At 46.1% G+C, this 142,571-nt stretch overlaps 2 protein-coding genes and 1 long non-coding RNA gene across 6 annotated transcripts in view; all 3 read left to right on the top strand.

Annotated features, from left to right (window-relative positions):
- The first annotated feature begins 21,296 nt into the window (after positions 1-21,296).
- SMARCAL1 (SWI/SNF related, matrix associated, actin dependent regulator of chromatin, subfamily a like 1) lies at positions 21,297-81,588 on the top strand. Of its 3 annotated transcripts, none has more exons than XM_059168100.1 (18): positions 21,297-21,554; positions 22,890-22,924; positions 23,345-24,228; positions 25,010-25,060; positions 28,515-28,748; positions 31,125-31,175; positions 35,807-35,993; positions 39,306-39,456; positions 42,034-42,192; positions 46,307-46,372; positions 54,120-54,260; positions 58,211-58,429; positions 64,719-64,789; positions 68,094-68,196; positions 75,309-75,491; positions 76,569-76,669; positions 77,584-77,680; positions 80,348-81,588. In XM_059168100.1, the coding sequence occupies exons 3-18, from the start codon at positions 23,403-23,405 to the stop codon at positions 80,585-80,587; spliced, it is 2,880 nt and encodes a 959-aa protein (XP_059024083.1). In that variant the 5' UTR covers positions 21,297-21,554; positions 22,890-22,924; positions 23,345-23,402; the 3' UTR covers positions 80,588-81,588. The 3 variants fall into 3 exon arrangements, with proteins under 3 accessions (XP_059024083.1, XP_059024082.1, XP_059024084.1); XM_059168099.1 differs by having other exon boundaries at positions 21,297-21,636; XM_059168101.1 differs by having other exon boundaries at positions 21,297-21,695.
- An 8,276-nt stretch (positions 81,589-89,864) lies between these two features.
- On the top strand, positions 89,865-102,925 carry RPL37A (ribosomal protein L37a). 2 transcript variants are annotated; one of them, XM_059168098.1, is made up of 4 exons: positions 89,865-89,957; positions 90,344-90,472; positions 91,109-91,191; positions 102,889-102,925. In XM_059168098.1, exons 1-4 carry the CDS (start codon positions 89,955-89,957, stop codon positions 102,908-102,910), a joined length of 237 nt encoding a protein of 78 aa, XP_059024081.1. In that variant the 5' UTR covers positions 89,865-89,954; the 3' UTR covers positions 102,911-102,925. The 2 variants fall into 2 exon arrangements, with proteins under 2 accessions (XP_059024081.1, XP_059024080.1); XM_059168097.1 differs by lacking the exon at positions 102,889-102,925 and adding an exon at positions 92,480-92,625.
- Positions 102,926-131,758: 28,833 nt separating this feature from the next.
- LOC131827475 (uncharacterized) overlaps positions 131,759-142,571 on the top strand; it is a 13,750-nt gene continuing 2,937 nt past the window's right edge. Inside the window, exons 1-2 of the long non-coding RNA XR_009352033.1 lie at positions 131,759-131,907; positions 137,173-137,351. This is a non-coding gene — a long non-coding RNA (uncharacterized LOC131827475). The remainder of the gene's footprint in view (positions 131,908-137,172; positions 137,352-142,571) is intronic.

Raw genomic sequence — 142,571 nt, 5'->3', positions numbered from 1 at the left:
ATGCTTTCTTCCCTCCACTCTCACCTACAGGTAGGGTTGACTCATCCTGGCTCAGAGGTAGAACATGTGACCTAGCCTTAAGCCAATCATTGTACTTCATCCTCCCAAACACAACAATGGGGTCAGGGATGGACATTATAGTGAGATTTTCTTAGAAATGCTGGGACAAAAACTGCTGTTTTCTGGATAGAACACCGTGGAAGATATTGTGGTTGACTCTTAACTAACCACTCCATTCTGGGTAATTATCTAAGCCAAGGTTTTTCAGTCTCAGCACTACTGACATGTTGAACCAGATAATTTTTGTTCTGAGGGCTGTTTCCTGTGCTCTGTGGGATGCTTAGTATCATCCCTGACCTCTACCTACTAGATGCCCAGTACATGCCCAAAAGTGTCTTTTGTGACATGTTGTGAGACAACATCTTCCCTGGTTAAAAATCATTGGTCTAAGCTAGCTTGATAATTGCATTCCACTTGTCAGTTGTTGGTTGAAAAATGGGTAAGTGGAACCATTCTGTCCCCTGAGACATGAAAAGTCTTCTAGAAGATTCTAGGAACATTTCCTTCTTCTGAAGAAAAAGTGGGAGGAAGAGGAAGTTTTACTTCTTTTGCTGCGTATTACAATGTCTCACATGACAGCTGGAATTCCAACAGCCATGTGTGACCATGTGGGGAGGGACCATTCTAAGAGAAAAATTGATACTGAAAATAAAGGAGTAGGAAAACTTGTCTCCTCGATAACATTATTGAGGCACTTAATTAACCAATCTGGATTGTGCTACATCTTTGGATTTTTTGTTGAGTAAGGGGAAGATTTCCCTCATTGATTAAGCTAACTTGAATCAGATTTTCTGTTGTCTGCTGCTCAAATTATCCCAGCCAATGAAGACTTTAATGTGGATGGATGTGACCCTGAGAGTTTCTAGATGTTCTTTTGTGATCAAAAGGAAGATCCTACCTAAGAGTTGAGAAAATAGAGATAATGCAGAGCTGAGAGGAGAGAAGAAATGTATTTTAGTAACGATGGTTCATACATATGAGAATACATTTTCCTCGCTTGGATTTAGTCCATTAGAGTTGGATCTTCTGTCCCTTGCAATAAAAAAATGATCTAACTGATACAGATGGAAGAAGAATAGAGCCTCTAACATCAGAAAGTCACCTCAGAGTAAGCAAGAGATGTGAGTACTTAAGATACTAGTTCACCCAAATTAATCTGAACATTTCAGATGTGTATATACTAGCAAGTAAAGTAGAATAAGGCACTTCGCAACCTCCCCAGGCTACCTCCCCAAGTATACAAAAATATTCCTGCCCAAAATATTAATAACATTAAGCAAAACATGGCCCTCAAATATGGACAACTTCTCCCAGTTTCGAATTCCACTGACTTATGCTAGATTTTGTCTAGATGCTCCCTGTAGCTGTTTGATTGAATCGAAGGCTGTTGGATCCCTAAAAAGAAAGAGTAAAACGTAAACTTAGATACATCCTATCTGACTTTTTCATTTTTGCACAGGAGGAAACCGAGGATCAGGGAGAGGGAATGATGACCAAGATCACACAGTTCCCGAGTGGCAGAGCCCGGACCAGAAGCCACGTGTCCTGACTCCTACCACTTCTATTCATCCTCCCTCGCTTCAGCTACCAGATATTGCGTCTCGTTTTCTGGAACAATTCTTGCAGAGACTGGGGACTTGGCCAGGTTTTCCTGAAGTGCTAGAAACCACTGTCCCAGCATCCAAATATTCTCAGTCGGTGGCGCCCATGAAAACACATGCTTCGGTATCTTGGAGCAGCTGTGTCCGCAGCCCTGGGAAGCTCTGGGACAGCCAGGACCATCCTCCTCAGCTGGGATGGAAGGTCCTTCTGTTGAAGCTAGTTCAGCTCCCTGCCCTCCCGTAGGCTGAGCCAGAGCCAGCTGGATGTTGGAGGGGGGTTAGCTGGAGACAGTAGAGTGGGAGAACGGGCCCTCCCAGTGGCAGGAGGCACAGCATCTTTTGTGCCACTGAAAATTCCATCCAAGTTTCAGCTGACACAGGTGGAGTGGGCGGGCCTCTGTGATTTGATGGGTTCTCTGAGGTTCTGGCTGCCTAAAAATATCTTCTCTACCCACCTGCCTATAACACCCTCCCTTCTTATCGGGCCTATGATTCCTGCCATTAGAGTCTCGAAGGTTTTAGACGACAAAGGATGGAGCATGTTTCCCAGCAGGTCACGGTGAAAGCAGGTTTCCTGGGAGTGGAAGGGAGGCCCTTGTGTCTGCTCCTTTTAGCACAAAGAGCTAATACTGCCAGGAGCTCAGAGAAGACGAGACTGGCCTACTTTAGAGTTTTGGCTCCTACTGAGACGCCAGTCACTCAATTCATTCATGCCATATGACCAGGGCTTTGAAGAAATTAGGCAGCAGGCTTTCACAAAACTAAGGTGAAGATGCTGCCTCTCCCTTGCATTCCTATCTAGGTTTCTTCCCCCGTGGGAACCGGGGTCCAAGTTGGGGAACTTTCCCATGTGCCTGCTGCAGCCCACCAGAAGCCTTCCGGAGCTCTGCAGGGTGCTCCAATCATTGTTGCTCCCCTTTTCTCCTAAATCCTTTCCCATTTCCTTTCGTCGTCACTTCCGTTGGACCAATCCCAGAAAGAAATTGAAAATCCTGGCATGCTCCTGAGAAGTAGAGGGATGAAATGGTGAAGGGTAGGGAGGGGCAGGGGGAGAGGTTCAGAACCTTGTTGATTGATTTTGTCCATCCCATTCGGACAGGTGTGAGCCTCCCCTCTGCTCTGTGAGAGGCTGGGGCGAGGGAGAAAGATGGACAGAGAGGGTCAGAGGGAACGGTTGCTGACAGAAAGGGCCTGGCAGGCCGCAGAGTGATTAATGGTCTTGGGCTTGGGGGAACAGACAAGGGCCACAGGAAGGGAGGGTAGTGTTGATGGGGTTGGGAGTTGTGCTAAGAATTTATAAGCTCTGGTGTGAAGGGGAAGCTCTCTGAATACTTAAGAAGACGCTTGGTGTAGGGCTGATTGGTTGGGATCCGTGTGGATGCTTTGGGTTTGGTCAGATGATGCATGCATACATTTACTAGGTGCCCGTGGATAAGGCAGGAGAACCCAGTTGAATAAATGGATTAATGTCAGACCAATTGGCAAGATGATCTTATCTGGGCCAGACACACGCTGGTGGCAGTGGGTGGGGGAGATGGGGCGTAGGGGATGGCTTGCTCTGGAAGCAGATTGTTGATTGTTGATGGTCCTGGCGAGACTTTAATCAGTTGTTGGCTGTAAGAATATAAGGAGGAGAGACTTCCATTGGGAAGAAAAAAAGCGTATTTATTCTCTTCAGAGTACACCTTCAGCTGGTGGCTCAGGGCCAAGAACAGCCCCAGGACATTTCTGGTGTGAGCCCAGGTTCCGGCAGGGGGAGAGCTGCCCTTTGTCCATGGAGGTCAGCCAGGGGCCAAGCAAGGAAACAGATTTAAAGGATGAGCTTGATATGGGGCAGGAGTTTTTGACCATTCTCAGTTTTCACAATTTCCTTTCATTAATCCCAGACTTAGAGCAAGTTCTTCTTAAGATATGTAACCTGGTTTCAGTGATGCTGTCGTGGCTGACACAAGCAGCTGGCACCTGTCCGGGACCCAGACGCAGAGCAGTGAGCAGCGTCCCCACTTCCTTGACGCTGGAGAAGTAGGAATAGTGGCAGTCACAGGGCCCTTGTACCCAGTAGGAATGCCATGGAAGTCAGGGGCTGAGGCAGTGGCTTGCAGATAAGGCAGAATGAAATAACCTCGTAAAAAAAATGAAACAAAATGAAACCAGAGAGGGAGACAGACCATAAGAGACTCAATCTCAGGAAACAAACTGAGGGTTGCTGGGGTGGAGGAGGTAGGAAGGGTGGGGTGGCTGGGGGATGGGCACTGGGGAAGGTATGTGTTGTGGAGAGCACTGGGTGTTGTGTAAGACGGATGAATCTCAGACCTATACACCTGAAACAAATAATACATTATATGTTAATTTTTTTTTAATGTGCAAAGGTGAAAAAAAAAAAAGTCGAAGAAGAAGGAGAAAAGAGAGAAATAGGCCAGAAGATTGTACATGACTTTACTGAAATTCTTCTTTTTGGGATACTCTTCCTCACCAATTGATAATATTACTAGTAATAGCTATCATATTAAATCTTACTATTTTATTTTGCAAATGAATAAATAAATAAATAACCTCATAGACTTGTTCCTGAACAATGGGTAAGGCAGCATTCTGGAAAGCCCTCAGAAGGGTCAGAGAGAACTAGGATCTCAGCTCAGGCCACTGTAATTTGAAGCACTTTCTTTTATAATATCAAACACATCCTGAGGGGCCCCGGCGTTGTGTCAGGCTCTAAGGGTATAGGGATGAAATGGACATGATCCCTTCCCTGAGGGCCCTTCCTGACTAGGAGACTTTACCACGTCCCTCCAGGTGTCTGGAAACTGAGGGCCACGGTAGGAAAAGGCACTCAGAATCCCAGGCTCAGAGGGAGGACTTCACTCCATTCCCTTTGCCTTGTTCACATTGCCGGGCCTGTGGCTTAATTTTAGGAACCACCAGTTTGTAAGACCTGGGGACAAGGCTGGAGAGTGTCCTATTCAGCCCTCTGATTTTGCAGACTTAGGAACATCTATATAGTAGGATCCGGCGGGTGGGGTGGGGGGAAGGATCTGATAGGACGTGGTGTCCAGACCTGCCCTTACCAAAAGGGCTTTTTCTGAAAGTAGATAGCAGAGCCTTACCCTAGAAGTGAGGGTACGTTACTGTTTGTGGCCAAGTGTGCAGGCTCACACGCAAGGATTCAAATCCTACTTCCAGCTCTGTGACCACAGACACATTGCTGAAACCCTCGAAGCCTCATTTCCTTGTCTATGAAATGGGGACAGTAACAGCAGCGATTCACGGGCGTCCACTGGGGATCAATGAAAAAAAAATCTGTGTCAAGAACTTAGCACTCTGTACAGTACATTAAAAATGCTCCATGAGTTTTAATTATTTAAGAAAAGCTTTTTCTCAAAATATGCTCCAGTTGGGATTGATTGGCCTTTCTTTCTGCCTCCAAGTACGTGTCAGCTATAAACCTTGCTACTTTTGATATCATCAGTCATTACCAATGGATGAAAAGACCCTTGCTGAAGCTCTTGACTCTCATTTCCCTGAAACTCTAGTGCTTTTTCCTGCATCTCACAGCTTCTGTATCACTACTGCGGGTAAGATGTAATGTTCCGGTTAGCTACTCTTGTGTAACAACAGCTTAAAATGCAACTGTCTATGTTCTGTCTCATGGGTTTATGGGTCCAGAACTTGAGCAGGGCTTGGCTGGGTGGTTCTTTTGCTCCATTTAGTGTTGACAGAGGTTATTTGGTGATGCTGAGTTTTCCCTGGTGCAAATGGCTAGAATTCTGGGCTCAGTTGGGATGGCCAAGTGCTTACACTTAATCTCTCGATGAAGGTGACTTTTAAGGTAGTCAGACTTCTTTTTTTTTTTTTTTTTAAGATTTTATTTATTTATTTGACAGACAGAGATCACAAGTAGGCAGAGAGGCAGGCAGAGAGAGAGAGAGGAGGAAACAGACTCCCTGCTGAGGAGAGAGCCCGATGCAGGGCTCGATCCCAGGACCCTGGGATCACGACCCGAGCTGAAGGCAGAGGCTTTAACCCACTGAACCACCCAGGCACCCCAAAATAGTCAGACTTCTTACCTGGAGACCAGGGACTGTATGAGCCAGTGGAACAAGGGTATAACTTTGCTTCAGAATTCCTAGGACATCAGTTCTACTATATTCAGCAGGTCAGTCTAATCACTAAAGCCAGATTCAAGAGAAGAAGAATTAGACTCCACTTCTCAGAGATAAGAGTAACAAAGCATTTGCAGCCATATTCAATCTGCCAGAGGTAATGAGAGCCTACAGATCAACACTTTTAATGTAAAAATAGAAACCACTGGGGGAAAAATAAAAGGAAATATCTATGATTGTCTGTCCTCCCCCCCCCCCCCCTCGTGGATAGGGAAACTCTAAGCATAAGAGAATTGAAAGAAACCAGTGATGCCAATTTTGATAGAGTTCAAACTTTTGTATTTCAAAAGCATTATAAACAAGACAGAAAATAGGGTCGCCTGGGTGGCTCAGTGGGTTAAGCCACTGCCTTCGGCTCAGGTCATAATCTCAGGGTTCTGGGATCGAGTCCCGCATGGGGCTCTCTGCTCAGCAGGGAGCCTGCTTCCTCCTCTCTCTCTCTGCCTGCCTCTCTGTCTACTTGTGATCTCTCTCTGTCAAATAAATAAATAAAATCTTTAAAAAAAAAAAAAAAACAAGACAGAAAATAAAACTCAAGCTATTAAAAGAAAACCTGCTACAACATAGATTAATGTTTCTAAGGTAGAAAATTAATAGAAATAAACAAGAACAAATAAAGCCAATAGAAAATCAGGCAAAGTAAATGAATAGACAATTTCCCCAAACAAGAAATTCACATGACCAAGAAACTCGCGGAAACACATCCACCTCAGTCCAAAAATAGAAATTAAAACCATCATAATATATTTTACAATCTTTTTGACTTTGGATGACCAAAAATACTCTTCTGGATCCTGGCAGAGATGGTGGGGAGACAGATATTTTTCCTGGAAATCAACTTGATAAAATATATCAAAAGCTTTTAAAATGTCATATCCTTTGAACAACTAATTCTGTTTCCAGCAATTTATCCCAAGGAAATAATTATCAGTGTGCACAAAGACTTAGAGACAAAAATATTCACTGCAATATTGTACAAACTAAGAAAAAATGGGAAGAAATCTAACATGAGATTGCTTAAATAAATTATGGTATGTTTGCATAGTGTAATACAATGCTCTCATTGAAAACAATGTAAAATATTCTAGTGACACAAGGACATTTTCAAAATACATTGTTGAAGGAAAAACTTACAGTATGATTCTATTTTTGCTAGAAAAAATATATATTTACATAGAAAACAACTTTGGTACCAGACAAATGTCATTGCTTCTACTATGGCCACTTAAAGGTATAAATCTACTCTTTCAATATGATGGTCATGGATTGAACTGTGTTTTCATAAGGATATTCAGGTCCTAGCCTCCGGTATCTGTGAATGTGACCTTATTTGGAAACAGAATCTTTGTAGATTGCCAAGTTAAGTTGAGGTCATTAAGGTGGACTGCAATCCAGCATGACTGTGCCCTTATGGGAAGGGGAAACTTGGATACAACCATATACCCACAAGGGGAGTGCCATGAGAAAACCTAGCAGAGATGCTGGTGCTAACAGCAGAAACCAAGGAACGCCAAAGATCCCAGCAAATCATGAGAAGTTAGGGAAGAAGCATGGTATAAATCCTCCACCCAAGCCCTCAGAAGGAACCAATCCCACTGTCATCTTGATCTTGGACTTCAGGCTTGCAGAACTATGAGACAAGGGATTTGATTTCTGTTGGTCACACCCCTGGTTTATGGTACTGCCTTCACAAACGAATAGATTTGTGACCCTCACTACCAGATGAAGCTTCCTGGCCTAAGCTGGTGGTCTTCCTGGACTTGGAATTAGAACAATGAAAGATGGAGCTAGTGAGACTGAAAAATCATACAGACCTCAGAGCAGACATGAGGATCACATGAGAACGAGTGAGTGAGCAAAAGAAAGTGGCCTTTGGAGACAGAAGATTGAAGCAGGTGGACCAATAAAGCAGAGAAGCCCTGGGAGGGAGGTCTTTAGGCCCCCTTGGAGCCAGAGAGGGCAGCTTTGGTGTCTGTTGGAGTTTAGTGCCCTTGAGGCCCCGAGACTGTGTGTCCTGTAGGTTTTTCTGGAGTCCATGGCAGCCTTTGATCAATATTCTTGTGTTGGGGCCAGCTGAAGTGGATTTCCATTGCTTACAACTCGGAGGGCATTGAAATGAACAGTCAGGACAGATCCATAATAAATGTCAGCACTGGGTATTTCCAGATGATGGTCCTTATTTCATTCTTATTTATTTATTTGTCATAGAGAGAGAAGCGAGAGCAAGCACAGGCAGACAGAGTGGCAGGCAGAGGCAGAGGGAGAAGCAGGCGCCCTGCCAAGCAAAGAGCCCGATGTGGGACTCGATCCCAGGATGCTGGGACCATGACCTGAACCGAAGGCAGCCGCTCAACCAACTGAGCCACCCAGGCGTCCCTTCATTCTTAAGTCTTATTATAGTTTCTTATTTTTCTACAAGGAACCCATATCATGTGTTTCATTTTTAAATTAACCAGATTAATTCATTTATTCATTCACTTGATGTAGTTATTGAAAAACTTCTAGACCTTAAGGATGCAATGAACAAACCCACAAAAATCCGTATCCTTGTGGAGCTAAAGATAAGGAAGATGAGTCAATAAAATATAACTGGTGATAAGGGTTATGGAACAAACAAGGCAGGGGAGGGAGAGGAAATTGCCAGGTTAGGGAAAGACTTTTAATTTTAAATACAGTGATCAGGGAAGGTCTCTCTGAGAAGGGGAGTCTTGAACCAAACCTTGAAAGAGGTGAGAGAGCAGGTCACTGTGTATCTGGAAGAAGAGTGATTTCAGGGGTGAAACCCACAAATACAAAATGTCTGGGGCAGCAACATGCCAGGAGGCTGCAGAGCACAGACCTCCACAACCCCAGTGAGTGACCCAAGACAGACAAGGTGAAAGTCTTTTCTGACCTGGCCTAAGAAGCCACATTCCACACCCAGTATTTGCCATATTGTATGGGCCACACAGATCAGCCCTATTCAACAAGGGAGGAAACTAAAACAAGAATGTGAATACCAAGCAGCCATTTTGGAGGCTGGCTACCACAGCTATTCTATTTAAATGATAATTTTGAACATATGCAAAGACTGATGATTTGCCAAGTTCAACCCAACACACTTTACAGGGTTTTTCAAAATATAACTAATTTGAAGTAGCTGGTAATTCTCCAGTTGTGACTTCCAAGGGACCTAATCTATGGTAGTCAATCTTCAATCTGCTAATCTCCTCCTGATTGTCATTTGTTCCCAGAATGAAAGAATCTTTAACAGACATCAAGGTAGCCAGCTTGAGCACAAAGAAATGGAATTTTGGGAAAGGATATGACTTTTCACTTGGAGTTACTTTTAATGTAATTCATCTCCCACATCCAAGACTTCCCATCTCTCAGTTCAAAATGCCAAATTCCTGTGAAAGGGCTTGAACTGGGTGTGGGTCCCACCCCAACCTAGACCAACCCCAACAGGGGTTGGCGTGGGGGGAGCTGTGGGTACGTGATACAAACTCACAAGTGAGGACTTACCTTTGTGTAAAATGGAGGCAATTCCCAGAGAAGCACGACACCCCAAAAATATTTTCTATAAAGCTCACAGACATACTGTACTCTGATGGTCACTACTGAGGTTGTAATGTGAGACTGATTTGCTTTTTTGTATTATTGTATGCACGTTTGTTGGTATTCTGACACGAAATTATTTCATTTTTCAATATTTCAATATTCAATTTCATTATTGCATTATTCAATAATGAGTAATTGTTTCATTGTTACACTGAACAAAATCAATAGTTAATCTTTCATATCATTCTAGTATCCAGCTCGAAATTTCTCGACTGTTTCAAGGTGGGTTTGGTTTTTTTTTTTAACATTTAAAACATCTGCGTTTTCATTTCTTTTTTTTTAACCTTTTATTTACCTTGACTCACATTTTGCATTTAATTAATTTGACTCATACTCTAATTTTTAGCCTAGCACAGGATGACCCCTCCAGGGGTCACTTTGGAAGGGTGTGGCTTATTTGGGGCTGGCTCAGGATTGGATAGGGGGTGGGTGCACAGGTATAGCTTGATCTTTTGTAATCTGTGGGACAGTCCTGCACATGCCAGACCCCACACTCCACACAACTTTCCAATGTCCCGCCACACTTTTATAGAGCTGGAAACTTAAAATCATCCGATCTTTTTTTTTTAATTTTTAATTTTTAAGAGATTTTATTTACTTATTTGACAGAGCACAGCAAGGGGAGCAGCAGGCAGAGGGAGAGGGGGAAGTAAACTCCCCACTGAGTAAGAAGCCCAGTGTAGGGCTCCATTCCAGGACCCTGGGATCATGACCTGAGCTGAAGGCAGATGCTTAACCCACTGAGCCACCCAGGCTCAGCCCCTCCTCTGATCTTTAAAATATAATGTTGTACACACAAAACAGATAATCATATCAAAAAATGGGCAGAAGACATGAACAGACACTTCTCCAATGAAGACATATGAATGGTTATCAGACACATGGAAAAATGTTCATCATCACTAGCCATCAGGGAGAGTCAAATCAAAGCCACATTGAGATATCACCTTATACCAGTTAGAATGGCCAAAATTAACAAGACAGTAAACAACGTGTGTTGGAGAGGATGTGGAGAAAGGGGAACCCTCTTACGCTGTTGGTGGGAATGCAAGTTGGTACAGCCACTTTGGAAAACAGTGTGGAGATTCCTCAGGAAATTAAAAATAGAGCTTCCCTATGACCATGCAATTACAACACTGGGTATTTACCCCAAAGATACAGATGTAGTGAAAAGAAGGGCCATCTGTACCCCAATGTTTATAGCAGCAATGGCCACGGTTGCCAAACTGTGGAAAGAACCAAGATGCCCTTCAACAGATGAATGGATAAGGAAGATGTGGTCCATATACACTGTGGAGTATTATGCCTCCATCAGAAAGGATGAATACCCAACTTTTGTAGCAACATGGACGGGACTGGAAGAGATTATGCTGAGTGAAATAAGTCAAGCAGAGAGAGTCAATTATCATATGGTTTCACTTACTTGTGGAGCATAACAAATAGCATGGAGGACAAGGGGAGATGGAGAGGAGAAGGGAGTTGAGGGAAATTGGAAGGGGAGGTGAACCATGAGAGACTATGGAATCTGAAAAACAATCTGAGGGTTTTGAAGGGGCAGAGGGTGGGAGGTTGGGGGAACCAGGTGGTGGGTATGGAGGACACGTATTGCATAGAGCACTGGTCATGGTACATAAACAATGAATTCTGGAACCATGGAAAGAAATTTTAAAAATTAAAAATAAATAAATAAAATGTAAAGTTTTACATGTAAACAGAAGGGCTTTTTAAAATGGATTTTTGTATACATTCAGTGTACACTAAGAATGGAACTGCTAGACAGATTACAGGAAGATTGAACTTCACCGGGCTCAGTGCTTTTCCAGGGGTTGTTCAGTGTTTTGCTAAGTCACATTCCTGACAGCCATGTGCTTGTGGTAACTGAGTCTCCGACAGCCTGTACTAGCCTCCATCCGTAGCAGTCCTGATGCGGTGATTTTACTTGTAGGGTCCGTTTCATTGTCTTCCGGTGCTGGCCTCTATGTAAGTGTCCGCCAGCCCCTCATTATGGCCAAACCGGACACCGATGTCTCCAACTGCATTTCCCTTAGGGTAACGTCCCGACATCCAGGTTTGGAGGGGGTCAGGACAAGAGGTGAGCATGCATTTCCCAAGCTCCCTGACATTCATTCAGGGGGCAAGGAATGTCCCTGTGGGTCACAACAGAAGCAGAACCAGCTGGGGCTTACTTAGGAAGAAACATTTAGTTGCCTCCCTCCCACCCTCCCTGCCACCCACTGCCACCTGCCACCACCACAGCTGCCCCAACCCCTCCCCCCATCATCACCACCTACCTTCAGAACAAAACTGCACTGCACTGGCTCCAGGGTCAACTTCTGTCTCTCCAGGCGCTTCCACTCTGCCTGTCATTGGGCCTGGCATCTCAACGAGCGTTGACGCAGGCATTAATGTCCCCATTTCACAGGTAAGGAAACTGAGACCCGGTTTCCACAATGTGGAAAAGACCCTGAAAAATTCTCCAAGAACCCTCACCTCCTTTCAGGAAGGGCTGGGTGGTCCTTTTCAAGTTCAGGCAGAAACAGGCCTTCTCTCTGTTCATTGCCTTTGTCCCTTTTTATGCCTGGGCAGGCTTGGAGGAAAAGAGGGGCTGGGAGGAGTTCTGGCCAGATGGCAGGGTAATAAACGACTCTGATTTAATAATTTGCTGCTCTCCTCTTAATTAAAAGGCTTTTCCCTAAATGACTTGCTGATCACCCAAGAGCATGCGCTGCTTGGGTGAGGTCTGGGGGGGCCAAGGGAAATCTAAACTGAGAGAAGGAGCTGGTGGGCCAGCTTCAGGGGCTCCCTTCCTCATCAGGTCTCAAACATATTCCATCTAATCACAGAGCAGTGAGGAACGAATTCTTCTTTGGGGTCTGGACTGGCCTGGAAGCTGACTTAGCCATAGGGTTTTTTAATTTCTAGAGCCAGATATTTTATCTAACATATACCTTGGCACTCAGGTTCCCCAAAGCCCTTTCTGGCCTTGGGGGTTGGTCAGATGACCTATGGCCAATTTTGCATACGTAGTGTTACTTACACCCTTGCTCTACAGGGTAGTGCCGGGAGGAGTTGGGGTGCCCATCATTCCAAGCACTGTCTACATCTTCAGCTGCAATCAGATGACATTGTTTAATAAGCCCCCTATTTCGTCTGTACAATTATAACCTATAAGTCCTGGTGACTAAAATCTGCTTTACAGCAATTATCGTTCAGCAGCATGCTTTCAAAGCCTCGTATGTAATTAGAACATGGTATTGATAAACTGTTAGCTAAAGATTTAGACTTTGAGTTTGCTCATGAGGGATTGGTATAGTTAACATTGATACTGCCCTCCCCTCAACTTAAACTGTAGTTGAGAAACTGAGATGTCAGATTAAATCGAAGCCCACATAACACCCATGACCAAGAGACTCTGGCCATCACTTACTGCTTTAGATTTGTTCAAAGGACCCCAAAGATCATGCTATTCCAGAAACTAGCCTGTCACACTGGAACTCTTTTAAAACATATTTAATTTAGGGGCACCTGGGTGGTTCAGTAGGTTAAGCATCTGCTTTCGGCTCAGTTTATAATCTCAGGGTCCTGGGATTGAGCCCCACGTCGGGCTTCTCCTCTCCCTCTGTCCCCCACCCCAGTTCATATTTTAAAAAACAAAACACATTTAATTAACCACATTTTCTTTTTAAAAAAATATTTACTTATTTATTTAACAGAGAGAGACAGCAAGAGAGGGAACACAAGCAGAGAGAGTGGGAGAGGGAGAAGCAGACTCCCTGCTGAGCAAGGAGCCCAAGGCAGGGCTCGATCCCAAGACCCTAGAATCATGACCGGAGCTGAAGGCAGACACTTAATGACTGAGTCACCCAGGTGCCCCTAGTTAACCACATTTTCCTCAGCATTTGTGATTTTGTCATATTGGATCATGCTTGTAACTAGCATTCCCCCCCCCCCCTTTATTCTTGGAGGTCAAAGCCCTACTTACTCTTCAAAGGCCAGTTCAGACAGCACTGCATCCATTTTGCCTTCTTGGTCCTGCCCTGGCTCTGCCGCCCCCAGGGTTCTAGGGGAGAAGCTCTTTCCTTATCATGTCTCTGACATGCCTCTTCTTTCTTCCCCTAGACTTTAAGCAACTTGAGACAACCTTTTTCTTTTCAATGTTTGCATTCCACCTACAGACACAAATAAAACAGAGTTGCAGGTTTCATTTCATTCACCAGCTTCTATGTTATCAGTACCACACTATTTCCATTACTGTAGCTTCATTGTGTATTGTAATTAGTAACAATGGAATAGTAATTTACTTCCATTGATCATTTACTATGTTCTCTGCAATGGGCTTAAAGGCTTTATATTATCTCATTTAATGGTGATAGGCAGTCTCTCCGATAGGTACAATGATCTCCATTTCACAGAGGAGGAAACTGAACTACAAAGAAATTAACTTGCTTCAAAACAAATGCAACAAGCAAAGCACAGAACTGTGTAGAGCCTATTACCACTTAAATATAAAAGGAAGGAGGGATAATTATGTTTTTCCTCAAGGGTGCACAAAATATACCTAGAAAAATAGGCAAGATATGGCCAATGTTTTTTGTTGGTTGGGAAGGGAATGGGGTGGTTGAGACAGGGATGGGGGCAGAAGCAGAGTCAAGTTTTGGAGGCACCGAAGTGCATACAATTTGGGCAAGGGAAGCTTTTAAAGAAAAAATAATGCAGGGTGATGAATACAGAAAAATTGGTGTAGGTCTCAGAAGGGGCCTATGCAAACAGGGGTCCCTGAAGCCAAAGCTTCTATAGTTTCACGTTCAATCCACCTCCAGCCAGAAGAGATACCTTTCCCTGTATGGCCTTTTGCATGTTGGACTTTGAATCATGTGACTGTACTGCCTATCCCAAACGTATATAGTTATTTTAGTATATGTGCTGCCGAAGCGAGCACAGTTCTCTACTATATAGTTATTTTAATTAATATTTTAAAATGCCATCTCTCCAACTGACAGTGTGAAACTGGCCCTTTAAATTTTTCAAAAAGCAAATAACTGTTTCATTTATTTACAAGCAGAGAAGGATGTGTTTGCAGCAAGCTGGAGGGCGTGCTGAGAAGGACTTCTGGAGCTGTTGAATGCAAGTAGGGTAGCGAAAGACAGGGATTTGCTCTCATCGTTTAAGAAGTAGAGGCTTGTCCGGAAGCCTAAAATCCTTGAGTGTGTAACACACACAACACTGGACGACACATAACTTGCTGTACAAGTAGGGCCCAGAAGAGAGTCCTGATCTTTCAGAAGCTGACAAAGGAAAAATAAAATAAAAACTAAAATAATATTGAACTGATGGCTAAGAGCTGATTTTCCGAAAACAAGTGCTGGAGGACCAAGGAAGTGAGTGGCCTGGATGCTAAAGCTCTTTCCCAAATGGATCTGATAGGCCGTGGTTTTCTAGGACTGCATCTAGGAGTAGGAGGTCCTTAAAGTACACCAGGTAGAAAACACTCATTCTCTTAGCCACTCAATTAGGATAATTCACCTTCATGATGAATGGCGCCGCTCGTTCTCTCTGATTTAGTCTGTGCAGGCCCCCATCGAGTGCAAATACAGATGGTTCTGTTTGCAGCAGAGAGGACCCTGTGTCCTCCCCATCCCGATGCCTGAACCCGCAGTTGCGCGCATGCTCCGCGGAAGGAAAGGGTAGGAAGCCCCTCGGGTCAACAGAACATAAGGTAGCTAGCAGTTCTTTTCCATTTACCTTTCCCCTGTGGGCAGAACAGACCTGAACTTGCAGAGAATTCGGAGTGGATGCCCAGGAGAGTCTTCTGACAGTAAGAACTGAAATACTGGGATAAGGGAAGGAAGGCTTTCCCCCCAACCCATAGGCACGCCGCACGCCGGGTAGTTATTTAGATGTCCTCTTGGTTACTGTGGAGACAGGATACAGCCGCCACGGCCTGTTAAATTTCCCCCTACTCTTAAACTTCCTCAACAGTCGAATGACGTTTTGTATGATGTTTTGTTTGGGTCAGGAGTGGGTCACCCTTTCTTTTCTATTGAAGCAGAGGAGGCAATAGATATGACCCTGGAAGTAAAACAAACAAATGAGAGTGGAGACTAGGGGAAAGGACTATGAAGTGTTTCGCTTATACTCCCTGAGAACTGAAAACCGGGAAGCAATTCAACACATACACGGAAATACGGAAAATAAGCTTTGGTTCATGCTGTGGGCAGACTGGACACGGGGTGAGAGGAGCAGGAAGAATAAGAAGTAAATAAATGGGACATAAAACGAAAAAGAAAGAATTAGGAAGAGAGGAACATATACAAGGAGACACAAGATGTAAAAAGAGACCCAGATAGAGGGACAGGTGTGCCCAGGGGGACAGGTTAACATGATAGGGCTGGCCAGTTTTCATGGACTCTTCCTCGCCCCCTTGTGGCCTTCAGGGATAGTGCGCCACGCCAATGACAATCCAATGTTCAACTTCCACTCCCCGTAGAAGCAAATGGGGTGTCATCACATGAGCAATTTCCGATGGGAGAGGTCAGACTATACCCAGAGTAGAATACTGAGCAGGGGTTGGTGGGTGTCCCCCTCGTTGTAGGATCAAAGAAGGCGGAGCATAGCGAACGAAGGGTAGGAAGTAGGGCATCTGAGACAGTTGTCACCTCAGTGTTACTGGTGTCCTTGAAGAAGCTGCTTTGCTTGTCTTTGACCCCATTTTCCATGAATAATCATGGAAAAAAAGGAAAGGTTCCAATTCGTACTTTGGCAATGAAGCTTCAGAAAAAAAACAGCAGTCCCTAAGAGAGTTCCATATAGTACTCTGATTTTCTAAGCCACTTTCATATCTCTTGCTGCCAGTGGGAGGTGAGCAATGGAGCCCTGAGTGTGGGTGTGTTCTGGCCTCAGACATTCAGGCTCCTGGAGGAGAGACGGTGCTGGAGCCTCCCTCCAGGCAGCTTTCCAAAATGAGCATCCAGCCAGGCCAGCATCATCCCTTCCCTGGACCCCTGCCATGGCTTCTGAAAAGGCCTTCCTGTTGGCACTCTTGCCTTCCTCCAGGGCACGCTCCACTCAGAGGCAGGAGCGATCGTCTCAAGACACACATTGGATCACACCATTGCAGCATGGATCCTTCTGGGTCTCCTTACTGTTACCCCAGCAAAATCCAAACTTCTCAGTGTGGCCTGCAGGACCCTGAAGTTCTCTGTCCTACTCGCCTCTCAAGCCCACTTCTCTCACACTGTCCGCAGCCACACTGGCCTTCATTTAGCTCTGCAAACGTACCCAGCTCTCTTGTCTGGGTGGACTGGTACTGGCCATTGCCTCTGGTTCAGAATCCTCCTTGCTCCTACAAAGCTGCTCCTCTCCTTCAGTCTCAAGGTTAATGCCTGCCGCCCCCCCCCCCATCCCCAGGAGGCCTTTTCTAACCAAATGGTTCACTCTTTAGTCTCTGCTCGAATCCTCTGTTTAGGTCCTTCAGGCCCCCTTTTTTTCTTTCTTTCTTTCTTTCTTGTCTGCATAGGTTTTATGGAGAAAGGGTGACATATTCAGGTTCTTCTTCACTGTTGCAACCCCAGTGCCTTTGCACTGTATGTGGCCCCTAGTAGGTCCTTGAATTGTTGTTAAATGAATATATGAATGGATGGATAAATAAAGCAGAGTTTGGGATTTTGGAGAAGCGGAAAAAGTGAAATTTTACAGGTCTAAAAAAACTGGATGAGGGTGTTGAGGGGGATGATTTTGGCAAAGGATATACAAAGCCATCCTAGGCAGAAAATGTGCCAGATTTGAGAGAGAAGCTTGTGAAGTAATCACAGCCACCAAGACCAAACAGTTAGAGAAATTAAGATGCTTGGAGAATACTCACACCAAAATATGGAATGCACAGCATAGAAATAATCCTGGAGTTTCTGTCTTCATCATACATTTCAAGTTTTGGGGGAGAGGAGATCTAGGGAAAGGCAGACCCACGAGAGAGAAAAACTGAACTGTCAGACTCAGAGCAATTAAGTCCATCAGAACGGAACAACCGCTAAGGAAGGTGAATTTCTTGGCTTATAAACCTTCACATTGCTCCTCTGTGCTTTGGATATGTAAATACCTTTGCCAACTGGCAGCACCAGAGGAGGGAACAGCCTCCTTATCCACCAAAGTCTTGCATCTGCTCCAGAATCTTATCTGGTGTAATTAACTTGAGCGATGCATGCCCTTGAGGAGGCTGTCAAAGGTCTCTCCCCAAAGAGCTATCAGGCTCTCTGAGGGGGAGTGGGGTCAGAAACAGAGGGAAGTAGGAAGCCCACCACCTATGTCACTAGCATGTAAGCTCCAGGGAGAGGGACCTTAACCTGTTGTAGGTTCCCACACATACTATCAGGCAAGGGCAAGCATGCAACAGCTGTGTAATTAGTGTCTAGAAAGAGCCCCACACTGGGACCGAGGTTTCCTTTCTATGCTGGCGTCTGCCTGGTCTGTGACATGCAAGCTAACTTCTCTCGTGCATTTTTACAACACACAAATGCTGATCTGACCTCTATTTCCTCCCCTAGGAAACTATATAGGCTCTCTAGTCCCTTCTAGCTTTAAAATTTGATGTATCAATATTGCTGTAAATCATCTGTGTATCAATGTGTATCTGTCTGTAGCTCAGCTAAACCTGACTGATAACATGAGTGGACTGCTCGTATGGTTGTCAGATAAAATACAAGACTCCCAGTCAAATTTCAATTTCAGATAAACAACCAAAAATTTTTTTTAAGATTTTATTTATTTATTTGACACAGAGAGAGAGATCACAAGTAGGCGGAGAGGCAGACAGAGGCAGAGAGAGAGGAGGAGGAGGAGGAAGCAGGCTACCCATTGAGCAGAAAGCCTGATGCAGGGCTCGATCCCAGGACCCTGGGATCATGACCCGAGCCAAAGGCAGAGGTTTTAACCCACTGAGCCACCCAGGTGCCCCAACAAATACTTTTTTAGTATAAGTAGGCCCATGCAATATTTGAGACAAACATTTAGGACCTTGGCTAAATCTGACAATTTTAACTATTTGTCTTCTATCCTCCAGATGTTGTAAACTTTTGGAGAGATGGTAATAGATCTTACTCATCTTTGGAATCTCTTAATGGTGTCTGCCAGATTTTTGGATTTCACAGACGAAACATGATAGGATTTTCTTTCAGGGGAAAACAACTTTTTATTTTGGTAAGTAAAAGTATTTATAACCATCATGGCTTTACTAAAGAAAACCAGGTAAACATGAAAAAGTCTGACACAAACTTTCAAATCATTTTATAAAATTACGTATAATTATGTAATTATATGTATTTATATAAATCATTTAAAAAACTTAACTTTACAAAATACTCATTACATTGTCCTTTTGTGTGTGTATCTGTGCGCGTGTGCGTGCGTTTCTAAGGCAACCAGGCGATGCTTCCAGTTTGGCGCTGCCCAGCTGCCCCGTGTTTGGGAACTTCAGCTGTGTAGTGTTTGCCTGAAGGCCTGGCATCACTTTTTGACTTTTCTACTTCAGCTGCCCAGGAGAGTGAATTCAGTTAGAGCTCAGCTGTCTCAGCTATCCTCTCTTCTCCCTCCGTCCCCTGACTCATGTGCTGTCCTCCAGGCCTTCAAACTTCTAGGAGGGAATTTTCAATCTAAGTTGGCTTAAAAACCTTAGAACTATGGGGGAGGGGGACCTTGCCTATAGTAAGGCCTCAACAAATAATGCTGTTGGCAAAGCAGATGTAAATATTAAGTGGTACCTGATCATACCACTTTCTGAAGATGATTTTTCTTTTTCTTTCTTTCTTTTTTTTTAAAGATTTTATTTATTTATTGGACAGACAGAGATCACAAGTAGGCAGAGAGGCAGGCAGAGAGAGAGGGGGGAAAGCAGGCTCCCCGCAGAGCAGAAAGCATGATGCGGGGCTTGATCCCAGGACCTAGGGATCATGACCTGAGCCGAAGGCAGAGGCTTCAACCCACTGAGCCAGGCAGGCGCCCCTTTTTTTACTGAATTCTTATTTTAATTTCCCATTCTTAGGATTTTAGAAAGTTAGGAGTTAGAAATGTAATCGGAACTCCCAATGCTAGACCTACTGAACTGGGGACTTTGAGGGATAAGATCCATAAAATCTGGGATCTGAGTTCCCCTGGTCCACATGCCCTCTTAGTAGATATCAAAGGGCAATCTGTCGTTTTCCAGGAGAGAAGACTGAGCATAATAGAGTGAAGTCACTGTTATATAAACAGGGGCAGACATGGGTGAAAAGCATAGCACCCAACCTTCTTAGCAAATTAATGGACTCTGTTGGGGGACTGGAAGGGCAGGGGAAAGTGTTCATTAGTTTCTGTTCATCTGTATAATAGAAAGTTCATGCTGGGTGTAGAGAAATGAAAGACCAAGAAGATTTACCTCGAATAAGAGCAACATCCATCTGGCATCTGTTTTGGGATTTGGCGGTTCACTAAGCATTTCTCTTGTCTTGTTTTGATCCCCAGCACAAGATTCGGCAAGGAGGTGGTGTTTTCTACCTTAACTTTGCAGAGGAGAAAATGAAGGCACAGTCGCCGTGCTTAAGTGGCCATAGAAGAGGTAGAGTGAGACTGGCCCACTTTCTAGTACTTAGTGCCACTCAAGTGGGCGAAGACAGGCCAATGTCTTTATAAGTTCAAAAAAAATTTTTTTATATGTTCCAAAAATGATTTTGTGTTTCAAAAGTCAGACAAGTTCTATATGAGTATTATAAGAAAATCCAAATCATTCAGGAAAATATAGGTTAAAAAGAAGAGTGAGTTTTGATGTTTCCTTTCCAGACATTTTTCTATGAGTTTACCTGCTTTTATAGTTAAAAGAGCCTCCTTTCCTCCCTCCCTTCATTCCTTCCTTTTTTTTTTTTTAAGATTTTATTTATTTATTTGACAGATAGAGATCACAAATAGGCGGGCGGTGGGGGGGTAAGCTCCCCGCTGAGCAGAGAGCCCAATGTGGGACTCCATCCCAGGACCCTGAGATCATGACCTGAGCCGAAGGCAGTGGCTTAACCCACTGAGCCACCCAGGTGCTCCCCTTACCTCCTTTTTTTGAATAGCTCAATATATACACATTGTTATACTGTGTTTTTCTTAAAATTATGTCTTGGCCATTTTTCCAAATCCTTAAACAGAGACCTACCTTTTTGTTTTTAAGTGAGCCATGTTTGAAAACTGAATAGCAACATTCATGTACACTGACAATAAAGAAATATTATATTTACCACCAATACGTAATAACTGAGTTGATTGTGAGAAAAGGGGTATTGATGTTCAGAAATGGGGTAAACTGATTCTAACAATGTCAGTTTAGTAATTTCCCCTGAAGAGTGGGGACTTCAGAATCACAATCACAGCTAGCCTAGCAGAGCCTTGAAAAAAGTTAGCAAAGAGTTGTCTTAGTTTTCCCACCTATAAAATGGGAATACTAAGAACACACGTTCCATAAGGTCATCGTGAGGATTAAAAAAGAAAATTTACATTAAATGGTCAGCACAACAACCGACGAAAACAAATGGCGATTGACGCCGCCAAAGCTCCTCGTCCGGGAAGGTCAGGTAGGAGTTGGACAACGGGTGGGGCTTAAACGGCGAGGTGATCAATACCTAGAACTGATGCTCCAGGAGATTTTTTTTTTTTTTAAGAGCTACCAAATCAACCGGGCGCCTGGGTGGCTCAGTGGGTTAAGAGCTACCAAATCAATGTCTGGGATGCCCCTTGGGACAGCTGTGACCCCGAGACTCCAGCTTTGGAAACCTCAACTTTACAGGCTTTCAAGATGTGGTGTTTGGCTAAACCTTTGTGGAAACAAAGACTACAATTCCCAGGCTGCATCACTAGAGCCCCGCTCGCCCCGCTCACGTGGTTGCGTATCGCCTAATCATCTTCAGGCTCTTGCCCGGAACTATAGCTCCCAGAAGACCTTGCAGCATCGGTCCCGCTCTCCCGGCTCGTCACTCCCACTTTGCGAAGCGTAATTGCGGCCGCGTTGCTCATTGGGAAGCGTAGTTCTGCGGTGACCGGACCCCTCCCCCTCCGGGCCCAGGCGCCGCAGTAAGGCGGACGAGCTGGCGGCGCTGGAATACCTGCCGTTAACCGCGCACCCGGAAGGGTAACCTGGCTGGGGAGGGGTCTGGAGACGCTCCTGGGGTCGGGGTGGCCGGCAACGTGATTCGAGTTCCACGCCTGTATGGGTGAGAAGGCGGACGAGACCAAATGCCAGCCAGGAAGAGGGAGTGGGCCAAGGGGACGGGTGAATCCAAGTGGAGATAATGGGGGTGGGAGTGGGGCGTGGCGCTCCCTTATGGCCTTGCCTGTCCGAGGCGCGCGCGCGCGCCCAATCCGGTGGAGCAGGGCTGCGGGCAAAGGGAGGCGGTGGGGAGTCTGGGTGGTGGGCTGTCTTTAGGGTTTGGGGCCGACTAGTGAGATTTCTTCATCCTCAGGGCCTCACCTCCCCTGGCTCCTGGAGGCGGTGCATCCGGCCTTGGGTCTGGGGAGTTTGGGGGTGTAGGGGAGCCCTGGTTGGAAAGTTAGGAGTGTGTTACCCAGGGAGCCTAAGTGCTTCAGCTCTGCCCCGGGAACAAAGCCTTTCCCAGATCCTTCCTTATGGGTGGTTGGAGGAAGTGAGAGGTCTCTGGAGGTACCCCAGAGAGGTACCATGGACACTCCATATGTTTTGGAGCTCTTCCCAAAGGGAGTCTTCAGCAGCAAAAATAGCTTTGAACCCTCTCGGTCTCAACAGTGCTGCTGGAGTCATCCCCATGTCATCATTGTAAGCATTACATGGCAGTAGGTTGGATGGAGGCTCAGTCTGAACCAAGCCAGAGAAATTGGGGTCCAGCTCCTTGGTTCTAGAATATTGTAAAAGATTGTATGGTTCATAGAGAAATATCCGGAGTAAATTAATTGAAAAAAAAAATCAGGATACAAAACAATGTGTGTGTATATGTATGTGTGTATATATATATGTATGTGTATATATACACACATACATATACAATGTACATTTATATTTATACATATACACATATATAATATACATATAATGTACATAATGATCCTTTTTTGTGATAAATACTCATATCTCCTAAATATGGGGCATGTATCTTTGGATATTAATAGGAAAAACAGAATAAATTAAACCACCAACAGTGCTTCTTGATGGGTGGTGAGATTACAGATTAATTTAACTCTTTTTTGTACATCTTTTTGTGGCATCTGAGTTTCCACAATGAGCATGCACTACTTTTTTTTCCCCTCATTTTTCCAAAAAGTCACGGTTGCTTCACAATGGTGCATTTTGAAGGGGAGGCAGTAAGGCTCACTGCTTTGTGGCTTGCACCTGCCACCTGCAGCTTGGTTTGCCAGAAATGATAACAGGATTGAATTAAAAGGGTGAATTTAGTGTGCAGTCTACATGAAGCTAATGTTTCTTTCCTTCTTCCAGCTTGGCAGGAGTCTGTTAGCAAGTGTCTCACCATGGTATGTGGTTGTTTCGGTCTATGTCAGTCTAATCCATTACTGTTTCAGATGTCATCCTTCTCATCTGATAGATGAGGTTGCACTGCCTAACTTCCTTGGGGTCTGCTCACTCACATTGGCTGGGGGATGAGGGGGAGAATAATACTACAGCTAAAATACCTGCTTAGTTTTGCATTCCATCTCACCTTGCTCTTTGCTTTTTGTCAGGGTCTTTGTTTTAATATATGCTACTTACTGTCCCTGTGTGTTTGGGGGGTGCGGTATGTGTGTGTCTGTGTTCAGTTATAAAAGAAACCTTTCACATGTCCCTTGATTGTGCAAATTGTGCATTTCCTAGAGAAAAGCTTTTTAAAATCAAGGTAGGAGCATGAAAAATAAATATATTTAATGTTTATTTCAATATTGTTTTTCCTTTCTCAGCTTCTGCCAAGTTTCTGATTAAAGACTGACGCCCCTGCATAAGCATTTCCCTGTTAAAATGTCCCTGCCTCTTACAGAGGAGCAGAGGAAAAAAATTGAAGAGAACCGGCAAAAGGCTCTGGCCCGGAGAGCTGAGAAACTATTAGCAGAAAAGCATCAGAGCGCAGGCTCTGGCTCCTCCATTGCCACCAACTCTCCCCAGTCCAAGCAGGGCCCTCTCTCAAACTTCCCCAGGGATCCTTCTAAGCCAGAGAACCATGGTGTCATTTTCAGGCAACAGAATCTCTGCAGTTCATCTGATGGTGACCAAAGACCTCCTAATTCCCATAGTTTTCATCTAAGCACTCCAGAGCAGGCAAAGGGGATCTGGAAGAGGCAAGATGTGCCCACAGCCTGCCCGAGCCACAGCCCATCAGGTCAAATGACTCACACTGCTATCTCTCCTCCCTCTGCACAAGGTCCTCCAGAGGGTCCCAGCCAACAAATGTTGGGTGGTCCATTAGGTAAAGGTCATCCTCCAGCTTCACAGGAGATCAAATCCACACCCGTTGCTAACACAACTCAGGAGCCTTTGTCCAAAGCCAAGAGTTTCCAGAAGACACTAGCTTCTTTCTTTGGACAGCCACCCAGGGATCCTGGAGTAGAGGCCAAGGCAGTGAGGCCCTCCACCTCAGGGCAGAACATTTCTGACACCAACTGTGGTTCAGGGAGTGTGACACCTGGGACAGAAGGAAGGCACCCACAGAAATTGGGGGCCTCACACCACAAAGCAGGAAGCTCCCAGGAGGGAAGGTGCATAAGAAGTGGCGATCGCTTCCAGGTGAAGATCGGGTACAATGCCGAGCTCATCACAGTTTTTAAGCGTCTCCCCAGCAGAAGTTACGGTAATGAGGCTTCCGTCTTGTTCTTCACATGGTTTTTGTTTTTTTTCTTTTTTCTATTTTTAGAATCTCTTTTAATCTAACAGTTTCTCATAAATATGAAGAGAGTGCATTGGCACATTCTGTCCGTCCAGTTGTTGAAATTTTTGTTTTAGCTCATGTTTCCTTTTGTAATAGACGTTCCTTCCAACAGCTGCCAAACTTGGGGGCTGCCGCATGGCCATATGGAGAAGGGATGAATATTTACTGGGAGGCCAGTTCCCCCCCCCCCCCCCCCCCCCGTGCTTTGTTTGTGTTGTAGCACTTAAGCATAACAACAGTTTTTTGAGAGTAAATGTTAATTCCATTTTCAAGGCAATAGGGCTGGCTCAGTAAGGTGAAATAAGACGCTTGAGTTGGTTCCTATTGGAAGGGCAGAGCCAGGCTGTGCTATCTCTACAACAGCCCAGAGGGCCTGTTCTTTGTTCAGTGTGCCTGGCTACACTGGGTCCCAGAGAACTTGGATTCTGGTCCCACCTCTGTCCTCTGCCCCGTTAGGCGAGGCCATAAGGTTCCAGGGCCTGATGCGTTGCACTATGTGGAGTTAATAGCCCCGTCCTTATTTGTATTTGCTCTTTGTCCCCCACAGGGAATCTGTACAACCGTAGTGGCTCTCCATTGACTGTTTTTCGAACCGAGCACTCATTCATTCATTAAACCAGCTTTTACTGAATGGCTCAGTACAACTCAGAATGACAGTCATCAACCCCATTATGGGCAACTAAGTACTTCTGTTTCATTTCAGATCCTGCCACCAAGACGTGGAACTTCAGCATGACCGACTATGGTGCCCTAAGTAAGTAGGCACGTCCTTGCCCTGCAGGCAGGGAAATCCTGGTATTGGGCGGCCCCTAGAGCAGCAGATGTGGTCTGGCTTATGGTTTAGATGGCATTTAGGGCACTAGCCCAGTGCCCTTCTCACTCACGGCCAGCCTACTGAGGCAACTCCCTGGGTGAAGGTCACTGTATTAACCAAAGCCAGCACTTACTGGAGCCACTCTGCTGGGTTGTTCTAAACCCCTCATACAGGCATACCTCGGAGACATGGTGGGTTTGTTTATAGACCCCCACAACAAAGCAGGTAGCACAGCAGAGTGACTCAGATGACTTTTGGTTTCCCAGTGCATATAAAAGTTACATTTACATTATACCGTAGTCTGTGAAGTGTGCAGTAGCATTATGTCTGAAAAAACAGTGTACAAACCTTAATTTAGAAATTGGTTGCTCAAATGTTACAACCATCACCTGAGCCTTTGGCAAGTTGTAATCACTCATCCCAGATCACCATAGCAAATGGAATAATGATGCAAGAGTTTGAAAGACCACAAGAATTACTAAAATGTGACATAAAGACAGGAAGGGAGCAAATGCTTTCGGGCAGATGGTGCCAATAGCCCTGCTCCGTGCAGGGTTGCCACGGACCTTCAGCGGGTAAAGATCTGTGACACGGCACAGAGCAGTAAAATGAGGCATGGCCTTATACACTAACCCTTCTACCTCTCACAACACCCGTTTTACAGATGGGGAAACGGAGGCCCGGAAAGGGTAGGTAGCTAAAATGGGGTCACACAGCTAGTGAGGCATACACCTGGGATACAGACCCAGACAGCCTGACCTCCGAGCGCACATTCCCACGGGGCTCCTGGCTCCAGCCATGACCACCCTGACAGGACTGCTCAGCGGACAGCCACGTCCTCACAGCCCTCTGCACGGTCAGCTCACCTGCACGGTAGGGAGAAGGGGTTGCCTGGGCAGGCGCCAGTGGGCCCCTTTAACCCAGTGCAGTCAGCCGTCGGAGCTCTCAAGGGGCACCCCTCTATCTTCCCAGATTTTGTGGACTCGTAAACGAAGGTTTCCATCAGCCCTTGGAGCCTGGAGCCTCTTCCTCTGCCAACACGTCAGCCCTGCGTGTCCGGGCCTCCCGTTTTCCGCCTCTCCTCCCGCAGCCATTTCACTCCTCTCTCTTTCCCCACCCAGTTCAGACAGGGGAGAGGTGAAGATGCAGGACCGGGAGGTCACTTCTTTGCAGGTGTGGGGCCTTGGGTGGGAGTCTCTGGAGTCGCCAGCACAGCTTCTGGGGGCAGAGGAGGGGCAGCCCCCTGCACAATTCCCTGTGTCTCTCCGTGGCATCCACTGCTTTAAATGTGTGGCATCGGGTGGTGTCCCTTGCTTGGTAGTTGCTAGTGACCTTTTGCGGGGGAGGGGGGTGACACTCCCTTACTGTTATTTTAATCCCTGTGTTAGGTGCTGGGAGGGGGAGGGCCTGTACTCCCGATTAAGACTGCAGGTTTCAACACCTGCGTTTCTCATTTTTGCTCATTTTAAACCAGTGATTTCCACGACCGTGGTTTTTGTTTGTATTATCGTCTTTCTACTCCTGTACTCACATTGCATGGGGACTTGGATAACTTCTGGTTTTACAGGTTGATTTTGGTTTTCCTTGTGGCATAGCTGCTTTTCATAATGCCCTACATCTTTTTTAAAAACCGGTTATTAGGCACAGAATTCTCTGTATAGCTTTCAGATGAATGTTACTGATTATGAATTAGTTAGCTCATTTGTGTCCTTATCAGCATTTCACACACTTGACTTGCTGTCTACCGAGATGTCCCTTAAACACTGGTGCGATGGTTGTGGGTTCTGCATTTATCTCTGTTCTTTTTTCCCCTCTGTTGAAGTATAGCTGACACACGGTGTTACATTTGCTGCAGGTGTACAACATGGGGATTCCACAACACTGTGTTGGTCTGTGATCAGCACAAAGGTAGCTCCCCTCTGTCCTTGTTTAATTTTCAGATAGGTTTATTGTGTGCCTTCCTAGTAGGTTATCCTTTTTATCCGTGTAATCAGTGTAATATGTAAAGACTGTCAGTCTTTCTGTCATTTTGCTTTCGGCATACCTGTGGATTTTGCCTTTTTTAACCCTCCTGTACATACATTGTAGAACATGTGGAAAGTATATCGTCTTGCAAAGAACAACAACTACTCCCCCATAATTTCCTTACTTAGTTAACCACTATTATTATTTGATTTTCTCCTTCCAGACTTTGTTCTGTGTGTTATAATATACACACTTTATCTACATGATATGATTTTTATCTTGCTGTTTTTTACTTTTTATCTTACTTTTTTACTAGTGTTCCAGCAGAAGCATTTTTAATGGCTAATTCCAAGCAATGGCAATACAGGTATCCCCTATCAGATACTTTGAGCCCCAAGAAAATGATTTCATACTGTTGAACTAATATTGGTTTTTGTATTTTTGTAACTTTTTGCTAAAAAAATTAATGGTTGTATAACATTCCATGGTATAAATATGTCATAAATGGCTTCAATCATTTCCTTTTTGCTTCACTTACCTTTGCTCCCGGTTTGCGTAGGATTAAAGTTTCAAGGAGTAACTTTCTCCATAGATCTCTGTATTTTCAGTTGTTAGTTTGGGCAGATTCCTGGAAATGGAATCATTATGATCACTGTTTAGGACTCTTGTTCCAGATTACCAAATTGTCTTTAAAGGTTTTATTCCCAGGTAGCAATGCAGAGAACTGGTGGTGGTTGTTGTTTTTTAATCTTGCACATTTGATGAATAAAAATGACTTTTTATTTCTTTTTATTTCTCTGATTATTTGTGAAGCTGAACATTTTTCCAGGTGTTTGTTGCTCATTTGCCCCTCTCTTCTGAGTTCATGACATCTCGGTCTTCTTGCATTTTGTGGTCTTAGTATTTTCTCAAGTGCTGGCTCTCCTCAGATTTCTTGCAGAAGTCTCGATTCGGTAGTTTTGCATTTCAATTCCCATTTCTTTGTTGGTTTAGACAGTTTAGTTTTACCTCATCAAATTGACTAATCTGACAGTGCAACCCATAACAGATAGAATCGGGCTCAAACTGCATTTATGGGCTGATGGTTCTGTGTCTCTTTCCCTGGCTCTCCAAGCAAGAGCAGCGGTGACCTGGGGGTTGGGTTTGGGGACTGATTCCCGGGCCGTTGGCTTCAGTAGCTTCTCTGACCCAGCAGCATCAATTACCCATTGAGTTTGTACATCTTGGTGAGCCCCTCCTTCTCCTGTCATTTCTGAGTTGCAGGTTTTGTAACTTGAACACTTGGGGAGCAGACATTACATTCAGTAAAGACTGGACGTCCTGATGCCCCAGCGAAAGCTCACTTGCAGGCCTTCCTGATCGAACTGTGTTTCTTCCCTCCCTGTGTGGAAGTCAGCCACCTTGTCACATCTCTCCTTTTCTTCTGCAGTGAAAGCAGCCCAGAGCCTCCCCACGGTCACCCTGCAGCCTTTGGAAGCGGCCGAGGACAACAGGGAGTCACCCTCCACTTCTGGGGTAGCCCAGACCTGCCTGCCTTTAGCTCCCTCGCTGGCCTTTGTCAAAGGGCAATGCGTGCTCATCTCCCGGGTCCGCTTCGAGGCAGACATCGGCTACTCCGAAGACCTAATCGCACTGTTTAAGCAGATGGAGTCCAGAAATTACGGCAAGTAATTGGCTCTTGCCTTATTCCTAGGCTACATGATGGTCTGTGATCTCTGGGCAGGTTATTTCTCTCTCTGTTTGAATGTTCGGAAATGACTGTTGTCCCTTAAGAGAGCTTGAAACACAGGCATATGCCATAAAAATAAATACCCTTGAGTAGACTGAGTCCATGGTTGTCAGATTTGAGCATGCATTCAAACTGCCTGGGGGGCTTGTTAAAGCAGATTGCCGAGACCCACTCCCAGCGCGATTGCTGGTGCCTGGTACCCACCCAGAGATGCTGACTGAATTCATTTGCGTGGCCAGAATCGAACACCACTGGCCCAAGCAGAGCAGTTCTGCTTTATTTTTTGTGTGGCTCTTTAGAAAGTGCCCGGTCAGAATCAGGATCTGAAGTTGTTTTGGGATTTGGAGCTGCTGGGTCTCCGCATCTTGGGCCGCGTCACTACAAAACCACGTGGCTTGTATGGCTCACTGATCTTCCATCCTTGAGGTGGTTTTAGTCTTTTCCTTAGGTAAGTAGGAAGCAGACCCTTAACACCTCCTGTTTCGGAGACCTGTGTTCAGGCGGTGTTGGGGGGGCAGCTCTCTAGAATTACTTGCTCTGTGAGCTGTCCTCCGGGTTGGGGCTCTTTCAGGAGGAGGGCGATGCCTGCTATTACATTTGTGTTAACTCCCAAGGGCAGCCTGCTGATAGGATTTAAGGGAGAGGGGCCGGGGCCTGGCCTGAGTCATGAGACGGGCCACACGCACGAGAGCCAGCATTCTCTGCCTCCCCTGCTCCCTTGGGATTTTGGCTTCAGTGTGGGGTCGGTCGCCCTTACAGGCCAGTGCAGATGGCCTGTGTGCATTCTCCAAGTGGGACCTTTGAAGTCACACTCCTGATGTGGCCTGCTCTGCTGGGAATGTGAATGACTAAAATATCTACCTCTAGTCCCCCCCAACTGAGATATGCAGAAACCGTGACTGGATTTTTTTTTTTTTTTTTTTTTTGGCCATAGCTACTCTTTAAAGACTTTCCCGTTTGCTCTTCTGCCCCGGGTCAGGATCGGGCTGTTGTCAGGAGGAGCCTCCCATGCAGTTCCCACGTCAGGAGTCATCTGTGTGCCTTCGATCTGTCAGATTATATCCCCGCTACCTTGCTTTTTTCCCTGACACCAACTCGCTGTGTTTGTGCTGCTTGGTCCTTCACCACCTGTCCTCTCAGTGGTCATGCAGAGAAGACTCAATGTCTTCGGGCCAGAAGGCCTTTATCTGGTGGAAGCTGTCATGATTTTCTCAGGAGGTAGATCAATAAGAAAACTCTAGAAGAACTTAGCCGGTGCTGGGGACTGAGATGCTTGCCTGTCTTGGTCAGTATCGGATGTAGTGTGTGCTACATGATACGCATCAGCAGAGGGTTTCCTACTAATAACAACAATAATAATTTATAATGGCCAGCTTGCTTTTGAGGGCTCACTGTTTACCAGATACATGTTCATAAGCGTGTTAATTATTTATTTTTTTTGAAGGGGAGGTGTAGAGGGAGAGAGAGAATCTTAACCTACTGAGCCACCCAGGTGCCCCATCATAAACATTTTTTTTTTTTAAGATTTTACTTATTTGACACAGAGAGAGACATCACAAGCAGGCAGAAAAGCTGACAGAGAGAGAGGAGGAAGCAGGCTCCCTGCTGAGCAGAGAGCCCAATTCGGGGCTTGATCCCAGGACCCTGAGATCATGACCTGAACCGAAGGTAGAGGCTTAACCCACTGAGCCACCCAGGCGCCCCCATCATAAACATTTTGAGGCAGGGGCTCTAACGTCCTGATTTTTGAGGTGTGGGCACTGAGGCCCAGAGAAGGTACATAATTTGCCCAAGGTCACACAGCTAGGAAATGGCAGAGCTGAGATTTGAATGTTGGCTGTTTGTCCTCTCTGACAATGTGCTGCTTGTTTCTGTGTAAATTGAAGCTAATAATGGTGCCCAGCTCTTGGGGTCATGAGGAGCAGAGGAATGGCACCTGTGAGTCTCTTGGCACTATGCCTAGCTTAAAGTAAGCACTGAATAAGTGTAAGCTACTATTATTACCCCCATCTTGGAAATGGAGGGCATTTCTGACTTTCCGAGCCATCCCTGGTCACGGATCCCTGTAGGTCCCCGTAGGACCCTCTGTCACTCCCTTAACAGCACAGTATTCTTGGGGTGTCTGCTTGTCTTTTCTCCCCGAATTCTGTGGCAGCCTTGAGGGCAGGTACTCTCTGTTTCTGTATCCCCAGTGCCAGGCCCAGGACTAGCCACAGCGGCCGAGCTTACTGGAGATTTCTAGAACCGGGGAATGAATGATGCATCAGGAGGGTACAGGGTGTCACACTTGCTTTTTTCCTGTCATTGCAGATGTCAAGACCAGGAAGTGGAACTTTCTCTTGGAAGAGCACAACAAACTAAGTGAGTTGCCTACCTTGCTTTTTTTATATCATGCTGTGTTAAGCTTTCATCATCTGCTTTAAGTTTAACGTATTTTAGAGGAAGACCGCCCCCCCCGGCCCTGACTTCCCGCCTTTGGTAATTTCACATGCTCGTGTGCAGGACAAGTGAGGGGGAAGATGTTTCCAGGCAGCTGAGAGGGTGGCTTTCCAGCCGCCCACAGACGCAGGACCCCCTCTTCCATCAAGAGTGTGGCTGTACGCATCAAATTCCTAAGGCCCGTGAGACAAGTATTAGTTGGGGACTTTGGGCATCAGACATGAACTCAGTTTGCTAGTGTAGATAGGAGCCACTGTAGATTCCCTCTAAGAACAGGCTCTCGTTTTACTTTAGAACCAGATGACCAGGGAGGGTCAGAGAGTCTGCGTGGTTATGGGCTTTGGAATAGGCCTGGGTGCACACGCATTTAATGAGCACTTTGGAGACTGACCAAGGAAGGGGTGTGTGTACGGGTGTCAGTACAGGAAGCAGAAGCCAGTTGGGGCACACCGTTCGTCTCTGTGCTCTGCATGGGCGGGGCAGTAAATTCTAGTGTGCCTGAGAGAGGGGAACGTGGGCACAGCTCTGCCTGTCCCGGAACACCCATCTGTCACCCATCTACCAAGCTGTCACATGCCCACAATGGGTTCGCAACTGGCACAACTTATGTTCCTCCTGCTTGGACCCCTGAGGACTCGTTGGGCCTCCCAGGTAGTGGTGGTCCCAGTCAGGCCCGGAGACCCAAGCTCCAGCCGAGGAGCTCCAGGTCGTTGCCCATCTTGCCCAGCAGGCCAGGGCTGTCAGCAAGAGGGAAGAGCTGGGTTTCTTCCCTCGGTCTCCTCGTGTGATTTACAAGGTGAAACCGGGCAGATGATTGAACATTCTGGGTTCCCTCGTCCTTCCCGTGAAAGAAGGAGTCTCCAATCCGTATCTGCCCTACGGACAGAAATTCAGTATAAGGGAAGTGCCTTTGAGTCCTTGCAGAGAGACTTGCTGCAGACTCAGGGTTCAGTTTGAATGCAATGAGATCCTTATTTAGTATCAGCAAAGGCTAGCGGCGGCAGAGACGATGCCTGACGCGCCGAGAACCCGTGGCCCTGCTGTTTGGAACTTGTGATTTGCAGCGAACTGGTTGGCCAGACCTGAATTATTGATGAGCAATGGGCCTGAGTGTTTTCTTCTTGACCCCTTGTTTTTCAACCACAGAAAGACATATAAATATGTGAGCCATAAAGACTGACTTTTGTGGACCAACATGTGAAGCAGGATATGGACAGTGTTAGCAGAGGATTGTAACGAAAAACCATGGCTTGCGACTCACATGACGTTATATAATGATGGGTCCACATCTTGTGTGGGCCATAGACTTTGGAAGGTCTGAGGGGAAATGATGGATTCTTCACCCAGAAATATGCACATAATGGCCACACACAAAATTTTGCCTTTTATATTAAGGACTCTAGGGGTCTGGAGTTAGGAGTTCTAGAATTAGGGCTCAGATTGCTGTTTTACGTGTTGGCCTGTCAATATAGTGTTTTATAGAAAAGAAGATGGATTCTTTCCACTTCGTAGAGTGTGAAAAGCTTGAACTCAGAGAGAGAAGCCTGTTGTTTTCCCTTCCAGGAGCGTTGCAGGGTCACAATAAAGTCCATGATGGAGATCAGGCCACACGGGTGATCTTGACTTTGTAATGTGACCCATTTGGAAACATAGAAGCCAGACCTGGGAACAAGAGGCTGAGGATATGAGGCACTGCCCAGTGACCCAGCCTAGTCCCGATACCACTGCTCACAGACCGTAAACCTTGGGGGCCCCACGACTCCCCTCACCCTGGGTCTTGTTCCTGACCCTGAGCTAGTGAGTGTGTGCATCTGAAACTCATTAAGAAATGACAATAAGACCCCCTGAGCATATGAATGGCTTATTTTATATCAGCAAGGTATATCTAAGGCAAATCTAAGAGTTTCCCTCCTCCCTCTTTTTTCTCACCGACTTGAGGCCATTTGCCCACAGTGAGATTGGCAAATGGCCTTTTGTTTTCCCTGGGCTGTCACAGTCCAGAAGGGTTCTGCATCCCCCTCAATGGTCTGGTCTTGTCAGCTGCTATTTGAAAACATGAGCATCTCTCTGCTGTGTGGCTCCCTAGCATTCTGCCAAAGAGCTGTTTCACAGAAACGATTTCTAGATGACTCATGAAGCCAGACAGCACACTCCTGTCATCTTCCAGCACCTGGAAAGGACATCCGTGAGCTGGGGGGCGGTCTCAGAAACACAGCCGCGCGGCTGAACTGGCAGCACAGGGTTCGGGAGGCAGGAGCTGGCGGGAGACAGAGCGGAGGTTGCTTTTTCCTCCTGAACGGCTGGAAGAACATAATGCTCGCCGAGCTCCACATTTCGCACCAGCCGGATCGTCAGGCCTTTTCTAAGCTTCCATCAGGTGTGTGAGTGCTGGTGATCAGCAGGATTAAAATGAAAATGGTTTCTGAAAGCACATGCGGTGCTCGGTCTCCCGAAGTGTGCAGAAATCAGCATGTTCAAATTGAATTTGGAGGCATAAAATGTATTTCTCCATCAGTATGGGAAGTCTTTTTTATATGAAAGCCACCAGCCTCACCTAATTTCTTACCGTGATGATTTTGTTCACCCAAAGCATTTCCAGAAATAGCTGGTATATACATTTAGCGAAAAATGGAAGTGGATTTAAATATATTGAGAATACAGAGAGACTTAAGGTAGTGGTAGATGGCCCGGCCCTCCATGTTCAGATCAGTATTTGCTGTGGTAGCCAGCTGATGGTATGGCAGAGAACTTGAATATGTTGTGAGCATATTACATATTTGTGTATATTACATATATATATATACATATAGCATATTACAACATAATCAGGAAAACACATAACTGTATGGAGTACAGAACCAACAACCGTAGAGTTTTGAATAATATTGGAGAAGAGTGAAATATACCCAGTTTCTTATTTGGTTCCTTTTACCAAGTTCCTGGAAACAGCCCCTTGGAGGATGACAGGGACTCCCAGGGCTCCCACTTAAAGGTAAAGAATGAAGAGAGTCGAAGGTCTGCAGACAGTAGTTACTCTCCCAGGTAGACTTTCCAAAGGACAGTGGTAAAAGGGAAGGATATCTCGAAAGCCACCACCCATAAGACAGTGGGCTGTAGTCGATGGGGAGTAATTCTACCACTAGGGATGTCTAGGCCTGTCATCTTTAATTTTTAACTTACCTCTTTCCTCCCCCCAGAATTATCTGTTTTATTTGTATCTCTGGTTTATTCTTTCTCTGTTTCTCTATTAAATAAAGGGGCTTTTTTTGTTCCTTTCTTAATTTTAAAATCAGATGAGGCTAAATTCCTTCAAAAAGCAAAATCATTGAAATTAATTTGCTTTCATTTCATGAAGATCCCAAGTAATTTTTCCCTTGAGGTAATGGGTCCAACTGGAAGGAGAGAGTTCCCCCCCTCTCCAGAGGAACCACTGGAACCACTCTGGAACCACTCACTTGGAAGGGAGGTAAAAACCCCTAAGTACAAGCTTTAATTAAAGAGTGAGAGTAATGATCACTCCCAGTAATAGTTGAGACTCTGAGCTTAGCAGAGCTTGGTGAGTTATTTCTGTGAAGATAATAAAGACTTGAGGCTTTGTAGGCTCTGTGGTCTCCTATGTGCTCAAGTCAGCCACTGCGGCAAGCCCGCAGCCATAGATGTTCCATAAGCAAATCGTCATGGCCGTGTTCCCGTCACACTTTGTTTACAAAAGCAGGCAGTGGGCCACTTTGGCCCACAGGTCTTAGCTTGCCAACACCTGCTTTCGAGGGCGGGTGGGGTGCTGTCAGGTTACCTCCAGACCAAGGGACTTGCCAGCTGCTTCACCGCTGACGTCACTGCTCAAACTCCCCTCTCTCAAGGGGAGATCTGCATTCTCTTAGGGAAAGGGTCACCAGGGTGCAAGGCCACTTGTATTTTTATCATGCGGTGGGCTTTGGCATTGCTACAGTTGTCTGTAAATAGCCCTCCTATCCTCCTGATCTTTGTTGGAAACACCTAACAGCTGCTCTGAACAGGGCACAGCGCACTTCCTTGCCTGTTAGCTGCAGGTAACGTCGAGTTCTCATGTTCTGAAACATCAAGACCCAAAGAAAACATGAAGAGAATGGAAGCAAGACAAGATTATTCATTCTATACCTTGCCCTTTTTTTATGGGTCTTCAGGGACTGATTTTTAAGAATGTGGGACCTTACTTATTTGAATGGGAATACTAAGATAATTTCTTTTAAGTTACTTTAGGTCAAAGAAGAATCAGTCACAGAAACATTTTGCAATTCTTCCCAGCATCCGTGTAGTGTAAGGAATCAGTCTGGCATTCATGATTGCCCTCTTATTTGCAGGAACTAGGAGTAGAGAGGGAGCTTTAGGCCTCTAGGCGTATGTACTTGCTCAGGATATGACTGTCAGCCCTCGGTGTTCTCTCCAGTTACAGTTTTGAGAAGGTGACACACGGCAGAATTCCAGTCACTGAGCTCTATCTCAGAGCCCCTTCACGGTCCTTCGCTCTCATGGTCCTTAACCTCCAAGTCACACACCTCTGTTCTCCTTCCTAGTCCAGAGCGTGCGCTGCCTTCCGCAAGTTCAGCTGGACCCTCTGCCCAAGACACTCACCCTGGCATTCGCATCGCAGCTAGAGAAGACGTCTCCCTGCCTCACAGAACCCATCCCCGAGGCAGACCTTTCTGGAGTGGACCCCAAGCTCGTGTCCAATCTGCTGCCCTTCCAGAGAGCGGGAGTCAAGTAGGTTCTTGGGTCTTCCTCTCTCCTGGACTTCGTGACTCACACAAACTGGGTTCAGATGCTCCTCCCTCTTTTAAGAACACTCATCTTGCGTGCACATCTGGAAGCATCTAGGCACTGCGCAACCAGGTGTGCTGTAAGCAAAGCCTGATTACAACCATTGATTTCAAATTCCATGAGTTAATCAGGACTCTAGATCGCAGGTGTGCAGAAACCCAACTCAAAACGGGTTTAAGAAAAGAGATTTTTCAGTGTGCGTAGTAGAAAACCAAGGGTCTCCAGAGATCTCATCAGAACTCTCTGTCCCACTCTCAGTTTGGCTCTCTCCTCTGTTTGCTTTGTTCTCAGCCAGGTGCTCCTCAGGTGTGGCGGCTAGGGCACAGCAACCCAGTGGAAGCTCTCTTTCCTGATGGCCCGACACTGAAGGGCCTGGAATCTGGTGCCCATGCCAGGACCAGTCACTGTGGCCTGGGGACTGGGGAGTCTTACTGGTGAGATTGGATGACAGACCCATCCCTGGAGCCAGCTGGTAGGGCCCCAGTCCCCAAGTTACTTGGACTGAGAGTGGAAGGTGTTGGTTTTCCAAAAGAAAGGGTGTTCTTATTATAGACAGAAAAGAAGATAGGCCCACATCCTGACCTGTCCTGTTTTCCAGAGCTTCTTGGGAGAAGCCAAATGACAGGTTTGAATTTGCCTTCTAGTGAAAACACTGGAGGCCAAGGAGAGGAAAGAGATGGTAAGAGCTTCATCTGTCATTCAGCAGTGTGGCTGGGGATGTAAGCCAGGATAAGGAAAGTAAGTCCTTGTGGACCTGGTGAACAAAGACAGCCTGCCCACAGGCAGCCTGCTCATGAGGTTTTGGTAAAAGCTTGACCACTGTCTTGGAGTTTTGTTCTGAGGTTTGGGCAGTCACACCTGCATTCCCGTGGTCCCAGCTCTGTTCACACCCTTTCCCTGGGTTTCCCTCCCAATTCCATCTATCTCAGATAACTCGCTTTGCACAACTTCATCTTGCTTGAGAGGTTGCCCACCCCCAGCCATGGGCAGCCTCTGTCTCTGGTGCCCAAGCTCCTCTGGGCCCCATTAGAGATCCTGGGCCCGTGTGGTACATGCTGCCTTGCCAGTTAAGCCGTCACCGCCAAGAGGCTCTGTGTGGAGCCCCCAGGCCTGATGTGAGCTTGAACCAGAGCCCGGCCAGCACTTCTGTCTTTTCCCTTGTGGTACTTACAGCCTTTCTTCGAAACTTCCAGTTAAATCCAGATATTAACTGTCATCCTTTAAAGACCAAGATTTGGGTGTTAAAGAACAAGGTCTGGCAGTTCCAGACCTTTAAGGGGAAAACACCCTTAAATTTATGTAGTAAAGTCTCTAAGATCTAGATCAGGTTCCTGTAACGTCTAAAACGTTCCTTTGAGCAAATGAGTGAGGTGAGACCCAGCATGACAGTCATGTGCCCAGAGTCACTGAGCTTCCAGGAGTGGAACTGGAGCTGAAAACCACGTTAAGTAATGATGAGCACAGCCCCTGTGGTCCTCCAACTGCCCTGTCGGAAATGTTCAGCTTGTTTCTCTGTTAGGCAGGCATTTCCTTTGTTCTTTTTTGTCCACTTTGTTCCTTAGTTGGGCTACTTCAAAGCAGGGAAAAAGGAAAGACCACAAAATTCAAGGGTCTGTTCTGCTTTGAGAATGCCTGGATGGACAAACCACAGGGACGAAGCCAGTGGCCGAAGCAGAGGGTACTCAGGTGTGTTGCCTAGGTGCCCCCCCTCCGCCCTGGCGGTCAGTTCTGTAAACTAAAAAGTGAGGTAAAAAATGAATCCCCCATCTGTGTGGCAAATCAATCCTGGAGATAGCCGAGAAGATTTAACCAAAGCACATGTGCCGAGAAGAGGCTGGGCCTGTCTGAGAGGCGAGGTGGCCCCACTCTGAGCTCACTTCCTTGCCACTGAAGTCATGTGGTGGTCACAGCCGGCGGTGCAGAGGGTCTGCTACCTGCCCTGGTGGGCCATCGTGGTCGCTGGGGGTCAGAGCAGTGCTGTGACGTGATGGATGTCATCCGCCGAGCCTAGGAGGCGGCTCCCGCCCCCCGCAGACACGCTGCTCATTTTGCTGCCTCTGCTGAGCGGGCGCTGGCTTTCGGAGGGCGGACAGCTCAGAGAGGCCCCTGCAGCTCCTGTCAGCCGTGCTTCTGCTGATCAGAAGGGGCTACACTTGCTGCCTTGGTGGTGTGAGGAGGAAAGAAAAAGGCCTCATCAACTGGCTTATTCTTGGGTTTCTGGGCGAATGATCAGTTTTTGAGAAATTGAGATGGAAGAGGTGCCGGTGTTTGGAGCAGGAGACCAGACATCTGCCACTTGGGATCTTTTCCCTTTTCACTGATTCATCCGTGAGTCAAGCAAGTCCTTTTTAGCCTTCATCTTGATTGTTTTTCTTTCTGTGGGGTAGTAGTTAGAAGAGAAACACTTCCCAGCATGTACGATGGTGCCAGGCCCTGTAGTCGGTGTCCTAAACATGAACTCCGTTAAACCCTGACCACGGTCTCTGGGGCAGGCCCTTTTATTCCCATCGCATGGCTGAGGCACTGAGGCACCAGGAGCTGAGGTAACCTGCGGGAAGGCACCCAGCTGTGAAGCGGTGGAGCTGGGATGCCCCCTAGGCCACTCAGGCTCCCAGAGAGTGGAAGAAGGTGCCCTTCTTCACAAAGCGTCAGCAAGAGTTGTCATGCTGGAGGGCTGAGGGGCCCCAGCAGCTGCTGGCGGAGGAGAAGCTGCTGAGGCTGGTGCTCTCTGGTAGGCGGACACCCTGGTGCTGTCCTTCCCTCCGCCTCTCTTCTGCAGCGCCCTCTGTCTTTGCCAGCTCCTTCCCTTTGCCTCTGTGCATAAATGCCCTCTCTGACCTTGAGAAAGTCTGCTTTTGATGCCACTTTCCTTTCTAGGCATACCTCTCATGCGAACAAGGCCATCCCTCCTGGCCCCTGTTTAGGGGCTGCTTCCGAATCTCCTCTCTCACTCCCCCAGGTCTTGCCTGCACCTCTCAGAAGCTCCCTCCCTTGGCTTGCTTGACCCATTTGCCTCTAGAGCCTCTCTCTACCTTTTGACTGCTATTCCACGTTGTTCCTATTTGGACTCTTGAATATTTTTTTACTGTCATGCTGGCCCCTGCTGGCTCCTGTCTGCCCTTTCCCGGGGAGCAGGGCCCGTGCTGCGGACTGCAGTGGCCCACACCAAGTGGTATTGCTTTACGTGGTGGCATGATGGCGGGTTAACCCCTGACGGATGCGCCATGCCCCTATCCTTCCCTCGTCTGCTTTCAGTTTTGCCATAGCGAAGAGAGGCCGCCTGCTGCTGGCTGATGACATGGGCCTGGGGAAGACCATCCAAGCCATCTGTATCGCAGCCTTTTACCGGAAGGAGTGGCCGCTCCTGGTGGTGGTCCCGTCCTCTGTGCGCTTCACCTGGGAGCAGGTCAGCCCCCCTTGTGTTGTGATTTTAACCAGAAAGTGTCCTCAGTGTTGAAGCAGTCAACTAACACTTTGGGGACAGGGCCTGGGGGGGCTTTAGAAGATCCTGTGTCAGCTGAAGGAGGAAGGGAGAGGAGGTGGCCTTCAGAGGCCAGACTCTTGGTTTTCTGAACTAGAATCAGGTTATGCCCTTAGGGAAGAAAGCAGAGGGGTTAGGAGCTCAGACTTGCCTCCGTCTGGCAGCAGATGCTTCCTGAGCACCTCTCTTGTCCCTGCTGCTCCCCCTGCTTGCCAGTACCACACAGAGGTTTCGTAATGGCTGCCTCCTTTACATCCCTCGATCCCATAGCAGCTGTGTGAACTTGGATGCAGTCGGTATCAACCCTGTTTGTAGATGACAAAACTGAGTCTCACCGAGGTGAAGCAGCAGGCTCACTGGTAGTCAGACCTTGAAGGGGCATCTTCTGAGTTGTCGGCTCAGGTTTTGTGCACCTGGAGAAGGTGGCGTGGGCAGGATGGTCACTGTCAGCCGGTGCCGTTAGAGCTGGAGACCCCGATGTGGACACCGCGTTAGCACTCGGCCGTGAGCTTTGCCTTCCATGAATCCAGGGATCAGAGAGCATCTGTGAAATGAACACCCAGAGAAGCAAACCTAGTGGAGAAAGGAGACCTAATTCATCGTCCGTAGCTTTTCCCAGCTCTCTGCTCTTTATGGCAGCTGTCCACTTCCTCACACGTTGGCTTCTTACTAAGCTCCCCCATGAGCCACTCGTGGAGAACGGGCAAATGTCAGACGTGCCCTTCCAGCTGAAGAGAAAGCAAAACTTTAAAAATGTGCATCACAGCAATACCTCTTTTTTTTTCTGTCCTTGTGACCTGAATTCCACCACTGCCTCTAGAAATGAATAGTTCAACACATATTTATTTGATGTGGTTAGGTTCCCACAGCACCCTCAAAAATTCTCAAAAAAAAGAAAAAGAATCAGGCAGTCACTTAGAGCAGGACCAAAACTGGAGGAAGAACTAGCCCTTAACATCACCATAGTGTCAGCCCAGGGACCTAGCCACTGACATGCAGGTACCTGGTGGCCTTCCATTGTCTCCAGGCACTGGCTTGGGCGAGGGATGGCAAGATTGCAGGAGAGCAGGTGATAAATATTTAATTTTAATTTTAATTTTTTTAAATTTTTTCAATTTATTTATTTTCAGAAAAACTGTGTTCATTATTTTTTCATCACACCCAGTGCTCCATGCAATCCATGCCCTCTATAATACCCACCACCTGGTACCCCAACCTCCCACCCCCCCGCCACTTCAAACCCCTCAGATTGTTTTTCAGAGTCCATAGTCTCTCATGATTCACCTCCCCTTCCAATTTACCCCAACTCCCTTCTCCTCTCTAACACCCCTTGTCCTCCATGATATTTGTTATGCTCCACAAATAAGTGAAACCAAATGATAATTGACTCTCTCTGCTTGACTTATTTGTCATTATCAGTGTCTTTGGTATATACCAGCATCTGCTAAAAATTCCTTTATAATATTCCTCCTAAAGCTGGTGTAGCCACTCAGCCACTCTGGAAGATAGTATGGAGGTTCTCAGAAAGTTCAAAACAGAGTTACCCTACGACCCAGTTATCACACTACGGGGTATTTACCCTAAAGATACAAACGTAGTGATCTGAAGGGGCACATGCACCCAAATATTTATAGCAGCAATGTCCACAACAGCCAAACTATGGAAAGAATCTAGATATCCATCAACAGATGAGTGGTTAAAGAAGATATGGTATATATACACAATGGAATATTATGCAGCCATCAAAAAATCTTGCCATTTGCAGCAATGTGGATGGAACTAGAGGGTATTATGCTGAGTGAAATAAGTCAGTCAGAGAAAGACAGTTATCATGTGATCTCTCTGATAGGAATTTGAGAGGCAAGGTGGGGGAGTCATGGGGGGGTTAAGGAGGGAACAAATGAAACAAGATGGGATCAGGAGGGAGACAAACCATAAGAGACACTTAATCGCATGAAATAAACTGAGGGTTGCTGGGGGCAGGGGGATAGGGATAAGGTGGCTGGGTTATGGACATTGGGGAGTGTATGAGCTATGGTGAGTGCTGTGAAATGTGTAAGCCTGATGATTCACAGACCTCTATCCCTGGGGCTAATAATACATTATATGTTAATTAAAAAATAATTTTAAAAAATAAAATTTCTTCTAGAAAGAGTCCATTCTTGCGCTGCAGAAACTTGCCATCTAGTTGGATATTCGAGGTCTGAAATCCACAGACAGCACAGTGACTGCTAACAAGTGCTTCCTTACCAAAGGCAGGCCGTGTGGTGTTAGCGGAACGTGAAGGAGCAGATGAGTGGGAGGGCAGTGGAGGTGATTGTTAAATTTATGGGCCTAAGGGTGCCAGCAAATACAGGGGCCTGTGGAGAGAAAGGCGCCGAGTTCGTTTTTCGGGAAGCGTTAACATTGTCTACTGAGAGGGCTGCTCATGGGTGGGCTGGGGTCCCAGCTGGCAGCTGCCGGCCAGATCCCCGAGGGTTCCTTCTCCCCTGTCGTCCCCAGGCCTTCCTTCAGTGGCTGCCGTCTCTGAGCCCGGACTGCATCAACGTCGTGGTGACTGGCAAGGATCGCCTGACGGCTGGCTTGGTCAACATTGTCAGTTTCGACCTTCTGAGCAAGTTAGAAAAACAGCTAAAAACCCCCTTTAAAGTTGTCATCATTGTAAGTGACTTGGCAGAGTCTTTAAGCACTTTATCTCTGGGGAAACTTTCTTCTTAAAAGCTCCAAGAACTTTCATGTCTGTGCTCTCCTGGAGCTTCTCTCTGTTTCTAGGAGAATAGAAATCACTGTCTTTATCTTGTGGGAAACTGGCATTTTACTCTTCTCAAATAGCAGTTCTCAACCCTGGCTACATATTAGGATCTCCTGGGGAGCACTTTAAAAGTGTCATATATTTACTAGGCCTGAGCTGGGGGGTTGCAGCCCATCTCCCTGCCAGGAGGTCATGGATAGAGGCCAGCTTGGGGCCCTGGGCCCTCGGCCTGAATACTAGGGGCGACTGCCTTCATCTGGTGGCCTCTCTTGTCCAAGTGTCTCACATCAAATAGTAAATTTTTTTCAAGCCAAAAAAGAGACTCCCTCCATCCCCTGTTAAAAAAACTACAGCTGACCCTTGAACAACATAGGTTTGAACTGCGTGGGTCTGCTCATAGGCAAATTTTTTTCAATAAATACAGCACAGTACGGTAAATGTATTTTCTATGTTTTTTTTATTTTTTTATTTTTTATTTATTTATTTACTTTTTTTAGATTTTATGTATTTGACACAGAGAGATCACAAGTAGGCAGAGAGGCAGGCAGAGATAGAGAGAGAGGGAAGCAGGCTCCCTGCTGAGCAGAGAGTCCGATGCGGGACTCGATCCCAGGACCCTGAGATCATGACCTGAGCTGAAGGCAGAGCTTAACCCACTGAGCCACCCAGGCACCCCTCTTATGTTTTTTTAAAATATTTTTTTCTCTAGCTTTATTGGAAAAATACAGTAAGTAATCATATAACATACAAAATATGTACTAATTGTGCATGTTATCAGTAAGGCTTCTGGATGAGAAGTTAAGTTTTGGGGGAGTCCGAAATACATGCTGACTTTCTACTGCAGGAGGCGGGGGTTAGCAGCCCTAACCCCTGCGCTGTCCAAGGGCCAGCTGAACTTTCCACAGGTTTTTGGTCTGTTTTTTTCTTAAGTAGGCTTTACTCAAGTTCTGCTCTCAGATGAGATTGTGTCTCTTTCAGTCAGCTGGTTTTCCTGCTTTTCATTCCTCAAGTCCTCTCTGAGGAAAGTCTAGAAAGGCCTGGAGCCAGCCATTTGGCAGAACTCAGTGTATTCACGGGGCTCAAAAATAAAGATGAGGAAAAGGCGTGCAGCTCCCACCTCGAGAGCAGCTCACCGTTGACGGACGTTCTGGGCCCCAGAGCACAGTGGAGGATTTTCAGAAGTTTACCTTTGTTTTTCCTCTCGGCAAAATGGGAATCCACTGCCTCCAGATGATATGTAACGTTCTTCTTTATTCAAACCTGTGAATTTTAAAAACCCCTGGTACTTTCTTTCTCTTAAAAATAGAATTCTCTGCTGACAGTGGCTTCCCAAATCCTGAGGCTCAGAATGTGTAGTGCATGTCTTATCTAGAAGGAGGGGAAGGAATGCGTTTTTAGGAGGCCCAGAAAAGTCAACAAGGTTGAGGTAGAGCCTGTGGGTTTCTCAGCACGGGGCTGGCTGTCGGGGAGGCTCGTTCATCCGTGGGTTCGGCCAACACTGAGCACCAGCTTCGCACTGAGGGTGTGGAGGGAGGAAAGTCGGCCCCGTTCTCCAAGATACCACAGTCCAGTAGACAGACTGACTCGCGCGCAGAGCATTAGCATACATTTTAGTGCCCAAGTCTTGTGGGAGCTCAGAAGAGGGAAGAAGGCACAGTTGCTGTCCTCGGGGATCTGCTGTCATTTGGACATAAGAGCCACACTATGTTCCTAGCCTAAGCAAACTTAAATGTCTGTGTGTTTTCACAGCTGTAAGGTAAGGAGTCTTTGGGGAAATTGTTTCTGGTTTGGCATAAATTCAGCTGTGGCTTTGAGAGTATGTCTGCATACACATGAAATACAGACCTTTAAAGCAGTATTCTGGGATGGCAGTGATGGTTCTCGAGTGTGTAGGAAGAATCATGCCCTCATTTCTTTTTTTTTTTTTTTTTAAGATTTTATTTATTTATTTGACAGAAAGAGATCACAAGTAGGCAGAGAGGCAGGGAGAGAGAGAGAGGAAGAAGCAGGCTTTCGGCTAAGCAGAGACCCCTACCCCCCCGATGTGGGGCTCAATCCCAGGACCCTGAGATCATGACCTGAGCCGAAGGCAGGGGCCTTTACCCACTGAGCCACCCAGGCGCCCCAGTGCCTTCATTTCTTGCGTGTTCTTCTGTGTCAGGTACTTTACGCATAATTGCCCCTCTTCCCCGAGGCCCCTGAGGCAGACACTGTCTCCTTTTCACCACCGATGGAACTGACCGTGAGAGTGCTCACGTGATTTGCCCACAGGCATGAGGCCAGCAAGATGGGTCATCACTGATCAGAGCCAGACTGCATGGTGTGTCTGGCTCAACACTTCAGTCTGCCAGATGATTTTGGGCAGGCCGCTTACCACCCATGTTAGTTTGTCTTCAGTTATTTAAGAGCCCTGTCCTCTTCTGATTTCAGAGAAATGTTACAGGAAGGAATAAAGTGTCAGCTCTAAGATGTCATACTTCTTAGAAGAGAATTCAGATGGAAGCCACTCTTGGTGGTTAGTTATAATAGTGGAACATTTTAGCCCGTTGGTTAAAAGGGTTCATTCCCTTCCCCATCCTCTGTCTTTCCTGCTGTTTCTCACTATAAACTGTTTCCTTCTTGGCTGTCTTGCGGGCTCATCGTATAGGAGTACGAATGTTACACCCTGGGTTTCTAGGAACAGATGTTCTGACATTTGCGGGTTCATCTTGCACTCCTCTCTGTTGTGCTTTTGAGAACCATATTGGTTCATCATAGCTGAAATGGAACAGCAGGTTTCTTGCAGATCACCTCTTGAGATAGAGCCAGGATCCCCTCTATGTCCCCATCAAAGGGTGGCCCATACCACTGAGTGCTTACTGGGCTCGGTGGTAGGACTGTTCTAAGGGCTTTATGTGTATTAGCCCTTAAGACTTACGGCAGCCTGGTTAGTCAGGTAGCGGTGTCTTACCGTTTTATCCATGGAGAAACTGGCACCGTGGAGAGGTCCATATGTATCTGTATGTATACTGTGTGTGCTCAGGTCCATAGCAGGTAATTTGAATGTGTACCAAAATAGAAATTTCTTCACCAAATACTAAGAACGTGTTACTCATTTGGCTTTGGAAAATACGACAGGGGTGGCTGACGGGCTTTGTCGGTAGAGCACATGAGTCTTACCTCAGGATTGTGAGTTTGCATCCCATGTTGGGTATAGAGATTACTAAGAAGTAAAATATCTGGGTGACACAGGTAAAGCACCTGACTCTTGGTTTTGGCTCAGGTCTGCTCTTAGGGTCCCAAGATTGAACCCCACATCAGGCTCCACGCTCAGTGTGGAGTCTCCTTCAGTTTCTCTCTCCCTCTCCTGTGGCCCCTCCCCTCCGCTTGTGCACTTTCTTTCTCTTTCCCAAATAAATAAGCAAATCTTAAAAAAAAAAAAAAAATTCTTTAAAAAAGAAAGAGAAAATGCTGTATTCTAGTTTGCCTATAATCAAGCTCTGTGTGATAAACCTGACAGTGCCTTGAGGACGGGCATTGTGTCTCCTTCCCTTCCTCGAGTTCCCACAGTAATTTGCCACACTTCCTCAGTGACAGCACTTAGAACGCTGTCTGCTTGGTTGTGGTGTCTGGTGAGCCCCGGGGGACAGTAGCTGGGCGCCAGTGCTGAACACCAGGGCAAGGCACGCAGTGGGCCCGCTCTGGCGTCGTGTTGTGCAGATGTGAGGCGTTTCTTACTAAGCAGCAAACCACCTTGCGGCAGTTCCTTGAGCGCTGCCTGCAAGGTGGGCCGGGCGGAGTCACTAACCCCGCTTCCCAGTTGGCCAGTGGTCCCAGAGATGGAGCGACTTGCCCGGAATAAAGTGGGGAAGCGGCACCAGAACGTGGGTCTTTAACTGAGGCCCACAGCCCTCTCCTTGAATGAGAAAACAAGGGAGGTGTCCCCAGTGTGGCGCCATGTCAGGGTCAAGGTTAATGTGGGCTCCAGCTCCATCATCCACTCAGGATTTGGCCTTGTTCACCTGTGTGACCCTTTCTTTCCAGGATGAGTCTCACTTCCTCAAGAACATTAAGACCGCCCGCTGTCGTGCAGCTATGCCCCTCCTCAAGGTGAGTCCTGCGGAGAACAGGCGTGGAGCTTGAGGCCACTCAGCACTGAGGGCTCGCCGTATCTTGCTCAGGCTGGCAAGGGGGCCAAGGAGAGCAAGGGCTTCCATCGGGGGGAGGGGCTGGACGTGACTTAGCGTGGACTCCGGCCATCACTTGTCGGGCTTCAGCGCCAGACTTGTTTTTCTTCCTAACTTCTTGCTAAGGAACTGGCGGTCGGTGCAGCGGTTCTTGTCTCTCAAAGATGCTGGCCTGTTGCAGGTGGCAGGCTGGATGGGCACCGCACTATAGGTCCTTCTTAGGCTCTTGGACAAGGGAGAGGGAGCCGCCAGTGCGTGCTGTCTAAACAGCCCGGGAGAAACTGTCTTCTCAGTCTCCGTGAAGGCAGAGCTCTCATGGTGCTAAGAACCAAGGGAGATGAGTCCTACAGACTCGGAACCAGGCCGTTGGGAAGCAGGAAGAAGCCCCACAAAGCTGAGGTGTACCTTGTAAGCTGATTCTTTTTCCTAAGCCTGTTTGGTCATTGAGAGGCTCAGCCATCCAGAGCCCTTCCTCTGGTGGGCTCAGTTGGGGCCCGAGTGCTTCGGTGGGTCGAGCCTTCAGAGCAGGCAGCGGTGTGGACCTCGCGTAGCTTCTCATCTGTATCTGAGTGTTCTTTTCCCACATCCCACCCCCGACAGTGCGAAGGCCCCCAGACTGCCTTCCGTCTTTTTATGGTGAGCTTTTTCTTAATATCGGGGAAACTAGTACAATTAGGAAAGTTGCTTTTTCTCAGAACCAGATAGAAACCTCTCACAGATACCTTCGGGAGAATCTACTTTGGTTTATGTAGACGGAGCAAACAAAAGTCCGTGTTTATTGTGTGCTTTCTTAAAGCAGCCTTTGTGTTGTGCCACACTTTCAAACTGCACCTTTCGTTGCTTGAAAGAAGCTTTGCGTTGTATGTCAACTAGGGAAAACAAATATGCTAAGTGTTGGTGAAACTTATTAACATTTGAAAATTAATTTTTCCAACTCCCCTGTAAAGCATAACTGTCTACTCGATTCAGGTTTTGTTTTCTTTTGTTTTAGGAATAACAAGTAACATGATACGTCTTCCAAAGCAGGATTAGGTCCTGTGCTCCAGATTTAAAAGTCCTTTACTTAAAATCTTTGATTCTCTGCTCACATTACCTGTAAATATTTATGGACACACTGAAATGAAATGTTTTTCTCAGAGTGGCGGTCCTTCTTTTAGGAGGCTTCAGTATGTTTCCTTTTAAAAAATGTTAATGATCGGGGCACCTGGGTGGCTCAGTTAGTTGGGTATCTGCCTTTGGCTGGGATCAAGTCCCACATCGGGCTCTTTGCTCAGCAGAGGGTCTGCTTCTCTCTCTCCCTCTCCCCCTGCTTGTGCTCTCTCTCTCTCTTTAATAAATTTTAAAAATCTTTAAAAAAATGAAAAAGGGGGCGCCTGGGTGGTTCAGTCATTGGGCATCTGTCTTTGGCTCAGGTTGTGATCCTGGAGTCTTGGGATCGAGCCCGATGTCAGGCTCCCTGCTTGGTAAGCCTGCTTCTTCCTCTCCCACCCCAACTCCCCCTGCTTGGGTTCCCTTTCTCTCTGGGTCTCTCTCTGTCACATAAATAATAAAATCTTCAAAAAAAAAAAAAAAGAAAAGAAAGAAAGTAAAGAAACATTAACAGATCTTCTTACTGTGGTTCTAGTATTACAGCCATACCTAGAATTAAATCTGTGCCCCTGATTGCTTACAGCTGTGCAGTAAGTAGGTTGTATCACTACAGGTGCAGAGGAAAGCTTTTCTTTAAAAGATTTTATCTATTTGAGAGAGAGAGATCAAGGGAGCACAGGTAGGGGGAGGGGCAGAGGGAAAGAGAGAAGCAGGCTGTCCACTGAGCAGAGAGCCGGATGTGGGGCCCGACATGGGGCTCGATCCCAGGATCCTGGGATCATGACCTAAGCCGAAGGGAGACGCTTAACCGACTGAGCCAGCCAGTCGCCTGGCTAGGCAAGCTGGACTACATACTTGTTTCTGAAACATAACACTTCTAGGCCAGACCTTTTAAAGCCATATTTACATCTTTAGTATCATGGGTGTATTTCAAATGGATACATTTAAGACCAATCTTTTAGCTCTTACCTAGTATAGATGATTCTGCACTTGCTACAGAGCTTGGATGAGTTAACACGCTGAAGGATAGGACCATGAATATAGCCTGCTGATTATGGAGGTGTCTCAAAGCCCCTCTCGTCTGAGATGTTGACTTCACAGGATTCCAGGCTGCTGGTGGGATTGAGTGGAGGCAGGGCTGAGGCATTATGAGCCATTCTGCTAACCAGACCTTTCATTTCTCTGCTGCATTTTCATCTGGATCAGTTTCTCCGGCTTGGCACAGTGGACACTTTGGGCTGGATCATTCTTTGCTGTGCAGAGGTGTCCTGTGCCCCGTAGGGTGTTTCGCAGGATGCCAGGCCTCCATGCACTAATCGCCAGTGGCACCCTCCCACCCCCACACCAGTGGTGACAATCAGAATTGTCTTCCGATACTGCCAGACATGCGCTGGGGAGGGGCAGATAACTCCTCTCCCTCTCTGTTGAGAACCACTGATCTGGCTACTCTAAAGACATGGACCTAAATGATTTTGAACAAGAGGAGACTTGGGAGAAGTAAAATATGCCTTTGAAAAGCCACATAAGGGCTTAATTTAGTACCTCTTGATCCTCTGACTTGTGCATATCCTAGAACTGTTCTCTCCGAGTTAATGTTTCAAGCCATGTTCAGCAAATGTGCATGATGAGGTAACTTGGTGATATCCTACAGTGTGTGAGCTAGCCAGGCCAGATTGTGTCCTGCAAGTGGGGGTCTCTTAAAGGTGCATGTGGGGCACATGTGGCTTAGGTTGTAGGAAACTGGTGTTGTGGTTCCCTGGGGAATGTGACGTCTTTCTTCCCCTACAGCACTATTCGTTTGGGCTACTAAGCAAGATAGTTCTGTTTTTTATGTAACACATGTGTGGAAGTAGGCAACAGGAAACTATGAGGAACAAAATTCAAATCACCTTAATTTCCTTCGACAGAGGAATCCACCATTACCATGTCCATTGCAGGACAAGGTCATCATTGTTAATGGCTCCAGAGCCTTCTGCTCGATGGATGTATCCCATAATTTAACCCTTAGTGTTGGACATCTCGTTGCTATTTTATAAATAATTCTGCAAGTGAACGTCATCTGCATATTCGTAGCTTGCACACTTTGACCTAGTGGGACAGATTCTTATGTATAGAATTGCTGGGCCAAGAGTTCACTTTTTGATCGATGCCTCTGAAGTCCAGTGTGACCAGGCATAACCATCTTCACTCCCACTCGACCCGAATCACCCAGTCTTCTCCATAAGACTGCAACCTGAAGGTTGTCAGTCTCTTATTTTAGAGCAGTGAGGTATGTGTTTGAGTTTTTCTTTGATTTATAGCACTTTTTCTTGCCAGACTAGTGTTCGATTATTTCTCCAGAGGGAAAAAGCCCTCAGATTCCCACCGTCCTTTCCTACTAAATAGCTGGTTCTCTTTTTGTGGGAAGAGTCCTTTTTACATCCCTATTGATTGGTGAAGTGAAACAAGAGGAGCGGCCTGAAATGTACGAGTTTTTTCTTTTCTCCTTTCTCATTAGAGGAGTTTAAGTAGATGCTATATTCAAAAGGGTGTCCCGTGAAAAATAACTCTTTCTCCCACCTCTGGGCCCCTCATTGCTTGATTTCTGTCCCAGAAGGCGGTCAGCGTTACCAGATTCTCACTTTCACTTCTAAAATTTCGTCTGTGCCCAGCTAAGCATGTGCGTGCGTGTTTCCTTCCTCTCTCCTTACAGTATTCCTCAACCACTGCTTTGCTCCAGCCTTTTTTCTGTGAATAGTGTATCTTGGAAATCATCCCACCTCATTTTGGATGACTCAACCTCATGCTTGCAGATAGTATTGTATTGTGTAAATCTATCCTAATATGTATCACCTGCTCCCTTTTTATGGGTTTGTAACCAGTCTTCAGCCATTACATACAGTACTGTGATGACCATCTTTTCACATCATATGCAAGCACGTGGTAGAAAACCCAGTGTCCCCACATCTAGAAGAGATGCTCTTGGCCCCTCTCAGCCCAAAGGGAAAGTGGGGTCATTGGGAGGGTCGTCTCTCCCAGTGTGACGAGGCTGCAGGAGGAGTCCCTCGTGGTCCTGCTGTTCTGGTGAATTTCCTCCATTTTATCACAGAATCAGGAAGGAAATTACTGGAGTCTCACACTTAAGGGAGAAAGACTGTTTTTATCCAGAGGAAGAAAATGTATTTAATATTTAATTTGAGCCTCTTTGTTAGATTAATAACAGCTATGCCCATGCATGCCTTGAAACAACGTAACTTTCATTAGCTGTAATTATGCCATTGGATGTGTTCTCATACATTTTGGTATTTTTGAACCAGAACACTTATAGTCACATCCTTCTTTCTGTTCTTCCCTCAGAACTTGTCAACTTTTACGTAGCGTCAGTATTTCGCTAATGTCAAAGCAATGACGCTTGCTTGCCTTGAAAGCACTCCAGTTCCTGTGCAAATCAGTTTGGTGCTGGCAGTAGCACTCAGACTTGTGACTGGAGCTTTGTTTCCTTTTGGGAGAAGCCTGGATCCTAGAAGGAACCGTTTTATGTGAAATATGCTGACCCAACCAGAGTCAGAAAGGCCATTTATGAGGTATCATTGGGCCATAGGTGGCCCTCTACAGATCCCTGGAGTGGCTTCTGGTTAACAGGGGCCATAATGATTCCATTCGTCTTAGTTTGGCCTTGGGTGTCCTGGAGAGAGGGAAGAATTTCGATCTTCTCCCAGATTCCAGTCACTGGATGGCTCTTGAAGAGTGAGTTTTCCCTCTTGTTCTCAGGGTTTAGATTTAACCGCAGGTGTTGACTCTTCTGTTGCTTTTTGGCTTGTGCCTGTGATCCTGCCTTTCTTCTTGATCTGTGTACTTTTGGTCCCATGCCCCCAACCTGTGTTTGCCATTCTCCTTGTTTTTGAAGATTTTATGATGACTTCTGAACTCGTGACAGCGTAGCTCCAGCGTCCCTGTGACACAGGGCTTGTGTGTATCAGGACACTTGGGTGGCATGGGCGTGACCTTCTCTTTGATGTCCCCAGCCTTCTCAAGCGGTACTTCTGAATCACAAGGGACTCCACCTATAGACCAGACTTCATTTAGAGTACCATTAGAAATAACATGGGGCAAGAACAGGGTGCGACTTTGGGGAGCATGACTTTCCCCAGTCTTGAGTCTTGCTGAGGTGTGTTATACCCAATCAGAATGATTTGGTAAAGCAAGTTATCGGCTACGTTGGAAAAAGATAGAACAACAGAAAGTGATGAAGAATTCCCAGGCTACTTCTCGTATGAACTTAAAACAATTTCAACTCTTCTTTGCAACAGAACATTCTCTTGGCTGATCCAAGATCTGTGTGTAGTTTATTTATTCTGAGTTGGATTAGATTCTCCTTGGCAAATTACATCCACTAACTTGTCCTGCTAGCAACTTGTTCCTGAGGGCTGAACTGATGACCTTAATCTCTGAGGAGACTGAACCTGTCTTTGAGGGTCATCTGCCCCCAGTGGCGTCTGCTCCTGTAAATCACACCATTTCTCTCAGACATCACACAGAAATTATTGTTTTGCATCGCTCCCTGATGGGTTTCCTGAGTGCTGCTCTTTTGTTAGCCAGAGGAATTGACTGTAAAGTGTTCCATTCCGTGTTGACTTACGTAGTTTTATGCATTTCTGTTTTCCGAAATTGGAGGTTCTCCAGGTGGAGGGTGCCCACAAATCACGGGCAGCTGGGCAGGATTAAAGACCGTTTGACGACAGTGATGACAGTACCAACTTGTTGGGGCTGCGTGGGGAGCAGGCTAAATCATTCCAGAATAAAAAAGACGCTGTTCTGGTTTCTTTTCAAGGCTTGGCTTTTTCTTTTTCCATAATGATGCCTCTGCTTTTTAAGCATCCGCAAATGTCCGTCTTCAGTGGTCACAACCCCCCCTACTCTGGTCAGTGTATGGGAGAATGGGCTCAGAATGAACTCTGTCCTGTACCAGCCGAGAATCTGGGAGTTATTTTCCATCACCTGATCGGTGAGCTGTCTCCGCCCAGGCTCCATCCCCAGACAACAGCAGCGGTTTGGGATGATAGGCCGATTTTCTCTTATTGATAAGACTTCTCATTTTCCCCGTTTCATTGAAGCGATCTTGAGCCAAGGCAAGGGATGCTACAGACGTCATTCGAGAAGCTCATTGTTATTTTAATGAGTCTGCATTAAACCGTGCAGGAAATTAGAAGCCTCAGTAATTGAACTGTGGAAAATTATAGCTGGAGAAATTCAGAGCTCTCCTGTCATAATGGAATCAGGTATTGCCAGTCACTGTGAGGGCAAAAGTGCGTCTTGGGAGTTGTATATGTTGTATATTTATAAAGAAACATTTTTCTTCCCTCTGTTGCACCTTTATTTATTTATTTTATGAGGCAGCATATCCATTTGAAAACCTCATTTCCTCCCCTAGGTGATTTACTGCTCGCCATTGCCTTATACTCTCTTCATTAACTCAAGGTTACAGTGGTTAACAAGGTGTTTGTAGACAACAGGGCTGAAATGGATTTTACTTCCAAGAATTTCTGTGTCCTCATACAGTGGGGGGGGTGTCTCCTTTATTCTCGCCCTCCTTCCCATTTTAGGAAGAGGTGCGGTATTTAGGTCTGATCTCCTCGGGTCAGGTTGGGGTCTAGCTAGTGAGGAACCTGGAGTTCATCATTAGAATCGACCATTTATTTCCATCCTGCCCACTGCTGAGCAGGCTGCTGCACACACAGGCTGAGTTTAGGGTAAATGGACCTGTGTCCCCCTTTTGAAAGTCCTTCTTACCTGCAAAATGAGTGAAATCAGGGAGCTCTGGGGTCAAAGCATTGTGCAGCTGAGTTAGTGGCAGCCTTTTTTCCCTCCGAAGAAAATCAGGGAGAGGCTGGTGCACAGGCCACCCCGACTCTGCCTCCTAGCGGTGAGAAAGGCCGGCTCCTCCGTGTCAGGATCTGACTGGAAGTTCAACTCCGGTATCAGAGATCTGGAGGCTGGTCAGACCTGCTTTCCCCGCCACTTCCACTTCCTCTTCCAATGCTGGATTCTTGGAGTTTATCCTGTCTTCCCCAGGGACATTGGGTAGCGGAATATTTCTCAGCATACAGCAGACATTTTTAAGTGCTTCAGAAGATAGAGGTGACCACAGCCCTGATCTCAAGACGCTCACAGTGAGGGAGATGGAGAGTTTGGAATTCAATATCACATGCTCAGTCCTGATGTAGGGACTTATGACAAAGCCAGCCTGAAGTGCGACATCCTGCTGCTTACATGGGTCACACCATGAGGGTCTCAGAACACGTGTGCTTCTCTTCTCTGGCCACAGTACCTTTGCTTAGAGTCTCCAGGTTTGGGCCACACTAGGATCTGGAGTGAGGCCAGCCTGTGGAGTCGTTGGGATGTAGATCTGCCTGGTTTCCAAGAGGAGCAAACAGCAGAACTGCCAGCAGTCAGGGTGTCCGGGAAGGGAGGAGTACTCTTACTGCATTCCAGGGGATTTTGTTCTTCCCTGGACATCCAGCTCCAATCCTAGTGGGGCATTTGGGATAGTCCCTAGGTGCTCCTCTGTGCATTCTCAGCACCTTTGGCTCTTTGTCTTGCAGGTTGCGAAGAGGGTGATTCTGCTGTCTGGCACACCAGCTATGTCCCGGCCTGCAGAGCTCTACACCCAGATCATCGGGGTCAGGCCAACTTTCTTCCCTCAGTTTCACGCTTTTGGACTTCGCTACTGTGATGCCAAGCGGGTATTTATTCTCTCTTCTCCCTCTCTACCCCTCTCCCCCACCACCCTGTCCCTCTCCCTGATTTTGATACTTACCTTTTGTTCCTTCTCTTTGGCCATGGTTGATCAGAAGCAGACTGGCCAGGGAGCCAGACCCACATTTCGTCCTGCTTTGCGCCTAACTCTGACCTTCCTGTGTCCTTGAGAATAAGAACAGTCCCTCCTAGCTTTAACGCTTATGATTCTAGGGGAGTGTTTCCCAATAAGGGGACCGGTGGCTTTTTTATAGGTGCCCGGAGCTCTGAGAAGTGCCCAGAGGTGAGCTTGGGGTGTGGCAGGGGCCTGTACCCTCTGCACAGAAGACACAGCAGAGGCCTTGAAACAGGCAGAGGGGGAGTGATCTGGAGCTGCCTCGTGGGCTCTCATCAGCCAAAACATGGACTCATCACAGTGAATTGTGCCTGCTCGACAGGCCAGAAGCCCTGGACCTACAGATTACCTGTGGGAACATAGTGCCAGTGGGGCAGGTGCCTCTGACCTACAGATTACCTGTAGGAACACAGTGCCAATGGGGCAGGTGCCTGTGGGGCTCTGGTCTCCACAGCTTCAGTCTTCAAGAATGGCAGAGGGAACTTGTAACCGTGAATGCCGTTGCAATCACACCCTTGATTTCTAAAACCTCAATTTCTTTTAATTGAAAAAAAGTACTTAATGACTTGGGGAAATACAAGAGTGGGGGAAAAAGTAGGATGTGAGATTTTTCCCATCATTCGTTCATTCATTCATTCCTTCTTTCTCCCTCTCCCTCTCCTTCCCAAACCCTCCTCCTCCCCCCACCCCACCTCTCTTTCATATATGATTGGAAAATAATGTACACCAAAGTGGATTACTTTTGTAAGCCCGAAAATGAACATTTTAATGTTTAAATGACATTGTTCACCGATGCTCCGTTCCTCCTGATGGCCCATTGAGTCGGTCAGCGTTCATCAGTCTGATCAAGCCAGCTGAGCATGGGACACTGTCCTTCTCAGCAGAGAGGCTCCTCACCAGAGTCCCCGTGATTTCCTCTCTCCTTGTCTGTGGCCGTGCCTCCCTCCGTGTCAGCAGCATGTTCATGGTGGCCCCAGCATGTCTCCTGAGCTGTGTCAGGCAGCCATAACTGGCTTGGCCAGAGCCTGTGCATGTTTCCAGTGTTCTTCCCCAAAAACAGCTCAAGAAAGGATGACACGGAGAATCAGCTGCTTATTTGCCGAGGTGTTCCTTTTTTATTCCTTACTCAGCTGAGCTGTTTTCTTCTGGGACTGGGCCACTTTCTCTTCGGGAGGGGGCTCCTCCTTCTTGGCTGCTAGTGCCTTCTGCTCTCTCTCCAGACCTGCCAGTGGGATACAGCCTATCTCTTTGCTGAGCTGCCAGGGTCTGGCGTGGCTGTGGGAGGTGGAAGCCCAACTCCTGGTTGATGACCTCGCAGATGCAGACGGTTGGGGTGTGAGCCGGGCTGGCTGGCATTTGCTTCTTGGGACCCTGGTAGCTCTCTCTGACCCAGGCTCTGGAACTTCCACAATCGAAAAACCCAAGGGAATATTCACCACTATTTCTTTCTCATCTCTGTTTTTGAAAGTAGCCGGGGCAGTGAATTTATCCTTCAGCGGCTGACCTTCATCTCGCAAGGTCCATCTTTTCGCACTCCCAAACTCTGTTCCCACGGGGGCCATGAGTTAGAACGGCAGACTCCAGCCCCTCTCTCAAGTGTGGATCCCTTCTCCTTTTCCTCAGTTGTCCTGCTGTAACTTCGTAAACCTCGACACTACAGCCCAAGCTATGCCTGCCTTCTTTCTTGTAGCCCCTGCTGCAGAGGCTCCGACCCGACTTGAAGACCCCTATTAGTTTAGGCCTTCAGGATTCCTGTTTTGTGATCAAATGACAAACATACTGAGCCACTATTTGCATCGAAGATGCTGACTCTTGGGAGAAGTGGCTGTTGCTTTCCCATGACGCATGCCATCTTGAGGAAAAAGCCTTGCTATGCAAGTTTGTGATGTAAATAAGATTGTCTGCCTTATTTTTTAAGAACTTTTTTCAAAAAACTTTTCAAGTACTTTAAAAATACCCACTTACATTCAAACAAAGTACTTATAATGTAAATTGTCGTGCTTTGCAAAGTTAATTGCAAACCATTTTTAGCCGCTTATTGAGGCAGGAAATTTCTGTTATTAAATGTATTTAAAGCCATACACTTTTTTAACAAAATCCGTAATGCACTTTCCCCGTGAATCAGTCCAGATTAGATTCCACATGGTTGTCATGGTCCCTCAAAACTCGTCATGAGTGAATCGTACCTCCATCCTATTTGCAAGTGACCCACTTTCTGAAAACGATCTTTTCTTCCTTGGCTGTCCAGGCTCATGGTATAATGATCAGCTAGTGATGGTAGGGGCCAGAGACAGAATTTGTTGCCTTTACCCCCGGACTGTCCCTTCCCATGTCCCCAGTCTCTGCCCACCATCCCTGCAGTCTTCATGCCATCCTTATTCAGCTCATCCTTTCTCTCCGTCCCACTGTGTCCCCCTCCCCGCCACTAACAACCAAGAAAACAAGCACAGACAGTGCCTTCCTCTCCTTCCACGTAGCCCAGTGCCTGCTACAGGGTAAATTTTCAGTAAAAGCTTGTTGGATTATGACTATTCTAAAATTTAAGTCTTGGGTAATATGGGGTTTTAACCTACAAGATTAAAAGCTGACATAGGAGCAAGCTATCCAAATTAATTATGGTATCTGCTTGTTCCCAGTAAGATTTTTATTTAATGCAGCCCATAGCGCAGGGCCGCCTTTTTTTTTTTTTTTTTTTTTTTTTTTACTGTGACTAGCTTTTTGCATTGAGAGAAGCCGCTGAAGAGAATGCCCCCTGCTGAGCTCATTTTCGACCCCATTGCGTGAAGACAGTTGCTGAAAACTTCTAGTTGATTTCAGAGTGTTTTCTTAAAGAAGAAGCAGTTTTTGATCATTTCACTTCTCCGCCTTTGACCATCTCTTTCTGTTCTCTGTTTAGCAAAGGACACCTTCCATGTCCTCACCATTGGAGACTAGGTCTACTGACCATTGAACTTGAACAAGCCTAGCTTCTACCTGAGGCGGTTTATGGTCACGGGAGGTGGAGACAGGAAGGGAGGCAACAGCTGGAAACATAAAGCAGCAGAATATACATCACCTCATTTTCTGCAGGACTGTAGATGTCAGTTCTGTTTCGAATAAGATTGTTAGTGCAAGACACGGTTTTCATTTTAACATCTTCTCTAGCTGTGTGACAGGGAATAGATCTTCTTGCTCATTGCCTCCCATGAGCTACTAAGTGAAGAAACCATTTTTATGAAGGACTACCTTGGTACCCTCAAATCCACCTCTGGTCTCAGGCAGACTGGCCAAAAAGCCTGTGCTCGCGGTTCCTCCCTTCAGTCCCCACCACCAGCAGCAACACACTGTGTTCATCTCACTGCGCTTGGTTGTGCTGGGCTAGCTTGTGCTGAGGAACAACAGCTTCTTAAATCTCAATACATCTCCTCAAAGAAAGCTATTACTGAAAAAACGTGATTTATTACCACGTGCAGTGGACTTCAGGATAAGCCCTGGGGAAGACGATTTCCTTATTTAGAATACAGGAGTAGTCTGACAAGCAGAGCGTCTTGTTTTTAAATGTAATGGACACCGGAGCTCTCAGCGTCTTGAATTTGCTGCTGGAAAATTCAGCGTGTAGAACACCAAGATGGATGTTTTTAGTTCGCTTTATTCCATACTCTCTCTTTTCCTTTTTCATTCCCATCTGTATTATATAAGGTTTCATTCATCCTTTAGAGCCACCTGAAATTCTCTGAGCAAAGCCACAGGGAGAGGTCCTCATGAGCCCGCCGCGGTTGCAGCCCTGTTAGCTTGGCCCTAGGAGAACCTAACTGGCTGTGTGTCTTGGTTCTCCCTTCACAGCATCCCTGGGGATGGGATTACTCAGGCTCCTCCAACCTCGGCGAGCTGAAGCTGTTGCTGGAGGAGGCAGTCATGCTACGACGCCTCAAGAGCGATGTCCTTGCCCAGCTCCCGCCCAAGCAGCGCAAGATGGTAGTCGTTGCCCCCGGTCGGATCAGCACCAAGGCCAGGGCTGCCTTGGATGCCGCGGCCAAGGAGATGACCACCACAGACAAAACTGTGAGTCTGGGGCTTCAGGTGGGGATTTGGAAGTCCATGTGTCCATAGCTGTTCCTTCCTTGGAGGGGGTCTGTGGGGGTTACCCAGAGTTCTCTGAACTTGCCGTTCCTGGACCTCTCCCCATGCTCCTGGGCAAGGACAGTGAGCCCATGTCATCTCTCAGCCGACCACTCTGCTTCCAAAATCTTTTCCTCGTTTGTGGTTTTGTATGTGTGTAGATCACTATTGATAGATGGTCATAAAAATAAGCCCCATGGCAACTGTAGAATGGTGATGTATATTCAGAATGCCCCAAAGAGAACTGGAATTTATGTGTGGTGTTTTTGGGGAATGCCTTAAAGCCTAGTAACTGTTACTCAGTCTAGTAACAGCTAGAAATTAGTTCTAGGAATATTTGTTACATATGTTAACCTTCTTTTAACATTTTTAAAAAAGATTTTATTTATTTATTTGACAGAGATCACAAGTAGGCAGAGAGGCAGGCAGCGAGAGAGGGGGGAAGCAGGCTTCCCACTGAGCAGAGAGCCCGATATGGTGCTCTATCCCTGGACTCTGGGATCATGACCTGAGCCGAAGGCAGAGGCTTTAACCCACTGAGCCACCCAGGCAACACTAACCTTCTTTAAATCAAAATAACAAATTGACACTTATATAACAAAAGTAGGGTTTTCAAACCCTCTTAGCCCTTAATCCTTATTATAGTCGTTTATGGTTGGCAAGGAGCTAGTGTCCCCATTTCATGGAAGAGGGACGCTAGGGCCCACAGAGAATGTGATTTCCTCAGTCGTACAGCTGCTCCATGGCAGAACTGAGGCTGTAACCAAGCCTGTTACCCTCCATTTTAAGGTCTTAACACTATGGGGGTTTTATCTTTTCAAAACACTTTCGTATCTGTCTTTAGTGTCACACTGTGCTAAGTGCGGTAAAGTAATTTATACCAGCTCCATTTCTGTCCTTTTGGGATGAAACCTTGCCGTTTTCATTGCCAAGAAAATAACAGTCATTGACATTTTTTGACATTATCATAAAGCATTATCTGGGATTGTTATTACCCTGTATAAAGACAGTTACATCAAGATGAGATTCCAGCCTTCTGGGAGAGCACAAAATAAATAAGAATGACAAGAGACAGAACGTGTGGGGGTTTTTTTATGTTATTTTACCATGTTATGAGCAAGACCACTGGGTAACTTTTAAGACACAAGAGCGTAGGGTAGAAGATGCACTTATAAGTTGTCAAGCTGTACGTAGTTTATGGTGTATTACATATAATAATCTGGGTAGTCTGGAGGAAGTGAGCAGGTATAATCTCTTTGCTGTGGGGTTTTCTAACAGTATTCCCCAGTACTGGTATGGAGACACGGACCAGTGGTTCTCAAACTGTATTTCAGGAGAACACGAGCAGAAGCAGGTCTTCTGTTGGTAAAATCACTGTTGGTGTACCATCTTTTTCTAATTTCTAGAGATAAAAATTCAATTAATGGAAATTCTTTTTTTTTCTTAGATTTATTTATTATTAGAGAGTGAGGGCTGGGGAGAGAGACAGAGGGGGAGGGAGAATGAGAATCCCAAGCAGACTCTCTGCTGAGGACAGAGCCCAACATGGGGCTTGATCTCACAACTCTGAGATCAGGACCTGAGCTGAAATCAAGGGTCGGCCACTCAACCGACTAAGCCACCCCTACCCCTGAATGGAAATCCTTTTTCTCAGTTTTAAGCTTTTCCTTATAATTCTCTTAAATCTGTTATGTCTACTAACTGTTCCCACAAGTGAACTCTGCCATCAGGAAAACCAGTGAACAAGTATAGCAAATACAATATTAATGGGAAAAATTCAGATGTGGGATATTTTTAGGTGCAAAGATCTGAATGTTTATAATTATTTTACACTTTAATTGCTTGTGTGTGTGGTGGAAGTAAGCCTATCGGTATTTCGTGGAATTCCCCAGAGGATCCCCTCACCTCTCCCTGGTCTTCCTCCCAAACTAGGCAGAGGCCAGCCAGTGTAGACCACAGAAAAAGGGGTCAGTGGGCATTGAAACTGAAGAGGAACAGTGTATTGAGTGGCCAGGGGGCAGCTGCAAATTGTGCAATGTAGCGCAAAAGGTGTGGGAATTTTTAACTCAGTGCAGCAAGGTTTGAAAGCATTTTTAAAATTTTTTTGCCAATTTATATAGTTCCTTCCCTTAGGTTAGGGAGCTCTTTTTAAAGATGATTTCAGATGCAACCTGGAGTTTGATTGCTGAGTTTATAGGCAATAATGTGAAATTTACTAGGCTAAACCATGGAAATCAGGAATGTTGGGTATTTTTATAGCTTCCAGTAGCTATGTAAATCCCCTAAATTCTTTGGGATATTTTGATATTTTCCTAACCTAGAAAGGGGAGCCATAATGTGCCTCGTAGGCATGGCGCTGGAGAAGTCCCCAAGGGCAGCATAAGTCGCTCTGAGTCCCTCCTGCTGGGTGATTGTTCTCTCTGCTTCTTCATCCTGGAGTCATACACTGTTGTGCAGATTATGAAAAACCTCGATTGCAGTGGAATTCAAGACTCCAGCAGAGAAAAAGAGTCTTGAGCTCTTCTCAGCCCAGTTCTTGGAAGTTGCCGTTTTCTTGGCATCTTGGGAAAATTAGGAGTTGGTTTCTAAAAGAGAGAAACTGAGTCAGTACAGATGACCTGTGGTGTAACGCTGAAGCCAGATACTAGATTCTTTCTGATAAGTCCTTAATAAATTGGTTCCCTTTTGTGTTCTTTAATGTCAGTTCATTTTTATGATCCAACATCCAAGTAGAAAATGAATTTCGGAGCTTTGCCCTTTGGACTGCCAGAACCTTTCTTCCTCCAAAGCCGCTGATGTAGTACATCTGTCTGCTATGGATCTGATCGGAGGCAACACCCTCCCTGAATTCAGGATGGGGAGCCAGTGTCAGCTGGGAGTTCAGCCAGGTGGCCCTTGACACCCCTTCCAGTGGGGTGTCACCCCTTCCACTGGGGACTGGCTGTGAAGTCCTGAGTTGAAAAAGCGAAAATGGGTGGGCGCCTGGGTGGCTCAGTGGGTTAAGCCGCTGCCTTCGGCTCGGGTCATGATCTCAGGGTCCTGGGATCGAGTCCCGCATCGGGCTCTCTGCTCAGCGGGGAGCCTGCTTCCTCCTCTCTCTCTGCCTGCCTCTCTGCCTACTTGTGATTTCTCTCTGTCAAATAAATAAATAAAATCTTTAAAAAAAAAAAAATTAAAAAAAAAAAAAAAAGCGAAAATGGGGGTTGGTGGTTTTATGGTTTTAGGCAAGTCAGGAAAGCCTGTGAATCTACAGAAAGTTGCCCCTCCCACTTTTAAGTTACTTTGTAGCCCCAAGTTTCCCTGCCGAGTTGCCGGTGGTGGTGGTCCCAGTGCAGCACTGCTGAAATGGGCGATTCTTCCTTCATTCATTCCTTCCCATCTGGAGGAAGACATTTTTTCAAAAGCTTTTAATCACAGAAGCCAAGGTGAAGGGGCCCATTTATAAAATATAATGTACAAAGAAAGCTCTTTCTTATTTTCAGCCGAAATAATAGCTATCTCTTCACAGGCTAAGAAAAGCTGACTCTAATCCTCTTTTGTCTATAGTAATTTTTTGATCAGCAAGACCAGGAACAGAAAAATAGAACAAGTCCGTGCAGACTTCTGGTGACAGTATCAGTTCACCCTTCTGCTGTTCGACAATGCATTCAAATTCCAGCAGAAAAAATAAATTCAAAACCCCAGTGGATCTAATTTAGTAAAAGCCTGGGAACAAAGAACACAGGTTATTTGAAATTTCCTGGCCCGTGGCTGGCCAAAGAAGTGAGGTCATTAATGCAGTAGTATTGTGTCTACTCAGTTTTGGGTTTTTTTTTTTTTTTTAAGATAAAACTATTGATCTACCCTACATTAAAATAGCTGTCTATTGCATAAAATCTGAAAGGTGAAGAAAAGTACTTAAACATCAACTAAGTGTTTCTTATTGCTATTCTGTGAACAAGAGTCACCTGTCTTTTATATCATATAATTTTGGCATCTGTCATTTGGGTAGTTTTTCTATAAAATGTATGTATATTTTGCTTTAAACTGTGCATTATTTATGTATATACTTATACATAGATACAGGTATAATTTACGTATATAATAGTAACATTTATAGAAGCAGAATTGAGGGCGCCTGGGTGGCTCAGTGGGTTGAGCCTCTGCCTTCAGCTCAGGTCATGATCTCAGGGTCCTGGGATCGAGCCCCGCATTGGGCTCTCTGCTAAGCAGGGAGCCCGCTTCCTCCTCTCTCTCTCTCTCTGCCTGCCTCTCTGCCTACATGTGATCTCTGTCAAATAAATAAATAAAATCTTTAAAAAATAAATAAATAAAAGCAGAATTGATACCCTATAAACATCTATCAGGCGGGGAGGAAAACAGTTTACAAAACTCCATCCTGAACACTTCTCTGTGTTGTTAAATATTCCTTTTAAGCACAATATGTGTTTTACTCCCATGGCCATATTAGAATTATGCCAGTAATTTTGAGTTGGACATCTGGGTTATCAGCTCCCAATTCGAAGTAACCAGACACTGAGAAAGCAGCTTCCATAGGAATTTATGAAGACGGACTGTATAGTGAGGGTAGACGTGAAGGAGTGAGTTGCTGTGCCCCAGGGCTGGGCACACTTGGAAGTATCCCCACAGGTGCCCGCCAGACCGACCCCGCAGCTGAGTGTGATCGCGGGTTTGCACCCCAGACCTGATCCGCGCTCAGTGGCTAATCTCAAACAGGGAGGTTTCTCAGCATTCTTTCCGCCGATCGCCCATCTGTTTGTTCTGCCCTCTCCTTCTCTGCTTAGCAGGTGTGGAGGGAGCGAGTGAGGGTGAGAGGGAAAGACCTCACGGGAGCAGGGGCCGTCTCCGAAGGGCACAGGAGTCAGTGTGAAGACAGGACAGCTCTCCTTGAGGCATGCCCAGTGCGGGTGAGGTCAGCGCCGGGGAGCCTGGCTCTGTCCCTTTGGTGTATCCTACCAGGGAGCGCATTATGTTAGAGGGCCTGGCCTGCTGTGAGGGACCCTTAAAGGAGACGTGAATGCACCCAGGATGTCTGTGAGCCCTTCGTGCAGAAGGGAAGAGTCATGTGTGTCCAGAGCTTCATCAGAATCTACACTGGGTCTGTAGCCGAGAAAGAGTTTAAGACACACTGTCATGGGGTCGCATCTCCAACAAGAGTTCTCAGGAGAGTTCAGCTGGACCTCTGTCACAAGGCAGCCACCACCGCTACACAACAATGACATGGCCCCACTAGCCTGGCAGTGGCCCCCCAGCTTCCTGTGGTTGCAGGTTATCTTCCTTGTTTCTCGTCAGGTCCTCAAGGAAAGACACTGGTGGGAGGCGGGAAGCCATTTGGACCAAGCAGCCTGTCCCACCACCTGTGGTGTCTGTTGTTTAAGGTGCAGCCTGGCTTCAGAGCCACGGATCTTATAACCGTGGGCTCCCTTCTATGTTACATGAAGGAGCTATCGTGTCAGTCAGTGGCCTCACCGGGCCCCAGGGGCATCTGTAATCCACACTTGCTAGTGGAAGGAGAGAGCCACGCTACCAGTGATGGTAAGGGTGTCTGTCATCTCTGGGGGCGCAGAGTGATAGTAAATGTTTTCTCATAATATTGTGAAACTGTTTGCCTGTCTCCTGTGCCTGTGTCCTTGACTAGTATTTATTTAGATGCCAACTGTAAGGAAAACGTGGTTTCTTCTCCTGGAAGGTCAATGACCTAACATGGGAGCCAGGCCTAAAGACACGTGAATAATGGGTTTGAGATGTTACTAGAAGAGACTAGTTGGGGTCAGTTGGAAATGATTCAGTAAGTCTTGGACAGAAGGAAGCTTCGTCAGTGGGTATGGACACAACGTGGTAGAAGAAAAAGGGGAGGCAGAAAGCAGGTTGGGCCAGTGTCGTGTGCAAGCTGTCAGCCGGCTGTAGGAAGTGGTTCACAGCATTTCAGCTGATCCTCTGGGCCTGTGTGGGTGGCTGAGATGCTTTTCCTGAGGGTTCTCATGTTGCTGGTCTCACTGGCTGTTCTCAGCAGTTCCTGGGAGATGATAGGGTACCTGCACCGCCGTGTCTCCAGTGACACTAAAGTTTCTACAGCTCCCGTAGCTTGACTCAACTGAGTGGATAAGTCAGGGTCTCCCAGCTCCGATAACTGGCATTGGGATTTGTAAAGCTCCAGGCGGTGATAGTTACAATAGCTCATCCCAAGGCTCACAGACTGGGAGACTTTCAACCCGAGACTTCTCTTTTACAGAAACGGCAGCAGAAAGAAGCCCTCCTTCTCTTCTTCAACAGAACAGCTGAAGCTAAAATCCCATCTGTCATGTAAGTGGCCACCAAGTGTAGACTTTTCCCTCCCACACTCTGTCTCTCTCTCGTCTTTAAAAAGAAATACCTATTACCTTAATCTGCCAGAATGGTTTTGCTGCTCTGCAAGAAAGGATCAGAGCCTAGAATTCTAGCTGCCTTTGGTATAAAGTTCAGGACAGCGTAGCCTCCTCAGCCACAGAGCAAGGCCTGTCACGGGAGCACTGCCAGTCAAGTTTGGGGTCCTCAAGAGCTCCTGTCTTAACCAGTAGTCTAGAGCTGCCGCCACTTACAAGGAGGGTAGTGCTGGCCTAACACTAAAGTGAGCTTTTCCCCTTAGTAGGAAACCTGTGGTCATTTGCCTAGAGACACAAGTGTGGAGTTTCATGGAAGACTAAGAAGGCTGCCTTATGGGGAGTCCCTGGTATTCTCCAAAGACTTCATGTCTCAGCCATTATTTACCTACATAAAAAGGCAACTGTCAAAGTTTGTTCCAAAGATACGGGCAAGGGGCCATTGTCACACTGAAGTTTTCCTTCCGCCTTCTAAACTAAGGCTGAAGTCATAATTCCTCTTCTTAAATGTATTCACTGATTTGAAAAATTGTCTGCCTTTCTCAAAGAAAGGAAAAACCCACTCATGTTCAAATATTCACTGTGGTAGAAACTTGAGGCAATTCTCATGACGTGCATTTGCCTGATTTTTTATTGTTTAACATTCATGTGAGACTCTGGCAGGATAATGGTCCAAGTGATTTAATTACAATGAAAATGAATTTAGCGTGGGTTGAGCGGTGCCAGCTTGGCTGTGGGGACCAAGATATGTGGATAAATTGAGACACACGCAGCCTATCCCACCCTCTCACTCAGCCTCCAGATCCCCCAGCCTCTCCGGCCTCTCCCTCTGCACCCCTAAATACAGTAAGAGAGTGCGCTCACCACATGATTCAAATCTAAGATCCCCACACCCCAGAAAGTCTGCTGAATGTTGGCCAGCTCTCCTTCACCCTCGGGGCACTGCCCTTTTCATTTATGAGACAGTTAGGAGACTAATGAACTCCAGATGTGGTTTTACAACCTGGAAACTTCTCTCTCCAGAACTCATCAGAATTGCCCCCACCAACCCATTTCTCATGAGCTGCTGAAAAACAGATGGCAAGGGTGTGATCCTTTTCCCTCGCCCTCTCTGCTCATGACCTACAAAATTCATGGTCTACTGAGTGCTGGGCCCAGAACCACCCATTTCTCTTAGAAATTTTAAATCTGGCCATTCCGTCACCTCATAAATAAACTTGGGTGCTACCTTGTTTTAATGTGTATAGGCTGCTGTAACAAAAATACCATACACTGAGTGGCTTGAGCAACAGAATTTTTTTCTCACACTTCTAGAGGCTGAAAAATCCAAGGTCAAGGCAGTAGCAGATGTGGTATCTGGTGGGGACCCTCTTCCTGGCTTGCAGACAGCCATCTTTGCCCTGTCCTCCTTGACAAAAGGGGCGAGGGTGCTCTTTGGGCTGTGGAGGGGTCTCTGATAAGAACATTGATTTCATTCATGAGGGCTCTGCCTGTGTGACCTTACCCCTTCCCAAAGGTCTCATCTTATAATAACCTCACCTTGGGGTTATTATTTCAACAAGATATTGGGGGGGGGGGTGTAAAATTCCATCTATAACATACTTTTTCAAAATTCCGTGATAAATAGTATAATGCTTTCTAATTTCCAACCAGTTGTGACATCTGCTAACTCATTTCACACTTATAGCCTCTTTATGAGATCAGTCAAGTAAGTCGAACTGGCCCCATTTTTAAAAAATGCAGAGACCGAGTAAATTTCATGTATATCTCTGGGCCTCAGAGTCACATAAGTCTTAAGTGGAAATTAGATTATAAATCTTAAAACCCCAGTTTCTTCTGCTAATTGTTTTTCTTCCTCTTTTTGCTGTCTTCATTTGTTTTCATTTTAATGGGTGTCTTTTGATATAAAAGCCAGTGGTTTTGTAATAGGCAGATATTTCCAGCCTGGTAACTTAGGGACTCAGGAAGGATAGGAATAAAAAGCCACATCTGAGATGCAGAGGGGAGAGAGGAACTAGGAAGACTGGGACCTGTAGTTGTTAATGAGCTGTCCAACTTGATTTTATGGCCTCGTGACTTTTTGATGCTGTAGCAATAAACTTTCTTGCTTATATCATGGCAAATTTTATGTCTCTCAAACTAATTAAAGTAGATTCTATTAGTACCAACTATTCAAAGATTGAACTCAAATCCATTCCCTCTTGGCCATAGTGTTGCTTGAAAATAACTCTTAGATGCTTAGAGGACGGGTCACCACCTGCCTGACAGGAAACCTTTGAGATTTGTCCTTCTCCAAGGAGGGTTGTGTCTGTTCTGTGCCCAGACACACCCAAGTGTGAGGATCACCTCGGGCCAAGTGAGTCCTTCTTGTCAAATGCAGTGACTATATCCTGGACCTACCGTTTGTGTCCAAGGAGGCTTACCTGCCCATTACCTGTGTGGGAACAGTGACCTGTCCTGGGATTGTGAACCTCCTGCAGGGCCTTAATCCCTGGGAAGCCATCAGAGTCTGACTGGGTAATCCCCACCCCTTCCAGGGCCTGGCATAGCTGCCCTCCTTCAAGGCCATGGCTAAAGATGGGGGTTGGAAGTCAAGAAAAAACAGTAAATCAAGGGGAGTATGAAGAGCAAGCAAATAAGGTTCTTCGCTCCATCTTCTTTGCCACAGAAAAAAATTCCCTTACCACCGATTTAGCAGGTGGCCCTGTAGCTTGCCATGCACTGTGTAAGGGAGCTGGGGAGCTTTCCCCGAGTATCTCCTTAGTACTATTACTTATGCTTCAATATTACACTTCCAGAAATTTGATTACTGTCTAAAGTCCCGTAATTGCCTGCCTAGACATTTTCAATTCTTAGACGACATTTCAATTTGTATTGAAAACACATTACATTGATAGTAGCAGCGAAAGTGAAAACTGGTACGTATTTTCTGTGATCCCAGATGGTAAGAAACTTTCAGTAACATATCAGAGACACATAAAAAGGAACGATACTTTGATTTATCTGCATATGGGAGATGACTTAAAAGCAGGGAAGAACTCTTTCTGCACAGAGCAGCTCCTAATTTGGCTGCTGCTACGCAGGTGACTTGGCCTGAGGGGAAGGGGGGTGAGAGGTCAGCTCTCAGAGAAAGAGGGAAAGGGCAGGGGAGAGCAGCTACCTCGAAGGAGTCTGGTAAAGATGCAGTGGAATAATTTCAGCTGGACAAGTATATGTTAAATTTATTGTGCTCTCATTGTCCGACGCAGTGAATATATCCTGGACCTCCTGGAAAGTGGGAGAGAGAAGTTTCTAGTGTTCGCACACCACAGAATAGTCCTGAGTGCAATTACAACAGAGCTTGAGAGAAAGGTAAGCTCCCTTTGAAATTCAACATAGGATGCTTCTGTTGTTTGTGTGTCGGATGCTGAGTGGTCCTGAGCAGGTTGAGGGCAGGTCTGAACCAAAGAAGTGAGGTGATGTTTCCAGAAACATTGCTGAGGACTTCCCAAAGAATTCTCACTTGTAGAACCACACTAGGGTCAGAATACTTCCCAGCAGTGTCCTTGAACGTCTTCCTTGCCCTCTACAGATAGGGCTGGAGCCTTGCTTTAAAAACAAGGATCCACTGCAGGGCACCTGGGTGGCTCAGTGGGTTAAAGCCTCTGCCTTCGGCTCAGGTCATGATCCCAGAACACGTTCTAGGATGGAGCCCCACATCTGGCTCTCTGCTCAGGAGGGAGCCTACTTCCTCTTCTCTCTCTGCCTGCCTCTCTGCCTACTTGTGATCTCTGTCAAATAAATAAGTAAAATCTTTTAAAAAAAAAACAACCCACAAGGATCCTCTGGGACCAGGGGCTCTTTCATGACTCTGTAAATACGTACAAGATTGTCAAAAAAGGAGGTAGCAGAAATTCTCTTGTGTGGAAACAAGTATTTGCATGAATCCTCCTCTCTTCCTCTTGTTCTTCCTTAGCACCATCAAAGTGGCTTTATTAGTTCTACATGGGCTACATGCAGACTTCAGTACAGAGTTTGTGTTCCTTACTACACTGAATGAAAAATATCCAGAAAGATTTCCAAGGATGTTCATTAAAACGAAACACATCAAATAAACAAAACTTGTGAAGTTGTAACAGTTATGGAAATGTTGCCCAATCTTCACCAGTTTCTCCATGTAGAATTAAATCAGGACAGTTTAAACACATTGTATTTTTACCTCCCTTTTCATTTTTGGTTAAATTTAGGACCATAAATTGCTTTTTTTTTTAAAGGTTTTTTATTTATTTATTCGACAGAGAGAGAGGTCACAAATAGGCAGAGAGAGAGGAGGAAGCAGGCTCCCTGCTGAGCAGAGAGCCCGATGCGATGCGGGGCTCCATCCCAGGACCCTGAGAGCATGACCTGAGCTGAAGGCAGAGGCTTAAACCCACTGAGTCACCCAGGTGCCCCATAAATTGCTTTTCAACTTCCTTCATCTTTTACTACATTTTATGCAATCAATCTTTCTTTCTTAACTTCTTTCTTTCAGAGAGAGCGTGTGTGAAAATGCGTGCAGTAGGGGAGGGGCAGAGGGAGAGGAAGAGAGAGAATCTGAATGCAGAGCCTGAGATGGGGGGCTCGATCCCATGACCCTGAGGTCATGACCCAAGCCAAAATCAAGAACTGGTAGCTTGGGGCGCCTGGGATCGAGTCCCACATCTGGCTCTCTGCTCAGCAGGGAGCCTGCTTCCTCCTCTCTCTCTGCCTGCCTCTCTGCCTACTTGTGATCTCTCTCTGTCAGATAAATAAATAAAATCTTGAAAAAAAAAAGAACTGGTAGCTTTACCGACTGAGCCACCTGGGCACCCCTGTAATGTTTCAAACATAGAGAGGAGTATAGAGAAACATACAGCAGGCACTTACATGTTCTCCACCCAGATTTAATAAATTAAGTGTTTTGCTATATTTATTTCAAAGTGTGTATGTTAAGTAATAACATACTTGGGCCCCTCTGCAGCCCTCTAACTCATTCTCTGTCCTCCCCACCAAATGTAACCACTGTCCCCAGTCCTTTTCTCCATGTTGTCATATTTTATTCCAAAAGTATGTATTCTTAATATATAGTCTCCTCTATGTATTTAACATACATAAATGGCAGCGTAGTTTGAGTATCCTGAAATTTGCCTTTTTGCTCAATGTTATTTTTGAGATTTTTCCATGTAGTATTATAGCTATAGATCATCCGCCATAACTGCAGAATAGGATCTCATTGGGTAACTGTAGCACAGTTTATCCATTCTCCTGGTGAGAGACATGGAATTTTACTTACAGTTTTTGCTGTTATATGAATACTGTCACATACATGTGTGTACGTGCACACATACACACATGTGTATGCATGTGGGCATGTCCAGGCGTGATGTTGCATAACCATTGGATAGGCTTGTCTTCAGCTCTATCGGGTATTGTCAGATTTCTCTGCAAGGTATGGTAATTCACATTTGTAATCGCACCAGCAGCATTTGGAAATTCCTGCTGTCCTGAGCGCTCACTAACAGTATTATCAGACTTTTTACTTTTGCCAAGCCAGCGAAATGAAATCTCAGCTCATTCTTATTTTCCTTTGCATTTCCCTGACTACCACTCACAATTGTGTCTTTTTGTATGTTTAGTAGTGATTTCAGGGTGTCTTCTATAAATATTCTGTTTTCCTGTTAGATGATCTTTCTCTTACTGATTTAGAAATATTCTTTATAAGTTTTGGGTATCTATCAGTTAACAATATTTTCTTTTCGTTTTGTTGAAGTTTTATTGAGCAAAGTTTAATTTTTGCTTTAGTTGTTATAAATGAATTGCATTTCAAGTTTATTAGTTTTTCCTATATGGTTTTTAATTTTTATGAATGAGTTAAGAAATCTTTCCTTACGTAAGGTCATAAAGATTTTCTCCTGTGATTTTTTTTTTTTCCTGAGAATTTTAGAGGTGGTTCATTAATACACCTGGGTTTGAATTTTGTATATGCTGTGATCCAGGAAGCCAGCCAATGGAATTAAAAGCTATAATCCCTGGAAAGGAAAAATCAGAGCTGTCACTGTATTCAAGCAACTCAAGACAGTTAATTAGAAAACTATCAAAATGCATAAGAGTTTAATACGGTGCCTAGATTCCAAATAAATATACTAAAATAAATAGCTTTTTTAATGTACCAGTTATAACTAATTAGTAAATACAGTGGAAAACAAGATCAAATTCAGAGCAGCAAAAACATATAAAGCACCTAATAGTAACCTCACCAAAAAGAGTGTAGAGACTGATGAGTTGGAGGGACTTGGGCCATGCTCCAGTGCAAACACTGTAAAATACTGGTCCTTCCCAAATGAATTTGTAGGTCTGACTCAATTAAAATAAAAATGCCAATTGGGTATTTTATGGGAAGGAATCTTATATTATTATGCTAAAGGAGTCTCAAAAATTGAGGAGAGCTATCTAAGACAACTTTGAAAAACAAGAAAAATGTTGATAGACTTGTGCCTCCAGATATTAAAATCTGTTATAAAATTCAGCCATGCTAGGCCAAGAAATGGTGGTCAGAAGGATGGAATAGAATGGATAGCCCTCTTTAGTATTAATAACTCTTTAGTTGAATAGCCCTGTAGTATTTTTAAAAAGTATAATCAAGGAGTCATCAAAAATTAGGCTTAATTTATTCAACAAATAAAGTTTGGGTAATTGACTAAGTAATTGAGTGGAATACTTAAATGAAACTCAGCTTCACTATTTATTAAATTTCAGACAAACCAAAGCTCATTAAGACCATTAAGCGTTAGAAGAAACTATAGATGAATGTATAGCTGATCACTGGGTGGGGAATGACTTTCTACACATAAAAACAGTGAGAGAAATCACAAAGGGAAAAATTGACTTAAATTACCTAGAACTATGGATCTGTTCTTTCACACATACACACAGTGGCTAGACCATGGGGGGTTTTCATACATTTGGTACCTTTTCTCGGCAATTTGGCATAACTTAAGGCACTCAAATTTTTCCAAGCTCCTCTTCTAGGAACTTATCCTAAGGAAATAATGAGACCAAAGATTTATTTATAAGATTAGTGATGTTATTATTTATAATATCAAATAATTAGAAACCTAAATGTTTGTCAGTAGGTATTCTGTTAAATAAGAGCCTGTTCAGCCATAAAACATAATAATGTAGGTCCATCATTCTTAACTTCGAGGAGATGACAGGAGCCTTTAAGAACCTTAGATGAAAAACTTCAACTCCACTGAAAATCAAATAAATGAAAATTAGCCTATCACATCAGCAGAGGTTTATAAATGTGCAGTGCTTAGCATAATCCCCTCCGGTTCCATCCATGTTGATGCAAATGGTGGGTATTCATCTTTTCTGACGGCTGAGTAATATTCCATTGTGTATATGGACCACATCTTCTTTATCCATTCGCCTGTTGAAGGGCATCCCAGCTCTTTCCACAGTTTGGCTATTGTGGACATTGCTGCTATGAATATTGGGGTACAGATGGCCCTTCTTTTCACTACATCTATATCTTTGGGGTAAATACCCATTAGTGCAATCGCTGGGTCATAGAGTAGCTCTATTTTTAACTTTTTGAGGAACCTCAACACTGTTTTCAAAATGGCTGCACCAACTTGCATTTCCACCAACAGTGGAAGGGGTTCCCCTTTCTCCACATCCTCCCCAACATTTATTTCTTGCCTTGTCAGTCTTTGCTATTCTAACTGGTGTAAGATGGTATCTCAATGTGGTTTTGATTTGAATTTCCCTTATGGATAGTGATGTTTAGCATTTTTCATGTGTGTTAGCCATTCGTATGTCTTCTTTGGAGAAGTATCTGTCCAGGTCTTCTGCCCATTTTTTGACTTAATTATCTATTTTTTGGGTGTTGAGTGAAATAAGTCAAGCAGAGAAAGACAATTATTGTATGGTTTCACTTACATGTGGAACATAAGGAATAGCATGGAGAACATTAGGAGAAGGAAGGGAAAAATGAAGGGGGAATAATCAGAGGGAGAGATGAACCATGAGAGACTATGGACTCCAGGAAATGAACTGAGGGTTTCAGAGGGGAGGTGAGTGGGGGGATGGGTTAGCCTGGTGATAGATATTAAGGAAGGCACGTATTGCATGGAGCACTGGGTGTTATAAACAAACAATGAATTGTGGAATTATGTATCAAAAACTAATGACGTACTATATGGTGATTAACCTAATGTAATAAAAAATAAATAAAAATAAATCTTTCTAGAAGATTTGGAAAAAAATGTACAGCCCTTACCATTGATAACAGTGCAGCAAGCTGGACATGCTCAGACATTACTTATTGGAAAGCAATTTGGCGTTAATATCAGGATCCTTAAATTAAGTCTCTCCCTTTGTCATAGTACTTTGATTTTTAGAGTGTAGTCTAAGGAAATAACCAAATATGGGCAAAGAACCATGAGCACGTTTATTTTAATCCATCCTTTAAAAACGTTTTAATTCTATTAGCTTTATAGAGATATACTTGGCAGGCAATGAGCTGCATTTGGAGTATAGTTTGGTAAGAAGACAGTGAAGGGGCATCTGGGTGGCTCAAGATCTGACTCTTGATCGTAGCTCAGATCTTGATCTCAGACTTGTGAGTTCAAGCCCATAGTGAATGTGTCTGTTGGCCTCAGGAGTTTCCTTGGGCCCTTTGAAATCCCTCCCGTTTCTCCATGCCCTCCCATCTCCAGTCCATCACAGATCTGCTCTGTCACTCTAAACTAATTTGCATTTTTAGAGCTCTATATAAATGTGGAATGATTCAGTGTGTACTTTTTTTTAAAATTGGATTTCTCTTAACATACTCTGAGATTCATATCTGTTATTGCACATGTCATCATTTCATTCCTTCTTATTGCTGAGTAATATTCTGTTGTATGCATATACCATGATTTTTATCCATTCACCTGTTGATGGGTGTTCACCAGCTCATCTTTTTTTAGTGAAAATGAAGCACCTGGATGGCTCAGTTGGTTAAGCTTCTGACTCTTGGTTTCAGCTTAGGTCATGATCTCAGGGTTGTGAGATCGAGCCCCCAGTCTCTGTGATCAGCAGGACATTCGCTTCAGATTCTCTCCTTCTGCCCTTCTCCTCACTCATACTCTTTCTCTCTCTCTCTCACTCTCAAATAAATCTTTAAAAAACAAAAAAGAATCTCCAAAATATGAAGAAATACACAAATGGATAAATTACATTGTTACCACATAATGAAATATAAGGATGTTAATAAATATGTTTTAGAAAACCTTAATAATTTCGTTGATTTACAATATAGTGTTTATTGGAGAAAACCAGGATATAAAACTTTGTGTTTAAAAGATTATCACACACATTGAGAAGAGAGCACCTGGCAGAAATAGATCGGTGCTAGGGGCGCCTGCATGGCTCAGTGGGTTAAGCATCTGCCTTCAGCTCAGGTTGTAAAAGGGCCACAGAAGAATCCTTTTGGTGTTAGAACTGGTCAGTGTCTCTTTTTTTTTTCTTTCTTTCTATCTTTTTTCTTTTTTTTTTTAAAGATTTTAGTTATTTGCTTGACAGAGAGAATGAGCACAAGCAGAGCAAGGAGAGAGGCAGAGGGAGAAGGAGAAGCAGGCTGAGCAGGGAGCCCAATGCGATTCAGTGCTCGATCTTAGGGCCCTGGGATCATGACCTGAGCTGAAGGTAGACACTTAACTGACTGAGCCACCTAGGCACCCCTTTTCTTTTCTTTTCTTTTTAAGATTTTATTTATTTATTTAACAGGCAGAGATCACAAGTAGGCAGAGAGACAGGCAGAGAGGGAGGGGGAAGCAGGCTCCCTGCTTGAGCAGAGAGCCCGATGCTGGGCTCAATCCCAGGACCCTGGGATCATGACCTGAGCGGAAGGCAGAGGCTTTAACCCACTGAGCCACCTAGGCACCCCTTTTCTTTTTTTAAGTGAGCTCTGTGCCCAACACAGGTCTTGAGCTCATAGCCCTAAGATCGGGAGTCACATTCTCTCCTGACTGAGCCAGCCAGGTGCCCCTTAACTTTTCATGTCTTGTCTGTGACAGAAATTCCTAGGACATGAGTGATAACACTGGTAGGATACACACATATGAGTTGAAGTAAAACAGGACATCTGAATAAGACTGGTACATCATATCAAAGTTCATTTCCTGGTTGTGATACACTGTAGTTTCACAATATGGTACCACTGGGGGAAAGTGGGCCCAACGTGCAAGGAATCTCTGCATGTTTGCTTAAACAAATGGGAATCTGCAAGTCTCTCAACAGAAATTTCCATTGGAAATGAGAAGACAAACAGCTCCGAAAGCAGGGTCAAGGGAGGAATCGTTGCTGTGGCAGGTCGGAGCCAGAACGGCAGCGTGGCTGTGTCCACAGAGCCGCAGCTGCCAAGCCCCCCACCCCCCGCCTTGGTGCTGCCCACCTCCGTTCCCTCCTTGTCCCCGCAGCACGTGCCGCACATCCGCATTGACGGCTCGACTTCCTCCGCTGACCGCGAGGACCTGTGCCAGCAGTTCCAGCTGTTCGAGAAGCACGCCGTGGCCGTGCTGTCCATCACCGCAGCCAACATGGGCCTCACCTTCACCTCAGCTGACCTGGTGGTGTTTGCGGAGCTGTTCTGGAATCCAGGGGTAAGGGACGCAGGGGACTTGAATACCCCAGGTGTGCAGGCGCGTGGTTGTGGGGCGGAAGGCCCGGGTGTCAGTCGGGGTTGACAGGGTTTCCAGGAGCTGTCCCCAGCACCAGTTTTGTCTTCTGGCCTTTTCTCCTTGGCTTCAGAAACGTGTTTCTACTTCCCATGGGTCAGTCTTTAAAGAAGTAAGGACTCGCACATGTGTTGTCTGGCTATTAGATGTTCATGGCAGTCTCCTAGGTAGTAGGATTATCGACTCCATCTTATGAAGGGAATACTGAGGCTTTTGAAGGCCAGGAGGAATCTCAGGAGGCATCCTTCTGTGAGGAAATGGGGGCATAACAGCTCGCATGCACGGCTGTCCCCGAAGGGGAGCCCGTGGCCACAGCAGCCGCAGCCCAGGCCTCTGGCCTTCCAGCCTGTGGGTTTGTATTAACCGTCACTGTGAGCTGCTTAGCCAATGCGGCCAGTGGGCAACTGCCCGCCGTGGGGGTTCCACTGGCCTTATCTCCTGAGCGGAGAGCTGTGACAGCAGATATGTCATTGGCCACACAGGGTACTGTTTTGTGATGGGTGGACTTCGAGGCTGAAGGCATATATAGTAGAAACAATGCTTTGGGGCCTTGTTATTTATTACAGGGCTTACCATGTTAAAGAGCCACCCGACCCCTAATCATCCATGACGTCTCCCTCAGTTCTTTAGAAGGTCATGGTTTCTGTTCCAGTGAGAAGAGCGGAGGCGTGCCGGGCTTCTGTCATTTGCCATCAGCACGGCCTCCTAGCAGAGTCAGCGCTGGCTGTTCATTCCTCCCGGCACTTAGTGCTGTGCCCACCGCTGGCTGGCTACAGGTTCTAGTTCCCCCAGAACTTGGGTTTGGTTTGGTTTGGTTTTCTCTTGTGTTCAGTGGCAGCTTGTTCGGAGGTAGAGGCTCTCAACCTGCTGACTTGGGGCATGGAGTGAAGTCCTCTGAGGAGGGATGGTGTGCTGGGCTCAGGGGCAGGGGGCTGTGTGCTGTGCTAGCTGGAGACCTTTCAGGCCTTGGCCCGTACACATTGTGATTCCCGGACCCCACAGGTACTGCTCCAGGCAGAGGACCGGGTACACCGAATCGGACAGTCGAGCTCCGTGAGCATCCACTACCTCGTGGCAAGAGGCACAGCTGACGACTACCTCTGGTATGGCTGGCCACGGGGGTGGTGCAGGGGTTGACACCAGTGATCTATTTCCTTCACTCCCTAACGTCTTCCGCTCTTGCTGATGTCTTCAGGGCCCTGTGCGGAGGAGCCAGGAGTCATGCCCTTCCCCTTGCAGCCGTGAGCATGCCGCACCCCCTTCCCAGCATTCACTCATGGCTTGCTGGGTGCATGAGGATGAAGGCGATGTGACTCCTTTCCCACTGGCCTGAGACAAGGGGGAGGGGGGAGCCGATTGTGAGGAAACATAGGTGCAGGTTTGCTCATAAGACACTCTGTCCTGCCCATGAAGGCATTGCTGAGACACGGTGATGTTCCCCTCTGCCCCTTTATGCCATGTATTGGTACATAAGGCCATCCTACAGGGCTGCTGCTGACGTTTGGGAGAAAGTGGCTCCCTGTGGGCCATGTAGTGCTTCCAGATTCATGTCTGGTACCTAAGCAAAAAGATCTCCAAATGCTCCTTCCCAATCCCATTTACCCCTTCCTGATTCTAAGTTTCTTGACTATCTCATTAGTTTCCACTACTCACCTGTCTCCAGCTTTATGACTAAGGGGTCTTACCTTTGCCACATGTGTTGGTTTTTCCTACTCCCACATCTTTGAATTTGTGGATTTGTTCACTGGGCCCTGGTTGAGAATTTTGTTGTAATGAGACATTTGTTTTCTCTACATCTTCCAGTAGAAAGAATTTTGAACCTGATTGACTCAAACCCTAAATTGGTTTATAGCTGAGAGGAGGCAAATATTTGAGGTTGGGCATTGGCGCCTTGAGAGCTGCAAAGAAGTGGAACAGCATGCCTCCGCCCCATAAACACAGGGAGGGGGATTTCCTTTTAATCAGCCCCCTGGCTCTGTGCAGCTTATATTCATTGCGGCGCCTTTGTCCTCAACAGGCCCCTAATTCAAGAGAAGATTAAAGTTCTGGGTGAGGCCGGACTTTCTGAGACCAATTTTTCAGAAACGACAGAAGCTACTAATTACTTCTACAAGGTAACACCAGCAAATGGCTTCTTGCCCCTGGCTGGGGGGTGGGGGAGGTGGAGCATTAAGTTGTCCACTCAGCCCTTGGGTCCCTGGAGAGAAGGTGTGGGTCATTCCTGTGGATCTCACTCAGCCTTATGCAGAAAAGCAGCTTTACTGCAGCTGTCTGGAAACCAAGATGTCTTCTCATGGAATTGCCCAGAATCAGAGTCTGATTGAAATCAGCAAAATCTTCGAGTGACAGGAAGACTAGAGTCTGAGGATTTGATCTTTCATTTACAGTGAGGAAACAACTAAATGCTTCCTTCCAGAAGTAATTATTGAGATAAAAAAGACTCAGAAGTCATATTTTTATTTATTTATTTATTTTTAGTTCTTATTTAAGTAACCTTTACAGCCAGTGTGGGGCTTGAGCTCATGACCCTCAGATCAAAAGTTGCAGGTTCCTCCAGCTGAGCCAGGCACCCCCAGAGATCATATTTTTTAATGTAGAATATAAATTATCATCCTAGATGTAAAGAGTTAATAAGCTAATTGTGAAACAACCTTATTTTTAAGCTTTTTAAAGAACTCTCTAATTCAGTTGAATGATAAATATTTTCACAGAGCCTAGGTTATTATGTGCCCTTTTGAAAGCAAGGAACCTTATTTTTAAAGGATTCTCAACCTTCTCAAACTCAATAATGAGTTTATTTAGAACTCATTTATTTACCCTTACCCTCACTCTGAATTAGTTAAGAATTTCTGCCTGAAATACAAGTACAAGATAATATAAATGCCATTTATCAATACTTATTTTGATTAATAATTATATCTATCTTTTTATTCAAGTGGAGCTGGAAATTTCATCAACTACTAGAAAAAGAAAATGTTGCCTCTTTGGAGGAGATTAAAGCAAAAGCGATTATGTCTCGCTGAGACAGCCTGCTTTCCCAGAGGGGAAGTGAAATACTGATCAGATCTTGGACTTTGCTTCCATTAATCAGGCATGCTCTGAAAGCACAGTATTGCCACCACCATAATCAAATGCCCTACTCAAGTGCAGGTTAACACTTATTTTACTTGGGGCAGCGTTTCCTTAACCTTGTAGTTGTTCAGACAGAGGCTGATGAGGTTAGTTCTTAGAGGAGGATGTGCAGATCACAGGAGGCTGACCTTAATGACCCTTAATACCACTCCTCGTTGGGAAGGCTGGGATCCTGACAGGTGAGGGAGTGTTGGGTGCGGGTATATTGGGTAATCTGAAGTTCTCACAGGACAGCTCCCACAGTCAGATTTCAGGGCCCCCCATCACCAATGTGGGAGGGATTGGGGGGCCTTCTGTTAAGGAACAGTGAAGAAGTAGAGACCAGCTGGAATGAGACCTGACTGTAAAGGGGCTGAAAAGCCAGAGAAGCTGCTTCTGCATTGATGAGGTCAACACGGGGGGGCTCCAAGACATGACGAGAAAATCCTGTGAAAGGACAGGGAAGGGCAGAAACCAGCCCGGCAGAGACCTGCCAGGGATTGAAATGGGGATGCACCACCGCAAATCTGTGCAAGTGCCAGTGTTGAAGCCCGGGGAAACAGTGTGCCTGTGGAACATCACGGAGGAAACAAGACAGGAGAGGCAAACTTGCTGCCCCTTCGACATGTGGGATAGGCCGTCGGGACGCCCTGGTGATGGCAAGCCAGGGGGAGGAGAACAATGTTGGTAGACCCTCTGTGAAATGCATTCCTTTCCTCTGAGGTCCCAGACCCTTACCTCCTTCTGCTTAGTTCAGATTGACATGTATGAGCTCATTTTGCCTGACCATCTTTGGCATTTCCACATCTGTGTGGGTTCCCTGTATGTATGCCTATTGATTTTCTCCTGTTTAAAAAAAAAAAGTTGGCAGACCATCAAAACTAGGCTTTGTCCAAGAGAGCTGCTGGTTTGAGGATGTAGGAATGAGAGGAGAGATGACATTGGTTTTTAAACTCCCATTTGTTTAAGGGAACCGCGATGTCATTTGAAACACTGAAAGCACACCTGGCATGAAAGACGGTCAGGGTTGGGAATTCACACTTGGGAGAGATCAGCAAAGGGGTGATAGTGAGCCCATCGCGTGGTCTGGTTGCAGCCGCTGAGCATGATTTTAGCACTGCGCCATGGCCGACAACGCAGAGGCGGCTGATGGGTCTTTTGATCATTGGCAGATTTTAGATAGTCAGAAACAAAAAAAACGGGAATCTACTTCTCTGTATGTCTAGTATGGGTATGTTTTGCCAACCACTCCAAAAATTAGGTGTAAGCCGTGGCTGAGCACACGGGTTTGGCAGTTGAATTCCAACCTAAACCCTCGCTGGAGAACGGCTTTGCAGGAAATGAGAGCTTGGGAGCTACTTCAGTACCCGTTTGGAAAGCTAGAAGGAAGAAGGCATTTCCAACATGAATTCTAGTTTGAGAGCAGGTTCTTTATTGCTCTCACACCATTTCTCCACCACCACCCCCCTTTTCCTTTACTCCACGAGCAGCAGAGAAGAAACAGTGTCGAGCGGGAAGGCCGCTCTGGTCTGCGCTGGCCGTCATGCGGGACCTGATGCCATAAAACCGGCAGCCCCCACCTCCGGGTCTCCTCCCCAGCCTCAGTGGCACAGGGAGAGTTGGTGCTGGAGCCTGCGCTCTAACTTTGTTGTTTTCTCTCTCTGATGAAGGACCCAAAGCAGCAGACGATCTATGACCTCTTCCAGCAGTCCTTTGAGGAAGATGGAAGTGACTTGGAGCTCCTGGAGGCGGCGGAATCCTTTGACCCCGGAAGTGCGTCTGGTGCACCTGGAAGTGATTCTCAGGACCCGGGAGGCACACTGGATGAAATCACGTTGACGGGCAGCCCTGTGAAGAAAAGGAGATTTGAATTTTTTGATAACTTTGACAGCTTTACCTTTCCCCTATAGGTGGGGCAAAAAAAAAAAAAAAAAAAAAAAAAGAGGCATTTAAAAATCATGGAAATAAGATCAGGTGTTTTGTTTTTAAAGCTTGCACTCCCCTTGACGTTACAGCAGTGCTGGCGTCTGTCTCGAGCCCCGCGAGTCACCAGGCCTGCCTTTCTGATAAGGAAAGGAAATGGGCAGTTCCTTTCTGGCCTTTCTGTACGGGACTGCTGGGGTCTTAATCTTAGCTTCTCTGGCTGAGAAACAGAGACAGCCATTGCAGTAGTGGAATTCGTGTTCTTGAAGTAACGTGGGGCTTCCTGTGAAACCCCTGAAATCTGGATTTTTTTAAAAAATGTACTGTTTGGACAAATATTTGTAGAGCACCTGATATGTGCCAGGCAGCGTTCTAGGTGCCGGCAGTAATTCCCCAAAAGAGAGCAAGCTCCTCCTACCTTTGCAGAAGTTATATCGCAGGAGAGGTAATAGTTACACATCCTTCAAAGAAAAGTAAAGTGAAGGAGGTAAGGGTTTGGAGCAGGAGGTGAAATGTTTTTCTGTCAGTCAACAGACAGTAGATGTATTTGGCTTCATGAGCGAGGTTGTCTCTGTTGGAATGACAACTCTGCTGCTGTAGGGCAGAAACAACCATAGGTAATACAGAAACAAATGATTATGGCTCTTTTCCAATAAAACTCTAATGGACACTGAAATTCGAATTCATACAATTTTCATGTGTCGTGAATTTTATTTTTTTGATTTATTTTCAACCATTAAAAAATGTAAAAACTGTGCTTTGTCCATGGGCCATACAGAAGCCTGTGGGCAGGACTTGGCCTGCAAAGCATGATTTGATAACTTCTAGTTTAGAGCGGCACCATCTAGCAGAAATATACCACAAGCCACAGATGTGATTTTAATTTTCTAAGAGTATTTTAAAAAATAAAAAATTAGTATTTTCTTTAACTCATCTTTAAAACATTGTCTGTTCAACATATAATCACTATTAAAAACTTAGAAACTTTGTTACATTCTCACCTTTTTTTTCATGCTAAATCTTCAAGACCCAGTGTGTAATTGATGCTAACAGCACCTTCCAGTGTGGACTAGCTCATGTCGAGTGCTTGTTTCAAGTGCACTTGTGGCTGGTGGCTCTTGTGTTGGCCAGCACAGGTTTAGAGAGCAGTGAGGGGTGTGGGGTATCATGTGAGATTATAGGTCATGTAAAGAATCAGATTTAATTTTGAAATGAAGCCACTGACTGGTTTTTGAACAGGGATTAGAGACAATCTGATTATATTTTAAAAGATCCCTCCAAGGGTGCCTGGGTGGCTCAGTCTGTTAAGCGGCTGACTCTTGATTTCATCTCAGGCCATGATGTCAGGGTTGTGAGATCCCGCCCATCATCGGGCTCCACTCTGGACATGGAGTCTGCTTGAGATTCTCCCTCTTCCTCTGTCCCTCCCCTCAGTCACGTGCACTTTCTAAAATTTAAAAAAAAAAAAAGTCTTAAATCAATTAAGGAATGATAGATCCCTCCTATTTGTGTGCATACAATAGATTGGGAAGGATGGTCAGGGAAACAGTTTTGAGAGGAGGCTAGTGAACTACTACAGCTGACCACAGGGCAACACTGGGGTGGGGCTCAGCTGAGCAGCAGTGGGAAGGAGGTGAGAAGTGCTTGGATTGGATACATCGTGATTGTGGAGCTGAACGAGTTTGAGATGAACTGACTGAGAGGCATTTGAGAGGGAGGAGTCTCTAGACCTAGGATTTGGCCTGAGCAAAGCTGTAGTGCCGTTGACTGAGATTTTTTTAAAAAGAAAAATAAGATGAGGAAGGACAGCTAGGTTGGGCAGCAAGGCAAAATCAAGGGTTTGGTTATGGACTTATTGAATTAGACGGAGACACCCCACCCATCTTCCTCTTCGAGAAGCTTCCTGCCCAGCTTCAGGGAGCACAAATAGCATATAGCTTCCACCTGGCCACAACCAGCAGTCCAGGGAAAGCCACTTTGTCCAGGGTTGCACCCTTCCAGGAGCAGCCCGCGTCAGTGACTGAACAAGGCGGGCACAAAGGCCGGGCCACTTGAACCCTGATGCGAGAAACCTCTCTGGGACCATATTCACTGACGGAGCTGCCCACTGCCCTCTGGGCTGTCTAAGGCTCCAGTTTGCCTCCCTCTGCCTCCCCTCCTTCCTCTTCCTTCGCAGACATTGATCTCTGATGAGCACCTTGTACCCCACACTCTGTGTTTCTCTGGCAAGATGCAAGGGGCTAGGTTATATAGGCTGTAGGATTTGGGTCTCCAGCAGGAGAAGGTCACCCCTCAAGCTGTGAATTCTAACCCTCACTGGCTAGAAATGGTGTTTATAGTCTGGGACTGGATGAGATTGAGCAGGTAAAGTGGCTTTCGGGGAAAAAGTGGATCTAACTTATCCCAGAGCATGCCAACAGTTAGGCTTGGGAAGAGAAAAAAGAGGGCAAACAGCAAAGAAAAAGGAAAAAAACCAAAATGGGTGTCTGGGAGCAGGATATTTAAAAAGTGTGTCAGGGGTGCCTGGGTGGCTCAGGCTGTTAAGTGTCTGCCTTCAGCTAGGTCATGATCCCAGGGTCCTGAGATCGCGCCCCACATCAGGCTTCTTGTTCAGCAGGGAGCCTGCCTGTCGCTCTACCTGCCTCTCCCCCTGCTTGTGCGTGCGCGCTCTCTCTGACAAATAAATAAAATCTTTTGAAAAATGTGTTTCAGGAAGGAAGGAGTTGGCTGCTTTACTTGGTATCGTCAAAAGACGGTGGGCCAGGGTTAAGTGAACGTTCTGAGTTAGCCCAGTTTTCTTGGCAGCAATGCAAGATGTCTAAGTTGTTCCAGCATGACTGTGTATGCATTTGTTTGTTAGCCTTGGATGGTTTTCACTCTCGTACTGTTTGCTATGTGCCAGGCACCAGGCCAGACACTTTACCCGTGTTGACACTGTGAGCCCTGCCTTGGAGGAAAGTAGTTCGATTTTCATGGTGCAGATGCAGAAACCAAGCCAAGGGGGTCTCAGCCAGGAAGTGGCAGAGCAGGACCTCCAGCCAGGCCACTCCCTGCAGAACCCACCGGAGGGAGGGTGCACACTTCCTACACCAGGAGGCTCGGGAGTGCTTTGCTGGGTCTGTGAGCAGTTGACTGCACCGCTGCCTTCCCAGGGGCCTCAGCCTCCCTGCAGGCTCCCAGCTAACTCTGTTCTCACTAGAATGAGACCCTAGAGCGCACCATTTTCTTGTGCCTTTCAGTCCCCTTTCCAGGGCTTCTAGACAGCTCCAGTGGAGAGAGAGATCTTTGAGAGCCACCCAGCCCCCCTTTACTTGCTGCTCAGGGATGGTCAGGCACACCGACATGTCAGTACTGTCCAGTCCGGACTGCCGGGCCATGTCCTGTGGGAGGCTTTGGTCTTGACAAATAACCGGCTGGCTTCTTGCCTTCCTCAGTCGGACCAGGCATTTGATTATAGAACTTCCTTTTAATCACTGTATTGATCTACTGCTGGGAGCTTCTCTGCAGGGTCAGAGCTCCTCAGGAAATCCAGCCTGAACACCTACGTCTGAGGACCATGAGTTACTGCTCGTATCTTTTTGCAAAGGACTGTGGAGATTATTAGCAGCTGAGCCTGCTTCCTGCCAGCTTATCCTGCTCTGAGAAGCTCTGCCATGGTACCAGATCTCCACAGATAATTAGGCCTTCCATTTCCTCTATCACCTCCTGAAACAAGAATGACCCAGTGTTACCTAGAAAAAAAAAATCCAGAGTCACGGGCCTGAGAGAGAATGCTTGTCTGGGTCCTCCCCTCGGCCACCCTAAGTGGTCTTACACTCTCTTACCACCTCCAGCTCTCTGTTTTGTTTTTAAATTTTGTTAGCTGTACCAGTTTGTTTATATTAGTGGCTATGACTTTGGAAGCTTCCAAAGGACAAGTAATGGGTCTTTCTAAAGTTTACTCTAACATTGTTCCAAATGGCCCCTTAAAATAAATATTTGTCTAAGAGCAATTAAGAGCAATGGCTGCTGTGTCATCAAATAGATTGTCCTAAGCTCCCTTAGGAGCAGGTGTTCTGGAAAGCCAACTTCATCACTTCATGGTTGCTGCCGTTGGAGTCCATAATCAATCTGCCACAGACACAGCCGTCAGTGTAGATCTGGAGAAGGATACAGATGATCCTGCCCTGGGTGGCCTGCTGGGCGGTGGCCCAATGGGTACAGAATCTGCAAAGAAGAAATGCTAACATCCTACCTCAACGTTGCTCACGGGGTTTTTGCAGTGAATTTTTTGCAATCTTGGTGACTCATTGATGGAAACAACACGGTCCCCTCATTAGGGAGAAGTCTGTGGAATGAGTTAAGGCCCAGGAAGCAGAAAGATTCTGGATGACAGTTAGATGCTGAGTTATAGGAAGGAGCATTTCTTCCTCGCCTGCCCCAGAGCCTAGCCTCAGCCTCTGCTCTCTGTCCTGACATCACATGGCTTGAGGAGCATTACGAAGCCCTCTTCTGTGAGTCTGTGGATGTCTCCAGAGACTCGTCTGCTGCTCGCTCAAAGAAGATTGGGTGCAGCTTTCTCATGAGCTCTGCTGGAGTTTGGTCAAGTTCTTTAATGTCTTGGAGAATGAGATCATAACATCTCATTCCTTATTTTTATTAGGAGTTCCTCTCTACTCTAGAGCTGTGGTTAGTCTGCAATGGGTGTGCTTCAGAAATACAGTGAAAGGTACAGGTGATTTTGAGACATATTTATCTAGTGTTGCTTGGGAGCATCGGTGATCATCGTTAAATGAATAAATCTCTGCTTTATTCACCTTGGGCCCTGCCACAAGGTGTCGGATCAATGCCTGCCCTTGGGAGGGTTTGCCGTTGGTCCTTGCAACTTGGTGTCCATGTGTGAAACCACTATTCCACTATAAATACATTTATAAATAAATAAATGTTGAGCCTCCGTCCGAAGCCTCTAGCTAGACCTCAGTCTCAGCTGCTCTAGAAGAGAAAGACTCGCCATCTCTGAGATGTCCTTGAGGTCCCCCAAAGCATATTTATTTATACCAGGAAGCCTGTATATTCTGTTATGCCATGCTGAGTGTAGCTCTAGAATTTATTGAGAACCATCCAGCCATTTCTGTGTGATTCAGAAAAGACACTTGGACTTATTTATAGAGAGTGAATGCTTTTGGGTTTAAGCTAGGATTTCCGCAGTCATTCTTTTTCCTCCTTTACTTCACAGCTCAGTCCAGACACATACCTGCCACCATCCGCTGTGTTTCCTGGAAATGTCAGTTCTAATGAAGAAAATCTGGGCCTATCTCATCCCACTTCCTGTCCCTGCGATTAGGTGGCCTCTTAAAGGGTTTTAGGAAAGGTCCCCCAGGCCTACCAGAGCTGGCTCTGCCTACCCTCACCAAGGTCATTATTCCCTGAACGACCCTGGTTAATTTCTGCCTCTGGGGTTGTCATCAGGGAGACTGCTAGAGGGAGCAAGTGATCCTGGAAGCCTTGATCCATTTGTACTCGAATTAATAGTGTGTCTTTTCCTTCTTGGCTTCCCACAAGCCTTTTTCTAGGTTGGAAAGAAACAGAGCTGGAGGCACCGTCCCCTCACTGCTGACTCCTGGGTTTTGCCTTGTCTTTGCATTCTTGTCTATTGAAATCTTGATGCTTTTCTTTTTCTTCTTCTTCTTCTTCTTCTTCTTTTTTTTTTTTTTAAGATTTTATTTATTAGAGAGAGAGAAAGAGAGCAAGAGTGCATGAGCACGAGCAAGGGGGAGGCATAGAGGGAGAAGCAGACTCCCCTCTGGTCACGGAAACCCTGGGGTCCTGAGCCTCAGAAGGCAGACACTTAACCAGCTGAGCCACCCCGGCACTTTGATGCTTTCTGAAGCTCTTTGTAAGTGAAATTTAAGCTGCAAAAGGGATGAAAATAATTCCAACCTTATTTCCTGCCCTATCTTCTCACTTCTTACCACGTGTAGGATTACAAGGTTTAAAAAATAAAAAATGGCACGGAAGCTTAAAGAGATTTTGTTGGAGCCCTCTCTCATACCTGCAGTTTTGGTTTTGTCTTTCCCTGTGAGGTCCCAGGGAAGGAAATGGATTCCTAAACATAGCAGAAAACATCGAGAAGCCTGTGAGTCACAGGGTTCAGGATATTATGACAGCCAACAGTTATTTGATTTTGCAACACCCTCTGCCCACAACCCCTCTACCTCAACCCATTTATCTGACTTATGGAGTGCCAGGCTCTCCTCCTCTTTGTTTTTAAATCCCCTTTTCTAGGATGAAATATCATACAAAAATGAATTCATAAAACAAATTTACAGCTTAACAAAATATTACAGAATAAACAGTCATGTAAATCATAACCCCCAAAGTTGTGAATATATATTCTAGAAGCTTTATTGTTTTGTTCTTCATGTTTAGAACTACAATCCAATTGCAGCTTATTTTTGTACATGGAGGTAAGGTCAAGGTTAGTTTTTCCCCATGTGAATATGCCATTTCTCAGCATCGCTTATTGAAAAGACTGTCCCTTCATCTAGGGCTCCGCAGTGCTTTCTTTTCACTATTATGAATTTGATGTAAAATTTAACCAATTGGAACATCTGGGTGGCAGAGTCCATTAAGCGGTTAAGTGTCTGACTCTTGATTTTGGCTCAGGTTATGATCTCAGTGTTGTGGGATGGAGCCCTGCATCAGGCTCTGTGCTCAGGGTGGAGTCCCTTGTCCCGCTCCCTCTCCCTTTGCCCCTCCTCCCGCTCATGCTCTCTCTTAAATATATAAATAAATAAAATCTTAAAACAATAATAAAAAATTAAAAATGAAATAATAAATGAAATAATAAAATAAAATAAAATAATAAAAATTAAAATGTATAAGTAAAAAAATGAAAGCCCTGCATTCTCATCCCTTGTACTTCTAGCCCTGCTTCTTACAGGTAATAACTAATATAAATAATTTAGGATGGAGCCATAGGTAATTTATTCCCAATGCATGTAAATACATACATATACATAGAATTATTTCTTCAAAAATGGAATGAAACTCTTCATATTAGAACTGTCTCATTTCACATAATATATTTGGTCATTGTTTCATATTGATTTATCTTATCTCTTTTAAGAGTTACCAAGTAACACCCATGCTGATGGGTACATTACCTGTGAAATGTCCATTAAAACAAAAGGCAAACAATGAAAATGATGAATTTAAAGTAAATTTGTGGAGAGAAGAGAAGAAGGAATGAATCCACATACTGAATTCTTTTCAGATACCTGATTATTTCTAGGTGTTTAGGAGTTGGCCTCAGGGCTCCCCTTCCCCTAGCTGAGTCTACTGCCCCTTGTGGAGGCAACCTACAGTGCTCTTAACATTGTGTGCAGACTTCACTCTTGCCCTTGGCCACCAGGCCCTTCCGTGAAGGACTTTGGGCACAAGAGCTCTTTGGGCACAAAGCGAAGGAACAGCATGGAACCTGGGGCTCCCAGATAAACCCTTTGGTCTCCAGCATGAGATCAATTGTGGATGACGTTTGCCCCTCAGATTTCCTTCAAGAATCAAATGTTCCATATACCCCAAAGACAACTGGTTGGCTCAACAGCTAAAAGAACTCACCTCTAGAGACAACTTTTAACTTATCTTTTTAAGGGCAAAAGTGAATTTTGTGACTCAGCAGAGATTTTTACTAAGATTTTATGGGTACATATTACAGTTCATCTGTACACCTGATGGTCTTCTAATGGGGTTGGGGATTTATTAGCCCACAGATAAGACAAATTGAGACTTTGTCCACAGTTCTCTGAAGCCACTTAGAACTGATTTCATGAGAGTGCTATTTGCACATCCTCAAGCTTGCTATTTAAAGAAAATTGTTCAGTTTTGAGAAAATTGCTCTGAGCATGAACAATTTCCTCCTATTATGGAGTGTCTCATTTTTCAGGCACTCTACTGCATTCTTACTTGGGCATTCTACCTTCTCTTGCTCTCTCTCAGACCCCCTGAAGGGAAGAGATGTAGGAGGCTACCCAGGAGATGGGAGGGGGAGGAGGTGGTCAATTTCCTAAATGATGATCTGAACTGGGCTCCCAGCCAGCCCAGGAGGGCTCACCTTAGAGATTGCAAGCTGGCCATGCTTACGCACTCACCCAGGGCAGGGGAACCCCACTTCTGCTCAAACTGCACGTGCAGTTTGAGGAGGACCATTGGAATGCTTGTTTCTCAACTCTTCTTCCACTAATCCCATTTGTTTGCACTGGTAGGAATATATTTTGCTTTTATTTGTAGTTTTCTAGAAGCAGGACATAATTTGGGTGGTGAAGCGTCCAGAAATCATCCCCAATATGCAGTGTATTTCTCTCCTAAGGGAGGAGAGACTTACTCCCTCCATCCCTTGCCATTCTTCACCCTGTAGAAGCAGAGGGTACTTGGAGGTTCTGGTGGAACTGGGAGAGTTTGAGCACATCTTGTTTTCCCAGTGGGTAGATGTGTTTGCACAGTTGCAGTGGTGTGTAAAACAAGGTGCTTGCTGTGTCTCCAGGCATCATTCTTCTTGATGTAGTTTTTACCGAAAGGTTAATGTTTTCAGTATGTACAGGCAAGAATGTTAATGCCAAGGAATACAATATATAATTTAATAGGTGAAAATGTGTATTTATTTAATTAGAACATAAAAATAATCTCCCTAAGTCAGTGCATGAAGCATTTTTTAAAGAAGGGATGTAGTTATTATATTTTGAAAGGTGTGCCTTTATTATACTTTTTCTGCTTTTGTCTGTATTTGAAATTTTCTGTAATGTTTTTAAAATGTACTGTGGGGATTAATATCAACAGCTTCATCACTGGACGTTTTTCGTTTGAGTATTTATGTGTCAATTTTAATGTGTACTCGGAAAAACACTCACATAAGACATACGCCCTGGATTCCATAGATAGTTCTGGCTTAGGACGAAGCTTCATTTCGTTAAATTTTCTAAAAAGTGACTCAGTTTTTAAATAAATGATAAAACAGTCAATCCCGGTATGGCAGAAAACTGAAAATGCAATGTTCGGGGGACTGGATTTTGAGAAATACCGGTCTAATATTACCAGAAGCCAGTTAATTAAGTAACAAACTGATCTCCTTCCATACCTAGCAATAAGCCTGTGATAAATAATTTTATTTCTATTTAGCCTGCTTAAACAATAAACATCTTCAATACAGAAAACAAAAAAAACCTTCCCCACGGAAGGCAGCCGGGAGGAAGAGACCTCCCGAGCATAGAGTTCAGTTCCTAGCTGGGCCTCCCACTCGCCACTTCCGCCCGTTCGCCTAAAACTGCGCTTGCGCACTGAGTCTCTTCCTCTCGGGGCTCAGACCTAGTTTGAGTCGACATGGTGAGTGTTAGTAGCGGTGAGGCCTACAGGTCTATCCGCCTGCATCTGACCTTTTCTTGCTGTCTTTGCCCCCACCCGGCGTCTGCTGTCCTGCGCCGTCCTCGGCCTTCGTGCCGTGACCGCCACTCTCGGGCACAGACCGGGGCGGAAGGACGGGGGCAGCTTGGTAGCGCCTGGCCGATCCGAGCGGGTGAAACAGGGTGCTGTCGGAGCCCGGGGCCCGCTCTGGCCTCAGATTTTGATTTTGCCAGGATGGAATGAGGGGGACCTAGGACCCGGCAGCGGCTGGGGGTGATTGGAGGAACGGCGTTTGGGGCGGGGAGTGGCTGGCAGAGGCTCTGTCAGCGGGTCCCAGTATCGCTGGTTTCTTTCTTGGCTCTGAACAGGCTAAACGCACTAAGAAGGTCGGAATCGTGGGCAAATACGGGACCCGTTATGGTGCCTCCCTCAGGAAGATGGTGAAGAAGATTGAGATAAGCCAGCACGCCAAGTACACTTGCTCCTTCTGTGGCAAAGTAAGATGGGGGCGGGGGCGGGGCGCAGAGGGAGGGGAGGCTTTCCGGCACGTGAGCCGGCTCCTGAGGGAAGTTTGTGGATCGTGTGCTGGGTTGTTGGTAGCTGGATTTGGTGGACTGCTTCCCGTTTACACTTGGGGACTGAGGGGTCACACGTTGGACAAGGAGCCCCAGCCTAAGCCAAGCCCGCTTTGTGGGAGAGGACTCTTGTCAGTTTTGTCTCCTGGCGTTGCTAGAGAGTCCCGTGTAGCGTGTGTATGTCTGTGGTGTGCTGGAATCCTGTTGGTGGGGGTGTCTTTGCCATCCTGGCACTGTAGCTTCGTGGTGAGTGCCGGTTTTGCAGGAGAAAATGTAGGGCACTAGGAACACAAAGAACCTCATAAAACACACCCATTTTCTTTCTTTCTTTTTTTAAAGTTTTTTTTTTTTTTTTTTTTTTAAATCAGAGCAGGAGCAGGGGGAGAGGGAGACGCAGCCCCCCTGCCGAGCCGGGATCCTGAGCCTCCATCCCAGGACCCCGAGGGTCCTGACCTGAGCCACCCAAGTGCCCCCAAAATACACCCATTTTCTAGTGCAGTTTAGACTACTGGATGTTGCTTTTATTGATTCATAGGGAAAATTGATTGTCTTTTGCAGACCAAGATGAAAAGACGAGCTGTGGGGATCTGGCATTGTGGCTCCTGCATGAAAACCGTCGCTGGTGGCGCCTGGACCTACAAGTGAGTCCCCTTTCTTTGTGATCTTTGAAGTGTGTGGATCACCTCAGAATTCCAGGTTTGACGCTGGACTGGCTAGTTTTAACCCTTCACAAGACTGGGACAACAAGAATGTGTTTGTTTTTTTCATGACTCATTGAGAGTATGGTTTATGTTCAGTGTTCAAAGAAAAGAAAACCGCTGAAATAGAAAAGTGTGACAGGACTTGAGAATTGCATAGAATTGAAAGGGTCCCCACTGAGCACAATGATACCGTACAGGTCCTTTAGTGGGACTGAATCTGTACTGAACTTCGATTTGTATTGCAAGCTGATTTTATAAAAATGAAGTCAATTAGCTTGTTGCTCTATATGGAAACTTGAGGCCACCTAGACCATTACACTTTTGCTGTTCTCAACAGTACTGGCTGGACCTCAGCAGCTTTGTGACCCTGACAAGTGGTCAGGTGATGGTGCTGAGATAAATGTACCTGTGCTGGTTATTGATTGAGTGGACTCTTGAGTTAATCCATTTCTGGAATTGAAAGCCACCTTGAAGATCTCTAATTTTGGAATTCGTCGCTGATCTTAAAGGCTGAAGTGTTCTTCCTTTAGCCAGTATCTAGACGTGTGCGGTGTAGTACACTAGCCTCCCATGTATAAAATGATAAGGCTAGTGTGGTTGAAGAGTTGAAATTTTAATTTTAGTTAATTTAAAACTGCAGCAGTGTAAAATATTGGGAGGTGTTGAAATGATCATTTTCATATATGTGTGTCTTGTGTGGGTTTATGAGGTCAAAAAGGCAAATGAAACCTAGCTTTCTTTTGGTTGTGATGATAAAATGAACTAGCATTCCTGTACCCACCCTATGTGATGGTTATGGGTTTTCCAGGTATAGTTCCAGAATCTTCTGGTATAACTTTATGTAGTCACTTTCATAGCTTTCTTCCCAAATTATACTCGAGTCTGTTCTTTAGATACTGTTTTCTTGATATCTCTCATTTATGATACCAACTTAGAATTTATTAGTTTCTTCTGACGTTCTGTCCATTCTTTTCTATGAGTTTAGGTCAGCCTCCTGGAACCATTCATTCCTCCCTGTTGGTTTTTTTTTTTTTTTTAATGCTGCATGATTAAATAAATGCATGAGATTGCCTAATTCTGCAAAACCCTGAAGACACAACTCTTAACTTGCTAAAAGATATCATCATTAAGATTGTAATGTAAAAAAAAGAGGCAGGATTTACTCATTTGCCATTTCACATGTTAGTGTAGCTAATTATGTTGGATCCAACTTTGTTTTTCTTTCCAGCACCACTTCTGCTGTCACAGTAAAGTCTGCCATCAGAAGACTGAAGGAGTTGAAAGACCAGTAGAAGCACTGCCGTTTGAAACATTGCTAGCCTATAATAAATGGGTTAATTTATGTAACAAAATTAATTTGGCTTGTTAAATTTATTGATTAGATCTTTCAATTTATGTTGCATTAATTTTGTGTTCTCCGAGAACTTGGAAATTAAAAATCCTTCTAATTTTTGTTGGAAAAGCGTACTGAGATTGGGTTATCCTAATGTAGCTTTTTTCCCCCCCCTTTAGTCAAATGTTAGATGACATAAGAATATAAGTCTTAGAGGTTGAGTATGTGTCTTCACTTTCTGTAGGTGTAACCTTGCCATTTCAACTTCTTTGGGATATAGTAGTTCAAATTTTGAGGACTTAGGTCATGGTTAATTTTTTTGTTTCTAAAGGTAGGATGACATATACTGCTTCTTAACTTAATGGGTGTTTTGTCTGACCACATGTTTTATTAGCTCTTGAGAAAACAGTATGAAACAATTAGAATTTTAGGACAAATTTTGCAAATATCTATGCCATTCTCCCCATTTTTTAGTTTGCAAAGAATGATGGACAGGACTGAATTACTCAGCCTGATACAGGTGGTCAGTTATACTAATAAACATGAAGATCGAGGGAGGAATTTGAGTTGTGAATAGTTAATGATGATGATTAACTTTTTTTCACCTTTATGCATTCTGTCACTTAATTCTCTGCCTGTTTCCTGGTTCGCCTTTTCTCAACCTTGTCTAAGTTACCCTCTATGGTAAGGAGTCCTTAGGAACCTCCTAACAGGTATGTCTGTCAGTACTCCAAAAACAGTAATTCCTTAGGAATGTAAATCTGACAGGATGAAAACATGGATTTCCTTTGCCCTTAGGATAGAGTAAAAACCTTTGTGGCTCTTCATGGGCTGCGCTTCTCTTTCATAACTCTTTGGCCCATTATTAGCTCTCTTAAGTTCTCTATAACATCCATTTACAGATTTTTTTACCTTTACTTCCATATTGGCTCTGGCACAAACATTGCCTCAGGGTAATGCTCTGTGTCAAGCCCTTATTAGACCCATAGCTATAATTCTAGGTTTGTATTAATTGTTACCCTCAATAGTTTTGTTCATTAATGCATCCCCAGTACGTAATACAATTCCTTGCACATAGTAGCCTTAAGTATTTGATAAGTAAATGTGTGTCTCTCATTTTTGTGGCAAAATGGTACCTGTAAACAGTGTGATTTTGTACTGTGAAACCAGTGAGTTCTGTGAGTCATTAGGAATAAGTCAGGATTGACAAATCAGGATTTTCAGACTTCCTGGAAATGTTTGACACAGGTTTTCAGAATCCTCAGATTTTGCATTAGCATAGGGAGTTAAATAAACATTAGGAACCTGGGGTTAGCAGTTACCAGCTTAGCCAAACTGCCTCCGCAGTTAAGTGGTCCAGGTTATTTAGCCTGTGCTTCAGTTTCTGGAACAATGCCTGGTAGTAGAATGGAGTATATGATGGGAGCTAGGGTTTACTAGTTGAGAATCTTGTTTGAAAGCCTTTTGTGTTACTTTGTTTAGGAATTTGGGTGTTATTGTGTGGGTAATAGAGAACCCTTAGAATTTTGTAAGCAGTGAGGTCGCATTTAACATTTTTGAGCCTGAGTAGTCTAAGCACAGAGTATCATTTAATCCCAAAACAACTTCATGAAATGCAGTTTATATCCCCATTTACACAAATGGGGACAAAGTAACACAAAAGGCTTTCAAACAAGATTCTCAATTAGTAGACCCTAGCTCCCATCATATACTCCATTCTACTACCAGGCATTGTTCCAGAGATTTGAACCTGTACGTGGTTGGCTACATGATTGAAAATACTAGAAATTTTTTTTACTTTTAACAAGTTTTTTATGATAGTTAAAGAACAGATGGGGAACATAGAGGCTGTTTTGAAGGCTTTTGAAAGAGTAAATATTTTGTGGATAGGGAATAACTTTCTCAAGGGTATGGTAGGTGGTGAGGGTAGGGCTGAATATTAGGTTCCTGACTCCTTATTCCATGATTTCCCCACTTTGCTAGGCTGCCTTATTATGAGCTCAAGAGTATGTTTCTTAATTTGCCTCTTTATAGACTAAAGATCCCCACCTTTTACGAAGCAACCCCTGGCTTGTTTTCAGAGCCTTTGGTTATTAAGCCATTTAACTGACTGTGTCAGGATACAAAGGTGAATAAGGCACATGTTCCTCATTAGACAGGCTATCTCATTGTATCTTCAGTATTTTTGTCTATGCTATAATAAATGCACAAGTGGCCAGAAAGCCAAACTAAGTTTGTTTCGGGCTTGGAGATGAGGGGTGGGGACTACTTAGAGATTCGAGAGTTCAAATCCTGGAACCAAAGATCTGGGGCTGAGAAGGGATTTTACAAGGGCCTACCTAAGATTGGAAATAATATATCTGCAGCAACAGTTTTGAAATGTAGCACCCAGAACCAAGCAGTCTGTATGAAGTTAAACATTTTTTTTACTTTCATTGTCTTCCTTAGGAAAACCAAAAGCCATTTTATTGTTGCTAGCACTTTGGGCCAAAATGGAACAACAGGGCAGGGAAATGAATTATGTGTTTTGGGATAAGTTAGCAAAATGAGGCAAGGGTCAAGTATATGTCGTGCCATGGTCAACCTATAGGCCAGAGCCTTTGGAGTAATTTTAGGACAGTGAGTGGCATGGCTGATAGCAAAGACCCACAGGTAGGTATTTTTGTGGTTTAGCTATGAAAGGGGTTAGAGGGTAGAGACCTCATTTGATCAGCGTACATTGACTACTCCCTGAAATAGGGACAAGATACGATTGACAATCTTTGCTCAGTAGTGGGGCAAAACAACATGCTTCATTACACTTAACAAATTCCTGGTTTGGGAAACTGTATGGTAAGTGTTTCAAAGGAACATGATGTGGGGTGCCTGGGTAGCTCTGTTAAGTGTCTGCCTGTGGCTCAGGTCACAGTCCCAGGCGCTCTGCTCAGCACGAAGCTTGTGTCTTTCTGTCTCTCTTTCCCTGTTTCTCTGTCAAAATCTTAAAAAAAAGTAATCTATAATTTATACATGTGGGTGCCTGCTTACATGTGTGGCAATTCTAGTCAGTATGTTAATTTTCAGAGCCCATCAGAATGTTTCTAAAATTTATTTGGAAACAAGTAGAAAGGATCAGAAGAAAGTCAATGTAGCTTAATGATTTAAGAACATGGACTAGGGTCAGAAGTAGTTTAGATTTCTAGTAAGAGACCATGGACAACTTTACCTGTTTTTTTTGTTTGTTTCTTAAAGATTTTATTTATTTGACAGAGAGCGAGATCACAAGTAGGCAGAGAGTCAGAGAGGAGGAAGCAGGCTCCCTGCTGAGCAGAGAGCCCAATGTGGGGCTCCATCCCAGGACACTGAGATCGTGACCTGAGCCGAAGGCAGTGGCTTAATCCACTGATCCACCCAGGCGCCCCAGTTTACCTGTTTTTTGATGTTAAGTTTCCTCCTCTGTAAAATGGATATAATGGTGTTTCTTTCAAACAACAGATTAGATAATTTTGGTTCCAGAACTCTAATTAATGGTATGGTACCGAAACCCAGGATAAGTGGAACCCTCGATCATGGAGGGGAGAAGTAATAAAGATTCTGTTACTGTTTCAGTGAGGGTCTTAGGTCTCAGGGGATAGGAGGGAGACTGCCTGTGGTAGAAGGAGAAGTAATGTTGAGGAAGGAAGAAAAGACTTGAGGTTCAGGCTGAAGAATCGCATAAAGTACAATTTTGAGGGATGCCTCAGTGGCTCGCTTGGTTGAGCATCTTCCTTTGGGGTCTTGATCCTGTGGTTCTGGGATGGAGTCCCTCATCAGGCTCCTGCAGGAAGTCTGCTTCTCCTGCCTGCCACTCCCCCTGCTTGTGCTTTCTGGCAAATAAAAATCTTTTTTAAAAATAACTAAAAAAGTACAGTTTTTGTCAAAAAGAAAGGGTTAAGCAAGACCTTTGAAAATAGGAAGCCAGTGTCACACTGTGTGTGTGTGTGCATGCACGCATGTGTGCCCATGTGTGTATATGGCCACGTGATGTGCTAACGATGTGGAGCACTGTCAGGATTTCATTTTTGAAGGCTCTTGTGATCCTCTGTAGGGCTATTCTGCTCTCTTGTCTTCAGTCTACTTGTGCTGTTGATGTCTGCAAACTTGTCACATAGACCTGTACATCATGGGTCAGGTTGAAGCACATACGTGCTGTTTCAAGCAATAACTTTTCCAGGTACTTTACATAGGTATTTTAGTCTAATTAATCTCTCTTCATTTTAATCCAGGTTGTAGGGAGAGTAAGTAAAGGTTTGACTACATTTGTACAGGAACCCTAAAAGGATTGCCCCAAGCACTGTGGAAAAAGGGATGGACGTCTGTTAAAGAGTAAATGGAACCAGTCAACTCTCTTCAGAGAATTTCAGTCAAATGATAAAAGAGTGGAGTTACACAAAGGCGGGGTGCTAGGCTTCAGGAAAAGCTCATGGGTTTCTCCTGGTTGGGTCATAGGACTGCCCCAATTCTTAGCTTATTTCAGCTAGAGTTCTTCAGTTGTGTGCAATACAGGCCAACTCAGGCTAATTAAAGCAGAGGAGATCTCACTGGAAGGTAATAGAGTGCTTCACAGGATGGAAGAAAAAGACCCAAGGTTGTAAGGAGGATAAACCAGGGAGGGCTTCTTTTCTAGTTATAACTGGTAGATGCTGAGAGTCAACCCCCCTCCACCAGTACCCACTGGGGGAAGGGAGATCAGATCAATGTTTTGTCTTTGACACTATTTAGGTGACAGTATTTAGTGAAAAAACTGAAGAAAGTATCTCACTGGCCTAATGAGAGCTACCTTTCCATCCCCTGGCACCTATGTAGACAGTCTCACCAAGACTACACACAGGAAACATCTCCAGAAGGAAATCAGATTGGCAGTAATTTGAGGAAGGAAAATGTCTTTAACATAAAACTTGAATTATCATTTGCATTGTGTTCTTACTAAACCATCTAATTTATTTATTTATTTATTTTTAAAGAGTTTGACAGAGATCACAGTAGGCAGAGAGAGAGAGGAGGAAGCAGGTTCTCTGCCAAGCAGAGAGCCCGATGCGGGACTCAATCTCCAGACCCTGAGATCATGACCTGAGCGGAAGGCAGAGGCTTAACCTACTGAGCCACCCAGGCGCTCTAAACCATCTAATTTAAAAGTAATATTGGAGTCTTGTCTCTCACCATCTGGCAAATTGTAGCTCATGGAAGAACACTACAACATGGCCACAGTATGCCGTGTAAGTTATTCTCCAGTTCTCCCCCATGGAAACCCGAGGCCACTGACCATGGTCAGAGTAGGAATATATGGAAGTCAGGTGATAATGTGATGTATCAGGTCTCTCTGGGGTACAGAATGACAGCTCCCATCCTGTGGTTTTCAGCCCCCTTCTTCAGGAAACTGTGGGATAGATAGACTTAGTAACTTGTGGGGTACCTTCAGTTGTCCTTTGGCCATTGAGGGGGGGGAGCTGTTAGACTGGAATTATCAAATGCTGCAGACCTCTAGAAATGATGCTCTCTCTCTCTGCCCCCCAACACATACAGCAAGATAGAAGGAATCCTTGGAGAATCACAGATTAATGGTACCACCTGAATTGTCAAGAGCAATGGTCTCATGATCGTAACCAATCTCAGTTACGATTTTTTAAAAAAGATTTTATTGACTTATTTGAAAGAGTGAGAACTCAAGTGGGGTGAGGGGCAGAGGGAGAAGCAGACCCCTTGTGGAGCAGGGAGCCTGATCCAGGGCTCAATTCCCTGGACTCTGGGATCATGACCTGATCTTAAGGCAGATGCTTAGCCAACTGAGCCATCCAGGTGCCCCAGTTATAGTTCTGAATATAGTTCTTTATTAGAGGAAATCAACACCTCTGGCCCTGACATACTGCTGTTCACCTAGCTAATGTTTTCCCATAATCCCTATTTGCAATGTAATCAAAATTCGCTTGCCTTCACATTACAGGGATAGCAGTATATTTTTAAAAAAATTTGGGCGGGGTGGGGGGTGGCACCTGGGTGGCTCAGTGGGTTAATAAGCCTCTGCCTTCGGCTCAGGTCATGATCTCAGGGTCCTGGGATTGAGCCCGGCATTGGGCTGTCTGCTTGTCAGGGAGCCTGCTTTTCCCTCTCCCTCTGCCTTTCCTCTCTGTCTACTTGTGATCTCTCTCAAATAAATAAAATCTTTGAAAAAGCTGTTTTTTTAAAAAGATTTTATTTGAGAGAGAATGCAAAAGCAGGGGGAGGGGCAGAGGCAAAAGAAGGAGGCTCCCCACTGAGCAGAGAGCCCAATGGGACTTGTTCCCAGGACCCTGGTATTGTGACCTGAACCCAAGGTAGACGCTTAACTGACTGAGCCATGCAGGCGCCCTGGGACAGCAGTATACTTTAATTGTTTCGCTTCAGGGCTGTCAAGTCACATATTCTCTGTCATTACCCTAAGGACATAATTGGACTGAGAGGTTAGGATGTCTTGTGAACCTTATATATGCCTTAATAGACATGTATACCATAGTTTAGGTCATCTTTGGGATATCCTTTATGAAGTGATAGACAAGGTCATCACCTTAGACACCCCTCAGTTAAGAAAGAGACCTAAAATTGGATCAGTTTGGATTTTGGAAGCAAAACAACACATTTGGATGTGCTGTCTCCCCTTTAATGGGTCAGGCTATCAATTGTGAGGGGAGACTGGAGAAAGCAAGGACTTTGGAGTGGTCCAAGTTACTTCGTTATTTAGTCTGTGACTTAACCAAATTCGAACATACTGGAAAGGTTAATGGCAGACAGATGTTCTCTGATGCTCCAAAAGAGGAATCAGTAGACTAGAGGTTCAGGGATAATGACTTCTGTTAACATCTGTTAACCTTTTGAAAAGTATCCCTTGTTTGCTACTGGACCCTGGTGAAATGCATGAACATAGATCATAGATCTTCTGTGCAACTGAAGTTACCCATTATAAACTTGATGTCACCTGATTTATAAAGTAACACAATCAGATGCATGCAGAAGCATTGTATTCTAAAATGGAATTTAAAGATTTGCTAGATCATAGAGACTAAGTAGCAGAACAACTTGGACCACAACTTAACCAGGGCCTTTTCTTTCTCTAGGCTGTGGGCTTGGACAATGGTCAGCTAGTTAGAAAGTTGGGAAGAACAAGAATCAAAGATTGGTGACAAGATGTTAAGATGGATAGAATTCTTAGAATAAATAGAGTTGATAGTATTTGCACCCCATGTCAATGCCACTGGAAAATAACCACTATGGATGTTGCTCCCACTAGGCCAGATAAGTAAGAGAACCCATTCTTTGGAGGTCTGTCATTTATTTGCCCCAGCCACTACCTTGGTGCTTGTCCATGAGGCACAGAAACAAAATAGTAGTAACAGAGATCGATCCTGTGTCGGAGCTCAGAAAGCTGGACCTCCCCTTACCAAGGGTGACTTGGCTATTGCCTCAGCTGGAGTGGCAGACTGCAACGAGGAAGGCGAGTGCGGAGCCCTCATAGGCCCCATTCCTCAGGGGCACCATTTAGCCAAGTGATTATGTTAGATACCTTTCATTATGCAAAAGTCAGCAGTTTGTCTTCTTAGGGATAGATGTGTATTATGGGTGTGGATTTGTCTTTCTTGCCTTGAGTATGTCTGCCAGCATCACCGTTCATGGACTTGGCAGAATGCCTTCTCTATCACTGTATCCCATATAGTATAGTCTTTTGACAGTGAAGGAAGTGAAGAAAATACATCACCTGGCTCACACTTACGGAAATAATTTTTACCATGTGCCCCATTATCCAGAAAGGGCTTGCTTAATAGACTTAAGTTTGCCAAAAGCTTAGCTGTAGAACAGTCTGTGAGTTAATTCATTATGAAGCTAGATACTGTCCTAAAGGACACAGTATATGGTGCTTTCCCACCTTACCAGGATGCGTAGATCAAGAAATGAAGGGATGGGAGTGGGACTCCCACCATTGAGAATTATGCCAGTTGGCCCACTGAAGGCATTTTTGTTTCCCTTGCTTGTGACCTTGCATTTGGAGGGCTTAGTGCCTAAGGAGGTAATATTTCTTACAGGGAACACAACCTTAATTCTATTGAAGTTGAAATCTTGTGACCGATTTTTGATCATCTTGGGCTCTTTATGCCACTGAACCAATAAGCTAGAAAGGAATCTCTCCTGATATATCTTTACCACCCAGCTCTGTGCTCCAGGAGATTCTGTGCTCTGTGTGGGCTGTAGCAATGGTTCCCTTGTCTTCTGACTTCTGGTTAGGTTCAGTAAACAGGAGGTACCAGCAGAAGCCTTGGCAGATAAGAAGTGGTCATGATATTATTTCCCCTGCTCCTTGCAGAGTTGCTTCAAATGTAGTGGTCTAAAATTTACAGCTTGGGGTGCCTGGGTGGTTCCATCCATTAAGAATCTACCTTCAGCTCAGATCATGATTCCAGGGTGCTGGGATTGAGCCCTGTGTCAGGCTCCCTGTTCAATGGGGAATCTGCCGTTCCCTCTCCTTCTGTGTACCCCACCCCGGCTTGTGCTCTCTGTCTCTCTTTCAATCTTAAAAGAATAAAGAATACACCTCTGTTAGGTGGCTCTTTCCTCTCTATAGCTACTCTTTCTGAGATTTAGTACCCACTTTTTTCCCCTTACTTCTGCAGACCTAAGGTGGTAACGGGTCCCCATTGTTATCGGTCCTGGAGGGCTTCGTCCATTCTTGATTTCCCTTAACCCTGCCCACATTGTTTACCTTAGTCCCATTATTCATCTCCCCTCAGTTGCCCCATTTGAGTGTCCCATCTGTTTTATGCCAGGACCCTGACCAAATCAGATGTTTCACAATAACCTGTTTGGACATTTCTGGAGCTGAGATCATACTCTCCCCCAAATTTGTTCCCTATCCTGTGTCATCTATTATTTCTTCCCCTTACGTTCTTGTTCCCCCAAATCTCTTTTTTTGAGCAACTACCTCCTCCATTCCAGTTGGTTAGAGTGGAATTACCAATAACAGGATCCTTTCCTTTGGCCACAAAGGGATGGTCACATGATACAAACTGGTATAACTGATCAAATTATTTCTTCTGAGAATTTATAGATTGTGCAGCATAACACAGAGGTGGCTAGTTGGAATTGCATCTTGTAGTGGAAGTATCCAAAGAAACAGACCATGAATTGCTACCTCTAAGATTTCATAAAGTTCTGGTTCTTACCTTGGTATTGGCTCTTCCTTTGATTTGATAAGATCCCACTGTGGAGTAAGACTCCCAGCAGCCTACACTCTGAGGCAAGTAAACAAGAAATACACAAGCCCTCACTTTTTGGGGATTGAAGATGAGTTCCAAATCATCTTAATGATTGGATTTAGTTAATTAGAATTAACTAGTGCCCTAGCTGCCTGCAAGAAGCAAATGCAAATCCTCTCTGGGAGAAGAAAGATACCGTAAACTTCAAGTTATCTCTGTACGTTTTTGTATATGATGTCTGGCACCCAAGTAAAAATAACCAAGGAGACAAGACAGTTTCCTTTAAAAAACCAAAAGAGGCGCCTGGCTTGGCTGAGTCGGGAAGGCATGTGGCTCTTGATCTCAGTTGGGAGTTCAAGCCCCACGCTGGGTATAGAGATTACTTAAAATACTTAAAAAAAGAAAGAAAGAAAGAAAGAAAGAAAGAAAGAAAGAAAGAAAGAAAGAAAGAAAGAAAGAAAAGAAAGAAAAAGAAAATAAACCAAGAGACACAGTAGAAAACTGAGAAAGATACACAGGGTATCCAAATAATGGAGCTGTTAGACACTGACTTAAAAATAAATGCTTAATAATAGACAAGGAAGTGAAAGACAAGACTAAGAATTTCATCACAAAAAAAAGACTATTCTTATACGTAAAGATTTAATAACTAAAATTAGAACTCCATAGAGGGATTTAACAGCAGATGAGATGAAGGTTAAGAGATAATCAGTGACTAGAAAGATAAATAAAAAGAAAATATCCAGGAAGGAGCACAAAAAACATAGGAAAGGGGCAAGTAAGTATAAGAGACAGGAGACACAATGAAGAGTTGTAATACATGTGTAACTGGAGTCCCAGAAGGAGAAAGGAGGGATGATAATGGCTAAGAATTTTCCAGAACCCTCCCCCCAAAATTAGAAAGTCACAGATGTAAGAATTCCTAGAAGCTTTAAGCAAGATAAATACAAAGAAAATCATACCTAAGGATATCACAGTATTAAGTATCACAGTATTAAGAATACCAAGGACAAAAGGAATACCTTAAGCTAGGAGAGAAAAAGCACTAATGCTGTCAACTTTTTTTTAAAGGAAATCTCTGCACTCAACATAGGACTTGAACCCACAACCCAGAGATCAAGAGTTGGGTGCCTCACCAACTGAGCCAGCCAGGTGCCCCTAAGACAGTTGACTTCTTAACAATAGACTCTACAAGACAATTTATATCTTCAAAGTTTGTCAAATTCTGTATCCAGCATCCACATCCTTAAAATATGAAGATAAAATAAAATGTCAAACAAAAAAAACAGAGCTTTTATTACTGCAGACCCACCCACTGGACAGAAAATAAATACGGAGGAGACTTGAAGATGTGGGAAGGAATGAAAGTGAACAAAAAGGAACACCTTAAATACAAGTGACTGTAAGGTGTATATATAATAACAATTAGGGAATAACAGTATTAAAATATAACAGTATTAAAGCAACAGCGTATAAGCCAAGACAGAGGGTAAATGGCGTTAAAACATAAGGCTCTTGTATTGTTTGGGAAGGGGTCAACTACAAATCAAATACATGTTGTAATCTCTGGTAATCATTAAAAGAATAGAAAATAATGTATAACAGCACTGTGGACACAATTAAAAAGCATTCAGGATAAGAAAGAAAAGAACTAGTAGGACAAATAGTGCACAGTAAGGGAATAGCTTTAAGTGTTTACAATATACAACATATATTTGTTTACATTGTATATATATCATTAATAGCATTACTTACAAATAGACTAAATGCTCCACTTGAAAGATAAAGTTAGTCAAGTTGGATTACATACACAAAGTATCAAGATTAAGAAAAGACATCTAAAGAATAAGAAATCATAATACAAGGTTGCAGACACAACCAAAAGATAAAGAAGGGTTTAAAGTAAAAGGATGAGAAAAGATATACCCCACAAACACTAATCCATGAGCTGAAAGCTGTATTAATATCTGACAAAGTGGATCTTAAGACAGAAAAGCATGGTTAGGGACAAAGAGGAACATGAATACAGTGGTCCTCCTTTACCCATGGGGATACTTTACAAGACCCCCAGTGGGTACCTGAAACCGTGGATAGTCCTCGACCCTTTGTAAGCTTCCCATACACACAATTTAATTTCTAAATTGTACACAGTAAGAGATTAACAACAATAATAGAAAAATTACAACAGTATACTGTAATAAAAATGAGATGAATGCGGTGACTGTACTCACGCTTCTTGTGAGATGCTACAATGTCAACCTGACGAGAGGAAGTGAGGGGAAGGATGGAGGCATTGTGATGTAGCATTAGGCTCCTACTGACCTTCTGACCCTATGGCAGTAGGAGACTCATCTTTTTCCTGACCGCCGCGGACTGTGGGTAACTAGGAAGCCAAACTTCCGGTAAGGGGAGACTACTGTATGGTTACACATGCAGAAACATATGTGTGCATTTTTCAGCATTTCTGGGCCATTGAGGAAGACAAAAAAAACACTACATAATTAGGTGAGGATGCTCTGAATTTCTTGAGGAGCAAATTGAAGAATTAATGGAAGAACTTAGAGAAACACCGACTACAGAAAATTAAGGAGAACTGACAAATTCTACAAAGTCAACGCCAATTGACCAAGGAGACCCCTCAAGTGGGAATCAATATAAGCTAGAAAGCATATGAATTATGCTTTTTTTTTTTTTTTTTTTTGAGTTCCACTTTATTGCTCAAGCACAGAACTTGAGGTAAGCCTGGACCTTCAGCAACGTGCAGAGAAGAGGCTGAGGGGTTTGGGGACACGAACTGGCTGAGAAGTGTTAACTTCTAAATAATAGATATTTCTATGAAGTGAAAACTTAAAAAATGTTTCAGCAGCTCTAAGTATAATAGATGGTAATCATCAGAAAAAATATCAGTCTGAACTAGAGCCACCCCCGCCCCCCGGTCTGTGGTTTGTTCTCTGTTACTAAAAGCCTAGCCGCTCTATTTGTTTTCTGGTTTGGTATTAAACACTGATCTATCCCTACCAATGTCAACAGGGGGAAACCAGTAATCATTTGGTGTCTGTATCACAGTATTCACTATGTGTTTTGTGTCTTGACTAGAAAACAAACTTCATAAGGTGTCAGGTATAGTTCTTAAGGTATTTTTGAAAGTTTACATAGTGGACTTGGGCATTAGAAGCCAGTGGATTTACATATATTCTTTGGGAACCTAATCTGTAAATCAGGAAAGTACTCATCTACAGGTAATATATTTTCCCTCAAAGACGCAGAGCATTTGGTCAACTCGTGTGGGTTGCAAACTATCAAATATAACACTAGGGGGCGATGCAGTGTAGAGAAGAAAGGAACATACCCTGACAAGTAAGCAAAGTTTGGAAGATTGAACTTAGGGCATGTATAAAATGGTTAAGAGCTTGTGTAAAATTTCAGTTTAGTAAGTACCAAGTACCTTTTCAATGTCCAGAATGCCATAATGTGACCAAACCAGCTAAAGTTAAAAAGAAAAGTAAGAAAAAAGCGAGACCAAAAGAAGTTAATAATTAGTGGTTGTTTGTCCCAAACAACCCACTAATACATAATTAAGATGGACTTGGGAATATTTTCTAGGGCCTGTTAGTTTGAAGAGAAAATTTTAGTATTTTCATTTTGCTAATAATACTAAAAATTATTTTTTACAAGTTGTAAAAATAAGATTTCTTCATTAGTAATGCATCGTTGAAATATGTTTAATTGAATAGGATTTTATTTATCAGGCACCTCTCAATCTGGGGTGTACAGGTCTCTAACTACATTTTCAGAGTGTTCAAGAATTTTTTTTCCTTTAAAAGTTTCAGTACTTTTTAAAGGATGAAAGTATGAAATACACTGTCACAAAACACTGGGCTTTGTAATTGAGTAACCAGAGCAATGAAGACATGAACCAATGGGGAAAGCTAAGTGAGAGCGCGGCCCCCCAAGAAGTGGGTCAGAAGGTTGCACTGATGCAGGGAGACACCCTAATGGTGCCACCACTGGGCAGAGCCAATGGGATGCTCGGTAGAAGTATGACTTGGAAGGGAGCCAGTAGGAGAGGGACTTCCTCTGGAGGGGGAGCTGTGTGTGTTTGTGTATGTGCACGCACATGTGCACGTGTGCATGCATACACAAGAGATGGTGTAATTTGCCAAGATGCAAAGGCCAGTATTATATGGGTGTCCTGAAGATTTTCTCTCTCCTGATGTTCCTTTTCCACAAGCACCTGTTTTTTAACTCATCAACTCAAGGCTGTTGTGCACATAAATTTCCCTGCTTTAGTTTCTAAGTCATGATTAACAGTGGTTTTATTCATTTATACATCAACATTTAGGTTTCATTAGGAATACCTAATCATAGACCTTGCTGGGAGCCTGGCTGTGTTCTAAGGGCTTGACCCAGGTAAGCTCAGCCCTCTCAGTAGCCCTGCACTGGAGAACTGTAGGACCATCTTTTACGAGGCTCCTCATGACTTGACTCCTCATTACCTTGCCAGCTATCTAGATAGTGAGGTCATTTTCCTCTCTCAGCACCAGCCATGCTGAACTTCTTCCAGTTACTTGAATACACTGCACTTTAAGACCCTAGCTCGTGTTGACCATGCTCTTTCTCTTCTCCTTTCCTCTTGCCTGGTCTCCCCTTCTCACACCAAACTCATGGGATCAATAACGATTGTTTCTCCCCTCCTACAGATGGGTGGGGGGGGGGGAGAAGCTTAGGGAAGTTAAGTATTATGTCTAAGTTCACACACTTCAGAGAGGGATGATAATATGGAAGAAGGATGAGCTTTGGACCCAGAAGTTAGGTTATCCAATTTCCCTTTGTTTTTTACGGGCTTGAACTTCAGAGAATGTTTATTCTTTTTTTTCAGATAAAGAGACAGGTTTTCTTAAGAGTGGATTTTGGTGATGGGGGGGCCAGCCTAGGCATGAGACAAAGGCATACAATTTGGGGAAGTAAAACAGAAAGGAGAGGAAAGAATGTTTTCGAGAGACGATGTTGTTGATGAAGTCAGGGCACGTGCACATTCTATACCCCGGGGCCGAGAGACGTCTGGACACGTCCTGTTTTCTATAGGATGGCGAGTGTAGAGAACAGACAGCAGAGGGAGCCCTCGAAGGGTTTTGCTCCTGTCTGGGGACAGAAGAATGAGAAAGTGTCTGCAGGAACTTGTTTCTTCCCTTTCTAGTCTCCACTCAATGGCCGCATAGCATTTCCCTAATGGAAGTACCTGTCAAGTGCTAGCAAGGCCTGGGGAGGGGCCTCCTTATCCCTCCCGGCTAGAGGAGGAGACCAGCCCCAGAGGGATTGAATCACTGCTCCCAGTTCCGTTACACAACTGGAAAGTTGTTGAGGCAGGATTCCAGGTCATAGGGCTCTGGGACTCAAAAGTGCAACCTCCTCCTCCATGGTTGTTCTTCCGTGTCCCTCATTCCCTCATGGGCCTGTGTCCCCACTCTGTAAATGCCATCCGGGGCACAAATGGAGTTCAAGAGTCCCTCTCAAGAGTAGCAGAGTCGGTTCAGTTTAGCAGGGACAGTTAAAACAATGTTTTAACTCGAATTGCCCCACACCCAGCAGGAGAGAAATGTGGGCTGGTGGCGACAGCCGTTCCAAGGGTGTGGGTTTTAGGGCTTTAAAATCCCCCCATTATTTCCATTTACTTCCTCTCTCTCTCTCTCCTCAACAACTGACGTTATCTTAAGCTTACATCCAAAGCCTTGCAAGCACAGCTTCAAAGCCCTACCCCGGCTGCTCTCTTCCAGCCTTTCCCAGCACTCCGCTGCGGCAGCCTCTGCTGGCTGTCCTCAAACCCTGCTCCTGGGAGCGATGGTGGGTTGTCTACTTGGGTACCCCCAAAAGGAAAGAGCTCCAACTTCGCATCTTCAGTTGCAACAGAATAAAGACTCCTGTCTTCTCCCCTTCCTCTTCTGGGACCCCACCGTGCAGGTCGGCATGGGACCAAGTCCTGGGGTGGGTGGGGGGCTCAGCAAAGACTTGGTGACAGGCTGATGGATGGGTTTCCCGCCTCAGCTTGCCCTCCCGCCCACTCCTGCAGGCTCTGGCCCAGGGCCACCATCCGGCTGCCTGAGGGGTCTGCTTTTCTTTGTTGAGTCAGCACCAATGAGTCAGGGCCAAGATCAGCTGGGGGTCCTAGGGAGCACTGCAGGACACTGGGAAGGGAATACGAATTTAGTGGCCCAAAGGAAGGCATCACAAGGAGCATGCGAATGGAGGGCACTGGGGTTGTGGTCAGAGGAGCCTGGGCAGGGAGCTGACCTGTTGATGTCACTGACGACCATCAGCTGTCGGCAGATCGCTTTCTCGTAGAAAAACACAGGTCACCGAAATCATAGTGTTTAGGCCCCTAAAAATCCCAGGCTTGTCACTCTTGCCTTTTTACTCTTTTAGAGATGCCAGAATGGAACCAAACTCTCAGCCAATGGAAGATGAGGAAAAAGCAGACAAGTGAAATTCTCAGATACACTGCAGTGGCAGTTCAGCCATTTCTTCTTGTCAGGGCTGCTGAGGGTCAACACAGAGTGGCTGATGACATTTGGTGGCATCCTTGCATCCTGCCTCATGCATAGATAGGTTCCATGCACTGGTAGTGGGGGCGGGAGGATAGTTGGATGTGGCTAAGTAGAGGGACAGAAATTAAAGAGACATCAGCCTTCCAATAACACTTAGGGAGGAGCAAGTGGAGGGGAAGAGGTGAACCAATGATGCTATTCTCGCTAGTTCAGGCATGACAGTTACACCAATGTCCCCAGAACCACAGATTCCAGGGTAGCCTGGAATCACATTACTGGGCGCAAACTTAGAGGCCATCTCCTCCAACTCCATCACTTTAAAGAGTAGGAGATGCAGATCCAGAGAAGGGAAGTGACCTGTTACAGTCATATAGCTAGATGACAATGACAATGCTAAAAGCCTAATTCCAAGCTCTTTCCATGACAAGAACCCAGGATCAGATCTGTAATAGGCCTTGGGGGAGTTCAGCATTGCCTTGGACACAGATTTGTGGATGAGAGATTGATTACTGCTCAGGGGCTGAGAGACTCTAGAGGCCCTTCGTTTGACATTTCTGTTCCTCTGAAGGAACTAGTGTCTTAAATAGACCAATCTGAATGATTGCTTGGACTCTTGAAATTTTTTCATTCTCAAAAGCCAGGTCATCAGGAGAAGGGGCCATGAAGAGTAAAAATGTCTTCTCAAAAGAGTCTCTTTTTTTCCTAACACAAGAAGGGAGATCATACAGGAAGAGGGTCTGGGCACAAGATATGGGAAGTCCGTATGTGTTCTACCAATGCCATTCTATGAAAATAGTAGGGTTTCTTTCTTTCTTCTTTTTTTTTTTTTAAAGATTTTATTTATTTATTTGACAGAGAGAGCTCACAAGTAGGCAGAGAGGCAGGCGGGGAAGGGGGGTGAGCAGGCTCCCCACTGAGCAGAGAGCCCAACGCGGGGCTCCATCCCAGGACCCTGAGAGCATGACACCTGAGCCGAAGGCAGAGGCTTTAACCCACTGAGCCACCCAGGCACCCCGAAAATAGTAGGGCTTCTATTCTTTGGAAAATTATTATCCCTTGCACCCTTGCTAGGGGGCTGAGCAGTGCCTGTTGTGAGGATTAGTAGGGTAGAACGAACAAAATTCCCTAGGATGAAAGGCTGCAAACCCAAGTCCAGAGTCACATGATGAGGCCAGCCCACCCCACGCCAGCCTCCCCAAGAGAGACCCCGCCCACAGCCACCCCTTCTCTGATTTTCATCTCTCTACTTTGTGCTTTGGTGGAACTTTTCTCCCACAGCAAGGCAGCAGCTCAGACAGGAGGGTGTCTGAAATGGACCTTCTGCTTCTAGGGGGAGGTTTATCTTCCTCCATGGACGGGGGCACCCCGCTCCATTTTTCCAGTGCCTCAAAGATGTTCAGAGCACAGCATAGATGATTTTCTTAACCCTACAAGATTTGGGCAGTAGTGAAAATGGGTCTTGGTTTCAAAATCAAAGACCTGGGTGGGGGGCAGTTGTTCCCATAAGGCGATGTCACAGACTCTTAGCAGGTCCAGATGGACAGGATCTTAGAAATGACCCCACAGATGTGGCACAGAGGTCAAGAGACTGGGCTGTTGTGTTTGACCATCTGCATGACATCACTAATTATTCTTAGTATCCTTACTCCCCTGGGCAGCTACCTAACCTCTCCAGAGCTCTGTTTCCTTGCCCATAAATGAGGACAATAATCATTCCAATACCTTCATCTTAGGTTTGTTGTAAGGATAAAATGAGATACTTTTCCTTAAGTGCTCAGCCTGACACATGATAAGCATACAATTAACCTTTTACATTGTTATTATTATGCCATTCCCCCCCCCCACTTTACAGAAACTGAGGTCCACAGAAGCATATTTTAAGAAATAGATTTTCTTGTCTTAAAAATCACAAAACCAGGGGCGCCTGGGTGGCTCAGTGGGTTAAGCCGCTGCCTTCGGCTCAGGTCATGATCCCAGGGTCCTGGGATCGAGTCCCGCATCGGGCTCTCTGCTCAGCGGGGAGCCTGCTTCCTCCTCTCTCTCTCTGCCTGCCTCTCAGCCTACTTGTAATCTCTCTCTGTCAAATAAATAAATAAAATCTTTAAAAAAAAATCACAAAACCAGCTTAATGGTCAGTGTATATTTTCATTGATTTAAAAAAGGGGGACATGTGGGCATCTGGACTTGAGCCAAGCAAGGCCAGGTTATATGCAGTAACAAATCCCAAATTCTGGCTTTACAGCAGAAATGTTCACTTCCTGCTCGGACATTTTGTCCACTGTGGGTTGGCTGGGGGCTCTGCTCTTATCATCATCCTTGTTCTGGACCTGGACATTTGGAGCACAAGCCTACTCTTATGGCATCCATCTGGAAGTGACTCTGATAATTTCTGCCCATAGTTTTTTTCTGGCCAATGCAAGCCATATGGCAGTTCAGCAATGTGGGGAAGCATGATCCTCTTATAGGAGGTAACTAGATATGGGGTGGAATAATACAATTTATGATGATCTGCTACATAAACAAATATAATCTTAGTGTAAGTGATCATCTGACATGAGCCCATTGAAACACCTGCCCTAAGATGTCAAAATTGTTATGAAAAATGAGAAGACCCTTTACATAGCATTAAAAGAAACATCTGTTGATGACTAATCCTTGAAATAATTTCTCCCCCAAACCATGGCCAAGATAAAAATCTCCATTCCTGGGGCGCCTGGGTGGCTCAGTGGGTTGGGCTGCTGCCTTCGGCTCGGGTCATGATCTCAGGGTCCTGGGATCGAGTCCCGCATCGGGCTCTCTGCTCAGCAGGGAGCCTGCTTCCTCCTCTCTCTCTCTGCCTGCCTCTCTGCCTACTTGTGATCTCTCTCTGTCAAATAAATAAATAAAATCTTAAAAAAAAAAAAAAAAGAAACCTAAAAAAAAAAAAAAAAAAAAAAAAAAAATCTCCATTCCTTGCAATGCCTGGGTGGCTCAGTCAGTTAAGCATCCAACTCTTGGTTTTGGCTCAGGTCATGATCTCAGGGTCTTGAGATTGAGGCCCGTGTGGGACTCTGTGCTTGGGAGGGAGTCTACTTGAGATTCTCTCTCTCCCTCTGCCCCTTCCCCCTATCTAAAATAAATAAATAAATAAATAAATAAGCAAGCTCTATAAATAAATAAATAAATGTCTTTTTAAAAAGTCTCCATTCCTTGGAAAACCAACCACACATGGTGATGTAGCTCATCCTAGAATGAGAGGGAGCTTGTAATAGGATATCACAGAGGGTTCACATCCTCTCCTGCCACAGATTGTTTGCCACCCACCCATCCCACTGCATACCCTTGGTGGTTCATTCATTAGCCACCACTGATTTAGTGATGATCACTGATCCAGATGATGGAAACAAAAATGAGGGGGGACACAGCCCTTGTCCTCAAGGAAAGGGGCCAACTTCCTACAAATCGGTAAAGACTAGCCGTAAAGCCAACAAATAGAATATAAAATAAGGGCTAGTATGGTCTGTGAGCTGTCGAACCTTAGCCTGGGGTTGTCAGAAAAACTCAACATGGGAAGGTTGATTTTGCGGGAATTTTATTCTTAAGCAAGGGCAGAGAGGTATTGCAACAGGTTGAAGTTGTGCAATGATATTGGGGACAACGTATTCTGTCCTTCAAGAAGTAATTGTTCAGCCTTACCAGTATTTCTCACTTATCAGCAACTATCATCTGCGTGTTGGCCATTGGTGGGCATACAGAGGGCAGTTAAGTGACACAGGCTGTGCTCTTGAGACTCAATGAACCCAAAGGTGGGGTTCTGAAGGAATGGGTCAGGGTCACCCACAGGTGCAGAGTTGTGGGGCCCATGCCAGAGTCTCTAGGCATAGATCCCAGAAACTGGCATTTTAAACAAATTCCTATGATATTTTTAATCACACCCCAACTTTGAAGGCTGCTGCTGAAAAGGCAGCCATAATATTGATAAATGTGGAGAGGACCCAGGGGAAATGGGACGAGAGTACTGAACTAAGAAATACATTGAAGTAAAAAATATTTGTGTTACCCTTGGTTCAGGGGCCAATGCCCTTTGAAGTGGGGTGCAAAGGTTAGGGATTTTGGCATTTCTTTGTGGGCATACAGCTGTCTTTGTCAAGACAGCTCCTGGCTTCAGTGCACCCACTGGCTCTCCAAGGCAGCTCTCCTATGCTAATGTTTGGTTTTGTTTTTTAAGTTTGCATTGCCTTTTTCTCTCTTCCATTAAAACAATTTAATGGCAGAATCATTTTGTGCATAACAGCCGATCATGCAGGTGATAAATGACTGAAAAACAATGACATCTCTCTGTTGGCTTGGAGTTCACAAAGAACTTAGATCATCTCATTGGATCTCCACCCAATACTGTGGATGTAGGTCTCTCATCGTTGAAGATACTGAATTTGAAGAGGACAGATAACTTGCCTGAGGTCACATTAGGTAGCTGGTAAGCTTAGCTGTGTCGAAAATTGATGGACTTCTTTTGAGATTTTAGCCTTGGGGATTATTCCTTTGACTTTAAGGATCTGGGTGAAGAGTTTGCCTCATTTGCCGCCAGACTGCCGCTAACAGAGAACTCGCTCCATCAAGAAAGCCCCATGTAGCCCATCCTGACCATGTGATTCCCCCTCTTGAGTCCTGGTGTCCTCTCACACTGCTAGATCAATAAGAATGAGGTGGCCCAGGTTAGTGTGAGGGACAGAAAGCAGAAGAGAAGATCAAAGAAAATGTCAGAAGATGGAGGCCCCCTTCTCCCACTGCCTGAATTCAGGACCCTGCCTATAGCATGCTGGACCAAACTTGGCAAAACTATAAAGAAGTTTTATGTGGCCTGTAGACCCCTCCTCTCCCCTCAGCTGTCTCCCTAACCCCTGTCAGTGGTCCACTTTCTGTCCCAAAGAGACTGTGAACTTTCTCCAATTGGAAGAATTAGGGGGCTGAGATGTGACTCTCCCTAGGGACATGTTTGTGCTTTGAGCCTCAGGCCAACAGTGGGAACTGCAAGACCGGAAGGAGCAGATGATTAACGAGAGTCTCAGCTGGGAAGGCATGGCTGCCCTCGGTCATTATGGAGAATCCCAGAGAACTGTTTTTCTGACCTCTGGTAAGAGAAGGACCAGCCATAGAACGCAGGACCCTGGAGGGTCTCCTTCCCCACCTCGTTACAACCTTGACATAGCAGAAAGAGCTGATAGCTTTGGCTTTAGAAAACTGGGCTAGAATTCCAAAGCCACAAATGCTCGAAGTGACCTTTGGCAAGTCTCTTACCCCCTGTTATGCTCAACTCTCCTGTGTGTTGAGTGAGGATGGAAAGGCCTGCCCTGCTGTCCTTACAGGGTGGCCACGAGACTCGAAGGAGAGGATGTACAAAGTAAGTTAATGCCAGCTGCACGGGGGAATGGAGTCGAGTGAGAATGGAGATGGGCCATCCCTGAGGACAAGCATTTATGAATGACCACTCTGAGATCCCTGGAGGATTCTTCTCTTATCCTATAAAGGGCAGGAACACAGGTCACCAGCCAACCTGTGAAAACAATGAGAAGTCTGTTAAAAGGCAGTAGATAGGACTGGTTCAGAGGATGGGCTTCACCCCCACTACCTGGGTTTTTAATGGTTCTGGCTCTCCCAGCTGTGTGATGCTGGGGAGATAGTTAACTTCTCTGGCCTCAGTTTCCCCATGGGTGAAATGGATAGAATAATGATCCCCATCTCAGTGAGTTGCTCAGAAATTTAAATGAGACAAGAGTGGAATGCTTAGCAAAGTACCCAGCACAAGAGAGGAAACACAAGTGTTAGCTGGTAACATTTCTGTTACATTTGACCAGGGGGTGAGCTAAGACCAGCGCTCTCTGAGAGCTGTGGTCTAAGCAAGCAAGGAGAAAGTGCAGGAATTAACTAAGTGGACACTCGATGCAGTACATGAATAATACATCGGCACTTGTCCGTACCAAGGACCGGGTCAGTGTCTATCTGCTTGGGTGCTCTGTCTCCTGTGTGCTCTCGGAGGAAAAGTGGTCACACAGCAGTCCCTGCACTGCCCCACCCTGTGTAACACACAGAATCCGACCCTTTGTCTTGCCTTGCAGTCTTCCAGCGTGTCCCTAAAGGGAAAAAGAAGTTGTGACACTGTGTCTGGGAGCCTTTTCATCTTGGCCATCTGGCTGCTTCCAACCACGCCCGCACCTTCCTCTGCAAGTATACTGCAGCACTGAACCCCCCTCCAAAGCGCTCCCCCTTCTCCAACCCCCACCTCAAGTGGAAATGAGAATGAGGCTGCAGGAGAGCTGGTGGTGCTGTTACTGAAAACAAAGGCCTGGCTGGCAGCTGCCCTTGTCCCAAGCTCACAGTCTCAATTTCCTTTTACTTGTGCCTGGATCAGCCCCTCGGGAACACCACCCTTGCCCATTGGTTTCACTTAACAGTGATTCTTTCTGGGAAACCTTGGAAGGGGGATTTGTGGGGTCTTGGTGATTTACAGAGTCAATGGGAGGCTTGATGGGAGGCACTGAAAGAGGCAGATTATTTCAGGGATTTCAGGGATGCTGGGGTGGGGCTGGGTGGAGGGGGGGCTGGACTCTCTGGGCTCCCATCACCTCCACCAATGAGCAGTATCTGTGTTGGGTGGAAGTGGGCAGGAGACCACCCCTCTGTCTGACAGCAGCACTGCTTGGGAGGGTGGGGGGGTGTTGGAGTAGGGGAGACCCGTGGTCATGGGGTGCATTGGTTTGGGAGGAGGAGAGTGTTGGTTTCAACCTCCTGTGCACTAGTTCGCCATGCCTGTTGCTTATGAGCTTTGCAGGAGTTAGGAAACTTCTAAGTCTTAGGAAAGAAAAGATAGCAAAATGAAACTGCAAGATCAAAATTAATACATGTTCAATGAAAACTTCCCTTATGGCACCTTCATTAGCTATTAAATAAACATTTACAAATTTCCCGTGAAAACATTTTTTTAGTTGAGGTTTTTGGACTTTGCAGGAATCTCAGGGAACACAAGTATCAAGATACCCTGGGATCACAAGCAACCATAAATTTTAGTAAGTTCCGAGTAGTCAAACCACCTCAAAAGCAAAATTAGAAATATGCTTTAGAGATTGTGTGACAAAGTTTCTGCAGTGCGGGTGCATTTGGACCTGCCGGATATGATGGAGAGCCCCCCAAAGCCCAGATGCCCAGGGCCTACGAGCTCTCAGGCCACTCTGCCAACAAGCCTGGACCGGTCACTTTTTGTCCCTGACTCTTTCTTTTTGCTTGGTGAGGTCCCCCAGTGAGAAGCTCCCTCAGTGTCTTCTCGATGTAAAAAATCTGTGAATAGTTCTGCTGTTTTTTCCTCTCTTGTTAGTTTATTTTTCAGCCCATAAGATTTAAAGGGTGATGAACAATGAATCAACAATAGGAACCCGACTAGGGCTCCACCGCGGGGAGGCAGTTGGATGAGGCTGGCGATGTTTTCCTATACTAATTATTTGCCCAGGACCTTTATGACTTTTATCATAGTCACATAGCACCTTGCTATTATTCAAGTCAATAATTTCCCACAAACCATCCCATTCTGGTTTTTTCTCCAATTTATTTTTTGAATACGTACAACATTCACATGTTTCACCAGTAAAGCAACAGAAGCAGAAGACAGAATTCCTCCCCCTGCCCTGCTCCCATCACCCCGTTCCCACTCACTTCTTGTTGCCCACAACCGGTTGGTTTCTTGTATAACCTTCCCAAGATATTTTGTGCGCATATGACAACATGCAAATATACTTACTCCCCCCATGTTTTTTAAACAAAAGTTTTGCAAGTTAAATAGATACATACCTACTCGTTTTACTTAGCCATATTCCATGGCAGTATTTGCCCAGCAATACACAGAGAGCGTCCTCACTCCTGCTTGGTAACAGCTGCAAAGAATCTTCACTGTAGGCATTTACCAGAATTTATTTAAACCAAACTTCCTATTGATGAATCTTCGGTTTTATTCCAGTCCTTTGCTATCACAATAGTGTCCTCATGAATATATCTCTAACTAAAAATTTGTGAGTATCTTGCTGTTTTTTTCTTCCGGTATCACTTTACTTTCAGCCCACAAGGTTGAACATATGTTGTTGGGTTTGTACGGAAGTGTCACGGACTGGATGCGTGTGTGGGAATTCAAATGTTGGAGACAGGGCCTGTGAGGAGGTGACAGAGGTGAACTGAGATGGTACCTTGATCCCGCAGGGCAAGTGCCCTTAGAAGAAGAGGAAGAGACGTGGGAGGACATGGGGATGAGGCAGCCATCTTTGTCAGCTTCTCCACTATCAAGTTACTCTTTTTTTTTTTTTTTGATGTAGTCTTTTTTTTTTTTTTTTTTTTTTTAAGATTTTATTTATTTATTTAACAGACAAGTAGGCAAAGAGGCAGGCAGAGTCAGGGAGAGGAGGAAACAGGCTCCCCTCTGAGCAGAGAGCCCGATGCGGGGCTCTATCCCAGGACCCTGAGATCATGACCTGAGCTGAAGGCAGAGGCTTTAACCCACTGAGCCACGCAGGCGCCTCTGTCAAGTTACTCTTTTCCCCCATTTGGGTTGCTGCGCTCTCTGGAAGGAAGTCACTATGCATAGCCCATACTTAGAAAGTGGCGGGGGGGTTATGTTCCCCTCTTCTTGAGAGAGAATTGTCTGTATAAATCACTTGGAATTCTTCTTTAAGAGAGATTTTTCTCTTTTTCCCCATTTATGTATTTATTCATGTATTTATATCATATATATTTATGTCTGTGTGGATTCATGGCGATTTTACATTTTGGAGTAGAAAGCATTACTGCTTTACTTCATGGCTCAAATTTTTCCAGCTTTGTCCATTGGGAGCTCTTTTAGTTGGTTCCTGTGTCCCTTTGACATACCCCTATTAATGCGGGTTTAAAAAAATATTTTAGAAATATATTTTTAATACTTCCTTATTTTTTGGCCTTATAAGATGTTCCAGGTTCATAATATGTGTGTGTGTGTGTGTGTGTGTGTGTGTTTGGTGTGTGTGTGGTGTGTGTGTGTATTGCTGCAGTCCTAGAATTAGTAAGTTATCCAAGGAGCCCAGCTTCCTTGTGTTGGAGAATGATACTAGAAATCAAGATCTGGGTGTTAGGTGTGCTTGTGGCCACTAGTGTGTCAAGAAGGACTTTTAATTCACTGAAAGCATTCAAGATGCCTATATTTTCATTCTCTTCCTCTTAACCCTGATAATGCTTGTCAAAGACAACTGGTGACCTCACAGTTTCCTCAAAAGATCTTGGGGACTCCTCCTCGCTCTTCCTTCCCTCCTCCCTCCCTCTTTTCCTCCCTTTCTTTCTTCATTTATTTATTTATTTTTAAAGAATTTTTTTTCTTTAAAGATTTTATTTATTTGACAGAGAGAGATCACAAGTAGGCAGAGAGGCAGGCAGAGAGAGAGAGAGGAGGGAGCAGGCTCCCTGCTGAGCAGAGAGCCCGATGTGGAACTTGATCCCAGGACCCTGAGATCATGACCTGAGCTGAAGGCAGAGGCTTAACCCACTGAGCCACCCAGGCACCCCAAGCATTTATTTTTGAGTAATCTTTACACCCAATACGTGGCTCAATCTCACCAGCCCAAGATCGAGAATCACACTCTCTACTAACTGAGCCAGCCAGGAGGACCTCTTTCTTCATTTGAATTGTGACCCACGCTTTGCCTAAATCCTTCCCATCCTTGATGCCTTAGTCCTCCCTTGGCCACCCCAGCTTCCTTTCTGACATGCCTGTCTTGTTTCCTGTTGCAGGAGGCTTGGAAAACTCAAATTCAACAGAAGCCCAAATTACTCTTGGAAAGCAAATTCCACGGAACCCAGGCAGGTTTAACTTAGTTTTGTGGTTTGTACCCATATAGCTCAGCTGTCTGTGCTTTATTTGGGTTTCTCTGCCTTTCTGAGGTTCTGATACAGGCATCAGGGTTGAGTTTTGTGATTCAGAGGCTGAGCTGCCTAGTGCAGCACTGGTGCCAAAGCAGTGAAGGTAAGCGGGGCTTCGAGATCACTTCTTCCAGCTTCTCCAGGGGAGACAGGGAAACTGAGACTCAGGGAGGAAAAAAATCTCACCCAGGGCTATAAAACTCATTAAAAGGCAGAGCTGCGTCTAGAACAAGTTTTGATCACTGGTCCAATGACCTTCCTGTTGTTGCGTATGGGCTCAGTTAAGATTTTTCTTCATGGAGTGGCTGGGTGGCTCAGTTGGTAAAGCTGCTGACTCTTGATTTTGGCTCAGGTCATGATCACAGGGTCGTGAGATCGAGTCCTGTGTCAAGCTCTGTGCTGGGCATGGAACCTGTCTCTGGTTCTGTCTCCCTTCCTCACCCCCCACCCCCCGCTTTCCCTTTCCCCCTAGAGAAGATTTTTGTTCTCTAAGAATTATGTCCTAACATCCTAACATCCCCATCCTGCATCCATTGAGACTGCCAACTGCCCTCTGTTGGAGGGGGGCAGCCCTGTTCTTTGAAGCTACTCAGGTTTTGGAACCAGTAAGACCTGCGCTGAAAGCCTGACCTCACCTCTTAACAGCTGCTTAATCTCAGGCCTCCTCTCAGACTATCGGTTTCCTTAACTGGAAAATGCGTCTAAGGATGCTTGGTCCACAGGAGTGTGTAAGTAAAAGCATGGGTACCAAAGCACCTGGAACATGCCAGAGAGATAATGGGCTCTCAGCATTTGCCCAAGGTGTCTGAATTTGCTGGACTGTTCTATACCTTCCCAACTAATACATTTTGTATCCTGAAACAAATAGAAAGCTTCTCTGTTACTTTTACTTCCTCTATGCCCTACAGAACTGGACACATGATGCTCAAAAATTCTTGCTGAATGAAGGAATGTCATAGAGAGCAAAATCTGCTCTTTGGAACTCATCCCTCAGGGGAAAACGGAAGGACAAATGGTGTCGCAGAATTTTCTGGAGTGTTTATGCATTCTGAAGGGGAGGGCCTGCTTCCTGCAGATGTGTGGGGCAGGTGGGAAAGAGAGCAGCCCAGATACCCTGTCATCTTACAGGTGTGGAGACTGAGGTCCAGGGCAGGAGGGAATTGCCTGAGGTCCCCCCGGGAGGGCTCTATGGATGGGCATCTGCCGGCTGGCCAGGCGGGAGGCCTGATGAAGCATCGTGGGGAATGGGGCCCTTGTGCTTTCATGCGTTCTAGCCTGCCTGTCCCTGCTTGGGGCCTGGGCATGTTCATCGCCAAACAAGATGTGGCAGGAAACCATGAATCAAGGGGAGGGGGTGTGTGTGAAGGCATTAATGACGTCGAGCTGACTTCTGGGTCTAAATCCCTTTCCCTCTCCTTCAAGCTTGCTCTGACCTGTCCTTGCCTGGTGGAGTCTGGAGGCTGTCCTCAGCGCTGCCTTGCAAATCGCACCCCAAGCCAGGCGATGGCTGTGAGACCCCACAGCTGGCTTAGGATGCACAGGGGAAGTCAGAATCCGAGACCAAGCTGGACTGTTGCAGGGATGGGTGCCTTTCTGGAGCACAACTCTTACGAAAGGGGCATTTCCTTTGCAGGAAGTTTATCTGTAAGAGGCAGCATGGCATTGAGCAGGGCTCGGCAAACTTCTTCTGTAAAGAGCCGGGTAGTAAATATGTTAGGCTTTGAGGGCCACACAATCCCTCCAGCAAATATTGCAACTCTTCTGTTACAGTGCAAACGTGGCCGGACAAGACACACATGAACAGACGTAGCTGCCTTCCAGTAAAGCTTTATTTATAGATGCTGAAATTTGAGTTTCGTCTAATTTTTGCACGTCACAAACTCTTAGTTTCCCTTTGATGTTTTTCCCCCAACTATTTAAGAGTGTAAAAACCCTTCTTAGCTTGATGGCCCATACAGAAACAGGCACCAGGCAAACGATGAGGGAGTTTTCGGAGTCTGTGGACTTGGGAGTCAGACAGCACGAGGTCTGAACCCCAGCTCAGTGGCACACTTGACATCTGCTCTCTTGCCGGGTGACAGGCTCTCTGAGCCTCAGTGCCCCCATTCATAAATAGGGATAACAGTGTCTATCTCATAGGGTTTTCGTAGGCATCAAAAGAGACTGCGAGAGAAAGAACCTGACATGCGCGATGTGAAGTCCTTGAGAGATGGAGGTGGCTCGTGCTGCTTTGGTCAGCGGTGGGAGAACTTGTAATGGGGCCGACAGTGATTCCCTGCGCTCTATTTCTACTCCGAGCCTCTGAGATCTACTGGGAAAGGCAGTCACCACACGCCTTTTACAAAGGCTGTAACCCTCTTCTCCTGCTTGCATCAAAATCCCGTTTGTGTGCAACTGAACACACGCTCACGAGGCACTTGCTTCGTGTGGGGCTTAGGGTGCAGGGATGTGGAAAGATAGGTACAACAAGATAGGTATCTTGCCAAGATAGGTATCTTGCCAACAAGATAGGTACCTCCTTTGGAGGGGCGGTAAGATGCAAACCCAAATAACCATAAATCGAAACAGCATACAGAAGAAGCCCTCCCAGGGAATCGATCAGGGCTCCCATTTATAGAGTACCAGGCGCTGTGCTAAATTCTTTTTTTTTTTTTTTAAAGATTTTATTTATTTATTTGACAGAGAGAAATCACAAGTAGGCAGAGAGGCAGGCAGAGAGAGAGAGGAGGAAGCAGGCTCCCTGCTGAGCAGAGAGCCCGATGCGGGACTCGATCCCAGGACCCTGAGATCATGACCTGAGCCAAAGGCAGCGGCTTAACCACTGAGCCACCCAGGCGCCCCATAAATTCTTAATGTCCATATGTTAATCTCATTTATATAACCACGAAAGGAGAGGGTGATGATGAACCTCATTTGATAAGTGGGAAAATGGTGACAGGGAGACCATGAAGGTACTCGTGTGGAGATTTATAGCCAGGCTGACTGGTGTGGGAGCCAGGGCTTATCCGTGGGAGCCCGGACAGCCATTCTGGCTGCGATGGTCCTGTCGCGTCACAGAGAGGAGCTGGGAAGGTTTCTCCAGGTGTTGATTGGGGAGCAAGGGCGGGGATGGGGAAGGATTCAGGCAGAGAGAACAGCAGCGCAAATGTCCATTGCCGGGACTATGGAATGCTCTAGGCATGTTTGGGGAACAGCAAGTGGCCTGTTGAACCTGGGGAGAGCATTCCGTACAAGGGTCCTGTCCCCTCATGGATCTCTCTGTGCCTTCAAGCGATGCTGGGGAAGGAGCAAGGCCACTCAGACTGCCCTGGGTTCAGAGAAATAGGAACTTCCTTGCAACAAAGGAAGACCTTCTCACGGTAAAACACCTGCCATGCAATGTATTCAGTTCTTCACAGTTGCTTTTTCACCCATCGTTCCCCTGCCCCTGTCCAGACATAACTATCCTAGGGTGAAGAAGAGGTGAATAGGGACTCCAGCGCTGGCCTGGACTCAGGTGTCTCAGCGGATGCCACATGACCCTGGGGGGTGGTCACAAGCCTGCTCCTGTCTCAATTCCCTCAAACATGACATTAAGGGTTAGGTGATCTCTAGGTCCTTTCCAGTTCTAACCTTCCACACTACAGCACAGTATCCCTGCACCAGTAAGGGAAGTAAGTAGCTTTGGGGGCTGGGGTGGTGTAGGTGGGGTTTTGGGGGGCAACGTGAGGTGACTGACAGCAGCTGCTCCCTGGGCAACAGGGGGCACTCCCAGCCTTCGTGTCGTCCCTGTGCCGCTTAGTTAACCCACCCCTACTGAATTCATGTCACTCCGTCTGGACTTCTGGAGGTTTCCATATCCCTGTCCTTCATCCATCTGTCCACCAGTACATCAGCTTTTTAATTTATTTAATTTATTCATTTATTCACAACTAGCCTCTGGAGCCGGAGTTGCAATCCAGATCTGCCAGCTCCCGGACCCGGGGTGCGTTACAAAACCTCCCTGTGCCTTAGTGTCCTCCTCTGTGAAGATAATGGTGGAATTTGCCTTACAGGGTGGTGAAGGATTAAATTAGTCATCCACACGAGGTGCTGAAAATCATCCTGGCAACCTTTACGTGCTCACGATCATCATCATTATTATTTTAACTAAGCGCTACGCCCAATATGGGGCTTGAACTCACAACCCTGAGACGGAACGTTGCGTGCTCCACCTACGGAGCCAGCCAGGTGACACTACTCTTTGTATTATTATTTAAACCATCTCTCGAGTGGATATTGTGTGCCAGGAAGGGTGTTAGGAGCTTTTCCTCTGTGACATGTTCACCTCCCCTACAGCCCTACAAGGAGGCATTACTGAGCCTTCTTTCCCCAGGAAGGAACCAGGGTCTAAAGAGGACGTGACTTGCCCACGATGGGCTTCTGCCCCGCAGGGCAGCAGAGGACACGTCAGTGGGGCTGAGAAAGAGACGGCAGGGAAGGGCGGGCAGGTCACCTCCTGCCCCTTTCCCCGAACACCCATCTCAGGGTGCCTCCCCCTACACGGTGTGGTTCTTTGCTCAGACCTGGACTCCTGCTGCTGTCTTGTCTTGAACTGTACAACCTGTCAACACCTGAGAATCATTTGCAGTGACTGGGGGGTAAATGTGATTTAGGAGCCAGAGGGGGCCGGGGGTGGGGGAGAGCGGGAGACAGGGAGAGGCTCCAGGAGATTGGTTCACACTGGAGCTGCCTCCCGGCCAGAGCAAACGGGAAACCTCCAGCCTGGGACCAGTCAGGATGTTAATACTTAGGTGAGTGAAGACACACGTCTCAGCTCTTATCCCAGGCATATCAGACTGATCCTGCTGCGCCACAGAGCAGCTTCCTCTCAGGTCTTCTTTCTCTGGCCCGATGCTGGGCAGATGGTGTGCTCTGCTTACTGGAACTAAGTGTGGAAATGATAAAATAGAAACATGAGACATGTGAATGTCGCTGGAACGGAAACTCGACACTATAGGTCTGATTGAAAATCCAGCAGGCCTCTCTCCTGACCCTTTGTCCCTGCTCCCCCTTCCCATGGCCGGGGCTTGCAGGCGACACCCCCAGCCCCAGCTCTCCCCAAATCCCACTGTTGTTAGCTCTGGCTTCATTAGCCCTACTCCTCAGATATCTGGTGAGGTAACCCCCTCATGCAAGTCCATGACCCCCGCAGGTGTGCACACGAACACACACCCCACTCCCGTGCCACTGGGGCTCCCCTCCCAGCTTTAAAATTTCATTGAAGACTTCCTGCCTGCTGTCCACCAAAACTTCTGGAGTTTCTCTCTTACACTTTTCATGGGGAAAAGCAGCTTCCTCGCTGCTTTGGGGTCCATCTCCTTCCCCCTTCGGGGCCCAGCTTATGTAGCACCTGCTTCAGAGAGTCTCAGACGCCTGTCTTTAGCCTTTGGCTAGCCTTCTCTTTGTTACTGTAACCTGAACCTATTTCAAAGTCTGCTCTCCACACAGAAGTCCAGCTGTCTTAAAGTTTTAGGATGCCCCCTCTGCGTGCCCCTGTTTCCAGACCCCACTGTTGGCAACCTGGAGCCCACACTCATCTGTACTTCTGGTGATTTCCATGTGGACTTCAGATTCTAGGGGTGACTTGGGTCTCCACAGGACCCACATCAGGGGCTGACCGGAACTCTCGAAACTCTCTTTCCCCTCCAATCTCTGACTAGACCAGTTTTGATTGCCCATGACTTCAGACTCCATTTTTGCCTTTTCCTTTAAAGTCTTTTTTAAAGATTTTATTTATTTATTTGACACAAAGAGAGAGATCACCAGTAGGCAAAGAGGCAGGCAGAGAAAGAGGGGGAAGCAGATTCCCTGCTGAGCAGAGAGCCTGATGTGGGACTCGATCCCAGGACCCTGAGATCATGACCTGAGCTGAGGCTTAACCCACTGAGCCACCCAGGCATCCTAAAGATTTTTTTTTTAAAGATTTTTTTAATTCATTTGTCAGAGAAAGAGAGAGAGAGAGAGAGCGAAAGCAAGCACAGGCAGACAGAGTGGCTGGCTGAGGCAGAGGGAGAAGCAGGCTCCCTGCCGAGCAAGGAGCCCGATGTGGGACTTGATCCCAGGACGCTGGGACCATGACCTGAGCCGAAGGCAGCTGCTTAACAACTGAGGCACCCAGGCGTCCCTAAAGATTTTTTTAAAAGGAATTTCTACCCTCAACATGAAGCTCAAACCCACAACCCCGAGATCAAGGGTCACATGCTCCACTGGCTGAGCCTGCCAGGTGCCCCATTGCCTTTTCCTTTAATGATGAACTTGCTTTGAGGAATCCAGGAGCCTGGATGTATTGACGACAGACCCAGTTACTGACCCATCCTAAAGATGTCTCTCATGAGGTCCATCCTTCAGGCTCCAACACACTTCATGTTTTGGGCACCAGTTTTCCTTCTCAACCCCAGTCCAAGTACTGATCTGCCTCCTTGACCCCACAATCTCACAGAGGTTTGCTGTATAAAGGCCTCTAGAGTGGAAAGATTATGATGGCTTTGCTTTGTTACAGGTTTCATGTTTTATTTTAATCTCTTCAGACCCCCGTTTTGGGTCCTATTGATGCCAAGCCCTCATCCTGGGAAAGGAGAAGCCATCAATTGCCCTACTCTGCACAGCTCCAAACCATCTGGGCCGTGTCACGCCCAGAGCCGGGGAGGCTGAAGGGTCCTCAGGTTCCCCACAGCCAAGGATGAGGCAACAGTGGTGAGTTCCTCTGTGTGAGCACGCCACATGCCTGTCCCCGACTTGCTTCTCCCAGCTTCTCCGAGGCGCTTCTGGGCCACTGCTCCCCGAGTCAGTCCCTCCGGGCCATCATAATAGTGCCATAGCTCTGGGGACTCAAGCAACAGAAATCCAGAAGCTGGAACCCCAAGTTTAAAGTGTTGGCTTCTTTTGAAGATTCTTGCCTGGGCTTCTCCCTGAGTCTTCCTATGGTTCTCCTCTGCACCTGTCTGCAACCAATTTTTCTCTTATTAGGACCCAGGAATGTTGGATTAAGCCCACCCGAATGACCTCATTGTAACTTAATACCCTCTTTACACTCTGTCTCCAAATACGGACACATTCTGAGCTACCCGGAGTTAGAACTTCAGCTTACGAATTTTTTCAGGAGCCTAAATGAAGGTCCAAGAGGTCCTAAAACCAGGCAGTGGGTATTTAAAAATGGAAAGTGTTAGGGGCTGATAATTCAGCCCCTACCACTTTATTATTTATTTGTTTGAGAGAGAGAGAGAACACTCCAGCAGGAGGAGAGCCAGAGGGAGAGGGAAAGAAGCGAACTCCTCCCGAGCACGGAGCCCTACCTGGGGCTCAATCTCATGACCTTGAGATCCCAACCTGAGCCGAAACCAAGAGTCTGTTGATTAGCCAACCGAGCCACCCAGGGGCCCCTATTTTGCTCATTTCTTTGCAAAAGAGGCTGCCCGGTGGCTGCTCAGCTCCCCAAGTTCAGGCCCAAGGCACTCTGCACTCCTACTCTGAGGACCTTGAAGTGTTCCAGCAGGAGGAGACACCAGGCCTGCCCCAGCTCTCCCATCTCCTGGGTAACCTGGAGGCCCTGGGGCTCCCTTCACCACAGCTCACTCCGGTGTCTGTTTTTGACCTTGGCACCTTCCCCTGAGCTGTGCCAGGTGCCTGGGTGCCTGCCAGCTCTCCCAGCCTGACAAGCTGACTCTCTTCTATCAATCAAGTTACCTGGGAAATCCCAGCTCCCCTCCAGCAATCCAGCAAGAGCAATCCCAGGGAAGGGGCTCCCGTGTGAGGACTCGGGCCTACCACCCTCCCCTACACACGCGAGGCTTGGCTTGCACTCCCAGTCCCTGCTCAGAAAGGCTTTCTGCTCAAGACTTTCTGTTTACATGCCTTCTAGCGTCCATCTCTCTTAATGGTTTTTTTTTTTTTTTTTTTTTTAAATCTTGAATTGGAGCGCTGGGTCTCATTTCGTTCTCTGTCCGAGGTATCAGGCATGCATGGACATGCTGGTTAGGGAGGCAAGGTCTCCCCAGTTTACAGAGCAGTCACACGTGAGCTCTTGTTCCTCTCTCCACCCTGCTTCTGGCTCCTGTGCTTTAGTCTCTGCTAGTTCCCCTCTGCCTGGAAGCATGTCCTCTGCCTCGTACCCTGGTGGCTGCCTGTCTTCAGTCAGGCCCGGGGCAAGGCTTTGGAGATGCATCGCTGACCTTCCCCAGCAGAGCCGAGGCCCCATCCCAGGTGGCTCCAAGGGACCTCTGGTGGCTTCTTGGCCATACTTGCCATCCTGTACTGGGATGGGCTCTTTGTGCAGCCTCCCCAACTGGACCGGTGGCTCCACGAGGGCAGGCATGACAATTTACTGGACTCGGCAGCCCCAGTGCCCAGCACGGTGCCTGGATGCGGATGAATGGAGCCTGCGAGGAGGGTTCTAAGCCCTGGCAGTGCTGGGCAGGGCCTTTCATGGCATTTTCCGTTTGGCCTCACCTCTTCCTTTGTCCTGTTTTTAGCCTAATTCCTTTCAAGGAGCTGGCATGGGACTCTGAGCTCATTTTCATGATTGCTTTAAATATTTGGGGCTGTTGGCATGCCAACACGAGGACCCACGCTAAGGAGGGAGAGGAATTCTCCAGCTCTCTGGGTCCTGCCCAAACACAAGGAATGTGCCAGAGACAGGGGAGGATCTAAGAAAGTGCCAGATAGGCTCGAACTAAACCGATTTTCTACCTGACTGAAGGAGCCAGGAATTTTGGCAGGAGATAAAAAGTAAGAGGACACAGAGATCGGGGGAGGGGGGCGGCAAGGGAGGGACAGCATTCCCGGAAGCCCAGGGAGAGCCCTAGATGGCAGTGAAGGAAGGGGTGGCAGCAGCACCCATCTGGAGATGGAGTGTCCATGCCCCGAAACAGGGAGGACCCCCCTGGAGCAAATGCGTGGACGCCCGAACTGTCCCAGGAGCCTGTTTTGAAAATCAGAAGATAGGAGGAGACGGAAGGAAAGTCTTCTCATGGAAGAACTTGAGAGCCCCCCAAAAGAAGCTCACGAACATCAGCATGAGAAGGGGCCTCCGAGCACAGCCCTAATGCCATATGGATCAGGAAACGGAAGCTCAGAGAGGAATGGGATGACGGAGAGTACACGGTTTAGGGTAGAAGCGCTAGGACTGGGACCCAGATCTCCTCCTTCTCTTTCCAAGACTCCCACCTGCTCAAGGGCTGGTGGGGAGTTGGAATTAGGTTCTTCAGGTTTTCCCTAATAATTGTTACATATAGGCTAGAAAGCCTCGATTCTGCCTGGCGAGCTCTTGTTACCTGCCAGGCATCGTCCTAATTGGGTCCCATGTTTGATCAGAGCAACCTGACAGACATTCATAACTCCATTTTAAAGATGGGGAAACCAGGTGTAGAGGCTAAGGGATTTGCATAGATTAACCAGCTACTGAGCATCGAAGTCCAGGTTTTAACCCAGAGACTGCCTGATTCTGGAAGGTGTGCTTTTAATAGCTACTCTCTAACACCTTCCCCGCCCAACTCTGACAGATGCCAAGAGACTGGGTCAAAGGAAAGCTAGCCTAGAGCTTCTGGATGAAAATGCGACATCACAGCCCTCCTGAAAGTGAGATTTGAGGTGGATAGATGTGGGCATCTGAAGGAGTCTTTCCTAAGGACACCTCAGTCCAAATGGAATATTATGCAGCCACGAAGAGGACGAGACCTTGCCATTTGAAACAACATGGATGGATCTAGAGGGTATCATGCAAAGTGATATAAGTCAGAAAAGACAGATTTCATATGAGTTCACTTACATGTGGAGTTTTAAAAAACAAAACAAACGAATAAACAAATCAGCAGATAAAAAGCTACATCAGACCTATAATACAGAGGGAAAATGGATGGTTGCTAGAGGGGGAAGGGAGTGGGGGAGACCCAGGCTTCCAGTTATGGAATGAGCGAGTCATGGGAATACAAGGTTGAGCATGGGGAGCACAGTCAATGGTCTAAGAGTGCTGTGTGAGGTGCCTGGGTGGCTCAATGGGTTAAAGCCTCTGCCTTCAGTTCAGGTCATGATCCCAGGGTTCTGGGATGGAGCCCCGCATCGGGCTCTCTGCTCAACAGGGAGCCTGCTTCCTCCTCTCTCTCTCTCTGCCTGCCTCTCTGCCTACTTGTGATTTCTGTCTGTCAAATAAATAAATAAAATCTTTTAAAAAAATTTAAAAATTAAAAATTATGAGTGCTGTGTGGTGACACATGAGCGCAGCATAACATACAGGCTTGCTGAATCACATTGTTGTACCCCAAAACTAATGTGTCACCATGTGTCAACGATACTCAAACATGTCTTTCAAAAAGAAAGAGAACTAAAACAAAGACTCCTCAAAGAGCCCTGCCACCACAAAGGTAGAGATGGACAGAGGGCCCCCAGTGGGGCTACTGATCCAGGAGCAAGAGGGGGGAATGAGACAAGAGAGCCCAACAGAGCAGCTGTGTGGATGGAGACCGATTCCTGACTCACTTCCCAAGTTGGCTGCTGAATCCATGCCTCAGAGCGTGGATTTGTCAAAGAGGACAACAGCCCTCTGGAATTCACTCACTTCCCATTGCTAGAGCAACTTCAAGCTCACGAAGTGCTCTCTCTCACAGATTCTCATTGGATTCTTACAACAAGGCAGAGTAATTATTTCCACTTTAAAGATGAACACACTGGCCCAGAGAAGTTCAGTGACTTTCTCAGAATCACCAGCTAGCTAACAGCAGTGCACAGACCAGAACCCAGGTCTTTTGAACTCTACGTGGAAATCCTTTATTTTGGGACCACTTCTGGTGGACTAAGGAGCCAGTAGAGATACCGCTGGAAGCTGCGCTGTTGTCTCAGGGGACGATGACTCCATTCCCATCTCTACGCTTGCCCTGATCAGGCTACAGAAAATCCTCTTTCTTTTGCCGTTAGTAGCTTCAAGGATGGTCACGTGACATGACTCTAGCTCATGAGGCAGGAATGGGGCTCTGCCAGGAGCCTATGGGAAAACTTCTCTTGCTCCTACAGGCCATGGGAAGGGGCAGCTTCTTTATGCCTCTGGTTGCTGTTATGCCTTGTAACATGATGGCTGGGACCAACTTGCTGCTTGGAAGCAGCCAGCACATGGAAGAGGAATGAGAAAGAGAGGAGAGAGCCTGGTCCTTGATGACATCATTCAGTCAACACTGAAGCCCACTGGCCTCGGGCTGCACATCCCAGATATCAGACTTTGGATATGGCACACTGGAGAAAATCAGAGTCCAGAAACTTTTTGTTTCCTTCTGAAGGGTTAGCATAATCTCCCAGAAGGTCCCTAGCAGCCTGCCCTCATGACTTTTTGACAAATGCCCTGGGAATGGCATGACTGTCTTATGAGTTGGGGTAAAAATAGCAAGCTCTCTACAATATAACTTTTATCGTGTACCAGGCACGCTCCTAAGTGCTGTATCAAAATGCCCGAGAAGAGATATTATTATTATTCTCATTTTAGATAGGAAGAAATGAAATAAAGAGTTCAGATAATTTCCCCAGGGACCACATAGCTAGGAAGTAGCAGAGCTAAGTTTTGAACTCAGGGAGCAGCACTTGTGTCCCTAACCATTAACTCAAGTTGCGAATGTGGGCAGCCTCCCTGGAGCACGTGGTTGTGTGAAGCAGAGGTGAGATTTGAAAAAATTTAAGTTCTGTTGGGAAAGAGGGACAGACAAATAGATGTTGGTTAGCAAGAGTGTTTGCTACCGTTGACCCTGTTGGCTACTCTTCCTATAGGTTTCCTTTGAAAGGAGCCTGCAAATATCCTTGTGGTTGAAACTACTTTGAGTGTTTCTCAAACCATTACCTGTAGCTCAGCTGTCCTGACTAAGATGAGTTATCATTGTAGGCTCGAACGGAAAAGCTGAGAATGATTTAAGGATGGATAGGATTTAAAGCAAATGGACATTCCAGGCAAAGAGAATTGCAAAGGAAAATGTGTAGAGGACAGAGCTGTAAGTATACAGTACGGTGAGGTCTTTGAAGTCCTTGAATGCCAAGTGGAGGAGCGTGGGCTTTATTCAGGCCGTGAGGACTGCAGGGGATGTTTGAGCAGGGATGCAGCTGGGCATCTAGAGAGATCCATTCCAAGGCTGGGCAAAGGAAGGAGTGTGGAGAGGAGAGAGTTGGTTGACAAGAGGACCTGCCTTATAACAAAAGTTTGAATGAGAGAGAAAGTGTTGGAAATGGCAAGGGAGAGACACTCTAGGAGCACTAAACAATGGTTTGATCTGATGGCTGGTTAGGTGTTTGAGGAGGAGGAATCCACGGTATCTTTGAAGCTTCAAGCTTTGGAGGCAGGAAGAAGGAAATCAAGAACTTGCCTGGCAGAGGGGGATGACAGGCAGCAGGATGGGGCAGATTTGGTGTTGGGCTTGGAGATTTTGAGACGATGGACACCCCCATGGCAATGTGGGATTGGGACATTCATGATGAGTGAGAACAAGACATGTCAGTTAGCACGCTGAGGGCGTGGGTGGAGGGAACGAGAGCTCCAAGGAAGAGCGTGTGGAGAGTGAAGTGAGGGCCCGGACCTGAGGAAACCCCCAGCACTGCCTGGTCCCAGGGGAGTGCACACAACAACAAACATGGAGGCAGATCAGAGGCCTTGAAGGAAGACCAAGCAAGCCTAGAGAGAGAAGTGGGCATTAGAGGGCTTTGGGAAAGAGTGGTCAGTAGTGCTCAATCCTAGAGCTACAGAGAAGTCCAGGTTGGTGAGAGCAAACATCTTAGGTAAATCAAAAGAAGAGATTCGGAAGACCGTGGACAATCCAACTTCTTTACAAGCTGCCGGTGGGGATATAAATTGGTAGAATCCTTCAGAAGGCCCATTAGGCAAGATGTTTTAAAAATCACAAAAGGGCTTTAAAAATGTATAAAATTGCTGATCCAGAAATTCTTCTTCAAGGAACATAACCCCAACGGCATTAACGATTAAAGCTTGAGTACCTTCTCAACCCATGACACTGTGTCAAGGAGGGCATTGTTTTCAGGCCTTTATATTTAATAACTAACTTAATGATCAGGACAACCCCGTAAAGTAAGTAGTATTCGTACTTTTCGTGGGCGAATCGTCATTTTGCAAACAAAGGAGGCCAAGAGAGGTTATGTGATTTGAGCTAAGGGGTCGAGATCCGGGGTGAACAGCTGCAAGGCCCTTGGTCTTCACCACCAGTCCATCCTACTTCTTGAGAAGAAGAGGAATGAGCACCGCACTGCACCCCAAGCGTGTTCCGCTTAGTATTATAACAGGAAACACTGACTGCTTAACAGCTTGAGGTTGGCTAAATAAAGTCTGACTTCCAAACGAGAGCACGGCGCTATATAGATGTGAAAAATCATGTTGTAAAAGAACACTCAGTGACATGGGAAAAAGGTTGATGATACATTTTTAAGTGAGAAAAGCTGTTTTCAAAACAGTATGATCTCAAAGTTGAAGAAAGGAAGATGTTTGTTATCACTCACAGGTGTGTACGTGGGAGACGGATCTGGCCTGTGCCCCCACCAGGTGCCTTCCTTCACACACCCTGCCCGGCCCAAGAGCCCGGACCCACGCTCCAGTCACTGGGCGGGGTCATCCTCATGCCTCTGGATTGGAGTGCTGTGTATTTTAACAAAGGTAAGAGGGATGCGTGGCAGAGTTTGATGCCCCGCAATGTCATTGTTTCCCCTCGGGTCACTCCTGGAATACTTTTTCGATGAGGCAGGATCCCCGGGAGTGTTGACCATTGGAGATGGTTGAGTGGAGCTCACAGGAAGAATATTTCAGATCTATGGGACCTCTTTGAAGTGGTGTAGAGGAGAAGATATGTCCCTCCAACGTAAGAGATGCTGGAAAGTACCCGAGAATAGGGTGTCCTGATTCTTGGACTAGGGAAGGTGGGCCCATCCCCTACCCCTGGAGTCACCAGCTTTCTGTTGTGGGCAACTGAGCTCCAAGATGATTCAGAAACCCCACTCAGAGTCCTCTTGGCTTTCTGTCCTCTGCTTCACCCCAGCTCCACAGCCATGTTCAAGCAAAGCCCAGAACTGACAGCTTAGAAAAATATTTAATTGAGATTCCTCCTACAGTGCTTATTTCTGTCTCAATAAGGCCTTGGCATGTCATGGGTAGCTAAATATATTGGCTGTTTCCTCTCCAATGCCAGCCTAGTTTTTTAAAATGTTCCCAAGTACATCTGCCCAGTTTTCTCTTAGAGAGAATTTACAGCATTAGCCCTCTGTAACCCAGAATGAGGGTGGTGGTGGTGGGGGGAACAAACTATGGAGGAGGTTAACTTAGAGAAGAGAAGCCAGGGCAGTTATGTCTGTGCAGGATAAGCATCCATTCGTTCCTTCATTTGTTCATTCAGGAACCATCTGTTGAGCTTCTCCTGAGTTACTGGCACTGTGCTTAATATGGAGACCGAACAGATGTATGGAATTAGACCTGGTTCCTGCCCTCAAGGTGTTCACGGTCCAGATCAACCAGTGACACAGAGTGTTAATGATGGAGGATGAACACAACAGAGCTGAAGGCAGGCTTTATGGTGCCCCAGAGTGAGGATACACAGAGGACATTTCTAAATAGCACCTCTACCTGTCCTAGCAGGGCTTAGGAATTGGAAGGGGGAAGAGCTCAGCAAGCATATAAGGATACACAGGATTTAGGTGCACATCACATTAGTTTGGGGTCAACAGCATTAGGCTCTTTTCTCAACAGAATTCCTCCACTGGGCTTGGCATTTGATACTAAAGAAGACTTGAGTACAATTCATTTTTCCTCTCTAAACTTTGGATTCTTTATCTATAAATATATTATTGCCAGGCAGATGTTTTAGAAACATTTTGAGAAGCCCAGGATCCCTTTTGTAAACAAAGGCATATATGGAACCCTAGGAGATAAGACAGGTAATATCAGAACTGCTGTGGTTGAGGCAAGGGTAGGGGACCCAAAACTAATCCTGACCTACCCCTGTTCTCCATCAAAATACCTTATCAGGACTCCAGAGTTCCCTAGGCTGCAGTGCAAACTAACACACGAGTTAAGATGATGTTCCAGGCTTTTCTGGCTCTAAGACAGCCCTCCATGTTCTTTCTTCACCTCCATTTGAGCATGGGGCTGGTCCTGCCTCCTGGGGAGTCTGCACCTGCTACCTGGGAGCTCTGATGGAGGGTGGTGGGAAGTGGTCTTGGAGGACTTGGGATCACCCAGTTCTGGGAATGGTCAAGTCATGGTTCCTTTGGTGAAGGAAATAAGCTATCATCTGAAAGCAGGAAGGGTGTTGGCTGTTGGAAGGATAAGGACAGTCTGCGAGTGTTATAGATGGCGCTGGCCCCATTTATTCACCCAAGGCTTCTGGAAGATGACCTAGGGGTGAAGGGTCCTTTTGATATGTCAAGGTCTTTAGTATCTAAACTGGGTTTTACTCTCTGTGATAGCAATGATGCAAGGTGGAGAATGTTTTCCCCCATATTACAGATGGGGAGGAGGCTAGTGTGATTGTCTTTTCAAAGAAAGAACATCAAGATTCCCTTTGGAGGGTGGGGTCTATACGTCACACCTTGTTAGACTTCTGAGAAGCGCTTTCTATTCTCTAATCTTTACTCATTTCATCAATGTGCATTACTTCCCCTGCATTTATCTGTTTCCTTCTATTTCAGAAAAGCCTGAAGTTTGGTTTTTTGGGGTTCTTCTTGACATCGCCTAGAAAGTCATAGAAATATGAGGGTGTCTTGAATGAATGACCTGGAAGAGTTGTGGCAGATTTCCATCTCTGATCGTGGGACACTGCTTTGGTGATCTTGGCAGGAGGCTGGAGTGTGGACATGAGAATTTTAGGGTGAGGGTGATTTCCATCCTGGGGAGCCTGTAATTCCTCAGATCTTATTAATATAAGGACTAAATACCAGACGTTCCTTTGGGTCTGTGTGCCGATGCTCTCAGCCGTTCCTAGCAGACTTTCTCCACTGGTCTGGAACCTTTTAGGGCATTCCAAGCCGCGGCTCCTCTCCCCCCGCCCCGGGGCTGGCCTGCAGTCAAGCATCTTCACACTCTGCTGCTTCCATCTGGAACTCTCTTCCTTGATTCTCGATGCTAGCTGCATCTAGGCCTGTTCGCTGTTCCAGTGCCCAGAATCCCACAGAGCAACGCTAGTCGAGCCGCAGATACGGGTGGGTTTCCCCGGGGGGAGAAGGCCTGGGCAAGAGGATGCCTCCCAGGGACCTCTGACTTCTCATCAAAGGGTATCTTACAGAAAGAGAAACAACACAGTCCCCGCTGGGTGGAGAGATCAGGAGTACACATAACTGATGAAGGATATTATCAAGAACATGGAAAAGAACATCTCCAAGTTACCTTTGGATTCTAAGATTCTCTATAGCATTTGACTCTCCATAAGACATGAGACTTGCCCTGATGTGGCGTCTCCAGAAACTCTTATGTTTCTGCTGCAAAAGGGAGGGAGTCTGAGCCCTTTAGGGCCCACTAGCGGACTATTTCAGGGACTCAAGTAAGACTCGGGAAACACAGGTGTGAAACACGCTCTGGCTTCCTCTGGACACTTGCATAATATCCTTTGTCCAGGTAGACCCAGTTAGGAAGTCTGTTGAGGTTTTAGGGAACAAAATGCTGGAATAAAGTGCGAGGAGGGGTAGAGTGAAGTAGATGCTGGAAGGAAGCAGGCTCCCCCCCCTCTCCAGTGGTTGTGCAGTCCCTGGGAGCAGACCACTTGCCTCACCGCAAACCTGCCCCACGCTGACCCCGTAGCTTTCTTCTTCAGTCAATCCCCTTGTCCGAGGACATCTCCATCTCTAGATTGACAGCAAACTTCCCTTTCTATCCTGACCCGAACCAGGGCTCCCCCGCGATTCCTCTCCCCTTGTGTCCCTCACTTCCGAGGCCCTGGAGAACCTCACCCTTCCCTCCCTTGTTTGTGATCCTCCGCTCGCTCTCTCCTCCTTCGGGGCCTCATGTCTGGGGAGGGAGGAGGCCTTCAGCATTCCATGCCATAAAACTCTGATCTCATGATAGCAGACTCTGCAATTAAGCTCATTTCTGATGAACTCATGACCACCTGCCTCGCCTGGCTTCTCAATGTCTCCACCCCTCGCCCTGCACCTTCCCTGCGGGAGGATTTTGTGTGGCTCCCCTCCGTGGCTTCTCCTCCCTGGTCAGTCTCGTCCTGTCTTCCTGCTCTCTTCCTCCCTCCACAGCTGGGCCTGATCACCAGCCTTAGCTCTGCTCCCAACCCCCAATTCTTGGAAGCCCATCTTCTCAGGCAGGCGGTCCTAAGGGGGGCCAGCCCCTTTATGACCTGACATTTTACGTGTTGATTATCTCCAGTCTTCCACCAATTTGGCCGTTTACTATACATTACTCAGTGTGCTCTTCTCAACAGGGTTGTAATCTTGATTGTAAGGATGTGGGGATACCTGTTTGAATGATCTCTCTGCTGCACCCAAAGCAAGGATGTGGGAGTGAGGGAAATTAGCATTTAGCAAAGGCTTTAAGACATTATCTCATTGAATCCTTTCAACCCTAAGAGCTAGATATTTTTTGTCTGTGTTTTGTAGATAAACCCAAAGCTCTACAGTATTTTGACATCTACAGCTGGTGAGTGGCTGAGTCAGGGTTTGAAACCGGGGTTGCTTGATAACAAAGCATTTTTCACGACTCCCTGTGTTTATCCTAAGGTGGGGCAGAGGGCTCCCATAAATGCACTGAATCAGAAAAACAGTGGGACACCGGAAGCTGAGGCATGTTTAAAATCATCGCTAGTGCTGAACATTCTACCTGTGTTTCTTTTCTTCCCCACCTGAAAACTTGAGCCCTGGATCAATCTACCCCAGTGCTTATTTTTTCCAAAGATGCTAAGAGCGTGTTTTATGATCGATGTCTTTAAAAGTGTCCTCTCTATTTTTCCAGAACATGGTTCTTCTAAAATTTTTGCTTGGCCAGAAATGGGCCTGGGGATGTGTGATGTGGCCTCTAACTGAACACCCAGGCAGGAAGCTCTGATAGCTGCTAGTTGTCTCTCTCAAGGCTAGTGTCCCAGCAGAAGGTGCTCCTGCACTTGCATGGGATTAGGGTATCAGTGGAAGAACAGGGTGAAGGTGAAACATTCTTGAGATAGAGCTCAGACAAAGACATACACCTTGGCCACGCTGCCAGATGTCAGAAATTCCCCACGGAGCCCCAAAGAAAAGTATTGAATTGAATGAATTAGATTGTGAAGAAATGAGAGAGGGAGAGGGATGGGGGGAGGGGGAAAAGGAGAGAGGGAGAGGAGGAGGGAGAGAGAGAAAGGTGAGGGGGAGAGGGAGAGAGAGGCAGAGATCGTACAAGCACTCAAACACTGATGAGGATGACGAAAACAAGCAAAGGAAGAACAGGAGCGATGAAGGAGGTTGGATGGAAGCTTGGTGAAAGGTTTTTCCCTATGAAGTGAACAGAAAAAAATACCTTGACTCTTTAGAATGGAAGGGAAAACAATTTTTGTATTACGTGACAATCCTCTTCAAATCCTTTTTCACATCCCAGTGGGATGAAGATAAGGCCTGGTGCTTTGGGATTTTGGCTGAATTAAAGCAACTTGACTTCAGCCTGTGCTGCTCTCTGCCCACGATGCTGGAACTTTCTGACTGAATAGGTCAAGGCCTGGGCTCTGCTTGACCATCCTCTGGGCTTCCCTGGGGACACAAGGAAGGATGAGGTTGACTAATCCCATCTCAGGTACTCTGTGGTTCCCTGACCTTGATTCTCCAGGATCTACAGTACAGAAAACAAACGTTTCCGGAGCATTACCACAGAACAGACGCAGAGCTCTCTGCGCTTCTAAACATGGCAGCATGCTCTCTGTTTCTCTGACGCTACCCCTGTGATGCTCTTCGTTTGCCTCCTCAGCCCTCCTTTGGCTCCAAAAGACGGGATTCGAAGGCCCAGAAATCTGGAGGAGGGGAGGTTGCGGCCTGTCGAGGAGTCCTATTTCTCTCTGTTCCAGCCTCTGGGTACCTCATGGTTACTCACACCACAGCCCTTCTGGAGCCTGGGGGAGAAGGCAGAGGCAAGGAATCAGCGCACAGGTAAGAGCGAGTCTCTGTTGTCTGCACTGGTCAGGGCTGATCCCAAAGGGCAAACATTTGCCATGGTTTGTCCAATGCCCAGACCTTAGGCCATCGGGTCCCATTCAGTCACTGCTTAGATGAAAGTGCTTCCATTCTAGAAAAGGAAAAAACCCGTTATACAAAAGGCAACAAACCATAGGGGAGACAGAATGGGGTGTGGAATCATATGGCCCTGGGTTCAAATCCCAGTTTCACCATTAACAATCTGTGATCTGGTGACTTCTGTGTGTGCACAGAGGGTGGTTCTTCTTCTTCTTTTTTTAAAAGATTTTATTTAGGGCGCCTGGGTGGCTCAGTGGGTTAAGCCGCTGCCTTTAGCTCAGGTCATGATCTCAGGGTCCTGGGATCGAGGCCCGCATCGGGCTCTCTGCTCAGCAGGGAGCCTGCTTCCCTCTCTCTCCCTCTGCCTGCCTCTCCATCTACTTGTGATCTCTCTCTGTCAAATAAATAAATAAAATATTTAAAAAAAAAAGATTTTATTTATTTGACAGAGAGAGATCACAAGTAGGCAGAGAGGCAGGCAGAGAGAGAGAGGAGGAAGCAGGCTCCCTGCTGAGCAGAGAGCCCGATGTGGGACTCGATCCCAGGACCCTGAGATCATGACCTGAGCCGAAGACAGAGGCTTAACCCACTGAGCCACCCAGGTGCCCTAGAGGGTGGTTCTGAGGACAGAGTAGGACAGACACTGGACTCACAGTCAGTCTTCCTAAGCTTTCTGCCAGCATGGGGAGAGCAGGAGCCCTTTGAGGTCTCTCCCGATTCATGTCCTACTCCCCTTCCCTATCCCAGCACCAGTCCAGCCTCCAGCCATGCCCTCCCCACCAGGGGTGAGGGTGGTGATGCTCCACGCCTCGTCGTCTTGGGTCTTGCTGTCACCAGCTCTCCTTGTGGCTCCTTTACTCAGGTCTCTCCTTCCCAGAACATCACCTCTGCAAGGTCTTCCCAGATTCCGTGGTTGCAAGCAGTCTGTCCAGCCGTCTCCAGCCCTTCCTTACTCTCCTGTCCTCGAGAGCTCACCGCCCCCGACTCGATGTTGTCTCCTCCCTGAGATCACTAGCTTCACAGGGGCAGGCATTTGGTTTGCCTGGTTTTTCACTCCCTTCCCAGGGTCTGTAATAGTTCCAGGCACATACCTGATAGCCAATAAGTATTTGTTAAGTGATCCTCCACCAGAACTGTCCAGAGGACAGGCTCTCAGTGCGGGTGGGGAAAGGCGAGGGGCATGGGATCCCCGTGGCCCACAGGGCAGGTCCAGGCAAGTCAGCCCCACGCAGAATGTCAGCCTTCCCCTGCTCCTTCCTCTGGGGCCCCAAGGCAGGTTCCGACTTGCACAGCCATGTGGGTGACCTGGCAGCGTGTGCTGAATAGCCGTGAGACAACTCTAACCCTCCCAGCTCACGGGCCCAGAACCCTGCACTCAGGGGCCTCTTCTCCCCGGGCCCCTGTGGCTTGATCCTGAAGTGAGAATGCAAAACCTGACGTGGGCTTCTGGGGCGCGGCTTCTTCCCCTCTCCCCACAACCCTGGAGAGGGGCGTGGGGGCTGCTGTGGGTGACAGAGAAGGGCACTGGAAGCCGCCTGTAAGCCCACAGCTTCCCATGGCACGCTTTCCACCCAGCGGGAATTTATGCAAAACGTTATTGTAATCGGTTGTCAGGTGGTATTGTAGAACGTACCTACGTCCCTGCCTTTACAGACAATGGCACTGGGGACTTCAGGGCAGCTTTGCTTTGGGAGGGGCTGAGTTGGCTGCTAATCATGGGATGCAGGCCAGGGAACCCAGGCTCTGCAGGTTGCTCAGCTGCTGGCTTCTTTAGAGGAAATGGGTAGGTGCCCTGGCAGGGGGTTCTGGGCTAGAAACATGTTCTCATCAGAGATGAGCTCCTCCTCACAGTGCAAGCTCCAGAGGAAGGAGGGAACAGATATGCCCTGGGCTGGTATGGGGTACCCTGGGCTTGGGGGTAGGAGAACTGAGTACTAGGCCCTCTCTTTCCAGGCCAGCTTCTTTCTTGCTCTGAGCTTCAGTGTCTTGTTCTGAGAAGGAAGGGCTGCACTCCAACCGTGAGGTCATTTCTCAGTGGCTTAGGGAATCACTGTCCCACAAGAAGGGCAGTCCAACAGGGCCGTGTCCCACAGGGCCGCACCAAGCACAGCTAGCTTCCTCGTCCCCTTCATTATTTGCTTGGAGAGAAGTGGCCTGATTCTCCCGCCACCTGGCTTCTAGCATATTCTGAGGAGTCACAGCACACTCCCTTGGTTCACACAGGCCCTGAGGACCATCAGGGACCGGAGGTGGGTCAGCGATGTTAGGGACAGAGGGGACAGGAGGAGAAGAGCCTAGAGGCTGGAGGGATCCATTCTGTGGGTCCCCTGGGAGGTGGACAAAAGAGAGATACCAGGCTTCCTGTTCCCTGCCTGAGCAGGCAGCTTCTCTATGGATGTGTTGTAATGTGGCTCATTCCACAAACTTCTCACCCCATCCATCCTGCATGAGTGCCATGATGCTGGAAACAGCTTGGCCTGAAGGAACCACCTCCTTTGCCAAGAAAAGATCTTGTCTGTGCCCCTGTGGTAGTTTCAAAACATGGCCTCCAAATTTTTTGATCCAACTTCCCCTTGACAAGGGGGATGTCTCCCCCTCCCTTAAATCTGGCCTTGTGACTGTCTGACAAATGAACAGAGTACACGAGGTGCTGGGCCAATATCTGGGTCCTGGCCTTCAGACGCTGGCAGCTTCCACTTCCTGTCTCTTGGGATGCTTGCTCTTGGAACCCAGCCCATGCTGCGAGAAGCCAAAGTCGCCTGTGGGGGGAAGGAGCCCATGTGGAGAGGGACTGATGCTCCCAGGCCTCGGCCCTGGCCGAGCGCCCAGTGCCAACATGCCAGCCGTGTGAGGGAACCATCCTGGGGCTCCCGGTCCAGAGGCCCAGCTGACAGCACGTGGACCAGAAGCACGCTGTCCCCAGCATGCCCTGCCTGACCGGCAGGTGCGTCATCACAACAGACACGTGGGGCTCTTGGGCAACACTAAGTCACCAGCTGTTACTGGACTAGAGAGGACCGGTCTAGCAGGTGCTGGGGACCAAGAACCCTTGTGTCCTCCCACGCCTGTAAGCCACTTATATATTTTTCTTTCCTTTTTTAAATAAGATTTTATTTATTTATTTGACACACACAGAGAGCACAAGCAGGGGGAATGGCTGGCAGAGGGACAGGGAGAAGCAGACTCCCCATGGAGCAGGGAGCCTGACTCGGGGCTCGATCCCAGGACCCTGGGATCATGACCTGAGTCGAAGACAGACGCTAAACTTACTGATCCCCCCAGATGCCTCTCCTTCTATTTTTCTTAAAACAGCAACCCCCCTGCCATCCCATAGACTAATTTCTCTGGCAAAGACTTCCAGCTCTTCTCTCTGAATGAAGATGATGATTAGCAGGAATTGAATTCCCAGAAGTCTGTTCCTCTCCCTCCAGCAGATTCCTTCTTCCCAGCCTCGGGCTCCTGCACGGCCCCCAGGGGACGTCATTGCATGCCTTGGTAAAATCTCAGGGTGTGCCCAGGTGCATGCGTGTGAACATCTGTGTACACGAGTGTGGGAGGTGTACGCAGAGGCTAGAGTTCAAACACTAGAGGTGGGCAGCAGCTAGCAGAGGAGCTGACCGTTTCCATGTTCTTGCTGAGGCCACTGGAAACCAAACTTTTTTTTCTTTTTTCTTTTTTTTAAAGATTTTATTTATTTATTTGAAAGACAGAGATCACAAGTAGGCAGAGAGGCAGGCAGAGAGAGAGAGAGGGAAGCAGGCTCCCCGCTGAGCAGAGAGCCTGATGCGGGGCTCAATCCCAGGACCCTGGGGATCATGACCTGAGCCGAAGGCAGAGATTTTTAACCCACTGAGCCACCCAGGCGCCCCCCAAACATTTTTCTACTAAAATATTTTAAAAATGAAGACAATCTTTTCTGGTTATACCATTTTGCATATTTCAAATTTTCTGCAATGGACATGGATTACTTTTGTAATGAAGGAAACAAAACCCACTTCCAATTCCAACACTCAGAATTGAACAGAATTCCCATTCTGGTGAATTTCCTTCCAGCCTTCCCTCTGTACTCAAACATCTGTTGGATATTTGAGATCATGCCATAAATACAGTTCTGTGCCTTGATTATTCACTGTATTCAATATTTTAAGACTCTCTCTCTAAATTGTTTCCCAAGCCTAATTTTTAAATGGCCTGATAGTATACTAGAATGAATAGATATTTGTTTAACTTATCCGGCATTATTTATTTGACATTTTGGTGTCAATGTATTACACATTATTACTATAGTATTTATATGATTATAATATTATATATCATATATAAAATATATAATATGCATTGTATATTATTATATTATGATCTATGTCACCATAACATATACTATATATGTTGTACTCAATTATTATATATTATATATGTAATACCACACCTGGAATGTCAAATAAATATGTGCGTCAAACGTGTGTGTGTATCTCAAGTCCTTGTACCTTTAATCTTCCTAGAAATGGAAGCTTCAGGCGAAACACTGAACGTTGGGGGCTCCTAATATGAACAAAGTTCAAAATGGTAGACCCCACCCCATCTGAGATGTCTGCTTGGCTTCAGGAACCATCTCCTGACTGGGCATCTCTTGCTGCTCTGGTCCCGGGGAGGGGGTGACCAGAGATGGGGAACCCAAGGGGAGAAAAGACCAGGTGAAGTCATGTGAGGAAGTCTGCCGCAGCCAGGAGGAACCCCTGAAGTGACTTTACGCAGACCCGGACTGCTGGGGAAGTAGTTTTTGTTCCCTTGTGTGACTTGCTATGATGAAGGAAGAGAAGAGCTCTGACACTCGTCACAGGGGGGACATGCCTTGCCTCCGCTACCTCATCTGATGCGTCTAGGGCCTCAGTGTGACGGTGATTTCTATCTTACAGACAAGGAGGCTGGACTCTGAGAGGTTAGGTAAGCTGTCCGGAGTCACACAACTGGTGAAAGGGAAGAACTGGGTTGCGCACCAGGGCTGTCCAGCTCCAGAGCTGGCGGGATGAGCTGCCGTCCACATTCCCACAGCAATGCGGGAGAAGGGCCATGGGCTTCGTCCCCTCGCCCCCCTGCCTCCCTCTCTCCCTGTCCTACTTTGCTCTTCCTCTCTTC

Source organism: Mustela lutreola, chromosome 3, assembly GCF_030435805.1.
Source record: "Mustela lutreola isolate mMusLut2 chromosome 3, mMusLut2.pri, whole genome shotgun sequence".
Classification (NCBI taxonomy): domain Eukaryota; kingdom Metazoa; phylum Chordata; class Mammalia; order Carnivora; family Mustelidae; genus Mustela; species Mustela lutreola.
Note: the sequence above shows the minus strand (reverse complement) of the source record. Positions and strands in the feature narration are given on the sequence as shown.

Excerpts from the sequence above, each read along its gene's own strand:
- SMARCAL1 (XM_059168100.1), top strand. The coding sequence starts at position 23,403 with ATGTCCCTGCCTCTTACAGAGGAGCAGAGGAAAAAAATTGAAGAGAAC. Across the intron at positions 24,229-25,009 it reads TCTCCCCAGCAGAAGTTACG|ATCCTGCCACCAAGACGTGG; the intron begins GTAATGAGGCTT and ends GTTTCATTTCAG. Across the intron at positions 75,492-76,568 it reads AGCTGTTCTGGAATCCAGGG|GTACTGCTCCAGGCAGAGGA; the intron begins GTAAGGGACGCA and ends CGGACCCCACAG.
- RPL37A (XM_059168097.1), top strand. Across the intron at positions 90,473-91,108 it reads CTTGCTCCTTCTGTGGCAAA|ACCAAGATGAAAAGACGAGC; the intron begins GTAAGATGGGGG and ends TGTCTTTTGCAG. Across the intron at positions 91,192-92,479 it reads GGTGGCGCCTGGACCTACAA|CACCACTTCTGCTGTCACAG; the intron begins GTGAGTCCCCTT and ends TTTTCTTTCCAG.